The sequence below is a fragment of the Diospyros lotus genome, chromosome 5 (assembly GCF_014633365.1).
Source record: "Diospyros lotus cultivar Yz01 chromosome 5, ASM1463336v1, whole genome shotgun sequence".
In the NCBI taxonomy this organism is placed as follows: Eukaryota; Viridiplantae; Streptophyta; class Magnoliopsida; order Ericales; family Ebenaceae; genus Diospyros; species Diospyros lotus.
The window spans coordinates 17,945,331-18,068,673 of record NC_068342.1 but is presented as its reverse complement, the minus strand read 5'-3'; the positions used below and the strand labels follow the sequence as shown (position 1 = coordinate 18,068,673).

At 37.9% G+C, this 123,343-nt stretch overlaps 2 protein-coding genes across 3 annotated transcripts; both read left to right on the top strand.

Moving 5' to 3' along the window:
* Positions 1-1,870: 1,870 nt before the first annotated feature.
* Positions 1,871-64,533, top strand: LOC127802338 (phosphatidylinositol 4-phosphate 5-kinase 9-like). Of its 2 annotated transcripts, XM_052338085.1 has the most exons (9): positions 1,871-2,005; positions 3,733-4,017; positions 4,289-4,456; positions 27,875-28,040; positions 52,181-52,291; positions 61,622-61,809; positions 62,239-62,330; positions 63,259-63,346; positions 63,879-64,532. In XM_052338085.1, the coding sequence occupies exons 1-6, from the start codon at positions 1,908-1,910 to the stop codon at positions 61,706-61,708; spliced, it is 915 nt and encodes a 304-aa protein (XP_052194045.1). In that variant the 5' UTR covers positions 1,871-1,907; the 3' UTR covers positions 61,709-61,809; positions 62,239-62,330; positions 63,259-63,346; positions 63,879-64,532. The 2 variants fall into 2 exon arrangements, with proteins under 2 accessions (XP_052194045.1, XP_052194046.1); XM_052338086.1 differs by lacking the exon at positions 62,239-62,330 and having other exon boundaries at positions 63,879-64,533.
* Positions 64,534-66,030: 1,497 nt separating this feature from the next.
* Positions 66,031-73,424, top strand: LOC127802321 (uncharacterized protein At5g41620-like). The gene is made up of 3 exons (XM_052338056.1): positions 66,031-67,129; positions 69,160-69,285; positions 71,554-73,424. The coding sequence occupies exons 1-3, from the start codon at positions 66,737-66,739 to the stop codon at positions 73,114-73,116; spliced, it is 2,082 nt and encodes a 693-aa protein (XP_052194016.1). The 5' UTR covers positions 66,031-66,736; the 3' UTR covers positions 73,117-73,424.
* The last annotated feature ends 49,919 nt before the right edge of the window (positions 73,425-123,343 follow it).

Sequence of the window (123,343 nt, the reverse complement as noted above, 5' to 3'; positions counted from 1 at the left end):
AGCCTTTCTAGCAAGCACTTGATCAAATTTTTAATTTACCAATCCCATACTTTCCCCCTCTCTCCCAGCCCCCGTTGTCGTTGAAGTTGGTTGTAAGTTTAATTGCATTTGGTGGGTTTCCAAAGCATGAGGGTGTTTTTTACATATTCCCATATGATTCCTTAGAGTAATAGTCCCATTTTTTTTGGGATGACAATGAAACTCCTTAGAATAATAGTTGTATCTCCCTTTAATCTGACCCTCTACATTTGTAAACTTAGTAAAATTATCCCACACATCTGACCTAACTCTTATTGTTTTTCTCTTTGCCTTTCCTAGTGATGTTGCACCTTTATCAACTTGAGATTGACTACCTTAACTTGGTACTATTGGTGTAGGTTTTGAACTATCATCCATACTACTAGGGATGTTTGTGGCGTGACTGGTGTCTTCTTCTCTAGCCATCTAAAATTAATACAATTGTAATTAATATGTATTAAAACAATGAGTTAAAATGTCTTCTTGTAATTTAAAAGAAAAATTAAGAGGCTGCAATTAAGATTCTATCATCCTCCTAATACTAGCACTGGAAGTTCAGCAAACTTGTTTTGTGTCTACTCTTTTTTCTATCCACTTCTACTAATTATATGAAAATGAAAATGTGTTTGGTTTATAATTTTTCCCTTTATTATAAATCAACTTATTCAACATGGAATCCACTTCTATCACATTATATAACCAAATAATGTTGGGATAAAAAATACATGCTTGGAATTTTGCAAAAAGAACAGCAAGTTCTGCAACTTCATTTCCTTATACAACCTGAGATGTTTCAAAAAGAACATGTAGTGAATCCTAACACAACAAAGAATAGCAATAACATAACGAAGAATGGCAACAACAACAAGTCAACAAGAAATGAGAAAAATAATGGCAACAACAACAAACAAAAAACCCTTAAACCAGTAACTAAAAGTCCAAAAAATTCGAAACCCTAATCTAACGAAAATTCGAAACTAACCTAACCTTTGTGTTGGTCGTAGGTGTGGCCGTGTGGGTCGATCGTCGGTGACTAGGTGTGGTCTAGGTCTAATCGATTATGATTTAGGTTTATGGTTTCGGTTAGGACTAGGAGTAGAATAAAATGAGTCAATGACCTAATTGACGACGATGAATAAACATACGGTAGGGCTTCTTTTTCTCTTAGTTTCGGTTAGGATGGATTAGGGCTCGAACACTAGAAAAATCAAAGATACAAAGTCACTGATGAATAGGAACTCACCTCACCTTTGTCGACGTTTGACGACAAAGGAAAAGATGATGCTGTGACGGAAGGAATCGATGGCGACGGTTGGAAGCAACGACGATGCTAGGGTTTCGGTTTCCCCTTCTCTCTCTAGTACAATGGATTGGAATGGTCAGAATGGATGCGTGCATAAGCCCCCTGTTCTCCACGTGATATTCTTCTCTTTGTAAACTCAATTTTTTTTTGCGTAAAACGATATCATTTTATCATATACAAAACGATGTCATTTTGATTAGCGATCGATTCGATTAACAGAGCCAATAAAACCGAACCGATACCCACCTTAATTGAATTGATAACTAATTCTAAAATAATCGAACCGAACCAGTCTGTTCGATTTGATTAGTTCCATCTAACTGAATCGCTGCACACCTTACTTGAGCCATAACTTTCATCATTAAGGTTTCATTTGACTTGAGGGTGTGTTGAGTTCAGTTTATGGTAAAATATAGTAAATAAGACACTTGATAAATTTCATTAGCTCAACTCAATTTTAAATATTTTGATGTATTAAGCACGATAAATTAAATTTAAATATTTTATCAATTAATTATAATCAAAATTCAACTTAATTCTCCACTGAAATGGTCGTGTCCGTCCCGGCGGATCTGTTGTTAACGTTATGCGTCGGATCTTCCAAGCGAAGATGGAAAAAAACAGACAAGAGCATTCGCATTGTCTCACTGAAATCTCAATGTTTTCTCAAGAACAGCTGGACGGGTATTTTATTGCTGTTATGATAGTTTTTTGTTTTGGTTTTGTTGTTTCTTTTGCGTTCTCTGAATTTGGTAATTTTCTCTTTGCCATGTTTTGATGGCGAACGGCGTTTTATAGGTTATTTTAATGTTGACTGTAGAAACTTCGCTTCTTCTGGCATTTTCTTTGATTCTGTTTCTAATCTTGGGTTTTCTTTACCATTTGGTTAATTTATGCGAGATTAAGAATCTTGAAAATCCTCTTTGAAGTATGGACATGGGTTTTCCCTTTGGGAATTTAGGATTTAAGAGTGTCATTTTCAGTTCCAAATTGTTTTACTTTCTTCATAATTGGACACCATTTAGATTTTTCATATTTTGTGATATGATTATGATGTTATATTAATTAATTTATTAAGCAGCCCATGTTGCAATAATTTTATTTATGGTGGGGTTGGTTTAATTGAAAGTTGTGTTTGAGCTCCCACAAGAATCGAACCAGCGCACATGAGCAATGCTGTCAATTTGCAAAAGGAATAAGCAATTTGAGATGTGCCTATGAATGGAATAAGGTGCAGTGGATGTTTGCCCGTTAACTGTTTGATAATATGTTAAGAAAACAAAAGGTCCTTAGCTATTCTTTACTATGAAACTCAAACTTGGTTATCTGGTTACAGAGTTACAAGTTAGAATGACAATTAAACTAGAATATAAGTGGTCGCTGCTCTTAGATCAATAAAGATTTGGGAAACTAAGTAGAAATTACAGCATGTAAAAGGACTTTAACATTCAAGTGTTGTATGATTGAAGGAAAAAGTGTGATAATTCATCTAACTATGTAGGACTTACAAAAAAAGTCCAAGTTCTTTTAAATTAGGTATTTGATTGAAAGTGTCCTACCTTTGTGGTGTTCTTGCATCCTTGCTTTTGGTAGCTATGGTTTAGGCAAAAAGATTCACTATTTTGACCTTATACAGCTAAAACTTTTGTCTTCGATTGTTACCATGTTGTACTTTCACATCAAAGTCCAGCATTTGCTGTCTAAATCTGCATACAAGAGTTAGAATATATGTTTAGTGAGTTTGGTACTGAATCCAACTATGTGGGACACCTAAGAAAAACCCAAAGTTATCTTGTAATTTAGTTATAGAGAGGGGAGATTCCTTATCCTTCCTATAATTTCTATCCTTGCCTTTGGGAGCCAGATTTTAGGCAAAAAGGTTCACTACTTTCGGGTAATACAGCTAGAATGTCTATCTTTGATGACAACTATGTTGTTTCTTTTGAGTCAATGTTTGCTAATAATGATGGTCTATGTTTGGTAGACACGAATATAAGAAAAAGCTTGCCATGTACTCTTTTGATTTCTGGTCATAGAGGCCAAGTCATAGTTCAAGGTAATCCTCAAGCAACCTAATTATATTATGCTCCCCATTACCTTTTACTTGATCTCTTTGGAATTTTATATGCTTGAATTTGGCATTCTCATATTGAGCTGGAATATTTCCAAGTTGGGTGGACACTTAGAAACGTAATATTGGGAAGAGGCTTATGGAAGTATTTTAATGTAAGTGGAGAGAATTGTTCCTTATGTTTGTGTTGGATTATTTGTTGTGGGGATACTTGTATTTGAAGAATTCTGGATACTCGCTCTAGAGATTTTAACAGCATGAATGTCATAGGTCTGGAAACAGTAAATTTTACTTAGGAAGGTGCAAGAAGGTTCTGGGAACATGTGATTGTAATCCTCAGGTGTCAATTTCTCCCTTGCAAGATGCTTTTCCTGGAACATGTTTGCTGCAAGGTTGATGTTATTGATAAAACATATAAAGGACACCGGAATGCAGAGAGTATGGTCAACATTGCTGATCACAGGCATCGTGTTTCAACCTCTTCTGCATCCAAATTATTTATTTTACAGAGCCCAGGTCAGGATAACGCAAAAAGAGGTCTGGATGAGCCAGATATTCTTGAAGTAGTGATATGTAGAAAGCACATGAGTTATGAAATACTACGGGCCCTGCAGCTTGGAATCAGGTTATCTCCTACACTTTCAACATATAGAGTGAGTTATAAGAACAATATGATATGGCATGCAGCAAACTCTGCCAAGTTCATAAGAGTGCAAATAAATAAGTCAAATGATCCCTTTTGTTTTAAGCTTTTAATTTTCTTATCTCTTCCAGGAATGGATTGATTACAAGAAAATGTTGATCTTTGAAAGTCACTGAATTTAACTATTTATTTTGACTTCTGAATTATGGATAAACTATCATTCTTTAATTTATTATAGTATTTTTTATTATAGGGATCTTTCTGGGCGGTACATGGAACTGCCAAAGAAGGAGCTTTTACCACTTGACTTTAAATCAACTCAAAGTACCTGGATTCAATATTCTAAACAGAATACTAAAGGTCTTGCTCCAGGTGCAGTTTCTGACTTCCAGTGGAAAGACTACTGTCCTGCAGTCTTCAGGTTTTTCAATCCAACTACAATTTGTGTTAAATATTTTCTTTTTTAAGTTTGTTTTCATCATTTAGTTTTTTTTTTGTGGGTTTGATGCATCCTTGTTCAATTTGTTTTGTCAATTATGATTGATTTAGGTAGAAGCAGGAAAATAATCTGTGAACAAAATGCAATGCTGTTATAAGTTGTATTTTAGAATTAGGTTTATTGAAGTGGGTTCTGTCTCAGCCTGAGGGCTCTGTCACGGTAGCCAGCTGTTAAGTAGAGATAACAGTATAATGGGGCTATTAGAATGTAAATAAATCGTTGAGCTTAGCTGGGGAGAATGTCCCAGCATGCTGGATCGCGTGAAGCGCACCCCAGCGCATGCGATAACCACTTGTAAGTGCACGTGGCCACTTGTTCGTGCACTTGGGCGAGACCCAATGGCTTTTGGCGCCCAAACAAGCTTGATCAGTATATATAACTGATCAAGAGCACCTTAATGGGTATGTTGAATGAAATCAGGAAATCAGTTTCCTTCTCAATTCATTTTCCTCCTAAATTTCTCTCTTCTTTTCTCTCCAAATCCTCTCAAGTCTTCTCTCTCTCTCTCTCTCTCGCTATTGTCGATTTCGCTTGTCAGATCAGGAATTTGACAAATTGGTATCAGAGCAAGCTTCAGGTCAGATTGTTCGAAGACGATCGGATTAATGGCGGATGGTACTAGGATGCGTTAGATGGAGATGCAAGTTCAATAGGTAACAACGATAGCATCCGAGATGCAAGGAAGAGTCGAAATAGTGGAAGAAAGGATAGGATTGGCGGTGGATAGGAAGCTGGAGGCTCTGGTCGATCGACTTAGGGGGGATATGCGCCTGCAAATCCGAGAGGAATTGCAGGAAGTTCAAGATCAAGGGAATTTGTTGCGGGACCAGCTGCAACAATTTATGATGATGTTCGCAAATCAACCATAGGTAAGGATCTCCCTTGATTTTCCACCTAGAGAACGGACGGAACCAATCCTACAAGGAATTGGTATTCCACATCGACACGCGGGAATTGTCGAATCTGAAGAAGAGCCAACGATAGGTGATGAGCCAGTAGTGGAAAGGAGGCGTGGATTTCTAGTACCTAAACTTGAACTTCCAACCTTCGAAGGTACCAAACCGTGATGGTGGTTAAGAAGGTGTGAGAAGTTGTTCGAGATCCACCAAGTACCAGAGAATCAGAGGGTGGCCTTGGCAGTAGCATATCTTCATGACGAAGGAGATGTGTGGTTCCAAGGATGGTCTAGGGTAAGAGCGAACTATAATTGGGATGACTTCACCAAAGGCTTCAACGAAAGATTCAGGGAACGGGGTCGGCTGGATATAGTGCAAGAATTTAATCATTTAAGGCAGGAAGGTTCAGTGATGGACTATCAAGAGAAGTTTGAAGAACTCAAGTTCTTGATGCTCAATCGGAACCCTGGTCTCACTGAAGATTATTTTGTATCAAGCTTCATAGGAGGACTTAATGAGGAGCTACGTTTAGCCGTACAAGTACTTAGACCTAGGATGGTTTCTGAGGTAGCGAAAGGGGCTTACCTATAGGAAATGACGTTTGATGCGTTGTTGAGGAAACAAAAGGGACAGATTAGAGGAGTCCAAGGGGGAATGCTATATCAAGGTGGAAGACCGCCAGGAAGAGAGGCAATGAGGATGGGTCCTAATGTTAGGTATTCCGCATTATCGGCACCTCCTCTAAATACGTTGAGTAGAGACAAGCTGCTAGAGCAAAGGAGGATAGTAGGACTGTGTTTTAGGTGTGGAGAAAAGTACACACCAGGGCATCAATGTAGGAAACAACTATTGTTGTTGGACGGAGAAGAGGAAGGGGATGAAATAGAAGAGTTGGCAGTAATGGAAGAAGAAGAGGGCGGAGGCAGTGGAGCTATATCATTGCACACTATTAAAGGAGTGGCTGACAACAAAGTTATTAAGGTAGAAGGAAAGGTACACGATAATTCTCTCATGGTGTTAATCGATAGTGGGAGTACCCATAGTTTCATTGATGAAACGACGGCTAAAAGGATGGGGTGGCCAACAGGGAGAACACAACCATTATCAGTCACGGTAGCCAATGGAGATAAAGTTCTTAGCAAATCAGCTTGCATGGGGTTCTGCTGGGAGATGCAAGAGGAAGAATTCCAAGCTGATCTCAGACTACTCAGATTGGGGGGCTGCTATATTGTGTTGGGGGTGGATTGGATGCGGGAAGTGAGTCCCATTAGTTTTGATTTTAATAACATGGAAGTAACGTTGGATAAAAAGGGGAAGAGAGTGGTTCTGCAAGGCCACATGGAGTTAGGAACATGCAAGCTGATGAAGGGCAAGAAATTACAACAAATGTTCAGAAAGAAGTGGGCATAGGTGGCTCATCTATTTTCCATTGAGGCCGACGATCAACGAGGGGAACAATTCTAGACAGTAAGCTCAAGGTTTACGCAACAGGTACACGAACTGACCCTTTTAGATTCATTGCTGAATGAATATCAAGATCTCTTCGTAGAACCTAAGACCTTACCTCCTAAACGTTCTTTGGACCATACTATACCTCTCATACCCCAAGTCGAACCTGTCAACATCCGTTCTTACCAGTATCCACCAAAACTCAAATTAGAAATTGAGAAAATGGTCAGGGAAATGTTAGATCAATCCATTGTCCGCCCAAGCCACAACCCTTTTGCTTCCCTTGTCTTATTAGTAAAAAAGAAAGATGGTACTTGGCGTTTTTGTGTTGATTATAGACAGCTTAACTCCATCACTATTAAGGACAAATTTTCCATTCCCATCATTGATGACCTACTTGATGAACTCAAACATACAACCATATTTACCTAATTAGACTTAAGGGCTAGATACCACCAAATTAGAGTCCATCCTGATGACACCTTCAAGACAGTCTTCCGAACTCATCATGGGCATTTTGAGTTTATCGTAATGCCATTTGGCCTCACAAATGCCCCAGCTACATTCCAAGCTCTTATGAACCAAATTTTTGAACCCCGCCTCAGAAAATTTATGCTGGTTTTCTTTGATGACATACTAGTCTATAGCCCTTCTTTTGACTAACACCTTACCCACCTTAGGGCTACATTTGAGATCTTGCGATTCAATCAGCTATGTATCAAGTGGTCGAAATGTGCCTTTGCACAACCCCAAGTCAAGTATCTCGGACACATTATCTCAGGAGCAGGTGTGGGAACTGATCCGAAGAAGATTGAAGCGGTTATGGCTTGGCCCAAACCTACAAACATACGGGCCTTAAGGGGGTTCTTGGGGCTTACTGGTTACTATCGGAAATTTGTGAAAAACTATGGCTCCATAAGTAAACCTTTGACTAAAATGTTAAAGAAAAATGGATTCCAATGGAGCACTAAGGCAGAAGAGGCCTTTGAGCAGTTAAAAGCAGCCTTAGGCAGCATGCTACATTAGGGCTTCCTGATTTTGATAAGCCCTTTATGTTAGAAATAGATGCAAGCAACATCGGCATAGGGGCGGTATCGACTCAAGATGGAAGACCCTTGGCCTTTCTCAGCCAAACTTTAGCCCCAAGACATCAAGGCCTTAGCATCTATGAGAAAGAACTGATGGCAGTGCTAATGGCAGTAGAGAGGTGGTTCCACTATTTGGAAAGAGGAAGTTTATAATCAAAACAGATCATGAGAGTTTGAAATACATTCTACAACAGAGGTTGCACAACCAATTACAAAAAAAAGGTATGTCTAAACTCATGGGCTTAGACTATGTGATCCAATACAGGAAAAGAAAAGAAAATGTTGCAGTAGATGCGTTATCCCACTGTCATGAAGAAGGGATGGCTGCAGTTATGTCTACAGTGGTTCTCAATTGGCTCTAGGAAATTACTGACAACTACCACAACGACAGATGGGCTAAAAATCTCCTAGAATAGCTAACGGTGAACGCTACCAACAAACCAGGGTACTCACTTACTAATGGAGTGATAAGATACAAAGGAAAGATTGTGATTAGTGATTGTAAGGAACTGAAGGATAGGATAATTCATGCGTTGCATGGATCCCCCATTGGAGGGCACTCAAGTATCCAAAACACATACCACAAAGTCAGACAGTTATTTTTTTGGCCGCAACTAAAGAAGTATGTATGGGAATATGTCTTGAGTTGTGAGGTTTGTAGACGATGCAAGCATGAAATAGTGGCCCATCCCGGCTTACTTCAACCTCTAGAAGTTCCAGATCGTGCTTGGACTAATGTTACTATGGATTTTATTGAAGGCCTACCAAAATCGGAAGGTAAGGATTGTATCTTGGTAGTGGTAGATAGATTCACAAAATTTAGCCACTTCATCAGCTTAACCCATCCATTCTTAGCTCAAGAAGTGGCTCGAATCTACTTGGATAATGTGGTAAAACTACACGGCGTTCCTAGATCAATTGTCTCTGATCGAGACAAAATATTTACCAGCTTGTTTTGGAAAGAGCTTATGAAAGGCCTTGGAACCAAACTCCTAATGTCTACAGCATACCATCCTGAAACGAATGGCCAAACCAACCGCGTTAACCAATGGTTGGAAGGTTACCTCCGGTGCTTTAGTTTTGTGCAGCCCAAAGGATGGCACAAGTGGTTAGCAATGGCGCAATGGTGGTACAATTCTAGCTTCCACAGCTCACTTAAGATGACTCCATTCGAGGCCTTTTATGGTTACAAACCGGACTTACTTCCTGCCCTAGGAAGTCACACAATAGTAGCTGTAGTCGAAGCCTACCTCCAACAGAGATAAGAAGTATTAAGAATGGTAAAAGCTAAATTGGCCAAGGCACGTAACCGAATGAAACAACAAGCTGATCGGAAGAGGAGCGAACGAGAATTTTCTGTAGGGGATGAAGTCTACTTGAAGCTCAATCCGCAACACTACAAGGCATTGACGAAACAACCCATTTCAAAGTTGAATCCTAAGTTTTATGGCCCTTTCAAAATTCTGGAGAAAATCGAAGCTATGGCCTACAGACTGGAACTACCTATTGAGGCAAGAATACACCCGATCTTTCATGTATCTTTGCTGAAGAAATTAGTGGGCAACCAAAGCTCTACCCTGAACTTACCTCCTATGGTGTGAGACGTACCTCCAGAGGCAGTTCCCATGGCCATTGTGGACAAACGAGTGACACACCCCAATGGCGTTCCTATGATCTAGGTGTTAGTTAAATGGTCTTCCTTTCATCCCGACAACAATACTTGAGAGTACTTACCAGAACTTCTCCAGCAATTTCCCAATGTGGCAAGCTTGCTACATATTTCTTGCGGACAAGAAACATTTTAAGGGGCTGGGATTGTCACGGTAGCTAGCTGTTAAGTAGACATAACAGTATAATGGGGCTCTTAGAATGTAAATAAATCGTTGAGCTTAGCTGGGGAGAATGTCCCAGCATGCTAGATCGCGTGAAGCGCACCCCAGCGCATGTGATAACCACTTGTAATTGCACATGGCCACTTGTTCGTGCACATGGGCAAGACCCAACGGCTTTTGGCACCCAAACGAGCTTGATCAGTATATATAACTGATCAAGAGCGTCTTAATGGGTATGTTGAATGAAATCAGGAAATCAGTTTCCTTCTCAATTCATTTTCCTTCTAAATTTCTCTCTTCTTTTCCCTCTAAATCCTCTCAAGTCTTCTCTCTCTCTCTCTCTCTCTCTCGCTATTCTCGATTTCACTTATCAGATCAGGAATCTGACAGGCTCTACTGTAATTAGGGGTGGGATATGATTGTAATTAGGAGTGGTAGAGGGCTAATTAGAGCCCCAAGCGCACATGGCCACTTGGGTCATAATGAATTCTCTAGAATGTAAGTCTCCTATAAATAAGAAGATCACTAGAGGATGGGCATCATGTGAGGATTATTCCATTGATCTTTTGCCTCCAATTCTTCCATTCTCTCTCTCTTCCTCTCTAATTCTTGTGTTCTTCTCTCCTGCCAATTCTCTTCTCTTCCTTAATTACAGAAGAGCCTTCTTGTCAGATCTCAGATTTGACATTTGGTATTAGAGCCGGTGATCTGGCTGGAGTGGGCATGGCTGAAGGCACTAGGGCGAAGCAAATGGAATCTTGATTGGATGCCATTGAATTGGGAATGCGATAGAGCCAAGAGTAGGTAGATGATCGTCTGGAGACCTTGGAGATGGGATCTGGCAGACTCAAAAGGAGATTAGCCGGAGTCGATTGGAAAATGCAGCTAACCTGGATTGGGCGGTTAATGGGATAAGGGAGGAATTTGTTGGATTGAGTCAACAGTTGAGTGCCACCTTAAGCATGTTTGCTCGGTAGCCTAATACCAACTTATCGACGAACTTTCCTCCCAGGGCCTCCTCGGTGCCAATCCTGATGACGCTGAGGAATAGGCAGAGGCCTCATGATTTGATGGAGATAGGGGACAGGGTGGAAATAAAGGAGGAGAATTTCAATAGAGGAGTTGGGGGAGCTCACCCCACTCTTATGGGGCCGAGGATGGACATTCCTGCGTTTGAACGGGATTGGCTTAGATGGTGGATTAGGCGGTGTGAGGGGGTGTTCTACCAGTATAGAGTGATCGAAAGGGTGAAGGTGAACATGGCTGCCACATACTTGGATGATGTGGCTGATGCTTGGTTTCAAAATTAGTGTAGAGGCTAGGTAGAATGGAGTTGGTCGGAGTTTGTGAGTGGCCTATGCAGCAGGTTTGGGGAGAAGACTAGGATAGATGTTATTGAGGAGTTCAACATGCTTAAACAGAAGGGAACAATAGAGGAACTCAGATCCTTACTCTCTTTGTCTCACCCCTCTTTGGATGAAGCTTACTTCGTGTCCAACTTCATCAGTGGGTTGGATCATTAGATCCGACCCACTGTGAAGATGCTCTATCCAACATTAGTTGGACAAGCGACAAAGCAAGCCCACCTCCATGAGATGGCCCTGGAAGCTTTTGCTAAGAAGCATAGGTTATCCCCTAAGGGAAACCGGGAGGAGATTTCTTACTGTGGAATGAGTAGGGGAGGTAACTTGCCATGGCAGAGGAGTGGACCAATGGGAAGGAACCAATCAGCCCCACCCCCAGCTAAGGCTTTGACCATGGAACAGAAGAGGCAAATGGGGCTCTGTTTCCGTTGTGGCAAAAAATTTGGTCCGAGACATCAATGTAAAAGGATGTTGTTTAACTATGGAGGGCCAAGGAAAACAAGAAGGAGAGAAAATTGAAGAAGGGGAAGAACTTGAAGGGCAAGAAGGAGGGGAGCTTTCCATGCATACCTTGCGAGGTTGTGCCTCGGGCAAGGTATTGAAGGTTTGAGGAATGGTGGGAAAAAGGAGGTTGGTAGTACTCATCGACAGTGGCAACACCCATAGTTTTTTAGATAAAGAAACAACCACTGCCCTGCAATGTGAATTGCAAGAGACTCCTCCCTTGTTTGTTTTGATTGCTAATGGGAGCAGGATGGTGAGTTAATTCAAATGCAAGGGATTTCAGTGGGTGATGAGTGGAGAAGAGTTTTCAGCTGACTTGAGAATTCTCAGATTGGAAGGGCGCCATATTGTGCTAGGGGTGGACTGGATGAGGATAATGAACCCCCTAGTATTTGACTTCAACACTCTAGAAGTCACCTTTGAGATGGGGGAACAGAAGGTCATTCTTAAGGGCTGTTCGGAAAAAAAGGAGTACAAAGCAATGTCAGGGAAGGAGCTACAAAAGCTGCTGGAGCAAGGGGGAACCTCAATTGGGCAATTACACTCCTTTTATGCCATGGAGACAAAAATGGATTTAAAGGAGGACCAGCACAAAATTAGGCAAGGGAAAGGATGGTAGCCCCTACCCCGAGCCATGGTATTAGTCACCTCACAGGTACACTCCTATGAACCAATTCACAAATTGTTGATGGAATTTGAGGAAGTCTTTGCCAACCCTACAACCCTTCCCCCACACCTATTCCTTGATTATTCCATTCACCTTAAACCCAATAGTGAACCGGTTAACCTAAGAGCCTATCGATACTCCCTTGTTCAAAAAACTGAGATTGAAAAATTAGTAAAGGACATGCTGAACAAATCTCTAATCCAACCAAGCCAAAGTCCATTTGCTTCACCAGTCTTCCTAGTTAAGAAAAAAGATGGATCATGGAGATTTTGTGTGGATTATAGATAACTAAATTCCATGACCATCAAAAACAAATTCTCAATCCCTATTATTGACGACCTTCTGGATGAACTCATTGGAGCCTCCATTTTTTCTAATTTAGACCTTACCTCAAGCTCAAGGTATCATCAGATTAGAATGAACCCAAATGACTGCCCTAAAATAGCTTTCCGAACTCACCAAGGACATTATGAGTTCTTGATTATGCTATTTGGACTAACTAATGCTCCCATAACCTTTCAAGCCTTAATGAATCTGTAGAGAAATAGAATAATGATCTTTGTCACTTAATCCCAATGTACACGATTTGGATCCTCTTATAGAGGATAAGAGAAGCATAAAATGGAAACTATAAACTATACAAACCTGCCATCTACAAGAACTACCATATATGAAAGAGATACATATTTACACTATTAAGAAAGTTTCCTAAGTTCTTATTCTAAAGTAGGAGGGAATCGGCTGATATTGCCATATCTCTTCAGCATCTCTACAGTATCCTTGATTGATATGAAGAATCCACAATACCATGCACACACACACACACAAAACTAATTGTGATGCACAATACTCCCCCTCAAGCTGCTGAATGAATGTCAATCATTCCCAACTTGCTGACTAGAACCTCAAACTATGTGATGGGAAGCCCTTTGGTAAGAACATTTCCCACTTGATGGCTGGATGGCACATAGGGAATATGAAGGAGATCGGAATCCAACTATTCCTTAAGGAAATCACGGTCAATTTCAATATGTTTTGTTCTATCATGCTGGATAGGATTATGGGCAATACTAATAGTCGATTGATTATTACACAAAAGCTCAATAGGTCTTTGCACCAGGACCTTTAAATCCTTTAGGAGAATCTGTAACCATAGCAGCTCAGACACACCAAGGGCCATAGCCCTGAACTCAGCCTCAACACTTGATCTTTCCACAACTCCTTGTTTCTTGCTTCTCTAAGACACCAAATTGCCCCCTAAGAATACACAATACCCGGTTGTGGATCTCTTATCTACTAGAGACCCTCCATAGTCAACATTCGTGTATCCTTGTATCTTCAAATCAGCTCCTGGTGTAAATAGAATCTCCTTACCTATTGTAGCTTTGAGGTAGTTCAAAATTCTCCTCACAGCGTGCATATGTTCCTCAGTGGAACTGTGCATAAACTGACTCACTAGGCTGATAGCAAAGGCTATGTTAGGCCTAGTGTGAGAGAGATAGATCAGCCTACCCACTAAGCGTTGAAACCTCCCTTTATTCACAACCTCTCTAGCAGGATTCTTTTGCAATTTGATGTTAGGGTCCACTGGTATCCTTGCTCCTTTGCCCTCTAGCAAACCTGTTTCAGCAAGTAGGCCAAGAACATACTTACGCTGTGACAAGAAAATCCCGGCCTTTGAGTAAGCTACCTTAATTCCTAAAAAATATTTCAGCACCCCAAGGTCCTTAATCTCAAACTCCTTGGCTAAATTCTTCTTTAGAAGTTCCTGTTCAGCTGCATCATTTCCAATTACTACAATATCATCAACATAAACGAGTAATGCTGTTACCTTCTCTCCCAAATGCTTGATGAAGAGGGTATGATCCCCTCTACTTTGATGATACCCCATAGAAGTCATAACCTTAAAGAACCGGCCAAACCAGGCTCGTGGGGATTGCTTGAGCCCATATAGGGCCTTTTTAAGCCATCCTACTTGCCCTGCTCCTTCCTGTTGAAATCTAGGAGACACCTCCATGAAGACCTCTTCTTCCAAATCCCCATGTAGGAAAGAATTTTTAACATCAAGTTGCTGTAACTTCCACCCATAAGTGGTTGCTAAGGATATAAGCACTCGGATTATAGTCATCTTTACCACTAAGATAAAGGTTTCAAGGTAGTCTATGCCATATGACTGAATATAGCCCTTGGCAACAAGACGTGCTTTATACCTGTTGGTGGAAGAAGATAAAGCTATGGCTGGCTCATGCTAAAGAATAAAACCAAGAGATATCAGATATCTCATCCATATCCTCTTATCTCATATTGATAATAATTTGGTTCAATTTGTAGTTAGTTATCTGTTTAAGTTTGATTATTTAATTTGCTTATGTTGTAATCTAGAGCTATATATTAGGAGTTATCTAAGAGCTGTATATTAGGAGATATTTTAGGAGTTAGAGTTGAAGTTGAATTAGTAATGAGCTAGGAGACTTGTGTATTTATTCTCAAGGAATAATCGGAAATCAATGAGGTAGAATTCATTCAATCTACCTAATTTTATCATGGTATCAGAGCCTTGCTCGTGAGATATCTGATTAACAAAGAGTTCTTCTTATAAAAAAACTCTTATACAATGGTGGAAAAACCTCAAACCAGCGAGGTCTCCGCATCAAGTCCTCCTTCGGCACCCAGTAGCCAAGTTCCAGCAGCAAGAAATATGCAAGCTCTAGTGGCAGCGACAGGCTTTGATGGATCCTCCCTACAAATCACTCTTCATAAGTTGAATGGAACCAACTTTCGCGAGTGGTTCCAATCGGTTATGCTTGTGATAAAAGGCAAAGGCAAGGTTGGATATTTAACTGGTGAAACAATGCGGCCCAGTACAGAATCTGCAGAATATGGATTATGGGAAGCCGAGAATGCCATTGTTATGGCATGGCTTGCGAATTCTATGGAACCAAAGGTTGGACGGACTTATCTATTTTATAAGACTGCTAGTGAAATTTGGAGTGCTGTCCAAGAGATCTACTCAGATTTTGCAAATACTGCCCAGTGTTTCCAAGTTAGCTTCACTATTCGATCTACCAAGCAAGGTAACAATTATGCAATTGAATATTACAATATCTTTACTGAGTTATGGCAAGAGATGGATCTCTTCCATGAGATCACATGGGAATGCTCAATTGATGGGAGGAAATATGATAAAATGGTGGAGAAAGAACGAATATTTGATTTCCTACATGGTCTAAATCCGGATTTAGACGAGGTAAGAGGAAGATTGCTTGGAACCAAGCCTTTTCCCTCTATGAGAGAGGTATTTGCTGAGGTTAGAAGGGAGGAGAGTAGAAAGAAAGTAATGCTGTCCCATCATTCAACCAGTTAAGGAGGATTATTACAAAATTCTGCCTTGAATACAACTTGAGGAAGGATGTCTACTCCAACTAAAGGCGACAACCAACGAGAAAAACAATGGTGTGACTATTATAACAAGCCATACCATACAAAAGAGACTTGCTGGAAGCTGCATGGAAAACCTCCTAATTGGAAACCTAAGAATCAAAGGAAAAGTGGACAATCAACTGCTTACATGATGGAATCTGACAAGGAAACTCCAGCACCGGTTTCTTTAACTCAAGAACAACTGGAAGTCCTTCACCAGTTGTTGACTCAAACCAAGATACCAAAGCCGGTTGAAAGTTCAGACAACAATAACAATTCTATGGTATCTTTGGCCAAGTAAGGTAAAATTAGTCATTCTCTATTCTCAAAAAGATTGTCAACTGGTGTTTGGATCATAGATATTGGAGCTTCAGACCATATGACAGGTGATATTGATACATTATCAGATTATAAGCCATGTAATCAGAATATTACAGTTTTTATGGCTGATGGTACTAGGACTTTTGTTCAAGGAACAGGGACAACACATGTTGCAGGATTAAGCCTAAAATCAGTCCTTTTGGTACCTAATTTAAGGTGTAATCTTCTGTCAGTAAGTCGGATTACAGAAGAAAAGAATTGTTCAGTAATATTTTCTTCCTCTCATTGTGTTTTTTAGGACATATCTTCAGGGAGGAGGATTGGCAAAGTTGAAGAAAAGGATGGTCTATATCGAATATCAAGGCTGGATCACCAAGAAGAATTTAGGTCCTTAGTTCACTCCTCTCTAATTACTGTTTCTGGAAATAACTTGATGCTATGGCATCAAAGATTAGGACACCCTAGTTTAGACTATCTTCGAGTCATGTACCCTTTAGTTTCTATCAATAAAATTCAAGGCTTCTCTTGTGAACATTGCATTCTTGCAAAACAAACTAGAAGTACTCACTCCAAACATACCTATAAACCTTCACAACCATTTCACTTGGTGCATAGTGATATCTGGGGTCCAGCTAGAATTCCTAATCTAACCAATACTCAGTTGTTTATAACCTTCATTGATGATCACACAAGAGTATGTTGGGTATTCCTATTAAAGGAAAAATTTGAAACTTATTTGATATTCAAGAAGTTTCATCAAATGGTCAAGAATGTCTTCCAATCTTCTATTCATCTTCTAAGAACCGACAATTGCTGAGAATATTTCTCAAACCAATTTGATGATTATCTAAACGAGCATGGTATTGTCCACCAAAGTTCTTGCCCATATAACCCCCAACAGAATGGTATAGCCGAGAGAAAGAACCGGCACCTACTTGAGATAGCTCGAGCACTTCTGTTCACTCAATCAGTTCCAAATTCATATTAGGGATAGGCGGTACTTACAGTAGCTTATCTAATCAATTGCCTTCCCTCAAAGCCCCTTCAATTTAAAACATCGTTGAGTGTATTCCTAGAGTCTTTTCCTCACTATACCAGAGCCTTAAATCCACTTCCTCCTAAAGTATTTGGGTGTACCTCTTTCGTACATCACAACCAACTAAACCAGTCCAAACTTGATCCAAAGGCACTTAAGTGTGTCTTTGTTGGCTATTCTCCAACTCAACAGGGATATAAATGTTATCATCCTCCTACCAAAAAATTTTTTGTGTCATGCGATGTTTCCTTCTTGGAAAATAAATCCTTTTTTGCTGACACCAACTTAAACAATGTACCAGCATATTCGTGGACTTCAATCATATCAGTTCCTCTCAACCCATTCATCTCCAGGTCAGTTCCTGATTCCCATCCAAGTTCAGTCCCTGCCATTGAAATTGACCAGCCTAACTATAATCACTGTTCAAGCCCAAAATCCATCTCTCAATTCCAAAATCAGCAAGAAGGGGAGAAAGAGGAAACTGAGATTCAACAAGGTGGTCCAAGCTTGCACAAACCTCCTCTTAAGGTATATTCAAGAAGACCACCAGCACTTCAGCCAACCAATCCTCCAAACCAGGAGGTAAGTCCAAATCAGCAACTTACTGACAGTGTTACTACACAACAGTGTGAAGATGATCTTCCCATTGCCTTAAGAAAGGGAGAAGGACATGTACCAAGCATTCTATCACAAATTTCCTCGGGTATTCTAAACTATCTCCTACTTATAAGGCATTTACCCTCAGCCTTGATAATGTTGTTATCCCAAGGAATATCTATCAAGCACTGCAGGATAGTAGATGGAGAGAAGCAGTTATGGAAGAAATGACAGCCTTGGAAAAAACAGGTACATGGAGAATTGTGGATCTTCCTAAAGGAAAGAAGGCTGTTGGAAGCAAATGGGTGTTCACATTAAAGTATAATTTAGATGGAAGCCTTGAGAGATACAAGGCAAGGCTTGTAGCTCAAGGGTTCACTCAAACCTAAGGCTTGGACTATGAAGAAACTTTTGCCCCTGTGGCAAAACTCAATTCAATCTGAGTATTGTTGTCCTTAGCAGCAAATATGGATTGGAAATTGCATCAATTGGATATTAAAAATGCCTTCTTGAATGGGGAATTGGAGGAAGAAATTTATATGCGTATACCACCCGGATTTGAGACCGATCACACAAGAAGTAAAGTATGCAAGTTAGAGAAATCTTTATATGGGCTAAAGCAATCTCCTCGAGCTTGGTTCAAGAGATTTAGCAACACATTATACAAGCTTGGATATACTCAAGGTCAAGCAGATCACACTTTATTTACTAAGATTGGGAGAGATGGGAAGAGAACAATTCTAATTGCCTATGTAGATGATATCATCATCACTGGAGATAATCGTCAAGAAATTCAGCAACTGAAACAACAGCTCAAACATACATTTGAAGTAAAAGAGCTAGGGGAATTACAGTACTTCCTTGGATTGGAAGTAGCAAGAAGCAAGGAGGGTATTTTTGTATCGCAAAGGAAATATACTCTAGACTTGTTAAAGGAAACAGGCAAGTTAGGATGTAAACCAGCAAGTACACCACTTGAGCCTAAGTGGAAGAATAGAGAAGAAGAAGAAGAAGAAGAAGAAGAAGAAGAAGAAGACAATCAAGTAGACAAAGGCATGTATTAGCGGCTAGTTGGCAAACTCATTTATTTATCACACAAAAGACCCGACATTACATACGCTGTAAGTATTGTTAGTAAATTTATGCATCTCCCAACTAAAAGACACTTGGAAGCAGCCTATCACATCCTTAGATACCTAAAGCGAACACCAGGCAAAGGGCTGCTATTCAAGAAAAGCCAAGACAGAGGAATAGTCGGTTATGCAGATTCTGACTGGGCAGGCGCTATGGAAGATAGTAAATCAACATTTGGATATTGTACAAGGCTATGGGGTAATTTGGTGACTTGGAGAAGCAAGAAATAGCAGGTAGTAGCTCGTAGCAGTGCTGAAGCTAAGTATCGAGCTATTGCTCAGGCAATCTGTGAAATAATATGGGTAAAAAGGCTGATGGGAGATCTCTCTATGCAAGTATTATCTCCTAAGTTAATATATAGTGATAGTAAATCAGCTATCAATATAGTTAATAACCCTGTTCAACATGATAGAATGAAGCACGTTCGAATTGATCAACACTTCATGAAACAAGAAATGGAAGAAGGAGAAATCAAGTTAACCTATATACCCACTGCAGATCAACATGCTGATATTCTGACCAAAGCAATGCAGAAACAAAGTTTTGAATCAATCCGAAGCAAGTTGGGAATATTTGATATATATGCCTCAACTTGAGAGGGGGTGTTGGTGGAAGAAGATAAAGCTATGGCTGGCTCATGCTAAAGAATAAAACCAAGAGATATCAGATATCTCATCCATATCCTCTTATCTCTTATTGATAATAATTTGGTTCAATTTGTAGTTAGTTATCTGTTTAAGTTTGATTATTTAATTTGCTTATGTTGTAATCTAGAGCTATATATTAGGAGTTATCTAAGAGCTGTATATTAGGAGATATTTTAGGAGTTAGAGTTGAAGTTGAATTAGTAATGAGCTAGGAGACTTGTGTATTTATTCTCAAGGAATAATTGGAAATCAATGAGGTAGAATTCATTCAATCTACCTAATTTTATCAATATCTTTCTAGGGTGCCATTAGCCTTGTACTTCAAATTGAAGATCCACCTGCGGCCTACTAGTTTAACTCCCTTGGGTCTAAACTCTAATTCCTAGGTTTGATTTTTATTGAGGGCCCTTATCTCTTCCAACATAGTCTCCTTCCATTTTGGATCCTTTAAAGCCTCCTCCATTGATTTTGGAATATCAATAACATCCAAGGAGGTTAGGAAGCTTTTGTGGCTTTGAGAAAGGCGATGTTAGGATAGATAATTGCTAATGGGTGTTTAGTGCAGGTTCTAATCTCTTTTTGGATAGCAAAGGCAGGTCTAGATCAGCAGGTTTAGGGTTAGGGATGGCTGGACTGGAATCTCCAGGGAAGCCTCCATAAGGTGCTACTTCCACACCTGGATCAGGTGTTGATGGTGGTGTAGGCTATGGACCATCAATAGGCTGTCTTTTTGTGTACACATAAGGAGATCCCTTGTATCTAACAGGAGATGGCAGTTGTTGATCTGCTTGTTTCGTGTAGGGAGAATCGTGATGCATAGGAGAAGTATGTCGAGGTGAAGTAGGAAGAGTGAGATTAGGTAGTTGATCAAGTTGACTAGGGCTTAATGTTGCTGATTCTAGGGTAGGGAAGAGATGCTCAAGGTTTGGATCGGCAGTCTTGATAGACTCCCCCTAAGGTCTAGATTGAGAAGGACCAAAGAATGATTGAGACTCAAAAAAGGTAACATCTTTGGAAACATAGAACTTGCGTGAGATAGGGTTGTAACATTTATAGCTCTTCTGAGTAGGAGAATACCCAAGAAAGACACATCTATGAGCCCTAGGATCAAGTTTGTCCCGATTGACTTTAGGGATGTGAACAAAACCTACACATCCAAACATGTTTTGGGACATGGTGATGATGAAGGAGAGTGCAGGTTACATTAAGAAGATGTTTCATCTTCCTTTCAGCTACTCCATTATGTTGTGGAGTATCTATGCGAGAGGATTCATAGACAATTCCCTCTTGTTGGAAGAATTAATGCAAGTGATTATTGAAATAATCCCTTGCATTATCAGTTTTAAATTTCTGGATAGGTGTGCCAAATTAAGTGGAGATCATTTTGCAAAAATAGGGTAGAATAGACCCAATGGAAGCCTTATCCTTTAGAAGAAACACCCAACACATCCCAGTACAATCATCTATAAAGGATATGAACCACTTTGCCCTAGAACAATTTGGTATTTTGGATGGCCCCCAAACATCAGAATGGATTATAGTAAATGGCTTGGATGAAAGTTTATTGCTAATTAGATAAGACACTCGATGATGCTTAGCCATTACACACACATCACATTGAAAGCTACTAGGATTTAGAGTGTTAAACAAAGTAGGAAACATTCTTTTCAATACCATAAAAGGGGGATGACCTAATCTAAAATGATGAAGCCAAATGATAGAAGGATCTGAAGCGGATTGGGAGGAACATGCAATTCTAAGTTGTCTTCTTTTAGGACAAACACTCTCCCCTTGAAAGACATATAGCCCATTGTGCTCTTTAGCCACACCAATCATCCTCCCCATGTCCATGGCCTAAAATTTACACATGTGGAGAAAAAATAGCATGGCAATTTAGGTCTTTAGTAAGTTGATGAATGGAAATCAGATTAATAGCCAAATTAGGTACATGTAGTACTTGGTTAATGGACAGTTGAGGGCTAAGATGGACTTTGCCCTTTCCTGTGTTAGGGACAGAGGTTTCGTTTGCAATAGTGATTTGTTTAGTGATTTCAAGAGGTTCATAAGTCTAAAAAACATGGGGTTAGGGGTCATGTGATCCGTGGCTCCTGAATCAAGGATCCACATATTATTCTTATCAGTTTTAGAGGCTGAAAAAGAACCATAGTTTAAGCATTTACCTTGCTGTACAAGAGAGTAGGATGCCCCATCTTGGAATGTACGTAGGAAAGCTTTCAGCTTATTAAGCTCCTCTAAATTCAACTGATTGAGATCAGTCCCAGTTGGTTCTCCCTTTTCAATTCCTTCCTCTTATTCCTTGCTTGAGAGATAGCTTTGGTGCTTCAAGTTCTTGAAGCCGCCAATCTTGTTCAAAACTGCCTCTTTCCCATGTAGTTTAAAAAATGTCTCCTTGGTGTGTCATGGCTTCTTACAATAGGTACATCACTGCCCTTCACGGCTTGAACTCTTGCTTTGGACTGCTGGCTTCCCAAATTTAACTCCTCCTCCTTCTTTGTTGCTAGTCATCAAGGCTGAACCCTCAGGGTTATGCTCGTTGAGCATGGCTCCTCTTTGGTTTTCCTCACTCCTAACAATGGAAAACACTTCATTTAAAGTGGAAAGTTTGTCTCTACCAAGAACCTGAATTCTTACTTGATCGAATTCAGGATTTAGGCATTCCAGAAACTCAATAATTCTATCTCTCTCAAAAATTCGATTAAAGGTGGCAGCATCCTCACTACACACCATTTTTATGGCTTGATAATGGTCAAGTTCCAACCACAATCCCTTTCCTATTATAATACTCTGTAACTGTTAACTAACCTTGCTTGGTAGTGTTGATCTTAGTTTTGACCTCAAAAATCACGGAGGCATCCTAGACCTTGGAGTATGTTTGCTTCACTGTTTCCCATATCTCCTTTGTTGTGTTCAAGAACATGAAGTTCTTACTGACCTCTAGTTGCATTGCACTCCACAACTAAGACATGATGAGGGAATCCTCCACATCCTAGGCTGTGAAGGTGGGATTTGAGTCATTTGGTGAAGGTCCCGTTAGATGGCTGACTTTCCCTCGGCCTTTGAGGAAGGTCCTGATAAGCTGTGCCCATTGTAGGTAGTTCCTATCGTCTAAACGGTAGAATTGATGCACACTAGGCAAATTTCCTGTTCCCGTAGGTTGATTAACTGGAGTAGATTCCCTAGTTGTCATGGTTGGAGCAACTTTTGAGGATTCTGACATGCTTACTGGTTAAGTCTTTTGAATGAGGAGGAAGCAATGAAGGCTTTCGCTAATGCAGAGGGAGGACAGTGCAATGAAGGCACTCGTTAGGGCTTGAGGTGGATTAGGCCAGAATTGAGGGCTTTGATACCATGTAGAGGAAAAGAACAATGATCTTTCGTACTTAATCCCAATGTACATGGTTGTGATCCTCTTATAGAGGAGAAGAGAAGCATAAAATGGAAACTATAAACTATACAATCCTACCTTCTATAAGAACTACCATATATGAAAGAGATACATATTTACAATATTAAGAAAGTTTCCTAAGTTAAACTTAAGAAACTTCTTATTCTAGAGTAGGAAGGAATCAACCGATATTGCTGTATCTCTGCAGTATCCTTGATTGATATGAAGAATCCACATTACCCTGCACACACGCACGCATAGCTAATCGTGATGCACAATAGAGTCACATTTTTGCCCCTTACCTTAGAAAATTCGTGCTGGTATTCTTTGACGATATCTTAGTCTATAGCCCTAACCTAGACCGGCATTTGATTCACCTTAAAAAGGCCTTTGAGATCCTCAAAGCCCATCAACTTTATGTGAAAAGGTCTAAGCGTACTTTTGTAAAAACTAGGGTGGAATATCTTAGCCACATCATCACGGGTCAAGGGGTGAGTACTGATCCTCAGATGGTTGCAACTATGGACCTAGGGCTTATTGGTTACTACTGAAGATTTATCAAGGGGTATGGGGTGATAAGCAAGCCTCTCACCAACCTGTTGAAAAATAATAGCTTCCATTGGGAAGTAGAGGTTGAGAAGGCTTTTGAGGAACTTAAGAGAGCTATGACTCAAGCCCTAATTTTGGCTTTACTAGACTTTACCAAGGAATTCATCATTGAGACAGATGCTTGTGATACAGGGATAGGGGTTGTTTTAATTCAAGAGGGCAGACCTAGGTGTACATGAGCCAAGCCTTAGCCCCAAGGCATCTAGGTCTGAGTATTTATGACAGGGAGTTGTTAGCTTTACCGATGGCCATATAGAATAGTGGAGGTACTATCTGGAGGGGCGATAGTTCATCACTAGGACAGATCATGAGAGTTTGAAGTTCCTCTCTCAACAGAGAGCACATAACCAGCTACAATGGAAGGGAAGTACCAAGTTGATGGGGTTTGACTACAGTATTCAGTATAGGAAGGGGAAGGAAAATTTGGTGGTAGACACACTATCAAGAAGGGAGAACACAACCAGCTACCATGCTATATCAACTTTAGTTCCTGATTGGGTGCAAGGCATCACAAGTAGTTATGAGGGGATTGCATGGATAAAGGAAATACTAATTAGGCTGGTAATGCATTCCCAAGAGGATTCAAGATATGCTCTCAAGGGGAGATTGCTAAGATATCAAGGTAGGGTGGTTATTGGGGAGGATGAACAACTCAGGACACGTATTCTTTAGTCCTTGCATGACTCCTCTATAGGATGGCATTTTCGGCTTAATGTGACTTATCATCAGGTAAGAAAACTTTTTTATTGGCCAGGGCTTAAAAAGGATGTGACCAAATATGTGTTGCAGTGCACTATTTGTCAATGGTGCAAACATGAACAAGTACCCTATCCAGGTCTCCCACAGCCTTTGGAGATACCTTCCTAAGCTTGAGAATAGATCTTTATGGATTTTGTTGAAGGACTGCCCAAGTCTGAGGGATTTAACACTATTTTATTAGTGGTAGTGGACAAAATGACAAAATTTAGGCACTTCATCACTTTGGCGCACCCATTTACTACTACAGAAGTGGCTAGGAAATTGATGGACTTAATGTTTAAGCTACATGGACTACCAAGGGCAGTGGTCAATGATAGGGACAAGATATTCACCAGTCAGTTTTGGAAGACCTTGTTCCAAGGGTTGGGGATAGGGCTATAGTTGTCATCAACCTATCACCCAGTGACTAATGGGTAGACAGAGTGGGTAAATTAGTGCTTAAAGACTTACTTAAGGTGTTTATGCTTCACAAAACCAAGGAGTTGGAGTAGGTGGATGGAACTAGCCCAATGGTGGTACAACAACAATTATCACATTGCCCATAAGAGAATTCCCTTTGAAGCACTCTTTGGTTACCCACCCCCTATAATTCAGGCCGTCATGCATTATACACGGGCTGAAACTTCAGTTGATGAATACTTGGTAGGCAAGGTAGGAAGTGCTTCAAGTTATAAGAAAGGAGCTCACTATGGCACAACAGAGGACGAAGCAGATGGCCAATAGACATCGCTTAGAGAGGATTTTTGAGGTAGGAGAAGAAGTCTATTTGAAGGTAAAAAGGTTCCAGCAACATCTCTTTTTTAAGGGCCCTACATCTAAAATCAGTCCTAAGTACTATGGACCCTTTAGAATCGTTGACAGGATAGGGCCAGTAACCTATCGGTTACAACTTCCTGCATAAGTAGGCTTGTACTCAGTGTTTCATGTATCCTTCCTGAAAAAGGTAATAGGAACCATTGAAGGAGTTAGCAAAGAGGTCCCTGAATTGGTTGAAGATAAAATTGTGAAAATGGAACCCCAAGCGGTGTTGGATAAAAAAGTGACTTAAAATGATTCCATGTCCCTCACATAAGTTTTGGTGCAATGGATACTCTTGCATCCTGACAACACAACTTGGGAGTATCTACCGGATCTTCTCTAGCAATATCCCAGGGTGGCCAGACTCCTTCGATTTCTTGGGGACAAGAAATAATTTAAGGGGAGGGGAGTTGTCACAGCCCAAGGGCTCTATTGTAATTAGGGGCGGGATATGATTGTAATTAGGAGTGGTAGATGGGTAATTAGAGCCCCAAGCGCACATGGCCACTTGGGTCATAACTACTGAGAGTTAGTTATGGGGAATTCTCTAGAATGTAACTCTCCTATAAATAGAGGATGGGGATCATGTGAGGATTATTTCATTGATCTTTTCCCTCCAATTCTTCCATTCTCTCTCTCTCTCTCTTCCTCACTTTCTCTCTAATTCTTGTGTTCTTCGCTCCCACCAATTCTCTTCTCTTCCTTAGTTACGGAAGAGCCTTCCTCAGATCTGACAGGTTCTTGACTTAAAATACCACAGGTACTTTCTTATTTGAAAGAGGAGTTCTCTTCTTAATTTTTTATAACACATTGAGCAAAACTCCTATTAATATGGGTTGAAGTTACCCAAATTCAGCCTCTAAACCATACCTGTTGTGGTTGAAAATGGCAAAAAGTAAAGGGAAATGTTTGGATGGGTAGAAAAATATTGCATTAGGCTACTCTTTTGGCCAATGCAAGGATATAGTTCCCAATCACCAATAGTGAATCATTTGAGTTACCTCTTGAACCATGGACAGGGAATAATCATTAGAAACTCAGTTGTTCTTTTCTGCATTCTTTTTGACTCTTGTTTCCTTTTTAGCTAATTATGCATCTCCTCAAGAGAAGTTACTATTTACATTATTACCTTATTCAGGTTACGTTCACATTATTCCATCAGAACTGTTCTTCAGTATGTTTATTTTGGATGGTTATCCTACAGCTTGAAAGAACAATAAATTGGATTAGCAAGCCTCTACAAATATATAGCATTTAGCTTAAGTGGGATGAAAAAATTGGATTTTGAACCCCCCCCCCCCCCCCCCCCAAGAAAAAAAAAAAGAAAAGAAAAGAAAGAAGTGGATTTTTACTGAAATGGTGTCAATGCTCAGCTGCTCAATGATCAATTGAGCCTGTTTGTTGAAACCACCATTTAGTTGTAATTTTTATCCCAGTGTTCAGATTGTTAAAAGTGCCTTCTCAGTTAATGGGAAATAAAGATTGGCTGGTGTAGACACCATACAAATTTGTCTTTATAATCTTAATTGTTCATACCAGTAAACATTTATGTATGTACAATGACAATATTTCCATGTCAGCAATTAACAGTAAATGAAAGGGCAACAATTGGTAATCTAAAGTTAAAACTATATGGTAAGTTGGGTGCCCTTATTGATAAAATTTAAAGTTGAGTGACTTGAGTCTAAATTTGAAAACATGGTGAAAGTTGGGTACGTTTTTGGTAATTTATCCTATTTTATTTTGAGAGAATTCTAGAATTCTCCTAATAAACTAGATATATCTCTACATATGTCAACCTAATTGACTCTAATTCCCTCGACATATTTCTGGGGTTTTATAGAATTTTCTCATTATTTTAAATTTATATTTTTGGCTATTTCCCTAAATTCTGAAAATTCGACAAATTTCAACAAATTCCAAAATTTAGTATTTCTGTATTTTCTGCCTCAGAAAACTATGTTTAATATTTATTTTGGATTTTTTGAGCCATTTTCTCAATTTTCCATGAAATTTATATTTTAGTCCAAATTATTCAAAATTTTCCTGCAAATCCTATTTTTGGTTAATTAGACCTCAAAAGAAACTTTTGCTATTTTTCCCTTTTTCCAAAAAAATTGATGTCAAAATTACCAAAATGACCCTCATCAGTCACAATGACTATAATGCCCCTCATGGGCCTTTCAATACCTTCTTAGGTTTCCCTTTTATTTCTTCTTGATTCTTGAGGTTCAACTTGCCAATATTCAATTTTGCTTTGGGCTTCCTTTTGATGTTTTGTTCCAAATGTCAAAAATTACTGAAATGCCAATGGTATTGAAAATCTAAATATTACAAGTTTCTATCTGCTGGAGGTCACTGGTGGATCTTCACAACCTTGATCTCTTTTTGTTTTGACCTTCTTTTCTACTGTGGGCACCTTAACTAGACTGCATATCTTCAGCAGTCCTTGATCCTCTTGTACAATCAGGCGTTCAAATTGTCTTCTCTTGCATCATGTTCAACATTCTGCTTATTTAACTTCTAATGGTTGAAAACCTGTCTAGTGTCCTTTATTGTTTCATTACCCCCCATTTTTTTTTTTTTTGGGGGGGGGGGGGGGGGGGGCGCTGTTGTGTGAGTGTGAGAACTGCCACTGTCCTTGAGGTGGAATCAGCTGAGGAGTGCTTTCCTGCACCTTCATTTCCATAGCTTAAGTATGTTTTCATTTTCTGGTAAGTTTGTACTTAATTTGCTAAGAGATGATGGTTAAGAGTGACATATCAACCTTAAACTATTAAGAAGAAAGAGTTGATTTATTTCTTTATTCCCAGGTATCTACTGGAGCTTGGAAATATTAATTATGCTGACTACATGGTGTCTGTCTGTGGCCCTGAGACTTTGAGGGAGATTTCTTCACCAGGAAAAAGTGGCTCCCTCCTCTTTAGGTCCAAGGATGGTCGATTTGTGATAAAGACCTTGAGGAAACATGAAGTGAAGGTAAACTCAGCACTTCATCTAATTAGTTGAACTTGAAAATAGGACTTGTTGGTACAAGGGTATTGCCGTGCAAACCCCATTCTCTTGTGGACACTTATAAATCTAGAATAATTGTGGAATCAATCCCAAGTAGAAAGTATACACCAGATAACCTTGCTAGTTGCTTATCAGTTGCAATTGTGTTTTCAACTTTTTGTTTCTTGGTCCATGGGCAAAAGAATTATCTATTTTTGAATCAGACAACCCCCCCCCCCCCCCCCCCCCACACACACACACATATCTACCGTGCTCTTGTGTTTTGTCATTCTCAAGACTTACTTTAATTTTCATAGTTGTGGGCCTTGTGGAAAACAATTATAGGAAAAAGCATTGATGTTGTAACTGAGCAAAAACAATGTAGTACATTTGACTTCATCATAAACCTCCTTGAGCTTTGGACTTACCCCCCCCCCCCCCCCCCCCACACACACACACACATATATCTACCGTGCTCTTGTGTTTTGTCATTCTCAAGACTTACTTTAATTTTCATAGTTGTGGGCCTTGTGGAAAACAATTATAGGAAAAAGCATTGATGTTGTAACTGAGCAAAAACAATGTAGTACATTTGACTTCATCATAAACCTCCTTGAGCTTTGGACTAAAGAATAAGTTGCCTTATATACGTTCATTTCTCTACACATCAACAACAACAACATATCCAGCCTTTATCCCACTATGTGAGTTATTTGTCTAGAGTTCATGTTTTGGATCCGACTAAGTTTTACGTTGGCTGTCGACTACCTAACACAACCCTCCTCCTTTGTCCGGGCTTGGGACCGGCAGTAGATAACATCCCCAAGCAGAGTTACGTTCATTTCTCTATGAACCTAAAATATTATATTGCATCTACTTGAAGGATGACGTGAAAATATAGGTATTTGTTTCAAGTATAAGAGCACAGTTATTAAGAAGAGGTGTTTCAGAAAGCATATACTCAAGTGACTTGATTGCTTGAAGATTTCTATTTGCTGGATGGGAAGGGATAGAGGTTCTAGTGGATGATTAAAATGGGAATGGGACAAAATGGAGTATGGAGGTTATAGGGCTGGAAGTAAAAATCTAGCTTGATCTTCATCAGTTCAGGATTAGGAATTCAAATTCCTTCCACATGATTGGGTAAAAATCTAGCTTTAATCATATCAGGAGATTGATGATTGAAAGGCAGAGGGCTTTCCATGGCTACCATGTATCATTATGAGCAGAGCATATAGGTTGGTGATAGGGATATTTTTCTATTTTTTATTCTAAAAATGAGATTTAGATTAGGTTTTATCTTGTTCTATTTTGATTTATCATAGCTGTTTAGATAATAAAATTTTATTTGATTTAGGGATTAGATATAGTTATATTTGATTTTAGAGATTATGATCATATTTTGACTGGTCGTTATCTTTTAATTGCCTATAAGTAGGCAACATAATGTAACCTTTTATTTACCTTTGGATGATTGAATAATATGATTTCTCCTTCTTGAGTCTCTCTCTCTCTCTCTCTCTCTCAGCTTTTCCTTCTTCTTCTTCTTCTTCTTGAGTCTCTCTCAGCTTTTTCTTCTTCTTCTTCTTCTTCAGCTTTTCCTTCTTCTTCTTATCTTCCTATTGTCCCACATCAGTTGGTTGAGTGCCCATCATTGAAGTAGGAAGCCTTTGAGGGTATAAGGAGTTTTAGCAGGAAACAGGGTCTGGCTTGGATGGGATCACTTCGACTTTTTAGGTAAGACATGATACCCTTGGTACAGTTTATGTGATAAAGGAGCACTAGAGAAGAGTTGCACAGCCAGCTCATTCTGTTTGTTCCAAAAAAAGTTTCTCAGAATATCTAAATGATTGTATACAAAGTTCAGTTGACAATTTGCACAAAATTATGGTGGATCTTTCAGCAAGGCTGATAAAGACGTTCATCTCAGGATACATTTGAAGCAAATGTAGATTTGGATGTATCTTTGTTGGCTAATGAGTGTGTCATTGTAAGTTAAAAAGCAATTTTGCCCAAACTAGATATTCAAAATGTCTATCATAATGCTCCAGAGCATAGGACTTGGACATGGTCACAATGAATGGTTAGGGTCTTAGGCAAGGAGATACTCTCTGTTTGTTCCTTCTTTGATGGTTGTGAAGTCTCCAAGTTTTGTGCTTTAGAAGGTTGTTGGAAAAATTTTTCATGATTCTTTGGTAGGTAGTAGGATGGGATTTCTTAAAACTCTTATCATGTTCTTTTGGATGATTAGACTTTTTGTACTGGATTCAAGATTATGAGATTAGATGCACCATATTCTGCTATTTCTTTGAGGTGGTCCCTAGTTTGTGTGTTATATAGCTAAAAGAGCATTTCTGTGGAGAGGTAGTGTCCATGCCTTGTGTGGTGGCTACTTATCTTGGTTTAAGCTGATTCTCTACACAATTCATGTTTGGGTTTCCTAGTGGCTTCTTCCTTACAGCTGGAGTAGTAGCATCAAATGGGTGGAGGTTAACTATGTGGAAGAGATGGGTTTTGTTTGATATGGTGCTTAATTTCAATTAGAAGCAGTTGTTCTAGTTGCATACTTGTGCAAACTTTTTTCCTATCATTCCAAATCCCATGACAAAGAAGCTTGATAATATTTGGAGGGATTTTCTCTTATAAGGTTCAGGCAAGGAGTATGCATATTGTTTTTCGTGGTTGGATGGAATTGGAATGTTTCAATTGTTCTATAATGTTTTCTTGGGCAAGTGGTTGTAGACGTTTCAGATGCATAGATCTATTGGGACATTGTTGGAAGATATGTTGAGGATGGGGTGGTTTTGTTTGCTAGGGGAGCTATATGGTGTGAAGTGTGGAGAATCATTATGTGAATTTCAAATGACTTTAAGAAGTTTATACGGTAGCTATGGCAGCAACTTGAGGTTCTAATCAAAAAGCTGGTGTGACCATAAACTTGTGGAAGAAATTCTACACCCTTTGAAATGGCTAGTGGCAAGGAGGCTAGTGGAACTTAAGGTTCTAATCAAAAAGCTATTTTTTTGTCAAGGTAGTGTCATGACCCCAAGAATCCCCAAGGATAGATTAGTAATATGAATTACATGTATTTCTCTTTTAGTTATACTCTTATTTTGTAGCTGTTAGTACCTTCCTTGGTAAAGCCTATTAATAGGTTAAGATAGTTAGAGAATGGTATGTTTTGAATGATAATTGAATTCAACCTTCCCTCATCACTTCTCTCTCAAATTCTCTCCCGTTTCCCTCTGCTATCTCTCTAATCTCTCCATTTCTTTGCTTTGTCAGCAACTCTCCCTCATTTCTATCTATTATCTTCCCCGTTTCTGTCCAATTCTCCCTCTCATCCTTCTGTTATTGGTCCTAATTCCTTTGGATTCTTTTGATTTCCAATCCAAACCCTAGGCTAAACCCTAGGTACATGACAATTGGTATCAGAGCAATTGTTCCTCGGCTGTAAGTTCGGGAATTCAATAGTGTCCAATCCAATTTAGAAGTAATCAAGCCATATTCGAAGCAAAGCCAATCGGTCATTGGAAGCAAGTTCAGGCGATTCGTAGCTGAAGTGGTTGAGTTACAGATCTTAGTGACTCTGGAAGATACGAGTGAGCAAGTAATTCTCGCTCCGAGTCTTGAAGACGAGCAGGCTGGGTGGTTCCAAACATAGTTCTGGCGATCTCAGCAGCACATTGGGACAGACGGAGTTCGATGATTGGGTGCATAATTGATTGAGCGATGATTTCAGGAGATTCCAGCGAATTCAATAGTTCCGACAATTTCAATTGGCCTTGGTGTTGATAGGCGAGCGTGATTAGTGATTCCAACTTGATCTTGGAGGGTGATAATGGTCAATTAGTGAAGCAGATATAGAGGCGACTTGAAGAGATTGGCGGAACAGGCCAATGATTCTTGGTCGTGATTTTCAACAAGCTAGGAAAACTCTATTAGCAGATCTGTTGAAGCCAAGCCAGCCGATTTTCGACTATGACAGAGGCAGATTCAAGATTGCTAATCAAAGTTGTAGCAGCTAACCAAGGCGAGTACAGGAAACGATTGCATTGGGTGAGTTCAGGAGATTTCAGATTTGAAGGGGACTTAGGTAGCAAATCACGAATTTGGACGCACTTTCATAAACAACTACAACGATCTTAACTCGGATGGCCATCGGCACCAGGATGAAAAAGATGGAGACACGGTTGCAAGAAGTGACGACAACAATGGTAGAGATGTAGATCCACATGGGGACCGTTGAGGAGTCCATAGAATCGACGATAGAGAAGAAGTTGGATAGCGCAGTGGCTCAGATGCGCAAGGAGATGAACAAACAGAACAATCAAATGTGCAATCAGATACTGTAGAAATAGAAGTATTTTTTGAATATAGAATATTCTTTGTATATCTTAGATTCTATGTATATTCCTATTTCCTTTTTTGTTATTTTCCTTTTGTATTATTCTCTTCCTTTATAAAGAGAAAAGGGAAATCATTGTATAATTCCAAGAAATAGAGAATTATATTTTCTCAATCTTGTTTAGATGGTATCAGAGCTAGAATTAGGATTAAATCATAGCCGTTCAACTGTGAAACCCTAATTTCCTCCATTCCTCTACTATACCCTAAAAGCGCCGCCGTCCTTCACTAGCCATCCTTCGGTTGTCGCCGCCCTTACATCGGCCGCCACCTTTGAGATCGGCCATCCCGACCGTTGCTGCATCTTCAGTCGTCATTGTTCTCCAGTGGGTTCCCACCTTTGGAACGATCGCGATCTCCTAGCCTCTCACGAAGATTGGCTTTCATTAGTCCCTGTCCTTGGTTGCAAAGGTCGGCGTTGCATCGCACTCCAGAGCCGCCCCTTATCTGTCGTTCGTGCTGCTTCTCCATCACACATCGGACGTTCGCACTTGTTGCTGTCGCGAAGGACGACTCTGCATCGCACACTAGAGCCGCCCCTATCTTTCGTTCTTGCTGCTTTGTTCGTGCCGTTTGTGTTGTTGTTCGTGCTGGACCTTTATTGTTCAGATTAGGCAACTGGGTACCCAGATCCAAGTATCCAGATTTGTGGGTCTCTGCTAGGGTGTCCAGATTTGTACAGATCTAGCTGCTAGTGGGTCCTTCCTTCTGCTGCCCTGATCTGTTTATTCAACCATCATGATTGACTCTGCATCTTCAGTCACTCCGACCCAGTAATCGCCGTCTTCTCAAGACCAGTTTCGCGTTCCCCGAAACTCCTCCGACTCACATCCAGTACAGATTACGACCATTCGTCTCAATGGTACCAATTTCCTGCGTTGGTCTCAATCTGTTCGTATGTACATTTGAGGTCGGAGAAAGATTGGCTATTTGACTGGCGCCACATTAGCCCTAGACAGTAAAGACCCGTTATATGACATTTGGGATGCCGAGAATTCAATGGTGATGGCATGGCTTGTTAACTCCATGGAGGAAGAGATAAGTTCGAACTATATGTGCTTCGCTACAGCAAAAGAACTATAGGATGAAGTCACTGCCATGTATTTCGATTTGGGGAATCAATCCCAAATCTACGAGCTCAACTTGAAACTTGGAAAGATTTGACAAGGTAGTGATACTGTCACCATATATTTTAATTCTTTAAAGCGCATTTGGCAGGACTTGGATCTCTTCAATACACATGAGTGGAAAAACACAGAAGATTGCAAATATTATCAGAAAATGGTCGATGCTAACTGGGTATTTAAGTTTCTCGCTGGACTCAATGTTGAGTATGATGAAGTCCGAGGGAGGATCGTCGGTAGAAATCCACTCCCGTCTCTTAGTGAAGCCTTCTTTGAAGTTCGGCGTGAAGAAAGCTAAAGACTGGTTATGTTGGGCAAGAAAAAGAGTGGAGAAAGTGGGCTATCTGAAAATATGGCGCTTGTGACTGCTGATGCTAATGCTGGTGGACGGCATATTGCGAGTCAACAAAAGGCGGAAGAAAAATCTCGTGTTTGGTGTGATCATTACAATAAACCACGCCATACTCGGGAGACCTATTAGGTGCTTCATGGCAAGCCAGCCAATTGGAAGTCTAGATCGAAGAGATCTCAACCTACTGCTCATGAAGCTAATGCAGGACCATTCAACAAAGAGCAACTTGATCAACTTCTGCGACTGCTAAAGCCTAATCTGTCCCCTGGTACACCCAATTGTTCTTTGGCCTATTCAGGTAGAAACTTTTTTGCCCTATCTAGCTTTTTTCAATCTGTTCCATGGATCATTGATTCAGGAGCATCTAATCATATGACTGGTTTATCGCATATGTTCAACTCGTATATTCCTTGTTCTGGTAGTGAAAAAATAAGAATAGCCGATGGTAGTCTTTCACCTATTGTAGGTAAAGGTCTCATTAAACTTTTTGACAACATTGATCTTCAATCAGTACTCCATGTTCCTAAATTTGCCTGCAATCTTCTTTCTGTTAGTAAACTCTCCAAAGATTCTCACTGTTGTGTTATCTTTTTTGATTCTTATTGCATTTTTCAGGCCCAGAACTCGGGGAAGACGATTGGCAGTGCTAGAGAAATAAACGGGCTCTACTATTTGGATGGGGATGTCTTACGTAATAAAAAAGCTCACGGGCTAAGTGGTATTAGTTCTACTTCTATTTCTAATCAAATAATGCAATGGCATCTTAGGCTAGGCCATCCTAATTTTCCTTACTTGAAACATTTATTTCCTACGTTGTTTAAAGGAGTGGATCCTTCTATGTTTCAATGCGAGAGTTGTCATTTATCCAAAGATCATCATGTTAAATTTCTTTCAAAACCCTATTGTCCTTCACAACCATTCTATTTAATCCATAGTGATGTTTGGGGCCCTTCTAAGGTCTCCACTTTGTTTGACAAAAAGTGGTTTGTTACTTTTATTGATGATCATACTCAAGTTTGTTGGGTTTACTTACTTGCAAAGAAATCCGATGTGCCTAGAACTTTCAAAGATTTTTTCCAACTGATTGAAGCTCAATTTAACACAAAAATCTGTATTCTTCGATCTAATAATGGCACTGAATATTTTAATGACTATTTGGGGGTTTTTTTAAAAGAAAAAGGAATTTTACATCAATCCACTTGTCGTGAAACTCCCTAACAAAATAGTATTGCTGAATGGAAAAATCGACATCTACTCGAGGTTGCCAGGGCCATCATGTTTTCTATGAATGTCCCTAAATACCTCTAGGGTGATGCAATTTTAACAGCTTCCTATCTCATCAATCGTATGCCCACTCGTGTTCTACAGTTTCAAACCCCCTTACACTCTTTAAAACAACTCTTCCCTCTCTATTGTATATATTCTGAGTTACCCTTAAAAGTTTTTGGATGCACTTGCTTTATTTATGTTCCTCAAATATTTCGTTCCAAATTGGATCCCACAGTTGAAAAATGTGTCTTTCTGGGCTATGCACCAAATAAAAAATGGTACAAATGCTTTAACCCTGTTACCAAAAAAACTTATATTAGTATGGATGTGTCTTTCCTCGAAATTCAACCCTACTTTCTCAAAAATCATCTTCAGGGGGAGGATATTGAGAAAGAAGATAATTTTTTGAATTCTAATGTTGAGGAGGATAATTACTTAAAACTCTATGATTATCGTCCTACCATGATTGGTGCTCCCCTCCACTCTGATAAACAACTCAAGGATATAAATGTTCCAAATATTGTGGAACAGGGTGTGTTTGGTTCACAGGTGCCTAGCATGATGGGATTGGAACCAGGGGGAGAATTACCACAAACGGATCAAAATATTCCAAAACCAGAGCTTCAGTTTTATACTAGAAGACAAACCCTGAAGAATACTATCAATCCGAATATTCCTCTAACAATTGAACAATCGACGTCTTCGAGTGATGGGCTTTCTGATAGTTCTTCTTCTTCTCATGGTAACTCTAAACTCACTCCTCCAGATTATTCTTCATTTGATTTGTCTGATCTTGATGTCCCTATTGCTACTAGGAAATGAGTGAGATCTTGTACCAAACACCCAATTGCTAAAGACCTGTCATACCAAAAATTGTCCAATCATCATAAGGTCTTTCTTTCAAATATTTCTAACCTGCATGTCCCAAGAACAATTCAGGATGCCCTTGGTGACCCAGATTGGAAGTTAGCAGTCTAGAAGGAAATGAGTGCTCTTAGAAAGAATGGAACTTGGGAGATTGTGAACAAACCAGAAGGTAAGACAACAGTAGGTTGTAAGTGGGTATTTACTATAAAATGTAAGGCAGATGAGAGCATTGAAAGATACAAAGCAAGGTTGATTGCTAAGGGTTTCACCCAAACATACGGCATCGACTATCAAGAAACATTTGCTCCAGTAGCTAAAATAAACTCCATTCGAGTTCCCCTCTCCCTTGCAGTGAATCTTGATTGGCCACTCCACCAATTTGATGTTAAGAATGCCTTCGTAAATGGTGATTTAGGAAAAGAAGTGTTTATGGATCTTCCACTAGGGTTTGAAAAGAGTCTCGGTACAAACAAGGTATGTCGATTAAAAAAATCATTGTATGGTCTAAAACAGTCTCCAAGAGCGTGGTTTGAAAGATTTGGAAAGGCGGTGAAAAGCTATGGTTACATTCAGAGCCAAGCAGAGCACACACTATTCTTCAAGCACCCCAATGACGGTAAGAAAGCAATCTTAACTGTCTATGTGGATGATATAATAATGACTGGTGATGACAAGGGAGAGATTGAAGAGCTTAAGAGGAGATTAGCTCACGAGTTCGAGATCAAGGACTTGGGTCCTCTAAAGTACTTTCTTGGGATGGAATTTGCAAGATCTAAGGAAGGGATCTTTGTCAACCAATGTAAGTATATTCTGGATTTACTCAATGAAACAGGAATGCTTGGGTGTAAGGTTGCTGAAACTCCCATTGAACCCAACTTAAAACTTCAACCTGCCGAGGCCAAGAATGTGGTAGAAAGGGAGAAATATCAAAGACTTGTGGGTAGACTTATCTATTTATTCCATACTCGACCAGATATAGCCTTTGCTGTAAGTGTTGTAAGTCTATTTATGCACTCACCTGGTTCACAACATTTTGAAGCTACCTACAGAATTCTGCGGTACCTAAAGGGAACCCTTGGGAAAGGTCTACTTTTTAGAAAACGTGGACATCTTCATGTAGAGGCTTATATAGATGTGGACTGGGCAGGCAGTATAACTGATCGAAGATCTACATCAGGGTACTGCACTTTTGTGGGAGGCAATCTTGTTACTTGGAGGAGTAAGAAACAAAATGTGGTGGCTAGAAACAGTGCTGAAGCTGAATTTCGTGCAGTTGTCCATGGTATTTGTGAGGTCATGTGGATAAAGTGGCTTCTATCAGACTTGAGGGTCTCCACTTCCCTTCTAGCTAAAGTTTACTGTGATAATAAAACTGTAATCTCTATTGCTCATAATCCAGTTCTCCATGACAGGACAAAACATGTAGAGGTGGATAAACACTTTATTAAGGAAAAAATTGATAATAGAGTAATTTGTATGCCCTACATTCCAACAGTTGACCAAGTGGCTGACATTCTTACAAAATGAGTACATAAAACTCAGTTTGAGAAACTTGTGAGCAAGCTTGCCATGGAAGATATCTTCAAGCCAGCTTGAGGGGGAGTGTAGAAATAGAAGTATTTTTTGAATATAGAATATTCTTTGTATATCTTAGATTCTATGTATATTCCTATTTCCTTTTTTGTTATTTTCCTTTTGTATTATTCTCTTCCTCTATTAAGAGAAAAGGGAAATCATTGTATAATTCCAAGAAATAGAGAATTATATTTTCTCAATCTTGTTTAGAGATACAACATTTTATGATGATGTTCGTGAGGCAAAATTCGGTAAGGATTTCTCCTGATTTTCCTCCTACGAAGAGATCAATTTGATTCTATTGTGAACTGAAACGGTCCATAGAGCTGCTGGATCCTCAGAAGTTGAGGCAGAACCTCCTAATGGAATCTTATCTACTATGTCTGGTTTAAAGGAAGTGGATGTTGTATCGGATCAGCTTCCAAACTCACCGAAAACTGAGGACCAATCGGGTTTAGAACACAACATTGATTCATTAGATGTCTCGGTCATGAAGCAGGTTGGAGCTGTTATTGGTGATGCCTCTATCAGTAATTCTAGGAAAGATCAAGTCTTTGTTGCTCCACATGCAGTCAAAGAAGTTCTAATTGGGTAATCTAGATCTGAGCCGTCTTATATTGACTCTAAGGAAACTACTTACAAGGATGTTGAGGTCCTAAGACTAGAGGAAGACAGTCTGCCTGTTCAGCATTTTCCTACTATAGCTAAGGATTTCGTTAGACTATCATCTGGGCTCAAAACAACCAACCTCGAAGATGATGAGATGAGGGGAACATATGTAAACAAAGATTGTGTTCCATCACTAGCTTTTCTTGTGGTAATTGGTTAGATGTGTGAACTTTAAACTGATCATCACTTGCAGGTTTCAGCTACCAACTATGACAGTTAGGGAGTGGCTGATCATGTTCTTAAATGGGAGTCCATTCTTTTTGTTTTGATCAAAGGTAAATGTATAAAGATCAAAAGAACTGTACAAGTACACTGGGCATACCCAAGAAAACAATCAGTGACCCATAGAGAGGGCCTCAAACTGAATCAAAACATGAGGATACAAAGTAAAAGTGACCCTATATACTTGTGTTTTGATCCTACGGATGACAGAATCAATACAAGGCATATTGTCTTCAAAAATCTTCCTATTCCTTGTGTTCCAAAGGTAGTAAACAGTGCAGGCAAGAGCAATCCTCTTGATCTTGGCTTGCCACAATGATCCTCGAGCTTCTTTCTTTAACTATTTTAAAGCACTTGGAATAGTGCTCATGAGCCTCGATAGTCCCAACCATTCACGGATGCTTCCCCAAACTGATTTGCTGAAAGGGCATTGAAAGAATAGGTGACTGTTGGTCTCCACATCAGTCCCACATAGTGCACAATTTCTGTCAATATCAAGATAAAGCAGCCTGTCCCTCGTAAGAAGCTTTGCTTTGGTAGCCAGCCAAAGGGTGAAAGCATGCTTAGGCACCACACTCGGGTGCCATACATCAGATGCCCAGACCCTCAAAGGGCCTTTGTCGCGAAAGAAATTATAAGCGGCCGAAATGAAGAAGCGACCATTGTTGACCCAGCTATCTAAGCGAGCTATGGCAGCATCATTAGACCCAGCTTCTAGCAGAATTTTGTCCCTTATCCAGCGTAGCTTCTTAAGAAGAGGGGAGTCATCACTTCTGCCAGACCATGCCCACATGGACTGTCCCTTGAGATATTCATGAGATACCCATTTGACCCAAAGAGAATCCTTCTTTTGATGGATGTCCCACAGAGATCTGGCAAGAAGGGCAAGGTTCCAAACTTTAATATCTTTGAAACTGAGACCACCTTCTTTTTTAGGCAAACAGATGTCTTTCCAAGGCACAAGAGGGTGCTTGGAGTTCCAAAGGAATTCACGGCATAAACGGATGATGCGAACAATAACCGCTGAAGGAATAGGCAGGATGGAGAGCCAAAAACTCTCTACACCTTGAAGCACAACACGAATTAATTTTGCCCTGCCAGCGTAAGATAGAGAGGCGGAGGACCATGCACTGGTGAAGGCTGCCATTTTGTCCACAAACGGGGCATAATGTGAGACTTTGAGCTTTTCAGCCGCAAGAGGGATACCAAGATATCTAAATGGCATGGACCCATTGGGAAAATCAGTTAGGCTTCGAATATCTTCAAGGTCGGGACCCGCTATGCCAGCAGTGTATAGGCTGGATTTAAGGGCATTTGCTGAGAGGCCTGAAACAGCCCCAAATCCATTGAGGCAGTCCATGAGAATTTTTATAGAAATGGGGTCACCCCTTGCCATAAGAAGCAGGTCATCCGCAAAAGCTAGATGTGTGATCCTCTGATCACCACACTTGGGATGGAAATTGAATTCTGAATTATTGGTTGCCACTTTGATGGACCTGGAAAAATACTCAAGGCAGCAAACGAAAATGAAGGGGGACAGAGGATCTCCTTGGCGAAGCCCTTTTCTCCCTTGGAAAAACCCGTGCAAGCTGCCATTAATCATAAGGGAAAAAGAGGTGGTTGAGACGCATTGCATGATCCACCCAATAAATTGCTGGGGAAAACCCAAACCGGATAGAGCAGCCTCGATGAAGACCCAACTGACGGAATCAAATGCTTTGCGAAGATCAACTTTGATCATGCAACGCGGAGAGATCCGCTTCCTGTTATATTTCCTGAGAAGCTCTTGGGCAAGATGAATGTTCTCAACCAAGCCCCTCCCTTCAATAAAAGCAGCCTGAGCACGATCAATGATGGAGTTCATAACAGGGGCCATTCTCGCTGCTAAGATCTTGGAAATGACCTTGTAGGTGACATTGCAGCATGATATAGGCCTGAAATCTCCCACTGAAGGAGAATGGGAAGACTTCGGAATGAGCACGATAGCAGTGTGGTTGATCTGTTTAAGAAGGGAGGTAGCATTGAAAAATTCCAAGACTGCTTCGGAGAAATCAACTCTAATCGTGAGCCAAACTTTCTTGAAGAAGCAAGAAGAAAAGCCATCTGGCCCAGGAGATTTACCATCACCGATGTCAAAAAGCGCCTCTTTAATTTCAACCATAGAGATGGGCCTGGCAAAGGCATCAGCCTGATCAGAAGATACTCTTGGACCCGCATCAAAGACACTAAAATCAACCGGCTGGCAGCAGCTGGAAACACCGAGCAAATTTTGATAATAAGAAAGGAACTCATTGGCCACTTGCTGCTGAGAAGAGGAAATTGAGCCATCATCCCTGGTGATCGATGCAATATAATTTCTCTTGGCATTCCGCTTGACAAGGGCGCGAAAGAATTTGGTGCATTTGTCGCTGTTCATGATGTACTTGCATTTAGCAAGCTGACCAAGGAATTGCCTCTCAGCATTTTTAAGGAAGCTGGTTGATTTCCGTAACTCAGCCACCTTATTTTGGAGCTCATGGTTGGTAGGGTCATCATGCAGGGCAAGCTGAGCAACTTTAAGATCACAAGAAACCTTATCAGCTCTGGCTGAAATATGGGTGTAATGAGCAGAGTTGAGCTGCTTTAAAGGCTCCTTAAGGCTACGAAGCTTCTTACAAAAAATGAACTGTTTGGACCCAAAAAACTGATGCGACCAATGATGGCTGACCAGGGCTTGAAAATCATCGTGATCAGCCCACATATTGAAGAAACGGAACGGCCTGTTGGAAGGTCTAGAAGGATGGAAAAGAGTGACCAGGCAAGGGGAATGGTCAGATAAGAATCCTGACGGGAGAAAATTTGCACAGCCTTGGAGACCCTCGGAAATCCAGCAATTATTCACCATGGCTCTGTCAAGCTTACTCCACACCGAGTTGTTTGACCAAGTATAGCGACAACCGAGGGACTGCAAGTCAGAAAGCCCTGAAGAAACACAGCATTCTACAAGGTCCTTGACTTCATAGGGGGTAATCTCTGAGCCATTACATCTGTCCCCGATGCTTAAAACGTTGTTAAAATCACTCAAGACCAACCAAGGGGAGGAACAAAAAGCCCCAAAGTCCCTAAGATTGCTCCATAATGGCCTCTTGTCGACAATAGAATGCAAGGCATATACAAAGCTAATAGAGAAGGAAATAAGGGAAACCTTACAGATAGCTTTGCAATGGATAACTTGCGGAGAGATATCAATAGGCTCAAGAGCCACCTTCGACGAGTCCCATAGAATAAGAATGCGACCGGCTTGATGGGAGTGAAAATTATTCAACTCACTCAACCCTTGAAACCTGGTTGCCATGATCCTTTGAAGCTTCTCAGAATTCAGCTTACACTCTAAAATTCCCATAACAGCAATGTTATAACGATTCATGAGGTCCCTGACCCCGGAATGCTTAAGAGGCATATTAAATCCTCTTATATTCCAACTGGCACAGATCATGAAGACTTTCGGAGGGCCGGACCCCTCTTGACACTTTTCTTCAGGCTGGGGGCCTTAACCTTAGCAGAGGGACCCACTGATGCGGGCAAGGGACTCTGCACTTCTGCCATGGTTGCCTCAGCGGGATGATCCTCTTGGACCTGCCTTAGCCTACTACTTCTCTTCCTGTAAGTCACCATGGTGAATGGGCCCCCCGTGTCACTGTCCTCAATGTGCACCAATTGGGAAGAAGGAAGGTCGATGGCCTGCTCCACATGAGGGACTGATTGAGGCGGATCAGCAGAAGTGGAGGCAGAAATCACCTCCTGTTGGGACCCTGCCATTTGAACTGAGACCTTGCCCGCTTGGGAAGGATCAGAGATTTCCTTTCCTTTTGGGGAGGGATTGCTCTTATTCTTCTTCTTGGGGGTCTTCGATTTGGCAGCTTTCTTCTTTGTAGGATCAGGCTGACCCTTATCCGGCACTAAGGCATCAGCACTGACTTCGACGCATATATGTTCCTGCTCCTTTAGTGGAGGATCCTTTTGCTGCATAGGATCTGGGATCTTATCACCCATCACAGGGACCGGCTCAGGGCTCTGGACAGGCCCCTCAGATGGAACCGATTTTTGCTTACTGGCCTTACAGCTTTGACGGGTGTGACCAAAAAGCATACAAAGAGGACAGAATTGTGGCTCGTACTCGTAAACAACACGCTGATGGCGAAGCTTACCACACGGCATCTTAAATGTGACCTCACGGACCAGGTCTTTAGACACATCATTCTTGATTGGATAGCTATTGTAGTAGGTAGTTATATTTGGTTCAAACTCAGTAAGGTTACTTCTAGTGAAGTTTTGGATCAACTTATGCTTGGAATTGCTCGTGCGAACCTAAGAGTGCAGAGGAAGAGGCCTAGAAGGAGAAAGAAAGAAAGAAGAATAAAACAGAGAGAGAAAGTTGGGGTTGGATGAGAGCAATGGTCAATTGCTGTAAGTTCTTAGGGATAAGAACTCTTTCAAGGAGGAGGGAGTTAGTACAAACCCAAGAATCGCCAAGGATGGATTAGTAATATGAATTACATGTATTTCTCTTTTAGTTGTACTCTTATTTTGTAGTTGTTAGTACCTTCCTTGGTAAAACCTATAAATAGGCTAAGGTTGTTAGAGGACGGTATGTTTTGAATGATAATTGAATTCAACTTTCCCTCTCATTAATTCTCTCTCAAATTCTCTCCCATTTCCCTCTGCTACTTTGTAATATCTCCCTTTCTCTACTCTGTTTGCAACTCTCCCTCATTTTTGTCTATTATCTTCCCTGTTTTTGTCTAATTCTCCCTCCAATCATTCTATTATTGGTCATAATTCCCTCGGATTCTTTCGATTTCCAATCCAAACCCTAGGCTAAACCCTAGGTACATGACACTTAAACGATTAGGAAATTGAATCTATTAGAACTCTGTTTGGGGATGCTTTACTATTTCCCGATTAATGATGACTGGTGAGGGGTAGAACTCATTTTCCTAGGAATCTAGAGGCTTGTTTGGCTTTCTCTTATGGTGCTTTATGCTATCTTGGGATGGGTTTCTTTCTTTGAAAAAGGGGCGTAGAGAATGTTGTTCCTCTGGGGTGCTAGTCTTTGCCTGGATTATTTGTTTAGGCATCAAAAAGGATAACCCATGAAAGGTAAAGAAGATAATTCCATATTAGTGATGCATGGTGTTAGAACAATGCATAACCAGTCAACCAAATATTCTTTCCTAACATCTAATGGCAAGAGACATTGGAGTTTATTGTTTCCTCTGTTAAAGGTAGAGTGGGTTATGCATTTTCCATCCACTTGATCACCTAATGAGGTCACCATTGCTCCTAGCACAGAGATATGCAGTTTTTGCAAATTATTGCTTAATGTGTGTTGTTGTGCATTTGGCTAGAGAAAAATGGTAAAGAGTTTCAAAAGGCAAGCAAACTCCTATTCTTATTTTAGGGTCCATTTGGTTAGGGTCTGTTGACCCTTTTCATCATTTGGATTTGGGTCCAAATCTAGTATGGATTTGGACTAAAAAATAGAAGAATTTGAAATGAATTCAAAAGGGATATTATTTGAAATGATAGACTTTGAAATGCAAGTATTTCAAGTACAAATTTCATATGACATAATTTGAAATCCCTTTATCGAGATACTAATTTAAAGAGAATCTGATGAGGAGCAGATTGAAGAGGACATCCTACACCAATTGGAGAAGAGGAAGAATAGGCAATGTGCCTGAGCAGCACGCACTGGCAGTCGACAACCATCAAAAGCGGTCGACAGCCATTAGTTGTACATCTTGGTGGTCGACAGATCATCAAGGATCAGTTGACTACCAGAATACGCGGACAATGAAAACTTCGTCACTCATGCACTGGCTGTCGACAGTTCACCTAGGGTCGGTTGGCAGCCAATAGCTTTGAACACTAACGGTCGACAGTTCAATGTAAAACAGTCGATCGTTCGGGCATCCGTGTCGACAATCAGCATATGCACATACTGCCGATTGACAGTGGATCCCAAAGGGTTGACCACCAGTATGTTTCGTCATCTAGAAGGGGTCCGTTTTTAATATTTTCATGTTTAGAAGTTTTAATATTCTTTTGTTTGGAGTTAATTTAAGGTTATTAGCGTCATTTAAGCAGTTGTTTTAGCTATTTAGGGTTTGCCTTAAAAGGGTTGTGAACGGTTGGAAATTTCATTATTTTTGGTACTCAATAACAAATTCTTAGTTTTTTTTTTTGTTCTTTGGTTGATTCCAATATACTTCTCACGTTCTTTCGAGTGAAACTTGAGCAACGCTCGTTCATGCGTTACGTGCACGATAGTCTTATTCGTATTCTCATTTCCGTTTTGCGTCAGGTGGTATCAGAGCTATGGCTGACGATCATCATAGGACTCTTGAGGCGAGGATCGATGCGATTGAGACTAATTTGCAAGAAATCGACAATCAACTCAGGGACGTGATGGCGGCCTTGAACCTTGGAGGAGGTAACCCTAGGCAACAACCACCCAACAACCCTGCTTAGGTTGCTACCCCCAATCCTTTTCAGATCGATGCTCGTATGAATCCAACCCCAATTCGTTATCATGGCTGGCAAGATGACTACTATGGTTACAAGATTAAGGTAGAGATTCCTGTTTCCAATTGGAGTCTAGGAGTAGAATCTTTTCTTGACTGGTTGAATGAGGCCGGAAGATTTTTCAAAATCATGGAGGTTAGTAAAGAAAGTAAGGTTGCAATAGTGGCATACAAACTAAAAGGGGGAGCAGGGGCTTGGTGGCAGAGCATCCTTGATGAGTGTTATAGGCTGAGACAACCACCAAGTAGAGACTGGGCTTTAATGAAGGAGTTGTTGCAACAACAGTTTCTCCCTATGGGTTTACATGCAGGACTTGTATTGGCAGTTCTTGGATTATAGGCAGGGTAATCGTTTGGTGGCTGCCTATACTAAGGAGTTCTTGAGGCTACAATCTCGTTGGGATGTCATGGAGGTTGATGATTATCAGATTGCATGGTTTGTGAGGGGATTAAAGTATGAAGTTCAAGAGAAGATGGGAGTTTAGCCCATCCATTCCTTGATAGATGAACGGGAAATGGCGTTCCGAGTCGAATCACTACTTGCGTAGTAGTTGCGACGCCCTCCACCTTTCCGAAAGTATTTATATGATACTGTTTGGAAGGCATCGGAAGGGCCACGTCCACCCTAGGCTGCGAGCAAACCACTAGCGGTTAGCAACCTGGTAGAACCAAGACAGGTTGGAAGTGGGGAGCAGTTGAATGATAGGGCATTGAACAATCCATATGCAAAATTGGCTGTTGGTAAGTGTTATAGGCGCGAAAAGCCTGGACATAAATCGAATGAGTGTCCAAAGCGAAGGGCAGTACATGTTGTGGATACAGTAGTTGATGATGATGAGGATCCGGATCATGAACATGATGGTAATGAAGAAGAGGGGGAGGAAGAGTATACTGATGAGGTTTGTGGAGACGAACAAGGAGATTTTGTGTGTTGTGCAGAAGATCTTATGCTCGCCCAAGCAAGAAGAAGTAACTCAACGAAGAAAGATCTTTCAAGCCAAGTGTCGAGTCGGCGAAACTGTTTGTAGTCTGATCATAGACAGCTGCAATTGTGAGAATTTGATTGCCAAGAAACTGGTGGATCATCTAAAGCTACCCACTGAGGCACATCTAGCTCCTTATCAAGTTGGTTGGATTTAGAAGGGTTCGTCCATACAGGTAACTCGAATTTGCAGAGTACCCTTGTCCATGGGGAGTTTTTACAAATCTAAAATTATTTATGATGTTGTGGAGATGGATGTATGTCATATATTATTGGGCAGACCATGACAGTTTGATGTGGATGCTTTACATAGGGGAAGAGAGAACACCTACATGTTCCAGTGGAAAGGTAAAAAAATTAAGATCGTGCCAACATGGAGTACACAGAAAACTTCTAAAGTGGAAGGGAAGGCTTTCCTAGCTATTGCAAATTCTACCAAGGTAGAGGAGGTCGCTGAGGAAACTCCTAGGTCTGTTAAGGAGTTATTGTGTGAGTTTTAGAGTGTGACTGCAGAGCCCGAAGACTTATCTCCCATGCGAGACATTTAGCACCAAATTGATTTGGTCCCCGGGGCTCGTCTGCCAAATCTGCCCCATTATCGCATGAATCCGAAAGAGAGCCAGATTTTACAAGAGAAGGTTGAAGAGTTGCTGTAAAAGGGTCATGTTAGGGAGAGTATCAGTCCATGCGCTGTGCTGGCTTTACTTGTCCCCAAAAAAGATGAATCATGGAGGATGTGTGTTGATAGTCGAGCTATCAAAAAAATTACGGTGCAATACCGGTTTCCTATACCCAGGTTGGCTGACATGTTGGATCAATTGGCTGGATCCGTTGTGTTCTCGAAAATTGATTTGAAGAACGGGTATTATCAGATTTGGATTAGGCTCAGTGATGAGTGGAAGACTATTTTCAAGACAAAGGAGGGCTTGTATGAGTGGTTGGTTATGCCTTTCATTCTTTCCATTGCACCGAGTACTTTCATGCGGTTGATGAACCAGGTATTGAAACCTTTTCTGGGCAAATTTGTTGTCGTTTATTTTGACGACATCCTGATTTTCAGTCGTAGTGAAGAGGATCACAAAATGCACTTGAGGAAGGTGTTGGAGGTGTTGCATGAGAATAAATTATTTGTCAATCTAAAAAAGTGCAACTTTATGACGAGCCAAGTTATATTTCTCGGGTATGTAGTAAGTTTAGTAGGGATACGCGTTGATGAACAGAAGATTCGGGCGATTAGAGATTGGCCGATGCCGAAATCCCTTACTAAGGTATGCAGTTTTCCATAGTCTTGTTGCTTTTTATAGGTGTTTTATTTGAAATTTCAGCAATATCGTGACTCCTATAACAGACTGCTTGAAGAAGAAGAAGGGGGAGAATTTTGAGTGGATCGACACTACTGCTAGCAGTTTCGAGGAGATCAAACTCCCATTTTGGCATTTTCGGATTTTGAGCACGTTTTTGAGGTTGAATGTGATGCATGTGGGACAGGAATTGGAGGTGTACTTTCTCAAGGAGGCAGGCCGGTGGCATATTTTAGTGAGAAATTCAATGAGGCCTGACAAAAGTGGTCTACATATGACCAGGAGTTGTATGTGGTATTTCGAGCCTTAAAGACTTAGGAGCATTATCTACTACCGCGGCAATTTGTGCCCTACTTGGACCACCAGTCTTTGGTGCACTTTAAAACCCAAAGAGATTTGAAGCATAAGATGCATGTTCACTGGGCTGCCTATTTTGGGCAGTTTAATTATGTCATAAAACACAAATCCGGGGTTACTAATAGGGTGGCGGACTCGTTGAGCAGGAGAGTGGCCTTGCTGGTTACCATTAGTCATGAGGTAGTTGGGTTCGAATTTCTGTCGAAGCTCTATGAGATTGATGAAGGCTTTGGGTCGATATGGGAGAAACATATGGTGAAGTAGCTGATGGGCGACTTTCTTGTGCATGACAGATTTTTGTTTAAGGGAAATCGGTTGTGTATCCCTCGCACATCCTTGCGTGAGAAATTACTAAGAGAGTTGCATGCTGGAGGCTTGAGTGGTCACCTAGGTCGGGACAAGACGATTGGCAGTCTCGAGGAGCGTTACAATTGTCCACAATTAAAGAGGGATGTTGGCAGATTCGTGCGGAAGTGTCTCGTTTGCCAAACACAAAAGGGACACAGGCAGAACATTGGTTTGTATAAGCCTTTACCTATACCGGAGCAGCCTTGGGAAGATCTTTCCATGGATTTTGTGCTGGGCCTACCTCATACCCAGCAAGGGTCAGACTCTATCTTTGTTATGGTGGACCGGTTTTCTAAGATGGAGCATTTTATTCCTTGTCAGAACACCAGTGATGCCCCACATGTTGCAAAGCTGTTCTTTTAGGAGATTACCAAGTTGCATGGGGCCCCTTGCTCTATCACCTTCGATGGCGATCTGAAGTTCTTGGCTCATTTTTGGTCGACTTTGTGGAAGAAATTTGGGACAGGGTTACACCTTAGCAGCACTGCGCATCCCCTGATCGATGGTTAAATGGAAGTGGTTAATAGAACCTTAGGGAATAATCTACTACAGTGCATCTACGGTGAGAAGATGAAACAATGGGACCTGGTGCTAGCATAGGCCGAATTTGCATATAATAGCGCAGTTCATTCCTCGATAGGTATGTCCCCTTTTGATATTGTTTATAGGCGGGTTCCACGACAAGTGGTGGACTTGGTTAGGCTACCGGGTTCTATAAAAAGGAGTCTAGCAGCGGAGCAATTAGCGGAACAACATGTAGAGGTGATCGACCAAGTGAAAAGGAAGTTGGAAGCCTCCAATGCAAAGTATAAAGCTGCTACGGACACCTATCGACGCTAAAAGACATTTTGGGTGGGCGACATGGTGATGGTGTTCCTGAGAAAAGAGCATGGTGGGAGTCAGAAGAAGCTGGATTCGAAGAAGTATGGGCCTTTCTAGATTCTGTGCAAGATCAATGACAATGCTTATGTTGTTGATCTTTCGGCACATATGAGGGTTTCTCAGACGTTTAATGTTGCAGATCTTTATGATTATGTGTCACTTGGTGATGCACCATTGTATCCTGATGACACCTCGGAGTTGAGTTGTTCTGAAGTGGAAGGGAATGATGCGAAGCAGATCAAAGACGACATCTTACACCAATTGGAGAAGAGAAAGAATAGGTGATGTGCCTGAGCAGCACGCACTAGTGGTTAACAACCATCAGAAGCGGTTGATAGCTAGTGGTTGCACATCCTGGTGGTCGACAGATCATCAAGGGCTGGTCGACCACCATAATACGCGGATAATGAAGACTTTGTCACTTGCGCACTGGTGGTCGACAGTTCACCCAGGGTCGGCTGATGGCCAGTAGCTTTGAACATCAATGTTGAAAATATCTATATCGATAGAAATATCGGTACTATGATTTGATGAAAATATCGATATCGACGGATATTGATGTAAAATTTACGGAAAGTACATAAATTTAGTTAAAAACATAATATTTTTTAATGAAACTTTTAGTAATGTTAAAATAATCATTTCTACAACCAAAAACCATATTACATCTAACAAGTAACAACTAGAAGGTATAAATATGGATATAATATATAAACGAGCTATATAAAAAATTAAAAAGCTTCCATTAAAACTTTTCAATTAATTTGCATCACACAAGTCATGCAAATTTTAATACCAGAATGAAGTCCTAGGTGGTTCATACATGATGTGGCCAACATCTAGATTTATACAATACTGATACCATGATATATAATTTGAATGGTTTTGAACTTTTGAATATAATCATGAACATGCCATGAATAAGGTTCTTGTTTTCTTCGTACCATCATCTATCCATATATAGGGAATTGTGTGTAAGGATCATTAGAGATCCGAAAACCTCTATAGCTATCATCACTAGTCTCTAAACTCATGGATTCAAAAGTGGTTGAAATGTTATCTTCATTGGATGATGACATCCCTAACTGCATTTGATGGATTCTCCTTGTATAATCCTTACCGATAGCCCCTCATGTGGGTTGAAAACTTATTTTATTTATTTGATAAAAGCTTAACAAATTATTATTTGAAAAGCTTAAATTTCACTTTTCATTTATGAAAATTTAACTGATATTTCCCGGATATTTTACGGATATTTCCTCGATTTTTGTAAAATTTATACTACAAGTTCACGGAAAGAATATTTTACGGAAATATTGCGGATATTTGTAGATATTTCCAGGACATTTTGACGGACATGAGATTACATCCTCTATCTATATCGGTACCCTTGATTTACGGAAATATCGGCAGAAATATCGTGAAAATCACGGATATTTTAAACTATGTCGAACATTGGTTGTCAATAGTTTGATGTAAAACGGTCAACCGTTTAGGCACCCGTGTCAACAATCAGCATATGCACATACTGCGGGTCAACAGTGGATCCCAAACGGTCGACCACTAGTATGTGTCGTCGTCTAGAGGGGGTCCGTTTTTAATATTTTCCTGTTTAGAAGTTTTAATATTCTTTTGTTTGGAGTTAATTTAAGGTTATTAGCGTCATTTAAGTAGTTGTTTTAGCGATTTAGGGTTTGCTTTAAAAGGGTTGTGAACAGTTGGAAATTTCATTCTTTTTGATGCTCAATAACAAATTCTCAGTTTTCTTTTGTTCTTTGGTTGATTCCAATACACTTCTCACGTCCATTCAAGTGAAACTCAAGCAACACGCGTTCGTGCGTTATGAACACGACAGTCTTATTCGTATTCCCGTTTCTGTTCTGCATCAGAATCATTCTTATTTCCTTGCATTTTTAGATCATAATGAGTTTCTGTTTATTGTCTTTCGTTGTATACTTTGGAAATATCTATGTGTATGTTGATATAACTTTGGCTTCTTCTATGTGGTCTTCATATAAGGCTTACACCCCTTTAATTTGCATTCTGCAGTTAGCATCCAAAAGCTCACTAATAAAAATAAACAATAATATTGCAAATATGAACATATGTGCAATCTCCTACAGATAGGACAAGTGATTTAGCTGTCTCACTGTTTTAGATAATTACTTAGTTTTGCTTTTTGTGATTGAGGGTTTTGAAGTTGAAACTTGGATTCTCTAGTATCCTGCAAAAGTGGATATGCATGCATTCATACTTTTAATTGCATCTTTTTAGCAGCTTTGGTCTTCTGATGCCTACCAATTGACCTGCATTGATTTTCCAGGTTGATAAATTAGCAAGAAAGCTATGGAACTGTGAGGCCAAATCATATTTTTGCTGCATCACTTCAACAATTTGGTTGTTCATGCCATATAAAATGTTTTGTTTTATATTTTCTTCCTTGTATGAACACTTTCAAAGCTAAGATCACTGGTAAAGCTCAAATATGTTTTGCGGGTAGCGGCAATCTCTTCTTTCCCACTTGGGTCTTTAATTGTTGTTTGGGGACTTTAAATTGTTATATTACTAGTTCTATGAGGATCTTAAGAATTTAGTAGCAATAGCACATTTGAAGAAATGTTGGTGTTGATAGAAGGAAATGATTTCTCATCTTTTTAGCATCTTGAACTAGAAGATGATGACCCCCAAATTGGCTGAAAATCTTAACTTTGTAATGACACATCTCTGTAAATTTTGACTACTGTTAGTTGTTATCTGGGGATCAGCACTGGTTGCGATTTTTCTTAGCTTAGCATGTGCTACCAGAAGACTGGACCCTCCTAGATTTTATATTGGCATCTCTTTCTCAAGGTGCACCGCAGTTGTTTCTGTTAAACAGTGTTTTCAAATGCCTATTGATATATTTGTCATTATCTTTTAATTCTTTGACATCTTGTCTTTTTTATGCCAAAGTTTTCTTTGGGTTTCAGTGCATGCTCTTATTTTTTCTATTTTTCTTTTGTTTTAATATATTCAATGAACTTGTAGTTGCATGTTCAAATAATCTACACAGGGGAACCACTAAATTGAACAAAACAAGAAGTTTATCTGCATATGCACACTTTGTTTGTTTTTGTGTTTCTGCCAATAGATGGTTTATTTAAATGATTTTTGATCTTGGATTATACCTTTTTAGATCCTCAGTTGAGTTTGCTTTTCATGTAGGTTCTCTGCAAAATGCTTCCAAACTACTTATACCATGTTAAACAATATCGCACCTCATTGTTGATCAAGCTTTATGGACTTCATGCTGTGAGACCAATTGGAGGATGGAAGGTGAAGTTGAAGAAATTAACTTAATCAATGTTTTGATACGAGAATAGAATGTGCTGATATACTGTGCTAACTAGTCTCTTTTTTCCTTTTCAATCTTTTTGCTCCTATCTTGCTCTTGACAGCCACATCTAACAACTATAAAGATGAAACTGCAGATTATCAGATGCTAGTGAAGGAAAGAGAAATCCTAATGAGGGTTGCAAATTCTAAAAGAAAAATGAATGTTTCTGTCTCGTCTCTCCTCTTTTTTTTTGTTTCCACTTTTGCTATTATTTACTTAGGCAGGAATTTTGAACTCTACTTTTGGCCAAGGAAGAGTAAGGGTAAGGTTTTGCACAATTGACCTTCCTTATGACTAACAATGAGGGAGTCTCGTGCAGTGGGTTCACTTTTTTTGTTTTTTCAATCTGGTTAACAAACTTGATATGCCAGGGACAATGTAGCTTCTGTAGTGAAGCTGTTGTGAGGAAGAGAAGCATTTTCTTGGTAAACTAATTTTTGAATTATTCTTCTCTTAAAAAGTAACACAAGATATCAAACTTCCCTAAAAATTTGGCAACACTCGAGTTCGTGTAGATTTGGTTCAGTAAGTGTGTCAATTTTATTGAATTTGTATCTGTTATGGATTTGGTATGTGAGAAAACCTCAAGTTTTAGTAGTGTTTGGTTACCCTGCTTCTCATTCATTTTATGTATAGCCTATTTTTCGGAAGACCATATAACTAAGGAAAAATTATAATAACTATAATTAAGATGTCACAAGTTGCGACTGAGTTACCGCCAATTTGAAATTTTCCTCTTGCTGTAACTTTTATTTTAATTTACTGCTGTTATTTCTTACTGCTGTAATCTTGTTATTACATTTACCAGCTGTAATTCTGTTATCAGATTGTTAGCCTAGGGAGAGCTCACTTGTGAGGGCCAAAATCGGACAAAACGGTTGTTGTAACCGCTGTAAGGCGTGATCTGCTGTGGCAGCGCCCTTGCTAAGAGTGTATATACTCTCCAAGGCACTCTTGGAGAGGATTATCGAAATTCATCAAGAACAATCTGAATTCTCTCAATTTTCTCTTGTCTCTCTCCCTGCTCTTCCTCTGTTCTCTCTCCCTATTCTTGCCCTTCTCTGTTTCTCCCCTGTTTCTTCTCTGTTGCGACTTCCTGATTCTCACCGAATCAGAGAAGCAGCTATTGTCACAGCCCAGCAGTGACATAAGATTTTATATAATTTTGAGAATTACTTTAAATAACAATAACCTTTTTTGTAGTCAAACAAAGAGGTAAAATAACAATTTTACTAATGCATTGGGTTTCATCACTAGTGCTGGTGGGTTCATCGTTGGAGTGTGATGAATTTATCTAGTTTTATTGCAATTTGCTGTGGTAAACCTAGATGCATTTTGAACCCATATATGGGTTTGAGATAAATAACAAACTTGGATCTAGGTTCAAAATGTTCATCTCAAATTTAGATATGGGTTCGAGGATGAGAGAGAGAGAGATATATGTACATACATTGCCAATGTTGTGAAATTTCTCTCTCTACAAATTGAAAGGCTCGATTTTTAGAGAGAGTGAGAGAAAGAAGGAGATTTTTAGATAAAGTGAGAAGAGAAAAATAGAGATTTTTAGATAGAGTGAGAGAAAGAAGGGGATTCAAGCTTATAGCAGATGAGAGAGAGAACAGTGTCACTGTCATTGTTGTTGTCATCAATGCCATAAACCCTTGTGGTTGCTAGCTAAGAAATAATGAGAAATAGAGAAAGGAAAAAATGCTTAAGAAGAGAAAAAAAGAGAAAGAAGATTTTTTTTTTATAAATATATTGGCATTTTAGTTTTTTTAATATTTAATTGGAGTTAATGGTAAGGGAAAATTACAATAAAACATTAATTATAAAGGTTACTTGCTATATTTTTCAAGCATTGAGAGTAATTTTTGTAATTATTCTAAATTTCAAGAATATTCTAAATTTTAAGTGTAAGCTACTCTGCTTTTTTTATTAATTATATATTCTATGTTATCTACTCTTCACACCTAATGTGTGAACATGTTTTGTGAGTTCATCGGTTACTTTGGGTAAGTAGGTAAGAACTTAATGTAGATGCTTGATGTAATCACATTGTAATAAGAAAAGCCTCAAAATCTCCTCCACGTGTATTTATCTTGTATAGAACCAATTAGTACTCATTTTTTCTCTAAAACCCTTCATAAGATTTCTGTAGGAACTGTCATAAGTTTTTTCTAGATCTATAAAGACCATATGTAAATTCTTGTATTCATCTCTATACCTTTCCATTCACCTTAACAAATATATAACTTTTATTATTGACCTACTAGGCATGAACAGTGTTATTAAAGGCCCCGGTGCACTAAGGCACACAAGGGTGTTGGAGCCTGAGACGCAAGGCGAGGCGTGTGCCTGGTGGAACTAGGCATATGATAACTAAAATATATATATATATATATATGTCGTAATTGAAGAATAAGGTATAAAATAGGTCCTAACCATAGTTATCTGGTTCGTGGAACGCTCGATACGTGGAATGCGGTATGAGGATGTGGTACGCCACTTTTCCTGGGACGCGGTATGTGGGGGGTAGGTTTCATCGGTTTGCCACTTGGGGTCATGGTACACTTTGGTGCGCCAAAGTGGAACATTGATGAATATATAAATTTTTTAAAAAATATTTTAGATTTTTTGACCATATAAATTAGGAAATAGGAACTATTACAACAACAACAATAACATATCCAGCCTTTATCCCACTATGTAGGGTCGGTTACATGAATTCTAGACTTCCATATATTTCTGTCTTTTGTCATATCTTCATTGATGTCCATACACTTCATATCAAACTTTAATGTTTCTCCCAAAGTCTTCTTAGGTCTACCTCTACCTCTTTTTTTGACTAATTGTTTCATTTCATCCACTCTCCTCACAGGAGCGTCTCTTGATCTCCTTTTCACATGACCAAACCATTTTAGTCTAGTCTCTCTCATCTTCTCCTCTATTGGCACTACTCCTACCTTATTACGAATAACTTTATTTCTAATTTTATCTTTTCTTGTATGGCCGCATATCCATCTTAACATCCTCATCTCCACTACGCTCGTCTTTTGCTCATGCTGGTATTTGACTGCCCAACATTCTGAGCCGTACAACAAAACTGGTCTTATAGCTGTCATATAGAATTTTCCTTTCAGTTTTAATGGGATTTTACCATCACATAACACCCCCGATGCATTTCTCCATTTTAGCCAACCTGCCTTAATTCTATGTGTGACATCCTCGTGAATTTCTCCATCTTTTTGAATCACTGATCCTAAATATCTAAAATGATCTTTTCTTTGTAAGATTTGGTCTGAAATAGGAACTATTACAAATGATTAAAATTCTTAAGATAGAGAAATGATGAAGCTTACATGGGAATTGGGATTAGAAGTTAGGACTTAGGAGTTTAGGATTGAAAACAATGAAGACATCAAACAAGATCAAGATTCAAGGACAAAGTCTTAAAGGGCTATTCAGTACACATACTTCCTTTTGGAACCCACAAAATGGATTTGCCCGTCGAACTTTATATTTGACGTTATTTTAATGTGCAATGAGATGTTTTCCATGTGTATTTCTAAAAAGTACAATGGGAATTATGTGAAGTGGAGTCCTAATAAAAACTTCAGCCAAAAAGTTAAAAAGTGAAGCACAACTCACGAGAGGTGGCTGTGCCTCTCTGCAGAGCAGACCCACAAGCTGCTCTCCACCAGCTACGACAACTTGAAGCCTCACAGTGGAAGAAGGAAACCTCATCTTCATCTTCTGCAACTTGAAGTACTCCATTGTTGAAGAAGCTTCAAAGATTTGTTGTCCATCGTCATCCGTATTCCGTAGTCACCTCTATTTGGAGATGAGAAGCTTGAACGGTGGGGAACTTGCTGCAACCTCTTTTCAGAACTTATACAGATTTGATCCTCGTCGCTGCTTCCCTTTCTTGACAAAAACCATGAGTTGTTGTAGAGAGAAAGGAAGAGCTATTGCAGAGAGAAAGGAAGAAGACAATATTGGTGCAAAGAGAGAGGAAGAAGATGGCAGCAGGGACCCGGGTCTTCATTACCAGAGAATTGGGACGTGTCCCCAAGCATTCCAAGACGCAAACGCATCATGTTCCAGTGCGCGCGTATTGGAACGCAGTGCTTAGGGGTGGAGTGGGGGGCATATATCAAAAAAATTAAAAAATTCAACACATATTAACTAAGAAAAATATTAAAACAAGTTATATACCTATAAATTTAGTAACTAGCATATAAGCATCACAAAAGTTAAAAAAATTTGTAAGAAAATTCTTTAATTCAACTTAAATTAAATCTTAAAAATTTATAGGTCTTAAATCCTAATTAAGATTAACTAATTATGAATTTTAAATAATCCAAAAATCATCCTCATCATCAAGATTAAACATTTCCATATTTTCATCATTAGAAGCATCAGTCTCTTTGGTTTGAGAGTCTCTTTTGATTTATTGTTTATTTAGTATTTAGTTATAATTGAAATTAGAATATGAAAAGTTTCATTTTCTTATTAGGATTGGATTCTATTAAGAATGATAACAATAAACAAAATACTAATTCCAATAAGTAAATACCAATTTCAATTACTATTTAGTTATAATTGAAATTTGAAAAGTTTATTTCCTTATTAGAATTTGATTCTATTAAAAATCACAACAATAAATAAAATATCAATTCCAATTAGTATTTAGTTTTAATAAAAATTGGAATCTGAAAAGTTTCCTCTTTCCATTAGAATTGGATTCTATTAAAAATCATAGTAATAAATAAAATATCAATTTCAATAAGTAAATACCAATTCCAATTAATATTTAGTTATAATTGGAATAAGAATCTGAAAAGTTACCTTTTCCTATTAGGATACCATTAAAAATTACAGCAATAAACACTTAAAAGTTAAAAACAATAAAAATACTTTTAAAAAACCAGCCAGACGCGTCTAAGCCCTAGGCTGCGCCTAAGGGCCTAGACGTGCCTCACTTGCTTGTGCCTGCCTGCGACCATTCCAGGGGCAAAAGGTGCGCCTAGCGCCTAGGCGCGCCTTTAATAACACTGGGCATAAAGCCAAATTGGTTTTCTGATACCTTGGTTTATCTTCTTAATCTTTGTTCAATAATTCCCTCCCAAAATTTCATAGTGCCTTTAATAACACTAGGCATAAAGCCAAATCGGTTTTCTGATACCTTGGTTTATCTTCTTAATCTTTGTTCAATAATTCTCTCCCAAAATTTCATAGTGTGATTCATTAACGTGATTCCTCTATGATTTCCACATCTTGAACATCTCCTTTATTTTTGTAAATAGGCACTAAAGTGCTCTTCCTCCACTTGTCCAACATCCTTTTTGATTAAAGGATCACATTAAATAATTTTGTTAACCAAAAAATGAAGGAATTTAAAGATTATAAGCACAATGAAAAAATAAAATTTTTTAACCATAAATTCCTTTAGGATCTCTTCAAGGGAATAAATTACGGAGGAGAGGGCATAGGATTACCTCTTGAAGCAAAGATTCAAAACCAATACTTGATGGAGGCGATCACGAAGTTGTCCAAAGATTATAAGCACAATGAAAAAATAAAAATTTTTAACCATAAATTCCTTTAGGATCTCTTCAAGGGAATAAATTACGGAGGAGAGGGCATAGGATTACCTCTTGAAGCAAAGATTCAAAACCAATACTTGATGGAGGCGATCACGAAGTTGTCCAAGTGTCTGGCCTCTAACGATATCCACGCAAGCAAGCAACACCAAGAACCTCTTGGGGGGTTCCTAAGGCTTGAAGAGTGCTAGCTCAAAAGGGGTGGCGTGGGAGCTCTCTCACATGCATGTCACACGACCTCAATGGCTTAAATGCACCCCGAAAAGAGTCGCATAGGGGCTATTTATAGCCCTTAGGCGCAAACCCTAATTAATGAGGTTTGGGCCACATGGTATTTAAGCCATGTTTTAAACACTTTAAAATATAGTATTGGGCCTTTTCTTTTTATTCTCCTTTTAGACTTTATGTTTTAAACATTTTAAAACAACCCATTTGGGCCTTAGTTTTAAACACTTTAAAATAGTCCATTAAGCTCTATAACTCACCCCAATAGCTTTAGGTTAGTCCATAAATAAAATGCTAATTAATTAGGTTCCAATTTCCACCAAAACCTAAGGCTCAATTAGGTAACCTAGTCCAACTAGGATTTTAGGTGGAATTTGACAAACCTAATTTATGGATTCTATTTATCTTAGCTCTTCCCAAGGGTTTCCTCAAACCCTAAATGAGCCCGCAATTACCTAATGATGTTTGTCCTTATGCATGTGACACATTATGCTTCTACTTATGTTGGTAATGACCTTTCTCAAAGGCCATAGACCAAGAGGGGAGTTTGGCAACCCATCATGGCTCCCAATTATTAGAAGGATCAAGTTGTGATCCCTAAGCTTCAATGGTGGTCTTCCTATGCAATTCAATCATTTCATCAGTTTAAAGTGTCTCGATCAAATAAGGATATGAAAAGAGTGTCAATCCCTTTTCAGTTTGATCATGATATTCTTTGGTCTCCCGAAAGGATGACTTCCTTTGGATCAAGATCCAACTGTGGCTTGGTAGATCCCTTACACAATTGGTTGAATTTTAGCTCAAAAACAGTAGGAATTCCTCAATTATAGTAGCTTCAGCAATGGATGTAAACGAAAACAATGAAAGAAAACAAAACAGGCCAATTCGAGAGGGCCTTATCTCTCCCACGATCACTCTTCCAAAATTTCCAGCCCCTTTCTCTCTCCTTCTCCCTCCCATTTTATACGTAATCCTCATTCCGTTGCACCACGTGAGTGAATATTCCTTCTCCAACTAAATGTGACTCTTCTACCCTTGCATTTTCTTCCTTAATTGCCTTTGCTTCTCCACCCCTTTTACGTCTCTAGTATGTGTGACGAATAGGGATTCTAACATGGCCACAGACTTCAAGTCATCTTTCATAAAAGGGCCCATGATATATATCTTCCCTTAATCGGGGTCGATGAATCCTATATTGATCACTCACAGCCTTTGCATGCTTCATGGCATACCCAATCACTGTCGCATTCACACCTTTTATTGAGATGCTTCTATAACAATGTCAAAATATATGAATCCACATGCAAGGCACTATGATGATTTCAAGTCGAAGGATCACTTACACAACTGCCACAAGAGGTTTTCGTAGACATTCTTTGCAAGATCCATTTGGAATCTCCTTGAGTTGGGTCACTGTCCAGTGAACTTGTTTTCCAACAAGCACCCATGTACCAGCTTAGGCATTCAATGCCTGCAGTTTGAAAGATTAACTGCCACCTTCCCTAAGGTGATGGCATAGCACACACCAATCTCTTTGCATCATTGATATCCTATCTCAATGACATTTTTGACCAAGGACGTTTTAAGGTATATTCTTCTGTGTATCAAAGACCTTACAATTAAAGTCACTTTTAAATCTTTTCTACACAGAGTATCCCTAGGGACTTTGTCTTTAGGCATCCTATATAATTAAATATAAAAGACAAAGATGTGCCAATTGAATATCACGAATATGAAACAAATAGATATATTACTCATTAATATATCCAATTTTAATGTATCATGTACAACTTAACACTTAAGTTGTAGGCCATACACTAATAATATCAAATCTTAATGTATCAAGTACAACTTAACACTTAAGCTGTATGGCATACACTAACAAAAAATGCCTCTTCTCCCATGCATTTTCATACTTCTAGCAATATATTATCTGGTCCATTTGCTTTACTATCCTTTATCTTTTTCAATGCATGCTTTATTTAATTTGGATATATATGGATATAGAACATGCAATTTCTATCTCCTTCAGAGTTACTAAGATTCCCTAGCAAAACACTTTTTCTCTACATTCATTGAATAGCTTAAAGAAATACTCTTTCCAACCTCCTTGCTTGTCCCCTCATTTACTAGTACTTTTACTTTTTGTCCTTAATGTATTCGTCTTGGCCTAAATCTCCCTTGTTTTTCTATCTCTTGCTTTAGCTAGTTTATATGTATTTTCTCTCCATCTTTTGCATTGGGTATAAATCTTCATAACCTTTTGACTTTGCTTCATTAACTACCTTTTTTGCTTCTTTTTGGCCAAACTATACCTCTTTAGGCTTTCTTCACTACAACATTTATGTACAGTCTTGTAGCAAGCTCTTCTATTTTTGATTTTCTCTTATACCTCTTCATTCCATCACTAAGACTCTTTCTGATTTGGGGCCTCTCCCTTTGACTCTCTTAAAACCCTTTTTTGTTGTATTTCAAATAGCACTAGCACTTTCACTCCACATTTGGTTAGCCTATCCTTGTATGGTCCAATCTCTTCTGTCACGCAATTTTCCCTTAAATGGTTTGTTTTTCACCATTGAAATCCCACCAACTAATTCTTGGGCTTCATTTTTGTGTCATTTTTTCTCTTCTATTTTTTGATATGGACATAAAGGACCAAAAGTCTGTGTTGAGTGGTCAAGCTTTCTTCCAGTGTAACTTTACATTCCTTACAGCATAAGCGATCCTCCTGTCTCATTAGAAAGTAGTCTATTTGGGTTGTTGAGAAGCCATTTTTATATGTGATTTAAGTGTTCATCCTATTTTTTAAATCTATTGTTGGCTAATATGAGCTCATATGCATCCAAGATAACTTTACCTGCATTATTTCTTTCTCCAAATCTATATCCTCTATGTACATCTCGATACCCATTCCCTTCTCTATCCACATAACCAGTCAAGTCACTTCCTATAATGATCTTCTCCCCTCTAGGTAGCTCTTGTACCAACCCCTCTGCATCTTATCAAAAATTTGTCTTTATCTCCTCTTAACCCAACTTGCAGTCCATATGTCCTAATAATATTCATAGTTTCTTCTCCTAGAACAATTTTAGCTGCAATGATCCTATCTCCTAATCTCCTCACATCCACTACCCCATCCTTTAAATGTCTTAACCATAATAATATCCAGTCCATTCTTTGCCTGATTCTTCCCACAGTACCAAAGTTCATATATTCAAATTCTGTCAATATTTTATCCTTATCTCCAAACCATCTTGTCTCTTGGAGGCATAATAATAATTTTTCTCCTAATCATCACATCCAGCATTTTTTTTAATTCCTCTTAGTATATTGGGTGATGCAGAATCTCCAGAGGGCAAAACCCTGCACGGTGTAATTTTTTCTTTTCTTTTGGATGAATTACTTACGTATTGCTCAACTAACCACTTTACATTCCCACAGGTTTATTTTGTTGTCATGGAGAATGTATTACAATTGGATGTGCACATGCATAGGTCCTATGATCTTAAAGGATCATCACAAGGATGAACCATCAGCAAATATAGTGATCATGAGAGAGCCACATTTAAGGATTTGGATCTTGACTTTATCTTTTACCTCAATCCCCAGACTCGGCATAATCTCTTAGAGTAAGTTTATCACTCAATTTACCTTTTTAAGTTTAACACTTAATTGAAAAGTGCCCAAAAATAAATGATTAAAAAAAAAAAGCTTGGTATTGCTATTATTATTTGGTATTTGTTTCTGGTTTGCACCACCTGCTCAGTCAATTTGAAGGTCATTTGGGTGCAGAACTCTTTTATTTGCATTATGCTTTTTAGAGATTTATTTGAAGACTTGAAGTTATGATAGAAATAGAAAGTATCCTTGATACATATTATTTCATAAAATGAGACTTGCACTCCTTAAACTTCCTTGAAATGGGCTGGATTGGTTTGATTGCATGCCTGTCATCCTTGAAGCTAAGCAATAGTTTTGGATGATGTAGGTTTAATATTTGCTTGCCTCAGGACATGGATTCCTGTTTTTGAATGGTTTTGGTCCTATTTATTTTATAGGCAAATCAAATATGATTGCGGGTTTTTGGAAGCTCAGGGCATCATGGACTATAGTCTTTTGCTTGGAATACATCTAGAAGCTCGAAATCAAGGTGGTACTCCTTATTAAAACATCCTCCACCATTTAGTAAATATCAATGGGCCCAAACACATGCAATGTTCCTTAAGGTTGACTTGGATGACAAACAAGAAATACCTTGTATGTATACTTGCCTCGTGGAATCGGATCAGAAGGAAGTTAATATGATTAGTTTACACAAAGAATTTTATCAGTATGCTTTTTTTGACCTAATGTTGGTTTCAATTGGTTTTGTAAGACATGGCTTTTGTTTACTGTTGTTATCATCCTTCTTCATAGTGTTAGTTTTATTTTATTGCTCTGCTACTACATCTTCTTTTCTGCTTTTCACTTACACTGGGACCCTAATCCTTTTATTTTCTTGTCCTCCAGCCCCCTGCAACACCCCCCCCCCCCCCCCCCCCCCCCGCGGGCGGAACCCACCCCCAAAAGAACCACTTTTTCAGGACTTTCTGTTCTGGAGTATCATGTTTTCTTTTTTTGGTTGCAAAAACTTCTACATTTCTAAAAAGCTTAAGTGCGTTTGACAAATGCCGTGTGACCCTACTCTCTGTCAATTATTTATATGGTTTAGTTGGGTATTGATTTACATTAAGGGTATTTAGGCACAAATGGAAATGGTATAATTTTTATTTTTACACTTTTCATTTGCATGAACTTCCATAGATTTTTGAACTTAACACGTGTTGCTTTTCTCTTGTTTGTTCTGTTTCTTGCTAAGAATCACTTCTAAATGATGTGATTTTATTTTTTGAGGGGTTTTGAAACAAACAAAATGAGTCCCGTGTTCAAACACCCACAGATTTATAAATGTACATTTAATCTATACAACTGAATAATATTTTCAAAAAAAAATTCTTGTTACCATGCGTTGCTTCAAATAGCTTCATGAAGTCCATATAGCATACAGTTTCTTAGGATTTGATATTCATGTTCTGCAGGTAACAAAAGCGGAGCACATTATGACTCATTGCAAGCATGTGGGGACTTTGACTGGGCTCTTGCTGATATTTACCAATCTCCTGGGAGGTAAAATGCTTTTTCTAATTGAAATAGTCTCCTTCCCATATAATTTATCATTTCTTTCTTTCTGAAAAAACTGCATCTTGTTGGGGCATCTCAATTTGTTTTTTTTTTTTTTTTTCTTTAAGTGAAATGTATTATTATTAAGCTCTATTTGGGTTTAGGGTAAAGAAGAGTAAACAGAGTATCCCCAGAAGTCAGCACGCTCAACTTGTCCATCTTTACAGAAACTTACCCTGCCAAAACAAAACAATCCATAGATTTGCAATAGAACATGTTCACTTGTCTGTTGTAGCTTTGCAAAGTTTTTCTTATGATTTAAGAAACAGAGACATTTTAAGAAAGTGTCTTGTCATGTTTTTACACACACTCACTTGACACTTCTGAACTTGTTGGATACTCCTTCAAACATGTCTAGTTATTTCTTAATTTTCTAAAATAAAATACTTGCCATATGCTTATGAACATGTATATCCATTGCCAAAAACCACAACTGTTTTCCTCTGTTTTAGAAATTTTCTGTCAATTGCTGTTGCAGGCCTGGTGCTAAATTTGGAGTCAAAATGCCAGCAAGGGCTGTTAGAGTACATAGAAACAGGAAGGACGGCTTGCCATTTGATAGAGAAGCCGGAACAGGGGAATGCTATGATGCTTTGTTATACATCGGAATAATAGATATCCTTCAAGTTTACAATGTCAAAAAGCACCTCGAGCATGCGTACAAGTCAATACGATATGATTCGAAGTCAATATCAGCAGTAAATCCCAAAGTGTATTCTGCTCGTTTTCTGGACTTCCTTTGTGAAGTATTTCTAGCAGATGAAGTAGATTTGTGAACTTGCTGCTAAATAAATGTTAATTAGGATTCTCAGCAAAAAAGAAAAACAATGTTAAAGTAGGATAAATGTATACTCATGAGGGACTGCTAGTATAAGCATCTTGTTTTCTTAGAAATTCTTTCATCTCTGAAGGTTTATGGGGAGGTGATGAAGTTGGAACACGCGGAAATATCAGTCTCCATGACAAGTCAGTATCACCATCCGATCTTCAGTGCTGTAGTCTTATATTTGCGTATCTTCAATTGTTTTCTAGAAATTTAATTAGTTCTTGACACGACCATATTGGTCATGACGTAGATGCTCGTTGCCCCAGATATATAAAATTTCTCTTACTCCAATTTTTTCTTCTTCTTCTTCATTAAATTTGCCATTTAATGTTGACAGATGCCAACTCATTAACTGCACCTTTGAGGTTTATTATGGGTTCTTTGATGGTTTTCTCTATTCATGAGATGATATAATTTGGAATGTTCCTGGTGACTAGTAGTTCAACAGGAAACCAAAGGCCAAGTAGGCAATGCAGGCTTTATTTTGGCCAAATTTGGCATCAAAATGCCTAAATTTGCGGTCTGGCGTCAATATCATCATCATAAAAGCTATCTCCCAGCACGTTGGCTCACAGGCAGTGAGAAAATGGCTCAGTCTTCAGGCCCCACAGCAAGGGGCTGTTTGGCCTCTTCTCGTCCTCATGTGCATGTTTGACTGGGCAAAATCATGGAAGGCCACAAGCATGGACGCTTTTTGGATGGGAACAAAGAGATGCTATGAAGCATAAACCCCATCCCAAACAATCCCTTGGAAGGAAGGGTAATAATCTGATGGTTGGGACACTGCGCGGTACTAACGGATGATTTTGACAATTCAATGGGGGAAGTGACGTTTACATTCGCGCATACTCTAGCTGGCTGATGGGGAAGGGCTTCGTTGGGGAGAGTAGGGTTTTGATTATTGAGTTCGGGCCACCAATAAATGAGGCTACATATTCATGCAAATTGACTACTTACAATAGCCCCATATATATATACATTTATTGTTGTTTCTGTTTATTATTTATTTTTTTAATACCCAATTTGGTATAATGGCAACTGCCGTCTGTGGTCTACATTTTTATTAGAGTTTGAGAAGGGGTCGAATTTGTATGCACTCTTACTCTTCTTTATAAAATGTTTGTTGAAATAAAAATAATTTAATAAGCTTTAAAATTATAGTTGTTATTAAAAGAAAATATTTTATTAGAGCTTATTTCCTGATATAGCTAACAGGGATGTAATTTTGCTTCTACATTATAATGACATTATTTTGAGAAAAAGTCTTTAACAGAATAAAATGACAAAAATATCCCTAGGGCTTTAAAATCAAGTATAATGACATAAACTTATCTAGGGTTTATTATTATAATATTTATTTTTCATAAAACTACACATGAGATATTAATAAAATTGATCTATATAATAAGAGTAAGAGTCTGATTAAAATTTAATTATTCGTATTCATATAATAAAATGGGAAATTAAAGAAACAAATATGATTTCGGTGTAGATTGATTGATGTGGTAACCTTACAATAAAAAAGGGTTAGATTTATAATGTTGCAAAGTGGATAATGTGGGTTCAAATGGTATTACAACATAAATTTAAATGAAGAGTATGAGAATGGTTATTATTAGTTAAAAATAGCGGCGACTAAATCAACGCCAGGGGAGCTGGGACCAGCGGATATATTGTTGAATTCTTGAGTGCATCATGGAAGGGGGAGACACAAATGATTTCAAGCACGTCGCACCTATAACCTTAGCTTAGTAGTATTATTAGCAAAATCAAGATCTCATATCATATATATATAGTCAGTCACCTAACCTAAGTTGCTAGCAGGCCATGGAGCATGGACCACACGCACAATCACAGTGGTTACAAGCCCCCAGATGAGAAGCAATTGTCTCTTCTAATTCTGACACAAGCCAAATTCTTGGACCAGTTTTCAGGCCCGGACTCCACCAATCGGCGGCTACCCAAAGACCAATATTCCACTCCCCGACCGCACTGCCTGCCCTTCCCTTTGTTTGACATGGATAGATTACGTGTCACGCTCTCCTACAACTCTCATGATTATAAACCTTAGCACCCACTTTTAGTCTTCCCCAAATGTACAGTATCCATAATCCCAAATCTTTCTTCAAATCTTCAATGCTCTTTTTTTAGCTCACTTTTTCAAGGAAGGAAGCATGGCTTGCATGAGATAGGTTAGAACAAATCAGAGCTAGAGAGAGGACCAGAGAGAGAGAGAGAGAGAGAGAGAGAGAGATTTCTCTGCAGAAGAGTGAGAATTCAGTTCATCAACGCCCATGAAAAGGAAGTGGCCCCATGAGGAAGAGAGGTGTTTGATGATAGAGAGTGGATCTTTGGGTTTCAGTGAGAAAGAAAGAGCTCCAGTCAGAGAGAGAAGTAGAGGGGGGGCAGTGAGAGAAAAAGGCAAAAGAAATGGGTGAGAATGACAAGGAGCCAGGCCCAAAGAATTTGAAATTGGGAATTTAGAGAGAGAGAGAGAGAGAGAGAAAGAAATGGAGAGAGAAGAAAAAGTAAGAGAGAGAGAGGGGAAAAAGCAGGAATTCATGGGGATAAAGTTGAAACGCGGAGTGTTGGTGGGGAAAAGAGGGGGAACTAGCACTCCTTCACCCACATGGAGATTTGGGTTTGTTCAACCTCAACCTGCTGCTTCTGCTTCTCTTAGGCAAGAATTCACATTTCCCACCACCAACGCCCCCAATCTCTCTGCTAGGAAGCTCGGTGCCAACCTCTGGGAGCTTCTGCCCCAGCTGAAGGCGGTTAGGATGAGCAAGAGTGGCGCCGCCAGGCTGCCCTATCGCCGCCCCCACCACCACCACCACAGGGACAAGGATTTTCAGCTTCCCGTCCAACTGGATGATGAGCCTCCTGATAGTCCCCATGAAGAGGTGCATGAACCCTGAAGCTGGACCAGACCAACTTTACTCTTTCTCTTATTCAGAATTTATACTCCTTATTTATTTATTTTGGATCTTAACTGTCAATTCTGTGGGCTTTATGGTTATTTGCTTCAACTAGTTTATGTTATTTTTTTCATTCTGTTTTATGTTATAGTCTTGATCTTCCCTTCCTCTGCTTAATTGGAAGATCACTTACCTTTTTTCTTTGATTTCATTCTCTATTCATCTGCTGTTGAGTGGAACAAGCGCTCTCTTTGATGTGAGAATTTTCCTTTGGTTGTTCTCTTGCTCCATTTCTTTCCTTTTTGGTTTCATTGTTTTTATTGCCATTTGCAATTGTATGGCTTGTCTTCATCACGATACTATAAATCCAAGTATTTCTTGAGGCCTCAAATTTGATCTGCAGTCATGCAGTCTGATATTTTTTTAGGGCTGTAAATTCATATCTTATCTAGAAAGGGGGGAACACCTTGTTATCCTTTGCCTGATTCCCATCCTCTGGCTTCTTAGTTATTATTGCCTCTGTCTTGCCCCACTTTCTTACGTTGTTATCCCTTCATATTTATTATTGCCTCTGGCTTCTTATTCATATTTGTGATCACCATGTTGGATGTCGGGGTATCCTTGGGCTGATTTGTGCTGTTTGCCTCGTTGGTCCACTGTAGGTTGTTATGTTTGGCTCTCTGAAACACATCAATGAAAGATGGCAAACAGCACATTTATTTGTATGACTTGCACAACCTACAAATACATACAACACTTGGTTGCAAACGGCCTACTCTTATTGGGAAGATTGTCCAAATGGGAGTGTGAGGATATAAATGATTCAAATCTTACAGTCATTCCAATCTTTTCTTTTCCTCCTATTAATGAGAACCAATGACCTTTACATTTTGAGTGTAAATTGTGCAACTCACTGTACGCTCACATAGCTCACAAACCACATGCAAAATAAACACAAATATTTGTGTTGGGGCTCACTCCCATGGAGGTTTGAACCCTAGTCGTAGAGGAGGCTACTATAATCTCTTACCACTAGGTCAACTATAACCCTTGTTTTGATAACTTGTATAATTGCAAAGTAGCAATTATGAGCAAAACGGTGTACAATAACAAGAGAATGCTACTATGGCTTTCTACTTAACTACATGCATATTAAAAGTTTCTGAATTGTCTATAAAGAATTTAAGAAACAGAGAATGACTTGGACATCTGCAAAAAATTATGGAAGGAAAAATGAAATCTACATCCTACTTGCTTCAGTCTCCATTCCCAGGAAACTTCCCTCCAGTATTCCACGGAATCTGCTATGGAACAGGCTTGGCCTCCCTTTACACTTAGTAAGCCTTTAGATGAATTGATGATTGAATATAAGTGCAATATTCTGTTAATTTGTTGCTTTAATTATCTGCGTTATACGGAGTATCTAAATGTAATTCTTCTATAAGGGCACCTTATTATGGTACTGAAGACGAGAACATGTCTTGTATTTATTATGTTGGTTAGGCCATGTTTTGTTTAGCTGTTTGTTTGCCATGTTTTGTTTAGCTGTTTGTTGAGAAACTGTCATCGTATTCATTTCTGCACTTTTCCCTAAACAGTATGGATATGATTATATTCGTTATGAATGATGATAGCAATGGGTAACAGGATTTCATCAGCTTTGGTTCTCTGGATTAATAGTGGCATTAGATTGGAAGACAAATGAAAAAACTTCTTTTACTTTCAAAACTTGATTTATGAGAATTCACTGGTGTTTATAGAACTCAATAGAAAAAGAAGCACAATGGAAATGCAATTTCATACTGGTGAGCTTAACTCAAGGAGAAATGTTACTCATGGATTGGTTAAAATTTGTAGTACAAGAGGTAGTCCTCAATACCTGGGAGAAAATATCTGATTTATGATTTAAGCTAGCAAATTTTTTCTTTAATTTGGTGCTCTGAATTCAAAAGGTCTTAATCCTGCCTTTCTTTTTGGTTAGCACCAATCCTTATTATGCATTTGCTTGTTTCCAGCCAGCAAGTGCTAGTAGTTTGAAAAGACATGTTGTGGCATCACTAATTCAACACCATCGATTACTTGACAGAGCTGGTCATGCCCTACAACCTGTTTCTCCTGCAAGTTATAGTAGCTCAATGGAGGTAATTCACATTTTCTCATGCCCACATGTCGCTATACATGATGACATTTTTTCCCCTCTGATATGTCTTTTAAGGTAATATAAATATTACATTATTATTTGTTAGCTTTTGGCTTGAATAAGATAAAGGTTCACATGCAAGGAAGATATATTCTTGTGTATTCTAGGGCTTTATTCTTGCAACCAATAAGGCGTTCACTTGGAGATTTAGCATTTTATCAAGATATAAATTAAAATCAGTTCCAAACCTTGCATAAAGTGCCACTGCTATTGGGAAAAATAAATGAAAAACAAAAAACAAATAAAAGGATTTAAGTCCTTTCTAAGTAATCATCAAAGGTAGTGCTCTCCATAAATTCTCCTCAGAGAAATATCCAGATGTAGTAAGTAGCATAAAGATTTTATATTTGGTTCATGATTACCAGATCATGACACGTGTCATTTACTTTTTCTCTTCCTCTTTGGATCACTTATGTTATTAAGGCATAAATCATATAAACTGAAATTTTCTTTATTTGATCTTGATAAATAGGTAGAAATATTAAAAAAAAAAAAAGAAAGACATTTTCAAGAATGGAGTAGGGACGATGGATAATAGAAATAACAGCACAGAAACATGGCTCTGATAGTAAAAACAATAGGCTTTAAAATTATTCAATAAAATATCTATCTCAAAAGATATTATTATACCACAGGTAGCCTAGTGAGGTGGGGAACTCAAGGTACCACTGGTTTTCTAGGGATCATAAATTGAAACGTGAGGTTTGCTGCCTTTGCATGGGTTGAGGGTGGCCTTACTTCTCCTCACCCCCATCAGACATGTAAGGGATCTTCATGGCCTTATGTTTCCTCTGTTAGGGTCAAGTGTACAACTATGACTCATTTGGGTCTCCCATAGGCTAGACAAAGTATGGTGCTGCCAAGGTCACGTCTTGGAAGGTTGTATTTGTGGTCACCCTTGCCTATCCCTTTTTGATTAGCAAAGGGAAAAAAAAAAAAAAAAGGGCGCTACTATTTGATCTCATGGATTGGGCAAAATTGGTGGGGAGAATGGGCAAGAGGTCCATTCTACCCTTATGAGTCCATTCTCCCTGCCAATTCCATCCAACTAATTGGACCAAAAAAACATTGTCTAAAAATAAAAGACATCATTGTAATATTTTAATTGTTTGTATTTATCTTTATTACATAATTAAAATTTCTTTTGCTTGCCAATGACAAATTTCTAGAAGTTGAAAAACATGTGATTAAATCTGTATAAGAAACATGATGCCATAGCCTTGTTAGTGCTTGTTTTTGATTATTAGGTCTGAGGAAGGTTACCCACTATTTCAGATAGGTGATCTCTCATAATTTGTTTTTAAATGTCTGAAGTATGAAGGTATATGTCTGTTGGTTATTTCACTTCAATAAATATCATGTTGGCATCATCATTGCGATACCATATTTTGGGTGTGATAACATTGATAACAATGCTAATATGCTACCGCAAATTTAGCAACAAAAATTAATGTTATCATAAATATTTGAGTTTTGCTAGGTCAACTCTTAACCATTTGTGAATTTTTATTTTTGTGTTTTAGTGTTTATTATATTTGCATTTTAAAATAATAGTTTGATTAATTTTTATAACTATAAATTAATGATAATAAATCTGAAGTCTAAATTCAACAAGAGCTTGTTAGAAATAGCTCATAAGCTCTTCAAAAAAAAGTTGGGGGGACCAACTTTTGTAAAAAGCTATTGGAAGAGCTTACCTGTCATGTTACCCAAACAGGTAAAAAGTTTTTAAAAGCTTATAGGGAGCCTATAAGCTCCTTTGACCAAAAAATAAGCTAAGCCAAACACTCTCCTGGTAAGTACCAAGTAATAATAAATAATAGAAACATAATGAAAATATGTCTTCTGAACATGCTTTCTGGTTTTATGAAATTTGTTCTTTGTCGGAGGTAGAAATCATTTTCTAGAACTAATTAACAGGCCCTTAGTGTGTGTGCCAACAATCAGCAGGCTGCATCACTACAAGTCTACAATTGCACATTTTTTTTTTCATGTAAAAAAACTATTTTTTAGTCTAATTTGTCGGTACCAAAATGACCTGCCTATCAGGTCTGAGCACTGAAATCCGATTTCCATGCACTATTATGTATGCCTGATTCACTTTTCCTATTTCTAGTCATTTCCCAGATGTAATACTTATTCTCAACCGGTTGACTTCCAGAGCGATGCCATTGTTTTTATACTAGAATGAACTTTTTGTTTCTCACAGGTGGCACCTTATAATCCTGCAGTCACCCCAAGTAGTTCTTTGGACTTTAAGGGTCGGGTTGGGGACTCAAGTTTCAATCTTAAAACATCCACAGAGTTACTTAAAGTACTAAATCGCATATGGAGTCTTGAAGAACAGCATGCATCCAATATGTCATTGGTGAATGCATTAAAACGGGAACTGGATCATAGCCGGGCACGAATCAAAGAGCTACAGCGAGAGAAGCAAGTAAACCGGCAGGAAATCGATGACTTCATGAAGCAAGTTGCGGAGGATAAAATTGCTAGAAAGAACAAGGAGCAAGATCGGATAAAAGCTGCAGTTCAGTCAGTGAGGGATGAGCTAGAAGATGAGAGGAAATTAAGAAAACATTCAGAAAGCCTTCACAGGAAGCTGGCCAAAGAGCTCTGTGACATGAAAACATCATTCTATAATGCTTTGAAGGAACTTGAAAGAGAGAAAAGAGCACGAATTTTGCTGGAGGATTTGTGTGATGAATTTGCCAAGGGAATACGAGATTATGAACAAGAGGTGCGGTCCTTGAAACACAAACCTGAAAAGGATCGTGCTCAAATGGAGAGCCCTGATCGATTAATTCTCCATCTTTCTGAAGCATGGTTAGATGAACGTATGCAAATGAAGCTTGCTGATCAATTCGATCCTGCAGAAAAGGATACAATTGTAGACAAGTTAAGCCTTGAAATTGAAACCTTTCTTCGCGCTAAACATTCTGGCAGTTCTATTAAGAGAAATGACTTATCCTCCAAAAAGCCAATGGAAAGTAACTTGCACAGGCAATCCTTGGAGTCCTTTCACTTGAATGAGGCTGTAAGTGCTCCCCATAATGCTGAGGATGAGGAGGGTTCTACTAGTGGTGATTCAAATTGTTTTGAAATAAAGAGGGCTTCAAGCGGAAAGCAAAGCAATGGCAGCTCCAAACAACACGAGGATGATGCCTCAGAAAGTCATCTTAAAGAAAAAGTCAAAGCAAAACCTACAAAGAAAAAGGTCCGATCACGAGAAATTGTCAAGGGCCAACCCGGCTTGCAAATGCAATTTGAACAACAGATGGCCGGGGCTGCGTCATCTAATGGAAACAGGGCCAAGCTTGTGATTGATGAACAGGTGGAAATTGGAGCAGAGGATCAAGTTGAGGCAAAGGATGCCCAGAAGCTTGAAAAACACGAGGCCGCAAAAGGAGAGGCCGCAAAAGGAGGTACCCGTGAAAAAAAGAACAAACGTGTTGGGAACCCTAGACTGAACCCTAATCATATGCTGAATAACTTAATTAGAAACCATTCCTTGTCATTGGAAGGGGCTAAACTTCATTCAGAGAATAACTTCACAGAAGGCTCCGATAGTCATTTGGCACTTCCAGGTCATGCAAGTCCGGTACAACCATGGATGTCAAGATTGACAAACCCCGACATTGAAGCTTCTTCAGATCAAGCTTCTTCTAGATGGCCCCAAGGCTTGAAAGAGAACACCTTGAAGGCAAAGCTACTTGAAGCGAGGTTGGAGGGCCAGCGTTCTCACACGAAGGCATCCAGAGGTTCTTCCTAGGCTGATCGAACTGCTGTCCTCTTTGCTGCAACAATCCTTCTGACAAAGAACTTCTGGTTTCTTCCGATACCCTTGCTGCCCAGTTTGGACATTGCACTTCTGGAACTTCTAAATAGGTGTCATAACTATGTTCTGTTTGTAATTTCGGAGTTTTGCCTGTACATGAGAACATATTGTCAGACAAATCTAGATTTACTGAGATCATCTAGAATTCAAGTATCGTTCCACTGGTTTAATACACTAGTTATGAGCTCCATCATGGATTTTTGCCAATGTATTGTCCTTGCTGCTTTGGCAGCTGTTTTCTTTGTTTGTGTCTCAGCTGTTTCCCTATAATTAGCTATTTTGTCATTGCAACCGTGAATTTTTTACAATGCTTCTGATCCATTTCTCTTAGCAATTTGCAAGGTTTTCCAAAGATGTATTATTGGTTCCTCCATCAGGCTTTATCAAAGTTTGCTCCTTTGAAACTTGTTTTTGGATGCTATAGTAGCTGTGGTCTTGTCGTGATCATGTGGTTTTTGTAACCTTAAATTATCATTCCCCAGGAGTGTTCGTGTAACTATAAATCATTTTTATGGGTTTTTTAGTACATAAGTACTAAAAAAATCTTATAAAGTTTAGAAAAAAATTATGTAAAATTTTAGTTTCTGTAGTATTAGAGTTTTGTAAATACAAATCCGTTAAGGTTGTCTCATAATGATATGGTTTATTTGGCCTCCTACAGCACTTAAAATCATGCTTAGTCCATACAGATCGATGGTGAGGGGAAATAGGAAAAAAGATAAAGCCAAATAAAAACTTTGGGATTACCTTCTTGTTGTTTCATATTCATAAAATTATTTAGCAGCATTTCTGTTTTGATTTCTAAAATATTTTGAAAACTAGAACTCAAAACGTAAGCCAACCAAAGAGCCCCAGTTGTTATAATTAACATATTGCTTGACAAGGTTTTCAATTTTTTTTTCCCCATTGCTGGATACTTTCAACTCTCAAATCTAATTCAACTGTATAAGAGCTATCTCTGGAATCGGGGGTTGTCTTTTTTGTTGGTTTAGGTAACTTTTTTGGTTATGCCTACCAATTTTTTGGTGCCATGAGTCACACCATCATGTGAAATCTTACGTTTGAGTTACCACTAGTTACCACTTGTCAGTTGTTGAGTTATGTTTTGATGATAATATTGATGATAATAAAATTTTACGTAAAATTTTAGGTAAAATTTTAATGAATTTAATATTAAATTAATAATTAAGTTAAGTCTTGTGTGAATCAAGTAACGTGTTAACTTACTCAAGAAAAACTTTCTCTTAATCGAGTAAATGTGATTAGGAAAATCAGTTTTAACCAACTTTTAAACCATCACTCGAGTTTTCAATTTTAGTAAACAAGTAGATTAGTTTTTGAACTTACTATTAATTAAGGAAATGTTGACTTGAGTGACAAGTTGTCATACTCGATTACCTTAATGGATAAATCGAATACTATTTGTAAAGTGTTGGACTGATCAAGTATCTCATGTTCAATCAAGTATATATTTGTTGTACTCCTCAAGAAATGCATTGAAAAATACTTTAATCAAGTGATCTGAGTTATAATTGAGATATTAGTTAAATGAATATACTTAGTAATCAAGTAAGAAATAGAACTGAAATAACAAGCCTTTGTGCTGATATTCTTAATTGATTGAAAGAAATGAGTAATCGAGTACATCATATTTTCAGTCGAGTAATGAATTCTCTTAAGTAGTATATCGATTGTAATAAAAGTAAAGCAAAATCGCTACGGGACAAACAACGTAGTTCAAAAATTTTAAACCTTACCCCGATCCCGATGATTGGATCAACGTCGAAATTCAATCATTCATATACAAATAAAATAAATCTAACCTTTAGATTTTCGAGTCGTTCGCAGATTTGAGCTGTCCAAGCGTTTGATCTCTAACTCATGATACTCGGCACGCGTCCGTTAGCAAGGAGAGCGGAATAGGAGTGCTAACTCCCTCTCATTTTTCGTGGCTTGAGTACGGATAGAAAAGAACACCCTTGTTTCGTATTGATGCAAAAAGAAATGGGGAAGAGCGAATGGCATTCGTTTTTCAACTCTTGAAAAACTACACAACCATTAATTAATTTTAGACAACCCATAAAGGGATATTTATAGGAGAAGCTCTAGGGTTTTTTAAACCCTAATGGATATGGGCCAGCCCTTTTATCCTAATCCAACTAGGATCTCAAGTGGGTTTATTCTAGTTCAACTAGAAATATAATTAAATGGCTCAAATTCTATTATAGGTTTAAATATAATATTCAGCCCAAATCCAATTTAACTTAAATATAATATTTAATTTAATATTTGGCCAAAATACTTTATTTAGTCCAAATATTAATTTAAGCTCAAATATATTTTATTTCCTATTTGTCACTCCAACAAATAGAAAATTATTAAATTAGAAACTCCTTCCTAATTTAATCAATTTCCACTTTAAGAAATTTTTTCCTTTATGACGACCCTCGTCATATCGAAGTCATTATGTTTATTTGTTCTTTTTTTTCGTGAAAACCTACAATGGCACAACTTCTTGCCGAAGTGTCCCACTTAACCTTACGTTCGTTCTCCTAGTTTAAGTCATGGACCATACCTATTGCGTATGACTCATTAGACTTCCAAATATGTTGGCAATGTGTCGGTACGAATACATAAGACAAGATTGGCCTCTAGCAAGGTGTCATGCTTACTCAATTATTCAAAAGGATTCATAATCCGTAAATAACTTTTCACGAGCATGGTTACCGTGTAATTCGATCCTCTCGTCAATGTATCTTATGTAATCTCAAGTATGACAATGTGTTGCTTGATTACGATCACATGAGTTTTCTTCGATTATCCGGATATCTTCACTTAATAGAAAGTGAATCAATAACTCCTTATTGATCTCTTTCATCATGACCATGGATTTAAAGTAAATATCCATCGAATGCGTCTTAGATACATCATCCTCTATCAACGAATTAATGAGTCCCATCTTAGTTATACACCCATCTTTATAAGCCTCACGATATGCCCAACGATCGCCCACGTGTAGCCTTTATCTAGGCCCATCGAAATGATGTCAAAGCATACTGGTCTTCTTATGAGATGATCGTGACAACCTTAGGTCCAAGGATTAGTTACACCCATCTTGTATGAGAATTCCATCAATATATAACCAAAATGGATTCTCATGGCGAGTTATGTCCAGTGACACGTTCTCCAACATTGGTCACCTATGTACTTGTCTAGGCATCCCCATGCTTATGGATGTGAGACCCCCATGCTATCACATAGCAAAAACATAGCACATACAAGTCTTACTGCAATTGTCAATGTCCATTCTTGATATTACTACGCTTAGGACATTTAATGATGTCTTGAAACTGTGACGCATCATTTCATATCTTTATAGATTAATCACAGTATATATCATATGGACTTCTATCTAGCTTTATCCGGTCATTACAATAATAACAAGAAACTAATAGAATGACTTATTGTGTATTTGAATAACTCCTTATTCAATAATAAATATTAATGCAATTGTCAGTGTATAACATGCTGAATCTGATTGGGTCTAAAGCACCTACACTAACATGTAAAATGTTAAGTCTTTGTGCTTTGACATTAATCAACTGAGAGTTAAGCTTAATCGAGTATTTTGTTTCTTAGTCAAGTAAACATGTAGCTTAGTCGAGTACATTATGTTGAGGAGATTGTGAGTCTTTGTTTCTCATTTATTAATTGACTATCAATTGACTATCAAGTATATCATATTTAAGTAATGACATGATTCAATCGAATACCAAAAATGATAAATCAAGTATTCCTTTTAAAGCACATATGCTAATCGAGTATGTTTGTTAGGTATTCGAGTAGTGTTGTTATGTAATCGAGTATCTATGTGACTTAGTCAAGTAAATTTGAGTGGACAGAGAATGGGTCCCTGCATACAAAATAGTAATTGACTTAGTAAATTATGTAATCGAGTAAAGTTTGAGCTTAATCAACTATCTTCAAGTACACTTGAGTATTTGCTAGAAGTAATTGAGTAATCTTGTTTTTCACTAGAGTATCTATGTGCAGATGGATTCAGTGGATAATGTAGCTGACCCATTGACCAAGCCTATGACTCAGTCACAGCTTGATCAGCATCTTGAGAAGATGTATATTCAACACCTACTGACAGTGATGCATTAGATTTTGCATTTGATGTAAATTAACATTAGTGCAAATGGAAAATTGTTAGTGATGTGCCTTAATGCTAGATTTAGATGACGTCTGACATGTTTGTAATAAATACATTTGATGTATCTTTGTATATATTTATAAAAGACAAGTTTATCATCATTCATTAAACTCTCTAGTTTATTATATGAATGAGTCATTAGATCTCCTGTTTTAGAGTCCTATTCTTAAGGAGTTAAGAATATGTGATGAGATTCTCTAGTAACGAGATTTCTTAAATATTCTTTGCCCTTAGATTAATTAGATAGGGACTTTGATTAGTTGATTATGGACTCGCACGGAGTTTACTACCTTGATTAGTATGAGATACTAATGGTTAAGGGTGGTGAGTCACATGTCATATGACATGGGAATGTCTCTAATAAACTTATGGGTGGTTGTTGGAGAATAATGCACTAAATGTGACACCGATGACTGATCACATGGCATTGTGGATAATGATCTTGTCATCAAGTTGCGATTATGTAACGGATCTTTAGACTTAAACTAACATAATTGTATTGTATATTGGTTTGTGGGATTTGCTAATACATCGAACCATCCAATTGCGAAATGGGGACGTTTATCTATGTGGTTTTGTATTGTTGATTCATGGAGACAGATGCTTAGGGATGGGATCTGTCAACTCTCATTTAGGTAAGGCAAATGTTGTATGTGGTCTACTGTTAGTGTGATGGCAAAGTCTTTGGCCAAGGTAGTATGATTAATCAGGAAAGTGTTTCCCGAGGTGTCATCTATTCACACTGATAAGATTTGACACACATAGTTAGTAAGTTTGTGAGCTTATCGTACCATGTGCCGCAAGACTACCCTTCCCGAAATCCGACCGGTGAACTTGTGATAGCCTTAAGTTCTCTCATTATGTTAGCCAACAACCCTATGGGGTTAAGCATAGTAAAAACGAGAGTAACACACAAGGAAATACAGGAAAACTCCTAACTTTATATTTAGATTTGAGAATACAAAGACAATAGCTTGGGCTATGCTCTCTAAGCTACCAAAAGTGCCTTTCTAGCCATATATATAGGCTACAAAAATACAAGCGGTTATCACACATAACCATCACATCATACTCAGTTGGGCTGCATTCATCTCATTGGAAAACCGTCTTTGTGGGTCGCATGGCTCGCCAAGTTGCCACCTAGCCTAACTGCCTCGACCGTGCATGTATATGGGCTCCGTGGGCGTGCATCATGTAGACGTTGGTGTGCATTGTGCAGATATGCTTCGCATATTGCGGGAGTATGCAGGCCACGCTAGCTCAAGTGCTACAACCGTTCCCGCCTACTGCCCTTGATCTCATCAAGGCTATGCAGATTGCCCCTATGTCTAGCATATGTCGGCCTACTCAACTCGCCTCCGTGTTAGCATGCTTCAACAGCGTCGATGACACACTAGTGAGCTTGCCAGAGACATCACAAACCACCCCCACCAGAAGGTTCCATCAGAAGTGAAGATAAATACTGTTGTATGATGTCTTCAAACTACCATAGAGTTGTATCCCTCTCCTAACTTTCTTCCCCCTCTAGAGCTCCCTTCCATCTTACCAAGTATTGAATACACCTGTTCTTCTTGCTTGCCCCCAATGTGCGATGGTCCAAGATTGCCTCAATCTCATGATCATGCTGCACTCGAATGGTTGGCGGAGCCTTCTTGGACTAATTCGACCAGGTGTATTATCCTTATAGTAAGGTTTCAAGAAACTCACATGAAAAGTTGGATGTATTTTCAACCATTCGGGCAATTGTTGTTTATATGCCACAAAAGCAACTCGCTGCAATACCTCAAAAGGTCCATCAAATTTTAAAATCAACCCACGATGCACGTTTTTATTAGTGATTTGCTTCAAAATTTGGGGAGTAAGTTTCAACCACACCTTATCTCCCACCTCAAACTCCAAGGGTCGTCCCCTTGATTAACATATTTCTTCATACATCGACTAGCTTTGTCTAAGTTATCTTGCGCCTTCTCAAGCAAGTCCTACCTCTCCTTGACAAACTGGTATGTAGTAGGGCACCGACTTGTTGCCTTCGTTCTAGCCACCTTATGAGGCATCAATGGTTATTGGCCCATGGCCAATTCAAACGGAGTAGTGTTCAAGAGATTTACCCAATTCTTATAACTTTCTGTCACATAATGCCTGAGGTACTCTTCCAACAATGCATTCACCCTTTTTGTCTGATCATTAGTTTGAGGATGGTTTGTTGTTGAAAACTTCAACTCAAAGCCCATCATGTTGAACAACGAAGTCCAACACCGGCTTGTAAATCTCGCATCCTGGCCACTGACAATATCTTTAGGCTACCCAAAATATTTTACCATGTGCTTGAGAAACAATTCATCAATGGTCTCAGTCTTGCATGCTTTTTTGTGTAGCCACAAACACGACATATTTGGAGAACTGATCTACCACCATCGTGATCATGTCTTTCCCATCCACCTTGGGAAAACCTGTTATGAAATCCATCAAAATCTACACCTATGGTCTCTCAGAGGCTGGAAGAGGCTGCAACAAACCTACTTCCCTTCTCCTTTTGACTTTATCCTGCTAGCATACCAAGTAGGTCCTGACAAATGCCTCTATGTCATCATCCATTTTAGGCCAATAGTAGCTCCGTGTAAGCAATGCCTTCATTTGTGTTGTCCCTGGATGGCTAGCCCATGCTGTGTCATGGGTCTCCTGCAATAGCATCTGCCATAAACCTACACCACAAAGCACATACAGTCAATCCCTTTTCACACACAATAAGTCTTCACTAAGCCAATAGTGCCGCACTATGCCCTCAACCACTTGCTGCACTAGCTTCTGATATTGACTGCCAGCCTTTACCTGTTCTCGAACCTGATCCAAGAACTGAGTATGGTTGCCACAACCATCTGTGCATGCTTCCTACTCAAAGCATCAGCTACCTAATGGTTGCCACAAGCATCAGCTTACTGCCATGCAAAGTTATACTCAGTCAACAGTTGCTGCCAACACGCCTGCTTGGCTGTAAACTTTTTTCTGTGTTGAGAAATATCTATTAGCCACGTTATCAGTACATACCACAAATGCTGTCCCCATCAAGTATACTCCCCATAATTGCAGGGAATGCACTACCGCTAGCATTTCCTTCTTGTGAGCTAAGTATTGCTGCTCAGCTTCATTCAACTTCCAACTCTCAAATGCTGCAGGATGCCCATCCTGCATTAAGATGCCACCAATGGCCCTGTTAGAAGCGTTAGTATGTACCTCGAATGGTTGCTAAAAGTTAGGCAACTTCAGTATTGGTTCTAAAGCAATTGCTACCTTCAACTCGTCAAACTTCGCTTGACACTTGACAGTCCACTGCCATGCCTTGTCCTTCTTCAACAGATTGGTCAAGGAAATAACCTTCTTCGAGTAGCGTTGGATGAACTTCCAGTAATAGTTCACCAATCCAAAGAATGATTTAAGTTCTGAAACCTTCGTAGGAGCAGACCAATTGATTATCACATGCACCTTATTTTCATCCATCCAGACTCGCCCTTTGCTAACACGATGCCCTAAGAACATGTTCTCTTCATAGCTAAATTCTCATTTCTCTTTCTTCATAAAGAGTTGGTGCTCCCTTAGCCAAGAGAACACCTTCCTTAAGTGCACCAAATGGTCTTCCAAGGTATTACTATAGATCACAATATCATTAAGATACACGATAACTAACTGATCGATGTATTCATTTAAAACATCATTCATTAGGTTACAAATGTAGTAAGGGCATTAGTTAAGACGAATAGCATCACTAAAAACTCATAAGCCCCATACCTGGTTACACATGTTGTTTTCCCCTCATCCTCCTCAGCAATCCTAACCTGTTAGTACCCTAAATGCAAATCCATCTTATTGAAGTAAGTGGCCCTTGCCAACCTATCAAACAGGTCTACAATCAATGGGATCGGGTACTTGTTCTTGATGGTCACTTTGTTGAGGGCATGATAGTTAACACACATTCGAAGGGACCCATCTCGCTTTTTTTGAAAAAGCACAAGTGCTCCATATGGTGCCTTCGATGGCTGTATCAGTCCTACATCTAGCAACTCGGTTAATTGTTTCCTCAATTCTGCTAACTAGGGCAGTGCCATTCTGTAAGGGGCATTTGCACTAGGCTGTAACTCGATGTGATAATCAGTCACATATCTAAGTGGCAAAGCCCTTGGTAGCTCAGGCGACATCATGTCTGCAAACTCAGCCAGCACATCTGCCACCACATTTGGGACTTCCACCCACTGGTCTGGCTTCATCGCGACCAATGCTACCAAATAAGTCTCCTCACCTCGCTTGAGGCCTTGCTCTACCTATATGGTAGAGAGCATGCTGCCTTTACCTTTGACCCACAACCTGCTAAACATAGTATGTCTAATAAAACTTGGTTGCACTTCATAAAACATGAAAATATCTCCCAGGTGTATCATCGGTGCTGCCTTGGCCCTTACCAAGAAGTCCATTGTAACACCCCGCCTTACATGGACTATAAGGGAATCCTTGGGAATCTTTGTTTTTTAAAGTTCATCATGCGTGGTGTTTCAAGAACAATCGTCACATGCAGATAAGATCTTGGAAGATCCCAGTCATGCCCGTTTAACTAACAAAATCCATAATCTTACAACTAAATGAGACATAGTACAATGCAACGGATACATTAACATTAAAAATACCATCGTTCTTACATAGTATTTTCACAATAAAATACATAATACAGTTTATCAAATGATAACATCACCATCATACAACTGTTCATACAAATACCAAAATAAATACTAACGCCTCTGAAGTGATACAACGACTAATAAACAAGCACCATTGGCCCTCAACTGGCCATGTCCTCGCCCTCGCAACAGTCCTTGGCTGGAACGTTGAATGTTCCAAGGGCATAACCCAGGTTAGATGATAAAACATCTAAGTGATGGCATGAAACAATTTACTGAATGCATGAAAGACATATGTGTAACGCCCCGCTCCCACCTACAGGTGTTACTCACGAATAGTCAGCTTACTATTTACATGCTAGGGCAAAGATGAAGAGATGGCTACGTTTCAATGAGAAACGACCTAGGTGGGAACTAGGCTTTGCCCTCCCTTTGCTCCACTCAAGGATCCGGGAAATATCGAAATGACCCCGCGAAAATAAAACCCGAAACCTCGCAAAGTGTCACCCCTTCTCAAACTCTTAATGAAGAGTTAATGATGACTTCCCAGGATTCGACAAAATAAGCTAACTTACTTGCTTCGTATAAATTATGGCATAAGGCCTTAATTATAAGAAAATAATTTTTCTTTTTCCCAACTATTAACCCATTTTTCTCACTTCCAAATCCTTTAGAAATATTTAATATTTCTTTGAAAAAATTTTAATAAAATTTTCCTTATCAAATCTCCATTGATTTTTCTTTTTAATTATTTCAAAATATCTCAAATTTCCAACCCTTAGGAAATAAATTTTTAAAATACAAACATCAAGCATCCTCCTCCATTTTTCAAAATTTAAGGAAAATACTCTATTATTTATTTTCCAAAATATAAGAATTTTCCCACAATTGCCTCAAAATTTATATTAATTTAATAATTAATTTGGAGGCTTAAATACTCATTTATTTATTTATTTAAACATGCTTTTATTTTAGAAAATCCCAAAATAGCATATACAATTAAATAAACAGAAAATAAATAAATAAAAAAAAAAGTCTCAAATAGCAGCAGGGGGGCGGGCAGCGGCAGCCCAACCGCGTCCCAGCGCGCGGGCCACTCGCGCATGGGCTGCACGCGCACGCCTGCTGCACGTGGCCGCGCCCAGCTTGCTGCCACCCATTTTTAATTAAAAAAATATTTTTTTTTCTTTTTAAACCAAAATTTCCAGAATGCTTATACACCTCAAATGCCTTCCAAAACATCCAAGTTTTCCACCATTCATCCACATTAAGCATTCATACATATTTAACTAAAATAAATACATCATCATCCACTAAATCAACAAAACACATTCAACTTAACATGCATTTCTCTTGCTCCATTACCTTCAACCTTCCAAAACTCTCTTTCTTTTAGAAGATTCGCCACCTATATAGAGGTCAAAGGACCTTATGAGCCAATGCTCAGTAAGGGTGCTATGCAAAAGTAAATGTAACATGAGAAATAAACATGTAATGCAAATGCAATGCATATAATGGATAGTGCTCCATGCCCTCATAACCACATAGGTTAAGACACCAACCAACCCCTCCCTCATCACTAGTCCTCCATCTGGCCATAGGTCCACTAGAACACAAAACATGCAAATATGACCATTATATGCAACTCATACAAAACAATTACAAATACAAGCAAACCCCCACCACTTGGGGTCATCCCTTACCTCTTTTTCCTTGAAGCTTCAAGCCCTCACTTGCTAAGACTCTCTCTTTAGCTTTCAACCACCTTAAGAAAAATATTCTTAAAGCATTAAAGATCTTGAAGACTAGAGAAATGAAAGGAGAATGAAGACTTTCTTTCTTTCTTTCTAGAAGAGATTTAAATCAAGTCTTACCTTTCTCTCCTTTGGAAGGTCACAAGAGAACTCTCCTTGATCTCTAATTTCTTCCACCAAGCAAAACCTCCTCTTAGAGATTTCTCTTCCTTTATATATTAAGTCTTGACATCTCACAAGTTCAAGACTAATTTCTAGCCCTTGATAAATCTTTTGAAGAATAAATCCCTACCCTTGAAACTAGCACAATCCTTGTGCTTTTGATAACTTAATCCTAGCCTTTAATTTAGAAAGAACTAATCTCTACTCTCTAAAGAAACACAATCCTTGCCATCTAGTCTCTTTAAATCTCCACCCTTGATGATAAACTTGAGACTAAATCTCCATCATCCATTCTTTTATTAGGCTTATTAGATATTTATTTAATTTGCAAATTTGTCAATCCATGCCACTTTCAAGACTCAATTGTAGCCCTTAGATCTTGATCCTTTCCAAGCTAAATCCTCAACCATTGGATTAATTCTCCAATTCCCATAATTCTCCAATTTTCAAAATTAATAAATATAGACTAATTTCAAGATTGACCATTTTCTCCATTTTTCATTTAATTAAAATCCCATAAATTTTCAAGCATTTAATGGAGACTAATATCTTTTTCTTTTTGATTTAATTTAAATTTCTCTTGAAAGACATAATTCCCTTTAATTTGGCATTTATTTTAATCCACCATTTTCCCACATAAATGCATGACTAATTTCCATTTAATAAGGAATTTCTTTAATTCTCACTATAATGACTCTCATTTAATACTTGAGAGACTAATTTCCTTTTCTTTTTGAATTTCTTTAAATCCCACTCTTGCTTCACAAGATCATGCCAAGTGTCCCACTTACACTTAATCCAACAATTTCTCATTCCCAAATTTAATTAAATCCCTTTCCATGAGATCTTGCCAAGTGTCACCAATCTAACCTACTTGGCTTCCATTTTAATTTCTAATTATCTATGCATTTAAACAAGAATTAAATTCTCCCAAAATCAATTCTCCAATATAAATAATTTCTCCAAAAATAATTTACCCTTTTATGGGACGAAACTCCAAATTACTGTTTTGCCGCTCCTAAGGCATCCTATATATTATGTGCCTTCTCTTTAATTCAAGGGCAATTATGAAAATTTTCATATACTATTATTCTCTTAATTGACAATTTTTATCATAACTCACCAAGGGTATTACAATATGAGCATGGCATAAACAAACAACGACAACATACAACACGTTTAACTTGAGAAATCTCCCTCACATACTCAACCTCCCGTGCTCACTCTCGCTTGTAGAGTATATCAGGATATCATCTATGAACACTATCACGAACTTGTCCAAGTAGGGTCTAAAAGTTCGGTTCATTAAGTCCATGAATGCAGCAGGTGCATTTGTCAGTCCGAACGGCATCACCAAATATTCGTAGTGACCATACCAAGATCGGAAAGCAGTCTTGGGTACATCTTTCGACTTGATCTTCATTTGTTAGTACCCTGACCGGAGGTCTATCTTTGAGAATACTCTAGCTCCTTGAAGTTGGTCAAACAATTCCTCAATGCTAGGCAGCGGGTACTTTTTTTATGGTTACCTTATTCAATTGCTGATAGTCAGTACACATCTGTAAGGTACCATCTTTCTTCTTTACGAACAGAATCAGAGCTCCCCAAGGTGATAAACTTGGTCTAATGAATCCTTTGTCGGTCAAGTCCTATAACTGCTCATTCAATTCTCTCATCTCAACTGGAGCTATCTTGTACGGAGGTACAGATATAGGCTACGTACCTGGTACAAGGTCTATTGAGAACTCGATCTCTCTATGAGGAGGTAATCCTGGTAAGTCTTCGGGAAAAACCTTAGGTTACTCATTCACGACCCTCACTGATTCCAACTTGAGACCTTTCCTACTTGGTTCAAATTTAGTTGATTGCAATACTTGCAAAGTCACGCCGTGCCTCCTACCCTTTCTATCTTGGCCTTGAAATGTAATCCATTCTCTGTAAGGTTTGCGTAAGCTCACTGTCTTATTCTTACAATCCACCTTAGCCTCATGTATCGATAGGAAATCCATTCCTATGATCATGTCAAAATCTTGTATATCTAATACTGCTAAGTTTATCTTGAAACTTTCCTCTCCCATATTAAAAATACATCCCTGGAATCCTATCGCAGTTTCTAGGGCCGTCCCCATAGGAGTAGCTATTACCATTTGATAACCCAATTCTTTAGGTTCTAGCTTTAGACTTTCTACCGATGCATGTGAAACAAACGAATGCATAGCACCTAGATCTATTAAAGCATGAACCGGAATATTCGAAAAGAATAGTGTACCTTCAATAACTGCAGGATCAACCTTAGTGTCCTCACAAGTCAGATTGTACACTTGGCCTAGACGAACGTTTTGCACTCCTCCACTTGATGGCTCTATTTTCTACCTTTTCAAGCATTCTCGCGACATATGCCCCAGTTGCCCGTAATTATAACACATAATCTTTCCTTGGTACCCAACTTGGGGCATTCCCTTGCTCTTCGGGCAGTTCCTCCATAGCATTTTACGACCTTTCTCGCTGCATCCATAGCATTTTACTTCACATCTTTTCCCAGGGTGTTTCCTCTTGCATCGAGGGCATTTCCCCTCATCCTTAGGTTAAGTCATTGCACCTCTTGGTTTACCACCTTTACTCCCTTCCTCAGTCTTGATTATCTTTACCCTCGTCAAGTTCCTCTCAATGGTGAGGGCTCGGTGCAATGCTTCTTTGTAGGTATCAATGTCCCACCCGCTTAAGACTTGTTGCAGACTTACTTGCAACCCTAAAACGAACTTCTGTGCCTTCTGAATCTCGTCAGTCTCATACATGGGCACGTATTTAATCAGCTGAGTGAATCAGTTGTCGTATTGGTTCACAGACATTTCATCAGTCTACTTGAGCCTCATAAACTCCCAGATCCTTTCCTCCTTCTAACTATAGGAAAGTACTTGTCATTAAATTCCTCTTTGAATCCTGCCCAAGTATAGATTGGCGCATCTTCATCCTCGCGTTCTTGATGAGATCTTATTATAGATCACTTGGTAGACTGCCACCACCGACCTGCTTCTTCCTCCAAGGCGTAGGTTGCGCACCTTGCTTTCTCCTCATCCCTGCATTGGAGGTGTTGAAGTAATTTTTCTATCTGCTCGAGCTAGTACTCGGCTAAGCTTGGATCATCTCAAGTCCTACCTTTAAACACAAAGGCCTTTAAATGTTGGTACCGTTCCAATGCTGTGGTCGTGTGCCGAGTAAGCTCCTCTCGACTCACATAAGTTAGCATGTTTTCTAGGAATTGTTCCATTCGCTCGAACTGATCCTCGCTAGAGCTTCATTCCCCTACATATCTTCTGTTTCCTCTCACGTGATTCCTGCGATCACCCTGATCTCCGGGATTATTTTCCTCCCTTCTCCCATTTCCATCGTGGGCTGCATCTCGGAGTCTTCGTGTATTCACCATCTGAAGTGAATCACGGAAATGAGTTATGTACAAGACAAGATCATTTCTTTATGAGGGACATTTTTATTTCTTAACAGTATCCCACAAAACATAACACTTTAATACAACAAAGAAGGAAATAAGCATAACATCTTATTATATTATATATTTATTTCTCCTTCCTTCAACTATCCTTCGGCCCTTTTCCATCTAGTCCTTCGGCCTCCAGATCCACAATTCCTTGTGATTCTCATCAATGTCAGATTTCACCGGGGGTCCTTCGTCATCCTCCTGGGACTCTTCATCAGAACTGATGTTGATGACATCATCCTTTGCATCGGATTTCGCAGCGCCATCTTCTTGATTCTCCTCGTCCATGGCTTCCCCGTGCAGCTCCCCATGCTGATCCCGAATCCTCGCGCAAAATTCACTTAGGGTTAGAAAATCCACATGCCATATCCACTGGGCATACGTTTTCCATTCCCCTTTCATTATGCTAATCAGGTAGTAGATCTGAAAATATGCCAAATCCATCAGTTGTTGGTAACTCGGAGGTACATAGTCAAGGATTTCCTCCATTGCGTTCAGGAACACAATCACATCCTTATCGGGGTGGTTCCCTCGGGCCTCGATCCTTTGCACCCAATGCGACAATAGCACTTAATCCACCATTGCTTGCTAACAACACATAAATTCTACTCAGAAACCTCGAACATGTGTTTCCTATAGTTTCCATATGTCTCTTAGAATCCATAACCTTATTCAAAGTTCTCGTTCAATAGTTCTAACCATGCTAAGTTCAATAACCTAGCCTAACCATCCTAGGGTTTTAACCTGGCTTCGATACCAATTGTAACACCCCGCCTTACACGGGCGCGTCACTATAAGGGAATCCCTGGAAATCTTGTTTTTTTTCAAGCTCATCACGCATGGTGTTTCAAGAACAATAGTCATATGCAGATAAGATCCCAGAAGAACCCAGTCATGCCTATTTAACTAACAAGATCCATAATCTTACAACTAAACGAGACATAGTACAATGCAGCGGATACATTAACATTAAAAATATCGTGGTTCTTACATAGTATTTCCACAACAAAATACATAATACAATCTATAAAATTATAACATCACCATCATACAACTGTTCATACAAATACCAAAATAAATACTAACGCTTCCGAAGTGATACAACGACTAACAAACAAGCCCCATTGGCCCTCAACTGGCCATGTCCTCTCCCTCACAGCAGTCCCTGGTTGGAACGTTGAATGTTTCAGAGGCATAACCTAGGTTAGATGATAAAACATCTAAGTGATAGCATGAAACAGTTTACTGAATGCATGAAAAACATATGAGCATGGCATAAACAAACAACGACAACGTACAACACGTATAACTTGAGAAATCTCCGTAACATATTCAACCTCCCGTGGAAAATCCATTCCACACACCGTTAGGGTTGACCTTTCCGCGACATACTTAATCCTTGGGTGCCTTATCGTGTCACCCGTTCACCTGTATTAACCTTGTCCCATTCTCAAGAAGACCCCATCCCGTCTCCCATAGACACAACAATGACACGGAAATTGACATCCCGATGATATGAAAATCACATGCCATGCACCGACTCTTTTATAAGTTAAAGCAGTTGATGCAATATACCATATGTTCAATATGCAAATGATGTCACAAGTACATAAGAGAAACGCCTTTGCAAAACAACCCAAGTTCTGGAGGGTATAACTACTCACTAGAATTGGTTCAATCATGTGTAACCTAAGTTCGGGAGGGTAAAACCGCTCACCTGAACCCACTACACACACTCCAACACATTTTTAAGACTAGAATCAAACCACTCACCTCAATTCGGAAAAGTCTGGTTTTTGCCTCAAAAAATGTGTCATGTCTCGAAAAATGTGTAATCCTTCCTTCCAACAACCCAATCGTTTCCTATTAACCATTAAGACCTTAGAAATCAATATTTCTATTTTCCCTCAATTTTCTCTATTTTTCTCCATTTTTAAACCTTTCTTACCTTTAGAAATTCATAAAAAATGCCTAACATCAAATTTCACCAAATATTTTTTCATGAAAATTCCTAAAATAATTTTAACAAAATTACAAAATTAATTTTAGAAGAAAACCCTACCTCACGTGCCCTCACGCGCCACCCATGGACTCGGCGAGTAAAGCCCACGGGCAACCGGTGCTGGTTGTCTTCTCCGGCTATGGTGGTTTTTCGGTGGCTTCATTTGGCCAAAACAACCACAGGGCTTTGAAGCTCTCCTCAAGCCGACCTAGATTGCACCCTTAAATGGTTGAAAACGTCGCCAAAAAAGGCTTTAAAAGTCAGTTGTAGGTCGTGGTCCGGCGAGCCCGATTTTTCGACGAGAGCACTGAAACTCGATGATTTCTATGCCAAACGACCCCAAAATCTCCAAAAATTCTTCCCATAACCTAAAGAACAAAAGACCCTTATCTGCGAAGCTCAATTTAAGCAAAAACGCTCTGAATTTCTCTCAACTTCTTTTGAAACCCTCGGCCTTGGTTAGGCTATTTATACTCATTTTTTATGCGATTTCCCACCAAATCTTGCTCGTTCTTACCCCTTAAGCCCAAATCTAGCCTCTAAGTTGATCATCTAGCCCTAAATCTTGAGAAAAATGCCTCAAAAAATCTGGTCAAAATGCCGGTCACTTCTCGACTTCTTCCGGCTAATAGCAAGCCCAGCTTGCTTTATCATCACTTGGAGGCTACTTTCGAGCCCCCATACGAGCTTCCTAATGCCTTGGGCGGTTGGCCGGCGACCACAGTGCGACCGGTCGGTTTGCCACTTGAATTTTTAGATTTTGCACTTTAGCCCCCAAGAAAATTCCAATTACATTTTCTCCCAATCCTTGATACCCCTGAACTTCTTAAAAATTCCTCAACTGCCCACAAGTTCTAAACTTCTCATTTCCCTCAAGAATTTCTGAAAAATTTGCCATTTCGACCTCTCTCGAGCAGTTTACAAAATCTGCACTTTTGCCTAGATGTCCCTAATCGCATGTTTTTTACCTCAAACCTTTGCGAATCCCTTGATTTTGTTGAATTTTTATTATTTGGACAATCTTTACCTTCATTTAATTGCTTGACATAGACCCTTGCCTTTCGTTTATGTTTTGAATATTACACGTAGGCCCGAAACTATAGTAAATACCATTTTGACCCGTAATTTTTGAAAATACTCTTAATATTAAATACTGGGTATTACATCATTCCATGGATGACATCAAAATCGTCTAACTCCACCACCATGAAGGGAAAAGTCCTCCTCTATGGACTAACAGAGACAACAACCTATGAGGCCATGCCCAATGCACTTTGGGCGGCAGAGTTCACTGCTTTTATGCAGTTTTGGCACGGCTCAACTTGCAGGCCCTAATGCCACTACCATGAAGTTGTACGAGGCTCTATTGTCCGCCAATGCACAACAATCTTCTCCATTAACAATGATTTATACACGGATCAAGCCCTTGACAGGAGTATAGGCTTGTATTGCTCCAAACAACACTTTGAGGGGGTTCACCTGAACCTGCTCCTCCTCACCTTCATCATCAGGGTCCTGTATTTTGTTAGCAACTAAAGCATTCAGCCGTTCCCTCCTTGGGCAATCACATGCCCTGTGTGGCCCATCATAGATGAAGCAACCCCCTGTCTTGGGTTTGCTTGAGTCTCCCACTACAGCCTTACCATTGCCTTTATGACTGCCTCTTTGGTTAGCCTTGTAGTCATTCTTTCTTTTCCCTTTATCCTTCACCTTGCTGCCACCACCATCTATGGCCTTCAAGGCCCGAAGGTCTACTAGGGTGTCCGTAGTAGCCATATCCAACTGTAGATCCTTCACATCTTGCCTCCTAAGCTCTGTTTGGGCCCAAGCTTGGAGACCCGACATGAAGTTGAAAAGGCGATCCTTCTTAGTCATTTTCTCGATGCCCAACATTAATGAGATGAATTGCTTTACATAGTCTCGCACTAACCCGATTTTCCTTAACAGCTTTAGTGCCTCATGAGCCAACCATGAGCCATGTGAAGGCAAGAACTGAGCCTTTAATTCTATCTTTAGTTTTTCCCACATCTGGATCTTGTCCTTGCTATCTGCAAACACTCTGGTACGCCACCATAACTTGGAACCCCTAGCAATGAACATACTTGTGAGATCCACCTTTTTGCCATTAGGAATGCAGACAGTCTTGAAATACTGCTCTGTATCCCATAAGAAATTCTCAAGGGTCTTCGATTCACACACGCTTGTGAAGGCTTTGGGCTCGAGCACCATCAATTTTGGGGCCATTTCACCACCACCAAAGGGTGTGCTCAGTATGGTGTGCTTGGGCAAGGCAATGTCACATTCCAAAGAGGCAATCTGATCCTTCAAGGATACTTCCCATGCCTCTGCCTACAAGCTCAAGTTTGCCTCAAGCTTAACTATCTTGGCTATAACGTCTCCTCCCAGGCCACGACCCTGTCATTCAAGGAAGTGCACAAATCATCCATGAGGGCCCGCAAATCTTCTATAGACTAGGCTGCCTCTGTCACCTTTTGGGTTAATGGGACTTCATCAGTGGGGTCCCTCTCCCCCATATAGGCTTCCAGACAAGAGACATTGTCATGAACAACTTCGTTTCCTCCATCCATTTGTTTTACCCACTTCTTTGCATAGCAACCAACCTTGTGCTCTAATACCAACTTGTCACAAGATAACCCTTCCCAGAATTTGGTCGATGAACTTATGATGGCCCTAAGTTCTCTCCTTAGGTCAGCTAACAACCCTACAGGGTTAAGCACAGTAAAAACGGAAGCAACGCACAAGGAAATACGAGAAAACTCCTAACTTTATATTCATATATGAGAATACAAAGACAATGGCTTGGGCTATGCTCTCTAAGCTAAAAAAAATGCCCCTCTAGACACATATATATAGGATACAAAAATACAAGTGGTTATCACACATAACTGTTACATCAAACTCAATTGGGCTGCATGCATCTCATGGGAAAATTGTCTCTATGGGTCATATGGCTCGCTAGGCCACCACTTGGCCTAACTACCTCGACCGTGCACATGCATGGGCTCCGTGGGTGTGCATTGTGTGGACATACGCCACATATTAAGGGAGTATGTGGTCTGTACCCTTACAAGTGCTGCAACTATTCCCACCTACTACCCTTGATCCTGTCAAGGCTATGCAGATTGCCCCCGCACATGTGGCCTACTTAACCCGCTTCCTTATCAACATGCTTCACCGGCACCAATGGCACACCAGTGAGCTTGCCAAAGACATCACACCATGACACTCGTGGATGTTGAGTGACAGAATGATTGTATTACACGGTAATCGTCAACTATAATAGGCTCACTTAAAGTTTCACTTCATTGCCTACTATATTGTACTGGATTGTTGCTAGGCGCTTCATAGGATCTTTTAGAACGTCACTAGAATATGGAGAGCCTCTTGTGATGGGTCAAGGTGTTTCAGCCGACCCTAAAAGGGTTTTGGTGTTATCTAATTGCTATTAGGCAGTGAAGTTAGAAAGTCACATACAATATAGTGTGGCATTTGGTATTGGTACTATGCACATGTTATGTATCGGCTATCATTGATAGTTGATGGTGATTTATAATAATGTCATTAAGTGTTAATGACTTGATTCATTAAAAATTAGTGAATCGAATAACGGTTTCTTCGGAAACAACAAGAAATGTCAACTGCTTCAGCACAGTTGGTTAACTGCCTCTAGGCGGCCGATAGGCTAAGGGAGTCGATTGGTCATTTTTCCATCTGGTGGAAAGCCATTGACCACCTTTAAGGAACCGATCAACCATTTTTGCCGCCAAAACTGAAGATGGTGGATTCTACATGTTAGTGGCTGAGATGTTGTGGGTGGTAATTTGGGGAGGCTAATTTTGGCTTCCAAAGGGGTGAATCGGGAGAAAATAACAGAGGCTTCTTAGCTATACTTCCTTTGAACTCTTCTTCTTCTACACCAAGGGAAAAATTACAGAGCGTAATAATTACACGCAAGAATATTCTAGAAGGTTTGGGGAGACACATGGGTGCTGGTGAATCAAAGTTCTTAGGCTAGCATGGGACGAGGACCACGACGTGGTACTGGGTTGCTTGCTAAATGTGGACAAACTAGGCCCTCCACATGGTGAGAAGGATTTGGCTTTAGTGTAGAAGCAGTTTTTAAACCCACCTGACATTGGGCTACAGGTATGTGTTTTATTGTATTTCATTAGATGAAATATTGTGTTGTTTAAATACCCAACCCGTGTATAGTATGTGTATTTATGACTTCCGTTGTGCATATCTGATGTACAAAAAAAAAATTAAATTTACCTACACCACCATACATCAATTTCAATAGTGGAAAATACACAATTACACATACTTCTCTTGACTATACAAAGAGATAAAAAAAAAAAAAAATGGGGAAGCAATAAGCTCTATCTCTCTTTTCTTTTGAATGAAGTAAGCAGTAAACACTCATGAAAGCCTTTGAATTCTCGAGATTTTTTTTCTCTTTTCAAGTTCACAACATTTTTTTTTTCATCAGGCATCCAACTCCTTTTATAATGTTCTGCTATTCAATGCTTCTGTTGTCTTTCAAGAAAAAAGAATGTTTTTTTTGTGTGTGTGTCTTAATTGCTATTTTTGTCTCCACAAGACTTCAAAATGTAGTTAGAATATCAAAACTTGTATACAATTTTTCTAAAGATCATTTAATGTTTTGAAAAGTAGAATCATATCGCATTTAATGAGCTGTAACGGCTATAAATTTCAAATTAAAATAGATATTACACGAGTACAAATATGTGTTTATTGGACTAAGTTTGATCTTTACTCAATTATATAAGTTCTGTAATCCACTATTTTTATACCTTACTCGAGTACAAACTACCTTTTACTCGATTAAATTTTTGACACAAAAAAATTCAACATATACTCGATTACAAAATGCTATTTACTCGAGTACAGAAGATTCTTTACTTGATTACAGATTTTAGTACCTGATTAATTTTATGGTTCAGAGACTTGGCATATTTCAGATATGTATTTACTCGATTACATAAACAATATACTCAAGTACATATGATACATTATTCAATTACTACTTCAAATACTCAAATACAAATACAATCCATATACTAACATATTTTTTAAGGATATATACTCGATTACAAAAATCTATTCACTCGAGTACAAATGAAACGTTACTTGATTACCGACACTAAATACTCGATTAATTTTGGATTGACAAAAATTTGCATTATTTACTTAAATACAAAAGACTATATAGTTGAGTACATTAGATCTTTACTTGAATATACCTATATTTGTAATCGATTACCTATTAACTTATCTGATGCTTATTCGATTATAGACAAAGTAGACTCAATTATAAAAACCTACTTACTTTGAATTTCACTCAGGCTTTCTTTTACCAAGGAATTACTCAATTATATAAAGAATCTTACTTGAGTATATGAACTAAACCATACATTTACTCAATTAGAAAGAGCTTATTACTCGATTAACACAACCTATAATTTGACTCGATTTAAGAGCTTTACTACATCACTCAATTAAAACTTTGACTAACTTGATTATTATAAATCTTACATAATGTTTTGGTCATCATCATTTAATATAAATTTACTTATTTCCTCAGCAAATAAAAAAAAAAAGAAATTACACAACAATCTCCCCTCTATTTAATTTATGATCCCATTTTTTATGATAACAAAACACACAAGATTGAATCCTTGATGTGCCTTATTCCCTACTTTTGTTTCTTAGATTTCTTTTCTTCTTCTCCCATTTTTTTAATTAACAAAAGAGGTTCTCCCTAAAGAAAAAGAAAGGTTGCATAAAGATGCTCCCCCTGACTTATATGAATTTTGCATTTAATTGCTCCCCTTATCTTATAGGTTTGAATTCACTTATATGTAATATTGAGTATGAACATAAAAAAGATTTGAAAAGAAAACAGAACATTGAGATCACATGATATTTATTAAATATAGAAAAACTACATTGGGAATGTTTGGTTACATTGATTAAAGAAACAAAATAAAAATTACATAGAAGAGCTATCCTAGAGTTGGTGGAGGACCTTGTCTCCGACTTCCTCTAATGTTGTTCTTGATGACTTCTAGGATATTGTTTTTACCCTACCCATTGATTGCTTAGCTGTCTTCATTTAAGCTATACTCTTCAATATTGAAAAATTCATGCTCATATACTTATGTATTTCCAAAAATGGCAAAATGCGTTCATATATATCAATCGAGCATGATAAAATTTTGAGAAAATATTTTTCAAAAATCGACTCAAGTATAAAAGTCTTATAAAAAATATTTCTCAACGTCGTCTTTATGACTAATTGAGTGTCGAAGTGATTCAATCAATTATTGCGAAGTTCCAACTTGAGTATGTGCTATACAAGTATATTCTTCTAAAAGTTTCAATTGAGTTTGGCACTTCATATAATCATGTATAAATCCTTCTTATACTTGAATATGCCTTGAGGTTAACCAAGTATCTACAAAAGCATCAAAGTTTGAGCGAATATTGAATGAAGTAAAGTCATTACTATAATCGACTAATATACTTGGATCAATCGAGTATCTGTTAGTTAAGAGTTTTACACAATTGTTTTTAATTGAAAAATTATTCGAGTGTTCCTCTATGTGATTTTCAAGTTAGTTGAATATATGCTTTCTAAAGATTTTTAGGCCTTTATGCTAACCCCTCTAAAAGCAATTGCTTTGTATTTTGTCCTCCCCGGATCTACGGGCGGAGCTAGTTATGGCCTTCGATTTTTGCCAGGGTTCCCTGCCTATTCGATACTTACGTATCCCTTTGATCTCAATGAAGCTCTCTTATAGTGATTATCGTCCCATTCTTGATAGGGTTCATTCTCAGGTAAGTACTTGGTGTGGGCACCTTTTATCCTTTGCTAGTAGACTTCAATTAGTCCAATTTGTTCTCTCTACTATCCATGTTTGCTGGGCCTCCATCTTTATTCTCCCTAAGAAAGTCCTAAAAGAGCTAGAACAGATCGTTTGTGTGTTTCTTCGGAGTGGCTCAGACTTATCCCCTCATAAAGACAAAGTAGCCTAGCTTGACATCTATTGCCCTAAATATGAAGGTGGTCTAGGCCTTTTTCCCCTGTTCCTATGGAATCAAGACCTAGTTATTAAGCTCATTTGCCGTCTCATGCAAGCTTCTTCTGAATCCCAATGGATTCAGTGGATTCATTCGTATCACATTAGGGAGTCGTGTTTCTGGTTCCTTTCGATCCCCTATTCTAGCCCTTGGTACTGGCGCAAGCTTCTCCAACTTAGGGGTAAGGTTTATTAATTCTTTGGGTGATTTGTTAGGGATGGGCATAGGATCTTTCTATGGCACGATTAGTGGCAACCGTTGGGGGTGCTTATTGATTTTTTTCTTACTCCCTTCCTTGTTAGTTCTCCCTTCCCTTCATTGCCAAAGTGTCTAACATTATTGTGCAAAGCGTCTGGTGTTACCCTGATTTAAGCCCCCTTATGCTCTTCAGCTCCTCCCCATACCCTTTATGCATCTAATCCCTTGATCTAGGTGGTTCCCAGCCGCTGATGATGCCTTTTCTGTGCATTCTGTGATAAAGGCCTTGTAGAATAGGTGTAATAAGGTCCCTTGGTATCATCTTGCTTGTCATGGGTTATGAGTTCCCTCATATGCTTTTATCATTTGGCTTGATATTAAGGAACGTCTATCCACTCTCGACCATCTCAATCATTATATATTTTTTCCTAATAGGTGTTACCTTTGCAGGTCTGCTTTTAAAAGCCACAACCATGTGTTCTTTGCTTGTTCTTTTTCTTAGCAGGTTATTTATCTCCTTAGATGTCAGGTGAAGTTTGTCTAGCCTTAGTGTAATTGGTCCCGCGGGATTTTGGAGGCTACTCATAGATAGCATGGCAAATCCCTACAGATGGTGGCAACGAGGCTTACACTTTAAGTAACTATTTATTTCATTTGGCAAGAACGCAATAGTTGCTACTTTCGTGATAATGAGCACTCCCATTTTCAGTTACCTTCCTTAATCCAAACCTCAATTTGGTCCCTGTTAGCTTCAATGCGCTTCCCTCATACTCTACAAGGTTTAACTTTTGTCCATTTTTGATGCCTCCTACCTTCTTGCTTGCTTTAATCCTCTCTTCCTTCTCTGAGATGATGTTTCTTCATATGCTTCTAATCATGTGGTACGAGAGTTTATTCTCTTGGAAAGTTCTTCGGTTAGGCTTTCCCTTGGATCATTTTCTTCCTCTTGCTGTCCCTATGCAAATACGAGTATGTTTAGGAATTCTATGGTGGTTTTAGGGGCCGAGGCTATTTTTGTTGGTTGGAGGCCTCTTCATGTGAAGGGTTTCCATAGGGATACTCTATTTTTCTTTGTTTCTTTCTGCCTCGCCTGTTTGAGGCATTTATGTTGTAGCATTGCTGCCCCAATTATTTATTGGTTTGTTGTCTTTCGGTTTGTGTAGTTTTCGTGTTTGTGGGGAATGGCCTTACTATTTCTTGTAATCACTTTGTACTTTTTTTCTTATTTAATGCATGTTTATTTACAAAAAAAAAGATATATTTCAATTAACTATTAAGGATCTTTCAATCGAGTGAGTATGCATGCTCTCTATATCTTTTAAACTCAACTGAGTGTTTTCATGAGTTAGTCGAGTAAAGCTTTGACTGAATATGGCTAATTTTTTGTGTTTCAAATTTAATCGAGTATGGAGTATTTGTACATGAATATACATTTTCATTAGTCGAGTAAGTCCAGCTTGGTAGTCGAGTATTTATTATGTGCCTTCTGTGGCTTATGAGTTGATCGAGTAATGCTTGGTTATACTCGAGTAAACTTTGCATAATCGATTACCTACTTTATACAATCGATTGAAAGGTTTTTCATTAGTCGAGTATCTTTTCAATCCAGTCGAGTAATTGTGATGTGAATTTGAAAATTATAGCTGTTTGACGCATTCAATGCTTGATAGTTTCTAATTTTCATATCATTAAATGCTTATCAGACAACATGATTTTTCTTGTATGAATTAATAAATGTTGTTTAATGTTGTTAAAGACAAAAAGCGGTAGTTGTGAGACAAAATGGATCATTCATTTTGAAACTGCCATGTTAGCTAACATTCAGTATAGGAAATTTATAAATAGGAGAAGGGGCTACTTGAAGAAAGTTACCTCAGAATAACACATGCATTATACTACTTCTAAGAGCTTCTCACATACTTCCTATTCTGTAATCCTGCTTCTCACGAGCTATTTAATCTAATATCTTTCTGTGAGAAATTTATTGAAAGTGAGCTTTATTTCAAATCTTGTAACTCTCTCAGTCAAGAGAAGAGCCATTGAACTTACTATTTTATTCATCCTTCTCTTGGTATATTCAGTCACAAATTCATTGTGAACCTGTATAAGGTCACGACTTAGCCTTTAAAAGGTAGTGGTTATAGCTTAGCTTATTTGAAAAGCCAAGTTGTATAGGTTATACCTTATCCTGTGAAAAGGTTGTGGTTGTGACTAAGCTTTTTTGTAAAAAGCCAAGTGTAAAGGTTTGTAGTGAGCCTGCTAAACTGCAAGGTAATAGAATACAACAGTGGGTGTGGTTGCAAAATCCTTGGTCATGGATCAAGGTAGTAGATTAGGTTGTTAAGGCTAAACTACTATATATTGTGTGTACTACTTTCTCTATTCATTTACAACATTACTTTTTAGTTTATTTCAATCAAGTTTATTTTTGAAAAATGGTGAAAAAACTTAATTCACCCTTCTCTTAAGCTAACTTTTCTATCACATCTTTTACTGTCTTTCCTCAAGCTTATCAATTCTAGCTATCAAAGCTTCTTTCCTATCCAATAACCTTGTGAGGAAATCATTTATACGAACCTTCACAAGTTGAATTGGCTATTGAGAGGATGAGGCAGGAGCTTGAATGTTGGCTTAAGGAATTGATAGAAGTTGGCTATAAGGGTTTGATGCTGGGGGAGGAGTGGATTGAGAAGTCCCAGCACCTTGAGATGATGGGATAGATGGAGGATTACCTTCCTCAGGGTGATCTGATTTCTCTTCCTTAGAAGGAATTTTCTAGATCCCATTTTTAGATCTTATCCTCATTCTTTCGAGGGTTTGGCTAAAACAGGTGTCAAAAGATGAGTGAGAGATAGACCTTTCAAAAATAGGTCCTTGAGTTTTTGTTTAAAATTAGAGTAATAAGCATCCCAAATGGAAGCTTTCTGGATGATTTGGAGATGAGAAAATCATACATTCGAGTGAAAAGGAAACATGCAAGGCTAAAGTAAATGTTGTGGATGACACACCATGTTATAAGTAAATCAGTATAGGTCACAAAGAGAAAATACCATCCTCTAATATTTATTGATGTGACAATAAAATGGTGCAAAACCTTATGTTCTGGGTCTAAGAACTCATGTGACCCTAGATGGTTGGCTGCTAAAAAGGTTTCATTCTTACTAGTTAAGGAAGTCCAAATTTCATCATAGTCTAGGTCAATGTCATCTAAGACCTTTTCACATGGGGATAATTCAAGGTGACTGACTAGCCTTTTAGCTATGTACATGTATTTTACCCCTATTGAACCTAAATTTGATATTATCTATTCCAAATTCTTCTTTCTTGCTTTTATGGGATATTTTGGTAAACTGGCATAAAATTTAGCTACGGCTTCAGGGTTTACTGGAATGTCTAGGGTAGACAGTTTGTACCAACCCATGTTGGTAATCCATTTCTTTAGGCTTTCCCCAAATTTTATGGATTCAAACTCAAACTAATTAATGTTTCTACTAGGTAGAAATGCCCTAGACAGAGCATCAGTGTAAAGAGTTTTGTGACGGTCATTCCTAAATATCAGTGAAAGTGTGTGAGTTGGAGAGCTAGATGTTGGATTGATGGTCTTTTTATCCTAGCTTTCTTAAATGATGATGGTGTACTAAATGAGGAGGAGGTGTCCTTTCTTTTGGGTGCCGCCATTGAAGAGGGTTCAGACTCGATTCTAAGAGTATCAAATGCAATATTTTTTACAATAAATTGATTTGAATGGGATATGGATGATTGAGAGTGATTGGATTTCATACAAGAACAGATGAAATTGAAAAAGTAAAGTATGGGGATTACCTAGAATTGATTGCCGAGAGTTAGGGTTTGAAGGTTTTCTACGAGAGATGAATAATAATCGAGTGGACAACTATTTATACTTGCGTGGAAAAGTCAATTGGAAACCCTAATTTTAAAATGAGAACAAATTTTTACTCGACTATATTTGATTTGTAATTGAGTACGATTTGATGGTTAGTCGACTATTTTTCTTTTGTACTCGAGTAAGGATAAAGTATTCGCTCATACTCGAGTAAGAAAATTTTTAATCGATTAGAGATTTTCTTTTTAGTTAATTAATGTTTTTTGTTACTCGAGTAAGGATTACCCCTAAAACAACATATTCTCTATTTAAAAAATACTTGACTAAACTCTAGTATTACTCAATTAATATTTTACAATAATTGACTACAAATTTTTTTTACTCGATTAGAAACAACTCTAACTGGGATATTTAAAATCTACTCGATTAACAATGGTTTTTTACTCGATTAAGAACCACGTTTACTCAATTACTATAGGGCTTATAATTGACTATTCTTAACTCAAATTTCAATAACTCCTAACTCTGTTCTGATTTTTGTGAACTGGTTTTTCTCCAAAGGTTTAGTAAAAATATAAGCCAACTGATTTTTTTGTTAGCACATATTCCAAGACAATATCTCCCTTTTGAACATGATCTATAATAAAATGATGTTTAATTTCTATATGCTTAGTTCTAAAATGATGCACCAAAATTTTAAATAGATTTATAGAACTAGAATTGTTACATTTGATAGAAATATGATTTACCTTAATTCCATAATCCTCTAATTGTTGTTTAGTCCACAAGATTTGTGCACAACAACTACCAGCTGAAACATATTCAGCTTCAGTAGTAGAGGTAGCCACATTATTTTTCTTTTTAGATGACCAAGAGATCAACATACTTCCTAGCAATTGGTAGGTGTCACTTATGCCTTTTCTATCCACTTTGCATCTAACAAAGTTTGCATCAGCATAGGCATGAAGTTCTAAGGGAGAATTTCTAGGATACCATAAACCTAATGAGGGAGATCCTTTAAGATATCTAATAATCCTTTTTACCGTTGTTAAATAAGACTCCTTGGGATCACTTTTGATATCTAGCACAAATTGCTACACTAAACAAAATATCTAGTCTTGAGGTAGTGAAATATAAAAAAGACCCTATCATGCCTTTATACATTTTTGATCCACTGATTTCCCACTTTCATCCTTATCCATCTTGATAGACGTACTCATTGAAGTATCCATGGACTTTGCCTCATTCATATTATATTTCTTTAGAATATCCTTGATATATTTAGATTGGAAAATAATTATTCCATCTTTTAATTGTTTTGTTTATAATCCTAGGAAATAGTTCAATTCTCCTACCATGCAGATTTCAAATTCAGCTTGCATTATGGAAAAAAATTCTTTGCAGATTGTCATTTGTTGAACCAAAAATGATATCATCCACATATATTTGGACTATAAGAATATCCATTTTGTCCCTCTTGATGTATAAGGTTGTATCTACATTATTGCTCTTGAAATTATTCTTAATGAGGAAATTGTTTAAAGTTTCATACCAAACCATAAGAGCTTGCTTAAGTCCATAAAGAGCCTTGGTAAGTTTATACACATAATCCTCATGACGTGGATCCTCAAAACCTGGGGGTTGTTTCACATATACTTCTTCTTTTATAAATCCATTTAGAAAATAACTTTTGACATCCATTTGGTATAGCTTGAACCCTTTGTTGCAAGCATAGGCTAGTAATAACCTTATTACCTTAAGCCTTGCTACCGGTGCATGGGTTTCATCAAAATCTATTCCTTCTTCTTTGCTATATCCTTAAGTCACAAGTCTAGCTTTGTTTTTTACTATTGTTCAATGCTCATCCATCTTGTTTCTAAAAACTCACTTTGTTCCTATGGCTTGCTTATCTTTAGGTTTAGGTACCAAGGTCCATACTTTGTTCATTTCAAACTGATTTAATTCTTCTTGCATAGCTATTATCCAACTCGGGTCATCTATAATCTAATTTATGCTTTTAGGTTCTAGGCTTGATAGGAAACATACTCACACTTATTTCTAAGGTGGGATCTTATTTTGATATCTCCTTGGATTCTTGATTCATCAACATAGAATTTTTCTCTATGGAAAATTGGATCCTTTTAGCTTTCTTATTCCTTTTCTTTTTGAAAATTTTCATAAATTTCCTCAACAAGTTGCTCTAGAATTTCCCATTCATTTTCATCATCATTTAATTGAGATTGAGGTAAATTTTTATTGTTTTCATTAAAACTTACATGAATTGACTCTTCCACCACTAGGGTTCTTCATCTAATAAGATTTATTAGATGAAGAATAACCTAAAAAGATTCCCTTGTCACTTTTTTGATCAAACTTACCTAAGTTGTCTTTTCCATTATTTAGAATATAAAATTTGCAACCAAAAGCTCTAAAGTAAGCTATATTTGGTTTTCTATCTTTGCATAATTCATAAGGTGGTTTCTTTAAGATTGGCCTAATGGATACTCCATTTAGAATATGGCAAGCAATATTCACTGCTTCGGCCTAAAAGTATCTAGGCAAGGAATTCTCACATAGCATACTCCTAGCCATCTCAACTAGGGATCTATTTTTCCTTTCCACAACTCCATTTTCCTGAGAAGTTCTTGGTGCAAGATATTCCATACTCATCACAGAAAAATTTGAAAGAGATATTCTCAAATTCTTTTCCATGATCACTTTTAATATTTGAGATTTTTAGACCATTTTCATTTTGGATCTTCTTACAAAGTTTTATGAACTCATCAAATGTATCATCTTTATTTTTTAAGAATATTGTCCAAGTGAATATAGAAAAATCATCCACAATTACAAATATGTAAGATTTTCCACCTAAACTATGAGTTCTCATTGGGCCACATAAATCCATATGAAGTAGTTTAAGAGGCCTAGAAGTTGATAATATGTCTTTAGGTTTAAATGAAGACTTAACTTGTTTTCCTTTCAAACATGTATCATAGAAATTGATGTTGCACCTTTTTGTATATTAGTTTTGATGATGAAAAACATTTATTGGCTTAATCCCTAAGTCATGAGTCAAGGTTGTGGTTTTCAACATATATCAATTTCAATATCAAATATTACTTTGTGAAAATAAAAACCAAATGAATTCCAAGTATCGAGGTTTGCAAAACCTTATTTTTTTTTCTAAGTCTGGAAGGTTAGCACCTTATAAGGAGACATATAAGAAAAGATTTTCTTTTTGAAAAACTATCTCCCGGTATTTTGATAGCTAATATCCATTGGTGATAAAATGATTTTTAATGAATTTTTCAAGAAATAGAAAGTATGTATTTTGGAGGTGGTAAAATTGTTAAATCTTGAGTTTGTTCTAAAACCAAAATTCTATTTTCTTATTGTTATGGATTTTGATTTTTTGGATATTTTTATTGAATCCAAATAGGGAGTACTTTCTTATTTTTATTTATATATTAAAGTAAATGGAAGGTAAAATATAAATAAAAGAAAATGTATATGTTATAATGTAAACATGCTATGGATTGTGCTTTTAAGTAAATCCTTCTGAAAATCTGTAACACCCCACTTTTCCAAATACACAATGATATCAAATATAAGCTAACATCACTTATGGGCGTTATGGAAACCCTTACCAACAGAAGCATTGGATTGAACCTTCAAGCTTAACCAAAGCTAAACAATGGGGTTTCTGCTATATTTTCTTTACAAGTACAAGAAATGCATACACAACTTTCAATAAATGCAAAAGATACAACTCACTACTTGAAGTTACAACTACAACACACGCCCAAACTAGCGAATAAACCCTTATCATGGAAGCCTCTCTATGTTACATTCAAAGTGCATCATTTGAGATATTGCCCATGCTTGTATATCAAAGCTACAAACCTTAGTACAACCATAGGACACTTACACACTTATTATAAGCTCGAGCATCCTAGTTGCCATTACAATACATCACTCAGATTTCATGGGTATATAATGAAATAAAAACCCGGATCTGGCCAAGCATCACCTCCTTGCCCATGTTTTGATCTGAAACCTGAAACACTTGATACTTTTGACAAAGTTGGGATGTTGAATGTCCCAGGGGTATGAAACACCCGAGTTAGATTATAACATCTAAGTGAGTGACTCAGAAAAGGAAAGTACATGCGTGCAAATGCAATAATGCCATTATAAAATCCACCCCTATGGTAGCAATGCCAGGGTGTTGCAATCACCCCCGCAATCATCATAGTCACCCCTTGGCTCACCGCAAGAGCACAAGTTCTTCCATGATGGCCCAACAACTAGCCACAATCACCAACACAAACATGATATATGACAAAGCAGAAGGAATATGCATAGCTAAGGAAAAATATGACATGTAAGCCACAAAGACAAGGAAACATGAGATTTGTCCAAAGCCCTTATTTATAGAAAACTTCGACCAACCAAATCGCACCACGTGTCGCGTCATCATTCCATCCATGAGCATCCAATTAAAATATGCCATGTGTCCCCAACAATTTGTGCATTTTCATGCCCTTACGACAAGTCTCCCTTGAGATATGAGCCATCACATGTTTAATTTGATTTTCAAGATTCCCCATCATTACATCCCATATGGTTAATTCATTTTTCTACATTTCCCATCCTTACACCTTTAATTAACAACTAAATCCCACATGGTTAATTGCATTTTCCACATTTCTCATCATTACACATCAAATCCTATCTCCAAGTGGCCAATGAATGCTTGCCACATGTCCTTAGGGATAAGGTTTGGAGACTTTTTGCGAACTTGGAAGCTAAGTAAGCTTTTCCTTATCCAATCATGCAATGCCACCTCAAAGTGTTATTATGAGCCATCATGTGACCTTATCTTATCTTCCAAGTGGCCAATGGTTGATTGCCATGTGTCATTAAAGATAAGGCTTCATCATTTCTCCCATGTGCATCCAACCCAAATGCACCACTTGTCTCTTAATTGAATTTAATAGAGTTTGGAATCCAAAGCTCCATTTGATTTGAATTTGAAATCCACGATACCTTGAAAAGATATTTTTAAGGTTTCAAGAACTACACCTTGGCCCAAACTTTTTGGATAATTTGCACTTAGACCCTTGCAACTTGGTCCCCGGGCCATTTTATATTGCACTTTTTGGTCCCTGAAAAATAGATAAATTACACTTATCAGCCCAAGATTTTAGGTAAATTACATTTTTACCCAAACTTCAGTATTTACGATTTTGTCACTGGTTCAGAAACTGAACCTTTGCCTCAAGGCTTCTATAATCCCTTGAAAGGACCTATTTCCTCAAGTATTAGAACCTAATAACCTTAGGTATTACATCATATTTGAGTTTGAAAATATGGGATGTTACAAAATCTGTCATATTTCTGTGCATGTTTTGAAACCCCTTCCGAAAAGGTTTTCAATGTTTTTCTAAGTGTATATGCTATTTCGAAACATCTATGTAATGCTTATATTTTCAAATCAGGTTTTTGACTATGTTTTGAAACCTATACATCATGTTTCAAAACCTCTGACATTTCTGTCAGCAGATCATTTAAAAAATCGAGAAGCATGTGTGCTGAAATTTTGTATTTATCAAAATCATTATTTAATGCTTTCTCCATGCTCTAAGAATTCAAATTCAAATTTGAATTGGAGATCATGTGTATAATCATAGTGGGGAATAGATTATGCCTCCCACTCATTGTTGTCTCTAAGTGCAAGTCCAGCTGGAAAGGCTGTATGTTTCGAAACATGAGGAGTATGTTTCGAAACCTTGTACGCTATGTTTTGAAACCTTCTTTTTTGTCTTGTCTCTAATGGCTATAAAACGGCTAGATTTCTATCTCTTGATATAAATAACAGCTGTTTGAAGGCAAGAACAAGTTACAACAAGAGAGCACACACTAGAGACACATACACAAGAACAAGTGGAGATCAAAACGTTTATTCAAGCTTTCAAAGAAGATCTATCTACATATTAATCTTGTGCATTGCAAGTGTGAAAGGAGAAGCAAGTGCAAACAATGAGTCTCATCACTTCAGCTCTCCTCACCTCAAGTTAAGAGGTTTGTCCAGCAATTGGTAACATATTCATTGCTATAAATTCATTGGGCTATAAAGATAAAGTTTTATTTATCTTGTTGATTGTTGTAGGGTTTGAGTTGAGCCCAAAACTCATTGTGGTGTAAGGTTTGAGTTGAGCCTAAAACTCATTGTGTCAAAGGTTTGAATTGAGCCTAAAACTCACTTGGTGTAAGGTTTGAGTTGAGCCCATAAAAACTCATTGTACAAGGTTTTGGGGGTGAATCATGGTAAAACCCTTGTTGTGGTTGATCACTAGTAAAAGTGATTGGGATTGAAAAATCCTTCAAGTGGGTAAGCTTGAAGGTAATGGACTAGGCGGGGTGCCGAACCACTATATATCTTGAGTTCACCAAATTTATTATTTTGCTTTCTTGTTATTCATTGCTCAAGCTTTCAAAAGAATTGTTTTCAAAAGCTAAAACAAGTTTTCTTTGAAGCACAAGAATTGTCATCAAAGTCTAAAACATATTTTCCTTAAGCATAAGCTTTCTCATATACATAAGTATCTATCTTTGATCTCAAACACCTTTGGTATACTTTTACTTATATAAATCATCTTTGCCAAAGATCATTATTTTGAAATACAAGCTAAAAGATTTCGAATCAAGCAAAACAGAAAAGTATATTTCAAAACACACATTCTATATTTTGAAACAAGCTATAACAGTAAGGTATATTTCAAAACATATAGAGTAGGTTTCAAAACTTGCAAAACATAAAGGTTTATTTCGAAACATATACCCTATATTTTGAAATATAGTATTCTGCCATCAACCATTGTTTTAATTATCAAAAAATTTATACGAATCCCAATTCACCCCCTCTTAGGATATATTTTCCATCATTAGAACCAACAGAAATTAATTTTATCTATGTTCATTTTAGGTAAGACATTAACTAAGTCTCTTTTTATTGTCTTTGAAATTAGATGCATACTAGCACGACCTAGTCTTTTATGTGATAGAACACTTTGATTTTGGTTTACAACTACTAAGCATGTGTTATTCTTAATTTCTCCTAGATTGATTATGTATACATTTTCACTTCTCTTTCAAGTAAATATTTCATTATTAGTCTTCTTATCTATTGAGTTTATGTTTTGATGATGATTGCATTGTGCCAAAACTTTAATATCCTTATATGTTTTGTTAAGCTTGTTATTTGATATATATTAAGCCTATCTTGATAGGTTATACATGTTAAGGGAATATATAAGGTCAGGGAATCTTGATAGGTTTATTTTTTAGTATAATTTGTCTATTAATGATCTCATATGTGTTAAACTTGCTTTAGCCATATGCTTTATTGTTATGCCTCTCTTTAGGGTCATCCTAAAGATAATGCATGAATATTTGTGGAAACTCATGATATGCTAAGTGATATAGGTGGAAGTATTACTCAAAGTTTAAGAGTAATGTATTCCATATTTCATATATGATGTTAAGTGTGTGTTAGAAATTAAGATTTTTGAGTTAATAATCATATACTCAAGTGATGGTACTTGAGTTTTGATTTGTAGAATTTAAATTTTCCTTCATGTTAAGGTTATGCTAACAACCTTAATATGTTTTAGTTGTGATTAATCTTGCTTTTGTTACTTATTTGTAAATATGCTTGATATGTCAATAAGTTACTCTAGGATCTCAAAGGATATCTTAAGTATCCATATTGTATGAGTGTCATGTGGACCTCAAAATGCTTAAAGTAAGCTTAAGGTTGGGGAATATCTTAAGTGCACTAAATATGTGGAAAGCATTTTCTCAATTCTAGGAGCAAGTGTTTCTAAGTTTTAGAGTATAAATTCCAAAAGTTCTTAAAATCTTAGAAGGATGTCTTGAAGAACTTATAAAATTGAATGTATGTTGCTTGATAAGCAAAATCATTCAAGAACTTTAAAGAATTTAAATGTTGTCCAAGCAATACTTCCTAGTGTTGCTCACGTTTAGGTTTAATGCATTTGAGTAATAAAATTATAGAGTTTCTATCTTTCAAGAATTACTCAAAATATGCATTAGTAGTATTTGTGCATAATGGCTTAGGGTTTATAAAATAGAAATCATATATATATATATGTGTGTGTGTGTGTGTGCGCGCGCGCTCTTGTTTTTGATAAATATAAATGAATTATCATGATGCTCAAGCTAGTGTATCTTTATGTTAAATGATGTGCTTTGTTGTTAAGTAACATATTTTGTGATTAACATATTTGCTATGTCTTATGTGTTTTATTTCAGTCAAGTAAAAGTGAGTTAATTGACTTTTGTGTGTTTCATGTGTATATATTTTTTATGTGAATGAAAAATCATATTTCTATGTGTTTTGCATCTTCATGTTTATGTTGTGATTTGATGAATAGAATGATTCTTATTTACGTCTAGAAAAGAGAAAGTCTTTAGTTAAGCATCATATATTGTTCTCAAAGCAATGCATTTTAAGAATATATCTCATTCATCCTTTAAGGTTTTCTATCTAACCAAGTGAATGTGATTCGAAAGTTAGTCTTAAGCAACTTTCACAAACAACACTTATGCTTATTTGAGCTTAAGGCTTATGTCATTTGGATGTTGATGAAGAAATTCAAAAATAAAATATATTGATTAAATGATAGTCAAGTTAGGCATAGAATAAATCTAGTATCTTTGAATATCACTTGAGTAAATGCTCTTAGTAATTGAGTATTTATTGCAAGTTTAGGTTATAGCAAAAGTATTCAAGCAATCAAAGTTATAGTCGAGTGTTGTTCCTTTTTAATTGACTAAGAGTTTAAGCATAATCAAGTAAAATCTTGTATTAGTAGAGTATTTCAATTTCATAGTCAAGTGATTTTGCTTAAACCGAGTTTATGAGGTTTTATTCTCTTTTAATCGATTATTTTTTATGTGCAATCGAATAAAAGTTGATGTATAATTGACTATTTGTGAGTGATAATCGAGTATCTTATGCATGTCAAAGCTGTGTCCAAACAAGTATAATCAAGTATTTGTTGAGTATAATCGAGTGTAGTAAAAATTTACTCGATTAATGAGCTACAATAATTGACTAATGATCAAATTTACTCGAGTAAGGATGTAATACCCAAGATTTTTAAGTTTAAATGTTTGAGGAAATAGGACATTTCAAAGGATTATGAAAGCCTTGAGACAAAAGTTTAGTTTTTGAACTAAGGGAAAAATCATAATTTTGAAGTTCGAGTAAAATTGCAATTTTTGAAAAAGGAACCCAGGAACAAGGGTAATTTATTAAAAGACCTAGGAATTGGTGAGATTCAAGGAAAGCTCAGGGACATAAATGAAATGGATTTCAAACTTCATTCCAATATGACTTTGGATTTCAAAACTTATTAAATGTAACTTTGGATTGCAAATATTATTGGATTTGATTTTGGATAAGTGGCGGCATAGGATTGGGCACGAGAATCAAGGCATGAGGGACAAGTGGCGGTGTAATGATTATGGTGCTAGGTGGTGAGACACGTGGCGATGTGGGATTGACCCGGGATTTCTATAAATAGGCTTGTGAGAGCTTGAAACTCACAACAAATTGGCTTTTGGCTTACATTTTTGTAGATAATCTTGTTCTTGGGAGAGAGGGGCAAGTTCTACAAAAAGAATGAGTGAAATCAATGAAGAAACGAAAGAGAAATGGGTTTCACCAGAATTTTTGGGTCCTCCTCGGAGTTCATGCCAAACAATCAGAAAAAGAGCAAGGTAACTTTCTTTTTTTGTTATATTCTTGTAGAGGGGGAAGAGAAGGACCTGTAGGTTCGAACGAGGGTCGAATTGGAGCTAAAACTAGGGAGATATGGCAAAACAATTAGAGAGGTCGTGCATTATCGTCGGAGAAAAAGGTGGCGCGTGCATTGCACGTGCCGACAGGGGTTGCACATGGTAACATGTAGGGTCCCTTTTCCCGACACATAAGGGCACGTGACAGCTCCTTTTGGCCTGACATTTTACAGTTTTGATCCTATTTTAATGCTATACAACCCTTTGTAAAAATATTTGGGTTTTGGTTTATGAAAATACGTGTTTTATGTAGAAAACCTAACCCGACAAGCGTGAACAGTACACCTGAAAGGTAAACAGTCAAAGTGAGTGGTTTCTAATGCTTCTTGCTTCTTATTGATCACTCTTGGTTTCATTTGTGGTGGTTTGTTGCTTACATCTCATGTTTCGAGCATGTTCATCCTACTTTGCTTGCATCGGGTTGACCATAACGACTTTCGTGCATAGCTTGTGGCTTTGCATATCATATTCCTTTCGCTTTGTCATACATCATGTCATGGTTTGTGGCTTACATCTCATGTTTCCTTGCCTTAAGCATATCTTGCCCATTTTATACGTATCACGGTGTTTATGTTTGTGGCTAGTTAGTGGGATGGGAATTTGAACATGATGATTGACAGTTTGTTGGTGGAACATCACGATGATCGGGGAGAAATCTTGTAACACCCCACTTTCTTGGGCATGTTATAACTTGGGAATCTTGGGAATTTTATATATATATATATATATAATTCAACATAATATAACTCCCAAAATTTGCACCTATCTATCTGGCATGAAAAAGTATTATACATCAAATAAGCTAGACTAGGCATTCATAAATAGCGGAAGCAAAGATCGAACCTAACATCCCAACATTGATCATAAATTAGTTCTTACACCATGGACTTTCAAAACGTTTAGAGGTCAAGTAGCAGAAATTTAAATACATCACTTTCATAATCAAATACATTATGCACTTATCAAGTGCCCTCACATGCATCTTTTGTATTTGCATCTACCATAACAACATTTGGAATGTTTGAATATTCAAGGGACAAAGCCCAAGTTAGATGATAAATCATCTAAATAAGGGAGCAATAAACATATCTCATGCATGGATGCAATTATGCAAAATGTCTTATTCATTATCTTAGTTTGACTTAACCACACCCAACTGTTGCTCCCCATTTTTACAGCCTCCTTACCAGACTGAGGTGTATGGGTGCACCCTTAGTAGAGCAGCGATGCCAATCTATAATCCCAAACCCTTATGCGATGCACGATCAATAATATCATCGTGTACATATGCATATTTCATCATGGCATGTAAATGCAATCTATATGACATATTCATATCAGGTTTTGGGGTCGAACCACTTACTAGCCATTTTCATAAACTAAATCCAGTTAAAATAGTACCAGTTACCTTTCACAAAGTTTGAAAAATTCAAAAAGCGTGTACGACCTCAGTTTTTGTGCTAAATCTCAAAAATAGCACCAATTATTTCGCCTCAAGTCCAAAAGCACCCTAGGCAAGATATTTATTTAAATAATCAATAAAAAAATATTTTTCCTTAATTTTCTTACCTTTTTCCCTATTTTTCTCCAATTATTTCTCTAATAATCCAAAATAAATACCTACATCAATATTTTACCAAATATTTTTTCATGATAAATCCTAAAATAATTTTCTAGGAATAATAAAAAAAAAATACAGAAAAATACAAGGCCGCACGTGCTCGCACGCGTCACTGCGTGATAGGGCATGTGAGACTGGCACGTGAAGCACACGCGTGGGTCGTCTTCTCGGGCGCTGGTACACCGGCAAATTGAGATTTCTACACCTCGTCAATCTACATGCTTAATTGATCCGAATGGTACCTGAGATGGCTCGAAATGAGCACGGGAAGAGGCTCAATGGACAGCTCGAACACTAGGCCACGCAATCCGCCTAGGGCTCCAACGAGGCCTCAGATCTCCTTCGTTCTTGCTTCGTTGCTCACCAAATGCTCCAAAAATGACCTATTACGCTCAAGGATCAAAAGCCCTATATCCTTACCACTCGATTAGGCCTAAAATGCCTTTGACTTGAGCTTCAATTTTGAGAAACATTCGACTACTTCGGATCTCTATTTATACCCAATTTTGAACCACAAAACGACTAGTCTCGCATAACCCAAGGCCACTAGGGTCATCTCATGCCATAGATTGGTACAAAATGCACCGAAAGTAGCCCCAAAAGTCGATTTACAGTGGAGAAATTATTGGCCATTTTCGATCGATTTTTGTCCATTTTAATCATCCTTGTTAGCCATAGATCGCTCTAGGACAAATTTCGGGGTCCCTTAGACCTTTACCTTGCATTTCCCATGGTCGAAAGTGGCGTTGGACTGGATGGCCGAAAGTTTGGTAGGCCATGGCTGTAGTGGCCCACTACTGGATAGTCCCGCTAGCATAGGATATCCGAAAGGAGGTCATCACAAGTGTGATATAGAACAATAACATACAACACCATAATACTATCCTTAGATAAACTCAGCGGAAGCTAATATAAAGGTTTACAACATCTTAGACCATAGTCTAAACAAAATGAAATACAAGGGCACTAACAAATTTTACAACATAAAATTTCCTCACACTTGCCCTCATCACAAATACTAACATAGACCATCTAATTTGGAAGGTCTCTGTACACTTCTAACCCTGGGCTTTAGCCCCACTAGGCTCGCCCTCAACCACTGCTCTACTTGTACCTGGAATGACATGAGAGTAAACAAGATGAGCCACAAGGCTCAGCAAGTGTATTTACAAAGCATGGAGATATAGAATCAAAGGCAGGGATAATCAAGATAGAATAAACAACTCTATGAGGAGATATTAGTATAACGCGACTCATAAGTTCTCGGTTTACATTAATTTCTCATGCCGTGATTATTACATATATTATGCACTCGTTCCCATGCTCATGCATATGCACCAATAGTAGGGAATTTTTCTGCATAATTCTCAAGGCTCTCACGGCCTATATATATATATATATGCATCATGAAAATACATCAACAAATGATAACAATTTGAGCCACGCCTTCTGGGTTGATGGCCACCTCACCCGCGTCAAGCGCTCATAGGATATCCTTTCTCATCCACGGACTTAGCCGTCGCGCAAAATAATAGGTGCGCAAATCAGTATAATCATGCATCACATATGCATATCCCCATTTCATGTCAATCCTCAATGATTAAGAAAAATCTCAAATCATGCTTAACATGCACAATTACATAAATTAAAGTGTGCACTATCTTATGATCACAGGGTAAATTTTAATACATTTATTGACTCATACTTATAGAAATGCCCCAACCAATATTTACGGTATATTTTTACCCCAATAATAATTGCAAGGAATCAAAATTTATACATGCAAGAAACACTAAATCTTGCATGACACTAGACCCTAATGAATAAATGTCATTCCTTAAGAAATGTAGGGTGACACAAAACCCTATTTAGATTTTTGCAATGTTCAACAAGAAAACGAATTAATATTGCAAGCTTTATCGAAATAAGGAAAATAAAACCCTTTTATCCAACAATGAGGGTTATCAAGAATAATTCAAAGAAACAATGGAAGAACTATACAAAAATCATAATTTCAAACGTAGGAAGGATAGACTACATAGGAAGAGTTGAATAACAACATATTTCAGAAATTTCCAGATTTCAAGCATATTTTCAAAAATCCAATCTGGGCTCAATATTTGGTCAAATACCATAAACGATATACCAAATCAAAGCCTAATGAGTCTAGTTTCTGGAACATCAACTGGATTTGAAATCGGAAATAACCACAAGGAGATATTCCACAAAAACCGAAACAAGGCAGAATTTGTAACAGTAATTTACAGAATTCTACATAGAATTCAACAAGGTTGTTATGGGTACAAATCATAACCAAAAATTTCAAATCTTATACCAAATCGAAGCCCATGAAGTATATTTTATAGAAAAAAATAAATGGATCATAATTTGAATATAACCACAGAGAATTATACCCCAAAAACCGAAGCAAGAACAGATTATTCAAAAACAGAGCAGAAAATTTCCAGATTCTGGGCAAGAATTTACAAGGATACTGTAAGCTCAAAACACAGCCAAAAATTCTAAAAAATTTACCAAATTAATATTATCAAGTCTAGTTTATATAGAAACAAACGGATCTTAAATCGGATATAACCACAGAGAGTTATACCCTAAAGAGTACAACAAGGTCAGTTTACTCGAAAGCAGTAAAATTTTCAGATCTTAGCAGGGATTTACAAGGCTATAACATGATCAAATATTAGTCAAAAAATTCGATTCTTGTGTCTAAAATGAAGCTTAAGATGTCTAGTTTACAACCCAACAAACGGGTCTCAATTTGGATATAAACACAAGGAGTTATAGACCAAAGAACATAACATGGTTAGTGAATCCGAGAATAAGAATTTAAGAGCAACAACTTAAAAATGAAGGAAACAAGCCTTCTAAGATGGAAACAAGGTTGAAGAACTTGCATTAAAAGATAAACAAGAGAAGAAAAACTTACACAATCATAAGGAGAAGAAGAAGAAGAAGAAGATCTTGCGTATGAAACAAGAAGGAAGGGAACTTGCCTTAGATGGTTGCAAATCCAAAGAGATGAAGACACCCCTTGAAATTGAAAATTCCATAGTCTCCACTTAAAGCTTCAATGAAGAAGAACAATGAAGGAAGAAGAGACAATCGGGAGAGGGAGAAGAAGAAGGGAACAAGAAAGTAAGAAGAAAGAAAAGGAGGAAAAAAAATGTGGGAGACTTGTCTCCCAACTCCTTTCAATCCATCTCCCTTTTAATTTTCTCTAATTTACCCTTCATACTAACACACACAATTCACATATCTCTTACCCATTTTGGTCATTTTATCATTTTCTTAATCTTTTTTTCTTTTTAATTAAGATACCATTCTCTATGCCCATGGCCCAAGCCCAAGTCAAAATATATAGCCCAAGCCCAAGTCAAAATATATGGCCCAATCCAATTAAGGCCCAATGGACTTTTCTTGAGATTTGGGTTCAACCCAATTCATTTACACTTAAGATTTACTTATTTATCAATGGTCTAATTCAAATAAGGCCCAAACCCATTTAGCCCACAACTTTGAGACTCTTTCACACCAAATATTATTTTCATTAATTTACCCCCATTACCAACTCATATAATATTTTTAACAATTAATTAATAAAGGCAACAACTCTAATGTGCAAACTAAAATACCCATAACACCTAGACCCACTAACGGGTCGTTACAATGGCTGCTAAGCTTTTTTCAGAAATTGCACTTTCACCTCCCCAAAACTTTGAAATGCATTTTGGCCCTTTCCATAAGGCCCCTAAGTTTTTACAAAACTTTTGTTAAGACCCTCATGATCTAAAATTCTCATTTGACCCCCTAGAGTTTCGAAAAAATGAAATTTTGACTCCCCTCGGAAACTTTCAAAAATTACACTTAGGCCCGAATCTTTATTTTTGGATGAAAACCCTTTTGTTTCTTCATGAAACCATGGAAGGGTTGTTTCTTATGTAGTTTTTGACTTGTGCTAGGGTTCCATTGTCTTTTCGAAAGCCTTTTACGACAATTTGGTTTTCTAAGCTGGTCTGAAGTTGTACCAAAAATAGTTCTAGATTTGGTTCCTCTCGATATTAAAAATCTTGTCTTTTTATGCTTGTTATGGATATCTCATTCTTTTAAGTCATGTACATCCCGAGGCGTTCCCTCCTATTGATTAGGCTATTTAGTACACCTAAACTGTCTCCTAGATTCCATTATTGCCACCAAACATGCAACATTTCATGAAATAATTCTATAATTATTCTTTTTTTTTTATTTGGAACATTACAAATCCCGTGCCTAGAGGTGAGGTTGAGATGTTTGACATGAGTGCTAGCATGGATGATAGTGACTCGAGGAGATTCCTTGATATACTGTATATTGCTCTTACATGCATTATTTCCTTTCTTGTACCACTCACTTAGATGTAATTATCTAACCAAGGTGTTTCATACCCTTGGAATATTCAACGTCCCTAGTATGTTCAGCGTGTCAAGTATCCCAGAGAGAAGCATGGGAAAAGGCAAAGCGATGATTGAAGTTTAATTTAATTTTTCGTTAAACATGTACTATAGATTTTGTATAAAAAGGAGTTATTGTAACTTTTGGATTTTTTGTCTATTTCTAAGTTATATGCTTTATAAAAAGGCTACTGCTATGGGTTTATCTTGAGGCTTCTGTATCGCAATTGTATAATCAAGGTTATGTAAGGCATGGGTTTATTTTATTTTGTTTAGGGTGTGTGTCATGATCACTATGTATTGTGGACGTTGTAAGAGTTTATTTGTTGGATTTTGAAAGTTATGTATCACAATTGTACTTGTATTAAAGATTTTATAGCGAGAATCCTTATTACCTAGCCTTGCTTCCATTGGTAAGGATTTCCATAATGGCCATGTGGGATATAAGCTTGTATTTAGCATCATTGTATATTTGAAAAGTGGAGCGTTACAAAGGACCTATATTAGTCGATTATTTTTGTGCTGCAGCTGAAATTTATAGCAGTTGCAAGTGCTTTTAATGCACAATTTTGGTCGTTAAGGCTCCAAAATGGCTCTAGATTTTACCTCATTCATTTGTTTTGATTTTTGAATATTCTAATGATTATTTTATGGAAAACGAAGGCTGTACTTGTAAATTTCATTCTATTGATAGTAAGTATAAAAGGAGATGAAGATGAAGAACAAGGTTGTTATGCTAATACTTTCTACTATTGTTTTGACCTAAAAAGATCCTTCAAGTTTTTATCTTCAATTAGAGAAAGTGAGAAAGAGTGCTCATCTTCTTAATCTTTTAATCTCTCTTTTATTTGTGAGAAGCTACCATTGTTATTTGATCTCAATCTTGTAATAGTTTCTTAAAGTGCTTAATTTATTTTCATTACTTCTTTTATCTTGTTATGGTTGGTGCTTTGTGAGACCCCCACCCAGACACCCCAGCCGTATGAGTGCACTCGAGCGAGAGCTCACGAAAAATAAATAAAGGAAAACACAACTAAAAAAAACACCCTAGATTGCAATGCACACATAACTAGGAACACATACAAATACCTCAATACCATAACTGGCAACGGAAGCACAACCACCAGTTCTAGGCATGCATAAAGATAACTGACGGAACAAGGTTACATAGGTTATATGTAGTGACCCGTGAGAGGGGCTAAGAAATTTTGAGTATATTAAATATTTTTGAGAATTTGGAAATTTGACAATCTAAATTTTTGGGAATTAAGAGGATTTTTTGCCAAGGAAAATAATTTTTGAGTAATTTTAATTTTTAAGAAGGTAAAATATCATTATTTGGAATTTTGGGATTTTTATTAGAATAAAGATTTTTGGGAGAAATTGAATTAATTGATTAAGGGCATATATGGAAGGAAGGAATCAAAAGAATTAAGTGATTTAATTTAATCAAAAACTAAGAGTTATTCTTGAGTTGGGACTTTGGACGTATAGGGTTTCAAGGCTTATATATATATAAATAAATTGCATGGCTTCGTAAAGGGGATTTGCGCCACTGGAAACTTTGAGGCAGGAGGGTTGTGAGTATTAGAGAAGAGAGAAAGGAGAGGAAGAAAAAAAGGGTAGAGAATCTGGATTTTCTGTTTGAGGCAAGTTCATTCATTTTCTTCTTTTATGTTTCATTGTATAGACTTTAACCTCTTTAAACAACTTTTTCTTTGGAGCTCTTCACGTCCAATAATGCCCACTAGCTCTCTGTTAAGTTCATTCATATGTATATATATAGTATATTTGCATAGCTTTGTTACAACCACCGTGTATGAATCATTTGATTTATAAACTAAGATTTCAATACTCCTCCATTAGGATTCGATCATCCTAATCTTTCCTTCGGAATGGTGTAGCGTTTAGAGTTTGATTGGCTTTGAAATATATGTATATATATTGAGTTACATAGTTGCAGTAATGTATATATATATATATATGTGTGTGTGTGTGTGTTTATATATATAAATATCATTCATTGTTAGAGAGATTTTGAGTTTGAGAGTTTTAATCCAGAATTGATCCTTTTCAATGGAGTTTAATGTTGTTTCAATGATTTATCCATGGATGTGGCCATTAGAGGCATGATTTGTATGAAGTTGCAGAAGCTCTTCATAAGTTTTCAAAATATAAGCAGGGAGGTACTGTAGCTAGCAAGTTACTATAACACCAAATTAAAATTCATGCCAAATACTGCCCTTTATTTTCCTTTCTAATAAGCTACAAATTAAATTTAAAATTATTATAAATAAAGTCAAATAAGACTTAAGAGAATTTGTATTCCTTGTAAATAATTTTTAATCAAGTCTTATGCATCCAACATATTCTCAAATTTATAAGACCTAAGGTTTAATATTTATCTTTCTAAACTCCAATTAAGATAGTTATATTATTGAGACAATTGTGAAATATGACACATGCATTTACTTGAGATTATTTGAGTTTATGTGCATTAATATTGTATGAGCATTGAGCATGAGATTACTTGGATCACGTCATATTATGTGCTAGCACGTATTTGAGCATTTGGCATTTATGCGGCATAGTCTATGAAGGGATCCCATGAGCTCAGTTCTTTAAGATTATCCACTACCGGTGGTGAGGGGCGACAACCCTAGTAATACTATTGAGATGATATTTCTTTTCTATTCACTCCTAGATATGGAGTAGGGGTGTTTGACCCTAATGAGTATTTGTTTGTTGTTTATGGTTGTAGGTTCAGCAACAGGCAGGTATGAGACTTCTTCTTTATATATATGAGCCTTGGCCAGTTTTACATACATACCTGCATGAGTTATGTTTAGTTATTCCACATCTATATGAGAACCTACGCAACCATACAAAATATTCCAATATATTAATTCCCTCAAATTGAGATCAGTTATCCCTCAGTTTATGACCGGTTATCTATGAGTTGTGAGATGAGTCAGTCTTGATGAGCTCGACTTTTCTTTGTCTCAGCTTTAAACTTTCTTTCATTGCTTATTACTTGCTGAGTCTTGTGACTCACCTTGCACTTTTCACCATTCCAGGTCATAGCGAGGTAGCTCCTGAGGTGGGTCCTAGTAGTAGTAGTGGGGGACGCTAGCAGTGTGTACGTGGAGGCCACTCGATGCCTATAAGATTTCTGGGTCATGGTTGACTAGTTTAGAGATTGTTATATGTTTTATTTTCAGCATTGAGGGATATTTCATTTAAGTTTACATTTTGTTAGTTGAGTTTTATTTGCCTTAAGATATGGCACAGTTTAACAATTTTATTTCCAATTTATGAGAATTAATTATTATTATTATTTTTATAGTTTGGTATGGGTTTTATCTTATTAATTATCATAGCAATTGGGGTGCTACATTATACATACAAACCAATGCCAACAACCGAGAAGGTAACAACTATGGCACTACAAAAATAAAATACACTCCAAAACGAGATCTGATAGGATTGCCCTGTACACTGACGACCTATTAGGTCAAGTACCACTAGACTCACCCTTGATTTTAGCATTGCCCTTACCTATGATGAAGAGAAATAAGAGTGAATCACAAGACTCAGCAAGCTTATAAGAAAGGAAGTCTGACAAGAGTATGGAATCTAGAAATACACCGCACCCCACGTGCAATATCCATACATACCATGTCCATGAACTACACATCATATGCAAAAGGAAATAACTACAAAATGTAAATATGCACATACCAGACCTTAGGGCCCACATAAGAAACAACCACACCGAAGTATCCATTACAAACATGTTACTACCTTGAAAAGGCAATATGAAGAAAATAACTCCAATACCGGGCTGACGCTACCGTCACCCTGACAATAAAAAATAACCCAGCACGCTTTACTGCGTCCATTAACCTCGGCACGGATTACCGTTCAAGAACAACAGTGACTCAAGAGTGGCGCCATGAAACCATGCAATGCACATAGAAAATGCAACAGCATATCGAGCATAAACGTGATACATAACCCCCATAAGCCATGCATCAAGTCTCGCTCGCCTATATAAGAAAGTACATATAATGCAGTGCTTGTGTCTAGCTATCCTAGATATGAAAACCAATCTAGCATGCCCGTGGCCAAGCACACAATTATGTACCCCCAAATGTATTATCCCATGCCCCGACAAGCATTAAAATATTAAATACAGTGTAAACCCAATAATCTCTAACGTGGGACCCGCAAGCTGAAACCTAAACCATATGTAGCCTTAGCTTCATTCCACAAAGGAATAGGAGAGGAAACTAACTCTCCATTGAAACAAGAACAAGTCCCAATTTACTATTCAAGGCCAAATTACTATTCACAGCCCAATTACTATTCACGACCTAATAACTATTCATGACCCCAGTTACTGTTCACATCGAAACTTATCCTAACCGATCGTGGTTTTAACTGTACAAGGACAAGAACAATTTAACAACATTTATTGAGGATTAAAAGAAGAAAAATAATAAATAAAATAATAACAGTTACTATCCATCGTCACTATTCATCATCTTCTTCAAATTTTCAGCAGCAACATTTTCTTCAAAATAATACACAACCTCTTCCATTTCCAAGCTACTACCCACCCATTTAATCTCCATGTCTCAACAAAGCATAATCTCACAACCAAGAGTTTAAACCATACATAAAAGACTCATGGAATAAAACTTGCAGTAGCTTTAATAGAGGTGTATGTATATGTACGTGTACCTTAAATGGAGAGGAAGAAGCTGAAACTAACTTGAGAAAATAAGGAATTGATATTGCAAGAAAAATGAGTTCGCGAGAGGAAAGAAGCTTGCAAAGGAGAAGAGAAGCTTGCCTGAAGATTGAAGAAGAAGACCCAAAAGTTGTTGCAACTTTTCTTCTTTTTCTCCTCACTGCCGAACGTTGGAGAAATTAATTCCTCCACTCTCACTCTTAGTTTATATAGGCCAAAGACAAGAGGAAGTGGGATTGGATACATGGCATAATTTTTGGAAATAAAATCGCCACTGTTGTCCACCAAAAGTAATTTGGAGCATAACATTTCACGAGTTTCTGGACAACTTCGACATAGTTTCATAATTTGGCCATAACTCTCTCACACGAGCTCTGATTTGGATGATTCAAGATGATATGAAACGAAAAGACAAATATCCACAACTTTCATGTTTTACATTTTGAGCGATTTGGGCTGAATCATGGTCAAAATTGAGCTGCAAAGTGGAAACAGAATGCTGGAACGCAACGTTTATGAGATTCTGGATAGCTCCGACACATCTTAGTAATTTGGCCATGACTCTCTCACTTGAGCTCCGATTGGGGTGATTAAAGATGTTATAGAAAGAAAAGAGTAATATATACAATTTTTATGTTTTGAGTTTTGAGATATTAGGGCTGTATCATGGTCAAAATCGGGTTGCAATGCAAAAACCACACACTGAAAATATGGGCAATCCGAATCACACACACCCAATTCGAATCACTCTCTCTCAATTCGGATCATACTCACAGAACTCACAAAATTTCATCCAATTTAGCCTTGATTCGAATCACTTACTACCCTATTCGAATCATACTCACAAAATTCAAACAAGCCATTGGAATCAACTACGGTAGGCTTCGATAACCCTCACAAACACTTGGCTAAAATTTAATTTTGACTTCTTGCATTCGGATATTCCAAGTTCCTATTCAAATACAAATTAAATTCATTTGGATACTCCAAACATATACGCAACACTTAATTAATAAACACCAAAAATAACATATTAAACTTCAAGGCTAACCAATTCAACCGCAAGGCATGGCACAATATTAATTAACTAAATTCGGGTCATTACATGCTTGATCCCTTAAAAAGCATAATGTAAGAGGTTCACCTACCCCTTGTAAAACTTGTGTTTGTTATTGGTTACTACTGAGCCATTGAAAAGAAAAGGTTATAGTTGCACTTGTTAAAAACTGAGGTTATAACTGAGCTTGCAAAAGCTATAGTGGATTGTTGAAATCCTTAGTGAGGAGCCAAGTGAGTGGAATAGACTGGTGGAGTCGAACTATTATAAAATTGTTGTGTGTTGCTTTGTTTAGTTTCTTTCATTTCAACATTCTTATTTTACATTCAACAAGAGTCATTTTTCAACATCTTTGATACTAGTTTTAAAATTCACAACAACTTTCTAAAACTTTAAAAGAATCGATCTTTTTGTAATGAATTTATTTCACACTTATTACATATCATTTTCTGTCAAGATTATATTTAATGCATTAGTCTTTATAGTTTGAAAAAGTCCAAACCGTCTTATTCAAAGATTCATTAAAAGCAAGAAAATTTTTTAAAAACCCAATTCACCCCCCTCTTAGGTGTCTTTTATTTCTCACATTAGCTACTATATTGCATTCAAGTTTATTAAAGGAAACACTGTAACCCTTATCACAAAGTTGACTAATACTTAACAGGTTATGTTTAATGCCATTAACATAATAAACATCATAACTAAAAGTATGAAAAGAGTTACCTATGGAAGCAATACCTTCTATTTTACCGTTTAAGTTGGTGACATACTTCCTTGATGCTCCTCAAGCAGGTTGAAAAGACTCCTATCTCTTGTCATGTGTCTTGAACAACCACTATCTATGAACCATTTGATCCTCAAACAATTTTCTTTTAAACACAAGAACTGCAAACACAAAGAACTAAAATTGGTATCCAAAAGAATTTTGGT

Excerpts from the sequence above, each read along its gene's own strand:
- LOC127802321 (XM_052338056.1), top strand. The coding sequence starts at position 66,737 with ATGGAGAGAGAAGAAAAAGTAAGAGAGAGAGAGGGGAAAAAGCAGGAA. Across the intron at positions 67,130-69,159 it reads CTGATAGTCCCCATGAAGAG|CCAGCAAGTGCTAGTAGTTT; the intron begins GTGCATGAACCC and ends GCTTGTTTCCAG. Across the intron at positions 69,286-71,553 it reads GTTATAGTAGCTCAATGGAG|GTGGCACCTTATAATCCTGC; the intron begins GTAATTCACATT and ends TGTTTCTCACAG.
- LOC127802338 (XM_052338086.1), top strand. The coding sequence starts at position 1,908 with ATGCGTCGGATCTTCCAAGCGAAGATGGAAAAAAACAGACAAGAGCAT. Across the intron at positions 2,006-3,732 it reads TCTCAAGAACAGCTGGACGG|GTGTCAATTTCTCCCTTGCA; the intron begins GTATTTTATTGC and ends TGTAATCCTCAG. Across the intron at positions 4,457-27,874 it reads TACTGTCCTGCAGTCTTCAG|GTATCTACTGGAGCTTGGAA; the intron begins GTTTTTCAATCC and ends CTTTATTCCCAG.